Genomic DNA, 144,179 nt, shown 5'->3' on the forward strand with positions numbered 1-144,179 from the left:
TATGGGGAAGCAGTTGTGTTTTCCTTTATATTTTCAAGGTTTGTACAGTATATTGATACTCACTCCAGTGTCCATATCCATGTTCACCTACATCTACAGCAAGCAGCAGTCCTTCTCAAGCGTGCACTCTGGAGCAGAACAGTGACTCTTTTTTTGCTAAAAGGAGAGAGATTTTTAAACTTCAATATCAGTTCATCCATCAAACCAACAAGAAAAACTGAATAATGATCAGCTTCAGTTCAGTTATTCAGTTGAATCATTTTTGTCATTGCAGTGAAATTGCAATATGAACTATAAAATAAAATTTAGATCTCATGTTAAATCTCTGAAGGACTTTTTGGCTCCAGCTTAGCTGCTGTTCCATGATAATGAATCAAAGATTCATTTCCTTCCCATGTCTACTTCTTCTTGACACATTCCTGCTCACCATCCCTCTCAGTTACATGCTCTCTGCTTTTCACAAAAGGAGGAAAAGACTTCCCTCTCTCTCTGCTTCCAAGGGCCAGACGGTGCCAGCCCAGCTCCCATTGAGCAGTTCCTCAAGCTCACCTCGCTCCATGAATAGTTCCACTGAGCGCAGTGGGGCCGCTCAGCTCGAACAAAGCTGGCACAACCTGGCTTCCAGAGGAAAGATCCAATCAGTCCAAAGACAAAAACAAGCTCACAGCGACAGTGCAGGGCACAGCTCCGACTTGGGGACAGCCAGAAGAAGGTGCCAAGTTTCTGTTACATCCCGGGAGAAGTTTGCACAAGGTTACCAGAGGATTACGCAGAGCTCCAAGGGAGATTCTCTGGCAATTCTGTGCTCGGGCATTTTATTGTTATGAGCTTGGGAAATACATCCTAGTTGTCTTTAATAGGAATGCACCACAATTTCTGAAGGATTTATCATCTTAAAAGAGAAATCCCAACAGCTAAAAATTTGGATGCTGAGAAATGTACCATTCAATTACAAAGCAAATTATATGGGTCTCCTGTGTGTGGTTCTGCTCTCAAAAAGCGTCAGCAACTTCCTACTACTTTACAGCCATGAGAGCAATTCCTTTATTTAGACAAGCACACAGTAAATCAGAAATAAAAGGCCTCAAGAAAAATATCTCGGCAGCAATTCCAGATCTGAGGGGCACAAAAGGAGTTAAAAAACAGCAGAGCATAGCCAACAGTTGAGAAATAAATCAGTAAAAGTTATTCTGGGAGCCAGTGGGTCACAGTAAGTTAAACTGTGTACTATGTTTGTTGTCTGAAATTATTCCAAAAGCAAAATTATTCCAAGAGAGAAGAATAAATATCCTGGAATAATCCAAACCAAAAATCAAATATAAAAGGAAGAATCTCATTGGATTCCAAGTCCATGTCATCTTGAAGGAATTAACCACTTGCCCAGGTTTTGATGTCTATTTGTTTCTAAGGACAGAGACTGGAGAGGAAAGCATTAGGGGAATGCAGGGAATCTCAGGCAGGGCACTAAAACTGAGTTACTTACTCAGTTTACATACTGTGTATGTTTTTAAATAAAGTTGATTTTACCTTCCAAAATCTAATCCTGCTAATACAGAACACCTACTGTGTTTCAAAGTATGCTTGTACAAAGGAAGTACTACCTTAATAGAACTCCAAAGTTAAATATATTTAATTTTAACGCAGATTTTGGCATTGAGGTTCACTCTCAGGCCCACTATACTGTGCAGCAGGGCACTGGTTGCCCTAAGTATGATTCACCCAGTACTACCTGAGCCATTCCACACACACAGGTGTAAATGTTGCAGCTTGTAATAATTCCAGAGTTCCTGGAGATACTTGGTACATCAGGTCCTTCTCTGTCAGTGTGCTATGAGCTACTCACCCACTATGAGCTTAAAACCAAAAGTAAATGCATACTTAAAGAAGGTACAAATAAACTATTATTTTGCTTGTTTATCAAGAATTTAGCTCTAACAGGTAGCATTACAAAATCACTGCTGCTCTGGGGGGCTGTCCTGGTGCAAGGCAGCATAATGCAACTGCATTTCAAGTCCCATATTGAAGGATTTAAGCACCCATGTAAAGTTTGACTTGCATATTTTTTAATCTCTGAAATAAATACCTTCATATGCATTTTAAAGGCTGTTGATTTTAAAGGGAGATCGATGATTCAGCTGATAAAGTATCCCACACTAAAGGTGGTTTAAAACAAAAAAATGCAACCCCCTCTGTGCACACATTAACTTACATTTGGGCTTCAGCTAGCTGCCACAATTTTTTTCACCAAGAGCTTCAAAGGCAAACAATTCTAGTATCTGTAAGGCATCAATTTTCCCTCATGCTTAGGCTGCCAAGGACTCTTCCAGTCATGCTCCTTTTTCCAACCATTAGCTATATTTAGAAATAAATATGTGTAAGAAATCCAGAAGAACTTACGGATATGGAAATATCTATTTATGGAAAGCAGCAAGTCTGGAGACCTTCTTCTCGTCCAGCCTAGCTGAAGGGATTAATAAATTTGTTTGAAATTATTCTGCAAACCAGCAGGATTTTTGAGACTAAAAAAAGAGGGAAGAAACCCCCAACTTAGTTGAATCTAATGTAAGTCAATTCAAGTTAGTTAAGGATTCCTTTACTTGCTTAGTGGTTATTTCCCAGTACTGATGTGAGGGTTATTACTGAAATATGTTGTCCAGCTACTCCTCCTACAGGTCAACACACTGAGATCGTCCTTGCTAAGAAAATGGTTCTGGTGTTTCAGAAGGTGGCATATTTTTTTCAATGCCCCAGCCTGATTACAGGCACCAAATTATTTCTGGAGGCAAAGCAGCATTTTCTGCTGCCCCTTGCAGAAGAGAAGAAACCGTGATCTCAATTGCTTGTATTCATTGAAGATCCTCGAACACATTTCATAACAGTAGGTTCTTTAACCCCAAGGCTTTGGCCGAATTCCAACTCAATTACTGTCTACCTGAAAATTCTCCCATTAAATTAGGATTGATGGATTTGTCTCCTCCCTTAAACTGGTGAGCAGCAGTGGCTTGAACTCCGAAGAGCTTTCTAGGCTTCATCTTCAGACTGGCTGATTTCAGGGTTAGGTTAGGAACATAAATACACTCACCTGACCCAGGACTATATACCAAAATTAGTATTTGTTAATGTTGCACAAGGACATTAATTAGTTAATTAATTAAAGTGAAAAGCACAACTCCACATTGTACCAATAAAAACAAACCAGAAAAGATCACATGCAGTAGACTTGCTGAGAAACCCACTGCCAAAGGGAGTTGGTGGGCACAAGTGAAGGCTGAAGGCCTAACTGCAGACCACCACGAGGCGTTAACAGTTTTTCAGATCCATCCCAGCATAAACAACAACATTCCTACTTTTGGTACAAGGCAGAACTGTTTGTCATCCGGTGGTTACATGGACTATGAATTAACTGGATCACTTCGCAGCTTTTGTTCTTTTGATGGCAGCATTTGCTGGGGATGCTTAATTTGCTTTGTCCAGAATGACAACGAACAGTTTAAGTGCATTCTGTATTTCAGGCTCTTGACGCAGTCAATCTTACAGTCTGCCTTCTGAGAAAGCTTTCAGTGAAATGTTCTGCATAATTAGAGAGGGTGGGATATGCACTCAGAGAACAATTCCTTGAAATATTTCTGGCAGTGAAAGGTTTGCCTAATGGTGGATCACCCTCTTCCATGGAAAACCCAAGGAGGGAGCAGAGCAGCAGGTCTGTGAGATGTGCAGTGGTTTGGGTACCAGCATCCTTGGATCTTCCAGGTTGTCTGAAAACACCTGCTTCTGAATTACCTTCAGTAATTGCTCTCTCTCAGCTCCCTAATGGTGCTGATGCTCCCACATGGTCACACACAACCACCCTTCCTCCCAAAAGGCTCCCCAGGGTCCAAGCACCAGCAGCAGCAATCCTACTGCTCTTGTGTCAGATAACAGGGCAACCTATGACCTTGAAGGGGGTCCTGTTGTGGGACAAGTATTCTGTGGGTGGAAGATGGGGAAAAAAGAAAAAAAGGGAATGCTGCTGGAGGTTTAGGAGAACCCCTAAAATAACATCAACTGTATGAACAGGAGAGAATTTTAAAATATGACATTGCTATATATTTTCTAATTGATTTTTTTTAAAGGATGCATTATTATACTAGAAACAAGTAGAGATTTCTGTCCCATCAAAATAACTCTCTGGTGTTCTAAAAGTATTTAGATCCATTTCTGTTCTGCCTGCACCTATGGATTTCACTTCCAATAACTTTTACAAGTTTTTTTTCAAAATAAGATGCGAAGTGTTTGGTTATATTCCAACAGGCAACAGTCAGCAGTGTAAAATGCCTCCATGCTCAGAACAGCTTCCTCAGGTAGTGATTTCCATGTCATTTTAGCTGAGGTAAGCACGGATTGCTGGGGAAGGCCAGCTCAGCTCCAGCTGTGCACTTCCACCCCCCTCCCTGCACTGGCACTCATTTAGGTTCCGATCAGTCACATTGGGGAACAGATCTCACCGAAAACTTTTAAAAAGTCTTTTTAGGTTTTATCCTGATCCTTCAGTGACTCTTGCTGATAGTGAGCATTACTGAAAGACCAAGGTATTCAGCAAACCTCTTTGGCATGTTTAAGCATAAGCAGAAAAGCGTTCTTCTGGATATAATACCATGGGCAGTAACTTCTAGATAGTAATGCTTTACAAAGTATTTCACAATATCTTTCAAAGATGTGCACCAGTTTCACTGATAAATTTAAGAGTATGACAGGTCATTTACTGCCTGGATATATCAATGACGTGGAAGAAAAAGGGAATTTTAGCAAAGAGAAGAAGGATGGCAGTGCTGTGGGTGACAGTACTTTGCATTCGCTGGCAAGCCCCGTGTGAAGTTCAGTTAAAAACCGAAATGAGGAGACGCAGAACGGCTCCATCAGAAGCGTCTGCTTGGCTGCACAGTGACAGATGGCGAAGGCTGAATGGTTAATGCCATTTCTCAGCCTACTGGCCTGGCTTGTGCTCCCAAGTGTCTTACACAGTCTCAGGAAACTGCAGCAAGACTGTGTGATGATTTGCCACTGAGGCTTACTAAGACCTAGCTACATATTCATGACCTTTAGCCTAGCTGACTGATTTGGAGCTTTATCAAACAGCTGATTATGTGGCTTTTTCTTTTCCTGCCTATTTTTTTTTTTTAATATAAATATGAATGAATTCTGCATTCTGTATCTCCTAAGAATGCCAGACATTTTCCAGTGAAGGCATTAATTAGCAAAGGCTTGTGTGACTGACGTTGTAGTCTATTGGTACTTCAGGTCTCTGCAGATGAAAATGCTGTGGTATCATGGGAAATGTGTACTTAACTCTAACAGCAAGTGGAGAACAAATCTGGTCTCCTTTGGCATGTTTAAGCTTGCTCCTTTTCTGAACTGTTCAACCACTGCAACAAGAACTGATATCACAGAATACAACTTTAGATTTGATCACTGTTATCTCTTACACCCACATTCATTACATTTGTAAAGCTCAGTTGGCCTGGTACTCTGAATTTCCGTTTGCAGTTAACCTTTAATTGCAAACAGTGGGCCACGGTGATTGAACTCTTTTCATCATAGTTCTTGAAATCAGGACTTTCCCAGGCAGGAATGGAAGATGAAGTTTTCTTACTTCACACTAGCAAAATTAAAAGCAGAATAGAATTTTTGCATAATGCAATGAAATAATATGAAAGGCTACAAGGGGAGATTTTATTCCGCCTCTAAAATATACATATTAGTTCAACATGATCTTACACAATTTGACAAGAGGATTTTCATTATTAATAAGATGAAATGTAAGGCTTCTAATTAAGTGGAAAACAAACCAGTGTAAACTACACTCAGAACACACAAACCTATTAGGTTTTAAATTTAATAATAAATCATTTATCTAAAGCCCAGCTGATTTGTTGCATGATGTTGCTTGATGAGGGTTTATTTCATTTCTGCATTTTTTTCTTCCTTCTATCCTTACTATTCTTATGCCAAAACAACACTAAATTTGGTTTTTTGAGTCCCTGTGCTGAAGTGTAGCTACTCAAAATGATTATCAGGTAACAAAATGCCTTAGCAAGGGTCTCATTCATTTGGGGGGGGGGCTAATTTACAAGTAAAATTAAATGTCTAATATGAATAGAACACTAAATTAGAACTGCACTGTTGGACTGTAAAAACAAAAATACTAGAGGAAAAAAACTCACAAATTTCATCAGGAAAAACGCTAAATAGCCCTTGACCACAGGAACCTTCAGAACCAAGTAAGTACCGGCTTCCAAAGGATTTTATATACTATCTAATGTGAAATTTGCCACATGAAGACAATTACTCAGAGACAGCCTCTGACAGGTAAAGTAGTATCTGTCTAAAAGCGATGTAACTTGGCTCTACCTGTCTGAAGCAATTATTGTTTCACAATAAACTAACTACCAACTATGAGCATTACACATAATTCTGCTCAGATACTTGTATGAAACATGGGTGAGTGCAAGGTACCACACATGCAGCTGAAGCTGTGTAGTAACTCTTTTTTTCTGTGATCTTTGTGTAGAAAATGGCTGTTTGTAATTGGTGACCATCAGTCTACAGATTCTATTTCACTAATTCTTTTAAGCCATGTTTTCACAGCTTCTCAAATCCTCTTTTAAATCAAGTATTTTTCAGATTATCACCTTTCAACAAGTCTAACATAATCCGGAGAAAGACATTCCTGGGTTGCTTTTTTCTAACAGACAAGGATACCAAATGTCTTGTGACATCTTCTAAACAAAATGGTCACAAGTGCTCTGTTCAAAGTTTCTCAAACACCAAATATGTAGCTGTCTGCATATGGAATGCCACATTATTTTTAGGTGTACAGCCTTTGGAAAATGCTAGCCTTAACAGCAGCAACTACCATTCTATCTTATTTGCAGGAGTCCTAGGATTTGCACAGATGATGATGGTCCAGAGGATCAGGATCATACAGCAAAGAAATGCACCCCTCTCTCCACTTCCATCTGGTAAAAGTCACTGGCCTATGCTCCTTTCATCTGCAGAAATGGGAAGAAACAATAAAAGCTTTTTATACTAAGTGTTCCCACGTTTAGGATAGGAAAAAATGCTTTAATTGTTCTAACAATTCTTTTTTAATGCATACTAGTAGGTATTAAAACACACATATATTCAGACACCTCCTAAAGCTGAGCTGCCATGAAAGTCCAGAAAGCCTTTTCTGTAACAGGTACCACAGAAATCATCAGAGGACAGTACAGAAGATCTAAGCTGGATTACAGTAAAATTATAATTGTTACTTATGGCAAGTGTTCCTTCATGTTTAAATCAAACCTCAATTATTTCATCCTACTTATTCCTTAGAAAGCAGAAGTTAAGCATTAATATGTTAGATGAGATCTTTTCTGAGAAATGTATGTGGGACAAAGAAGCAAAGAGAACCACAGAGGACCCCAGAAGAAAACTGTATAAAGTCAAACAGAATGATCACCTGAGTGTGCCTTTATTTGCCAGTATACACATCATATTTGTTAGAACATTGTCACACTGGTTAATTTTAAGTTCTCTAAGCAGAAGGTTCATGACATCAACAAAGACTGGGGGACAGAAAGGGAATTGGGGAAACTTAGGAAATTTGTAAACAGAGCCAAAATGTGTGTAAGGGCTAGGATTACCTTGCCAAAATTAAAAAATATTTTTTCTTTAATGCTGACAGCAGTTCCAATGGTTGACCAAGCGTTACTATCTTCTGAACAGTGAAGTCTGCTTTTGTTTACGATGTAATGAATTCCAAAGGAAAGTGACAACAACAGGTTTTAAAAGTGATTTTTCCTTTTTTTTTAAAATACTTTCCAGCAATTCAATTCACATGCAAAAAGCTGATTTCACATACAGAAAATACTTTGAAATATCCAAAGTCCTCAAACTGACAAAAATACATTTCACAGAGATAGAGTAAACAAAATACAAATTCACAGCTGCAAAGTTTCAGATATGCGAAAAGACTATTTTAATGTTGTGACAGATCCGTGGTTTGAAGATACACTATAGCATGTTTCAATCAAACTAACATGGGATTGAAGTTACCTGGGCTGTACAGGTAAATATAACTAAAACCAGCTGGTGGCATTCTGGCTCTCCCCAGAACAGGAATGGGATGTGTATGCTGGAAGTCCAGGGCTTTTTTACAGAAAGAGAACTGACAACATTACACTGATCTTGCACGCTGGAAACCCTCAAGGTTAATATACAGTAGCACAAAAATGATAAAAGTAGTTTTTTGCTAGGTAATAAGAAAGAAAACAAAACAACAAGTATCTGCCAACACACAACTGGAGATACTGTAGATACAATGTGACACTTAATTATAAATCCCTCTGGGGATTCAGAGTCTGACACGCCATGTGCAGATCTGCACATTCATCGCCAGAGCTCCTGCGTTCACCTGATGTGGACTGAAATGCCATGAAATGTATGTCTTCATCTGGATTATAATGACAGTTTCAAACAAAGTTCTCAGGCTTTAATAAGCTGCATAAACAGCTGCAAACAGTCATTTGCTCTAATTATGTTACTGTCAAAATGTAAAAAAAAAAAAGGAAATTTTTAGGGGAATTTTAATTACTGCTTATTCCGTTTAAAAAAGGAACAGAAAAGAAAAGCAGCTCAAGGAATACTGAAAATCAGTGTGAATTCAGTCACAGGTATTAGTTAAGGGCACCAAGGTTCTGTACAGAAATGAAAATATGAAAACAAAAACAAATTCAAGAAAGGAAATGAGCACTGATACTTCACTTCTAAAACATTTAGCAAAAACGCCTTTTTTTTTAATGCATATAATTAGGAGCATGGTTGATAACATGACTGCAATGTACCCATTTTCTACAATCTTTGACTGATATATAAAAATAATTCTATGACTTTTGAGACAAACAGGACTTGCAAATATAACCTATTCCCATTAAAACTGTGCTTGGTGTCTTAGATGTTTAAGGCTATACATGCATTGAAATTTAAGGAATTTTAGGTCGAAACAGTAGTTGAAAACTGTGTTATATTACAGAAGTTGTACCATGAAGGGACACTGGCAGGAAATCTGGTAGGAAATGTACATACAATGCAGCATCAGTCTGTTTGTTCCTGTGAGACCAGCATACACCAGGTACTTATTGGACTATATCAGGACTTCAGACACAGGAAAGCGAAATCTGTTCTCAAAGTAGCACACTTCAGATATAGGTATAACATGGTAAACCAAGCTAATCTGACAGCACTGACTGACTGATATTTCTGTTTGTGATAGGATTTTGATCAAAATGCACCAAGAAACACAATCCAAACACTTTGCTACTGATACAACAATGCACATCCAGTCAGAAAAGAGGTATTTGGAATTCTCAGCTGGGAGTCACATTTACAGAAGCCTATTTTATATTTGTTAACAGAGATCCATCATATCATTTTTGTCTTTAAGTAATTGCAAGTCCAAACATTATTTGTCCAAATAATTAGAAACAGACTTGGTTCTTTGGTTAACACCATGTGACTTACATCAGACACAGGAATCAATTAAGAATAAACAGCCATATGAGGAAGTTTCTTGGACAGGGGGTAGGGTGGGGGCAAGGAAGGAAAGGGGAAAGCTTCAGATTCAAAGAAATGCATTGTGTTAAACTGAACTGCCCTTTGAAACCTCCCGGACTAGGAATAATCAGTTTAAGACATCTCTTCGGTTGCAGTGACATTGCTTACACACCAGAACTTCAGTTTCTCTACATATTAAGTTTCATACAAAAGAAGGAAGGCACCGAGTGCATCGGTGGCGTACAGGCAGTATAAAAGTATGCAAGAAAATGCTACATACTGTATATTTTATACCTTCTAGAAATGTGGTGAATGTGTGCTATCTCTACGCAATAGAATGCTTCACAAATCCAACTCCTGATTATCCCAATGAAAGAATGAATTAAAATGTGAAACACATTTTAATAATCTTGCTGGTAACAGCACAGTTCAATATTTGTATTCACTAAGATCAGTTATTAGCTTATAGTCACCAGAAAAACAAGTTCAAAATCACTGAAGATCAAGGGAACTATAATCTAAAACTATACTTTGGGACAGAGCCAGCAGCCTTTACTCATGACAGATGTCCCACTAAGAATGGAGAGGAGGCTCAGTTTTACCACTGTTATTCACGTTAATAGTGCCTTTCCCTGAGACATCCCCAGGAATAGATGGAAGTGCTTACAGGGAAAGGTCCTACACAACATGAACAACATCTGGTTAAACCAGGACCTGAGTAAAAGGCAGAAGGTTCAGGCCCTTAGTCATTATATTAGCACTTTTGATTGCGTTAACAGTGATATAGCTTGCTCATAGAGCATTTAATTTCACATTGTTAAATCATCTTATACAAAAATAGGTAAGAAAGCTCTGTAAGAAAGTATATATACTATATAAGGAGAAATCTCTCCTTAAAAAAAGCAAATAAAGGGAAAAATTGAATAAAAGGGTTCACTAATTACACTTTGTCCTGAAAATCACATTAAAAACATTTATCGTAAACGAAACAGTACTGAGCACTAATGAACCTTGTGGTTTACTGGAAAGGACAGCAACCTAGCTGTATAGTAAAAAAAGATCATTGCTCTATCTCCTCTTTTTGTAAATATTCCCTAATACATTCAACTGCTTAGAAATTTTCTTAAAATGTCATAATAAGCCATTTGCAAAATTGACTATCAAAACTGGTTCAAAGCCCTGCTCCTTGCTTGTACTATGGCCTAGAGATCACATCTCAAAGCTATGATAATTCTTCTAGTTAATTCTGCAAATTCATTCAAACTCACACCCTGGAAATGAACCAAAAGTTAAAAAGCAATCCACTTTAGACCCTCAGCATGCAATCAGTGTCCATGGGGTTTGCAAAACACAGCAAAAAAATTATATTGATACAATGGGCAAGACTCTTGTCCTCAGATACAAGAGAGAAAAGGATGACATTAATTACATCCCTGAATGTCCATGAGGTATTCCTTCAGTGGTATGGTATTACTGCTTCTGCTCCCCTGAGTAGGGCCTTTATGCCAGCTCAACCAGCAGATGCTTCCAAGGAAACGAATTAATCCTTCTTGCTATAGGACAGCCTTGCCCTTTTTCTGGGCAGGGCTGTCTCCTGATCTTCATTCCTACAGGAGCAGTACCACCAACTTCCCTAACTCCCGGCACATTCCTCTGCATAAGGACCATGTTTCTATATTGATCAGCATAAGCCTGAACAGCAAAACCTGATCCAGCATGTACCAGGCCCATCCACTACTACAGTCACACCACACAAGAACTAAGCTTGCCAGCACTAATAATTGTGCCATATTCAGGTAGACATAATATAAGCAGATACTGGTGCATAAGATTCCTGCATAGGCTGCAGAAAGGAAGAAACCCTGCTTGAATTTAAGGAGGGGCAGTGATAAGTTCTTAAGGCTAAACTAATCCATGTCACTGTAGGCCAGTTGGCACTTGCCCTACTCACCCAAGGCAAATAAAAAACCATCTACCCTCTGTATATTACACTGGTTTAGAAGCCACACAATGTCCACAGAGAGCAGCGCTGCTCTGAATCCATGAACTCCCACAACTCACATGTCACAGTTTCTCTGAGCAGGGCCCTCCGAGGGCCACAAGGTTCCAAGAGTGGAATATGAGTCACTGTTGCTGCTACTGTACAAAGTCATCCCTTATTTTAATGCCCTTGCTCTCAGATGACATCTCTTCAATGGGTGTTCGTGATTCGCTGACAAGGAAATGCTCCTGTGACTTTTCCCTCAAGAACTACCATCAGAACAAAGTAGTCTGAAATCCTGTGAAATCCAGCTGTGATGTACTACAAAATCTAGCAGTTGAGTTAGAGACCAAAAAACAGAACATTCTTGATGGCTCCTTCTAACAATAAGCACTGCTAAATGTTCCAGTTAAAATGATCAAGATGTTTAGGGACCACTTGAACATTTCTAATAATAAGTTTTAAAAATGTTTTAAAAATATTTCAAAAGCTGAGGAAAAGAAGAAACAAAAATAAGATATAATGATTAAATAACAAGTTTGTGACAGTGTCCAGATGTTTGGTTTTCTGCTTTCATTTATAATTGAAATCATATTTGACTGTGTTGCAGGTGCCAGGCTGTACCACCTCTCTAACGTACCAATCCCATTGCTCTTCACTCTTCCAAGGTGAGGTCTGCTCTCCACTTGAAGCCCATGGGCTCCTCTCACTAACATTAATGGCAGGCAGGCATGCACATCAGTGGAAAGATTAAAAGGATGTTCAGTTATTGAGAATTCAGCTTCAGGAGGAAGTCAGTCTGCCTTACAAGTGACAAGCCACCATTCTAAAGACTGCTATAAACAGGACAGCTTTTTTTCCTCCAGAAAAGTATGATAAGTAGAGGGCTCAATACAACTCTGAGTTCAGTGAAAGGTGCTCTGTTGTTAATTTCAGGCTGGAACAGCGCAGGCCAAAAGGCCTCCCCTCACACCTCACTCCCTGACCTTACACCAGATTTTTTGTTAGAACTGGGATGTGTAAGAATGATCTGTACTCAATTCCTACATGAAAATGTCTCCCTCAAAGTTTTCTTCTTCTGGTTTGCATTTCAGAAATCTTTGGGAGCTGGACAGGTCACAGAAACTTTGCACCAGTACTTTAAAGTGCAGAGTGTTCCTGATCTCTAAGGTCCAGTGACTGCCACAGGCAGCTTCTCAGGGCCCTGGGGAGCTTGCAGGAGTGAGTCATTGGGGAGAAAAGAGAATAAATTAAGAACACAAACACAGATTGTAGACAACAAAAGAATTCCTCCAAAGGTGTGAAAATGGGAAGGTACTGATGCTGACACTGCATCTGCCATCAAAAGTCATTGCAAAAATTTACAGGTAAAAATATTTCCCACAGTAAATGCCATAAAATCTGTTTGCAGCTCAAGTATTTTCTAAATTGATAACAATGTTCAGCTCCCACAAAAGCACATACATTCACTCCCAAAATTTCCCAATATAATTATTAATGAGCTTAGAGGACTTCAATTTAGTTTAGAAATTGTGTCGTATTTCTTCCATAGCAAAGCTTACACCTTGCCTTGCTTCTGCCTTTGCAGTCAGACCTCACAGTGCAGCTACAACGTGGATGTCTCACATCCTGAGCATGAGGCAGCAGCACAAGGACCGAGCTTTGCATCTTTCCAGTGCTCCCCTCGTTCCCCGTGCCCCCTGGCTGAACAGGAGCAGCAGGATGGCTCTGCTGCCTTCCTGCCTCCTCGGATGTGGGAGACAGCGATGTCCTGCAGGCGCTGCACAACCTCTCCTCCTTCAGTGCAGTGATCTCGTGCTTGGCTGTCCTGCCCTTCACAACCTTGCCCTTAACAGAAAGGAACTGACCAGCTTTTTCACATTTACAATACATTAGGACGTACATGAAATGTTCTAAGCACTATACCAAACAGATCACTTACAGAAAGGATGCAATACTTTCAAGAATAGAATCTGTAAGAAAGTCACTGTTCTACAATTATTTAAGGCTACACTGACAGGAAACAGATTCAATTCAAGATCTGCAATCTCTACATGGTTTGCTGACACACAGAAAAGTAATTAATTTGATACATTTTTTCAAGTACTTACTGTACTTTTGAACAAAGGCAAACAACAAAAAGCTATGAAAAAGCCACAGCCAACTCTGGGGAAAATACAAGTGCATCTAATTTGTTACTGATACTTTGTTCTCCAGCAATTCTGTTCCGTGCTTAAGACCTACCTGAATGTACAAAACCACACTGTGTGTGCAAGCCCTTATGTAGGGTTTAAAAAACCCACAATAGCTGAAGGCAGATTTCAAATACAAAAGTATAGGTTTGCATAAGCAATAAGAAAAACAAACTTACAAACAAATCAAATAATAAGAATGGGTTCTAGGAAGAAAAAACCAACATGACAGCTATTGGTACAATAATTAACTCACAAAAATCCCAAGGCAAATCCAATTATTGGTGTGACTGGTTTTGCACGACAAATCCATATTCTACTGCCCCAAAATTAAATGTTCATTTCCATTCTTTATACATTCCGTTCCTAGCCTTTGTACAGTATAAATCCAAGTAAACCAATCCTCCTTCTGTGAAGCACAGAGTGGTCCTGGATACTTCAGGAAAAGTCCTAGAGAGAGATTCCTCTTCCCAAATGAGCCCAACACAGAGTACCACAAATCTCTACTGTCTAAATTAAGATTTCAGTGCCTTAGAAATCTAAAGGCTGAAACGCAAAGCTGAAGCAATGCAAACTACAAACAGGAATCCAAGTCATGACAGTTTAGTTTAGTTTGGTTCTGTAAGAGGTTATTTGCTGCACCTTCCAAACTGAGTTCTTCACTTGTTCAATGATGATGTTAAGTACGTTCTCCACTGGAATTACCTGACCCAGTTCTTGCTGTTCAATATTGTACATTATTTTAAATAGCAAAACCTGTACAAAGAGACAACCATCAAGAGACAATTTTCAGTTTTAGGAAAGAGCGTCTAAGTATCCACAAACAGAATAGATAAAACCACTTCCATATCCACTGAAAAACTGCTTTTCAACAGCTTCTACATCATTGCTTCTATTATATGGAAAGCATAAAGGATTGGGAAAATCTGAGCATTTTCCTTACGCATATAAAATTAATGTTGATTAAATTCTACACTCAACATTACATTTCACAAACTGGACTAACAAAAATGACTGAGAGAGACAACCTGCGTTGTATTACTGCAAGACTGCTCATGTTTAAAGAAAGTTTTTGCATCATTTGTATTTAGTAAACAAAGCTTCTGTAAATGAAGCAGCAGCGTAATATCAGGAGAAAAAAAAAACAAACCAAAGGCCTCTAATAATGTTTAAATCTTTAAATCAACAAAAACTGAAAACCTGGCTCTGCAAATAAATCCCTCAAAAGACACCAAATAAACCAAGACGTAGAATTACAAAATCCTTTAAAAAGGACTTAAAGAAATTAAATAGTGTGAGAATTCGAGAACCATGTGAAATATCTTTATTACAGCATACTCACCATCACCAGTCTCACTGTACTTGACTGTCTGTATACCCCAAAGCCAGGATTGTTCAAAGGTATTATAAAGAAATTCAAGAGGAACAAATCTGTTCTAATGAGAACGCTTTAGACTAACACCAATTGTCTCAACAAAATCCAACACTTTACTCTTCTACCCACCAAGTGCTAAAAGTCAGTGAGGTCTCATATTAATAAGACATCACCATCATTTATAAGAAAAAAGAAATTGCTTGCTTTCTATACAGCAACAATTAAAAAGAAACAAAGCTTGTAATTACAGGTGAAAAGAATATTTGAATTGGGAAGCTTTTAAAAAAATATGTTTACTCAGTAATGCACAATTTCAGTAATATGAATTAGATTCAGCAGTCAATAAATTAGTGTGAGTCCAGCTAAAGGCTTTGGGACAAATAAGAATCTCAGAAGCACTGATATTTCCCCAGTTTTAGTGGTGTTTATCTGATGGCAAACCTTCTTGTGATACTGCAGCTTCTCAACTGTGTCCTTAGAAAGCTGTGTTTCCCAGCCTGAACATAACCAAAGCAAACTTTTATTTTGTGTGTGAACATTCATTCAATTGCTGGCAAATCACTAGAAAAATAACTTACTGATGTTCTCCAAGAAGAAAGGTAAAAAATCCTGGTTTGCTCTCTACTTCCAACAGACAGCATACGGTAATTCCTAAAACAGCTCACAAGAGGCCTGAATGGATAGCTGTTTCAAGCAAAGCCATAGTATTTTGCATTCATTCAGAGTAGTTCAACTGCTGCCACTTCCTTCACTGTCGTTCAACCTAACTTCCAAATGCTGACATTTTAAAGAAACCTGTATCAATTTGTTTAATGAAAATATATTTTAGTAAAGTCGTGCTCTAAGAGCTTCCTACATTGGAATACATGAATACAGGAAGTGCTTTCAACAGAAAGTTACATAGTTTTACAGTACAACCTGTCTAAGGAGTTTTGGAAGGGACCAAACTGATGATCTGGTCTCTTTGGATTAGGCAGAAGTACAGGCAAGAGGGAAAAACCCAATTTTTGCCATATATAGAGCTCGTTCCTGTCACAGATTGAAGAAACTTTAGTTTGATGTCAAAGTTCACCTGATGCCCAAATGCTAGTATTTTTCAAACCAACTGCATATCAAAAAATGAAAACTTACTTTACTAAGCTCCTGGGAAGAAACTCAGTGCAAAACAACAGTATATTTCTATTTGCTATATTATTAAGTGTTCTTTCACCAGTGGTTTTGTTGGGTTTTTTTTTGCTTTTGCTTTACAGACCATTAACTTTTTCTCAAAGTGCAAACTATTGACCTTTAATCTGAATGCAGGCAGGTCAGAAGCTACAGTATTAAAGCAATACAAAAGGTACACAAGGAGGAGCTTACATTAATTTGGAGAACCTTGCACAAAATGTTTCTGAATTGAAAACCACAAAACAAATCCAAACAAATACAGCATCAGGTGGATGGGGAAGGGAATACTGCTATCATATCTGTGCACAGCAAGGCTTCTCTGACACCAAGGAAGTTCATGACACTAAGTGAAGATTCTATATTAAATCCCACCATTTTGCATGTTGTGCATCCTTTATGATGGAATGTTGACCTCAATTTCCAGTTTTTACTCCCACAACACATCTGCTGATTGTGACCAGGGACGATAATCTTCCCGGGAGAACAAACTCCCTTAGAACCACTTAGACCGCACTTTCCACCATCCATTACGATTCCAGTAAAGTATGCCATCTACAGACTTGCTGTCCTTTAGATTCCTTCATTTCAGTCCAGTGATTGAGTTCATCTTCTCCTGAGCTGTTGAGACCTAAGGAAATCCACCCTATCATCTCTTTTCGTTTCATGCTGCGCTTATTGTACACGGACAGGATGAGCGTCACGTCCGAGAGCTGGAACAGTGCCACCTGGAAAACGAAGGTTTCCTTGTACACGGGGTTTGGCTGCCCTCGGCGGATTGAAGTTTTGCATTTGGACATCTCCTGCCCCATCGAGTTCAGCAGTGTTAGCTTAACATAGGTATCTACAAAAGAAGTCACATTGTGGAATGTCAGACACCTTGGAACAAAAGATGTGCAGAACGAGGTATTTACAAGGAGCAAGGATATGGTGTATACCAGGCTGGCTGAACACAGGTGAGTTTAGACACATGGAAAGATGACAAGTAAACAAAATATTATAAACACACTAGCAAATGAACTAGCTCCAGGACTATGTACATGGGTTAAGTTAAAGGTATACCTCATAATCCTCTTCCATTGACCCCCTTGTTTAGTCTAAACAGACTTACATTGCATTAACACTTAGCAAGCTCCAACTAGCCACAACACTGTAAAGCACACCACTGAAATTTCAAAGAATATGGGTAACTGAAGTGGAATAAAGGCAATTAATGAAGAGGAAAAAAAATACAATGTCAATATGCAGCGATGATATCAAAACAGCCAGGATAAAATGCTTAAGAATAATCTCTGCATGGATGTGGTTCTCATTTTGGGCTTTTCAGTTTTATTTATTTTGAAAACCAAAACGTAGCAAAGTGCATTCAAAGATGGAAGTTAACGCAATACAAAAAAAACCTTTTAATTCCTAGATTCATGAAGGAATACACTTACTGCACATTTAAAGAAAAGCAAGTTTTTGCATAATTCAAGATGATTGTTCAAAAAGTAGCTTGTATGGTGCTCTTAAGCATACACTTAAGAAGCTGATCCAAGTAATGTAGTTAGCTCACATTATAAGTTAGCATTTGGGTATAAACCCTTATTTTTAAAGCTCTATTTTTATTGGACCAAAAGCACCAAACCATGCTCCGGCAGAAGGATGTGCATTTCATGAAGTTAACTAATTATAGGAAATTTAAAATTGTACAAAACAATCTCACATTTCATTTTTATTCCTGTCTTACTCATGTTAATGGACAACATTAAAGATTGGAACTTGTTAAAAGAAACACATCAAGTATTTTCATTTTGCAGGTACACTGAAACCCCAACATCCATAATCAGAGATAAATGCAACTTTTGCATTAGAGAGTGCCACAAAAAATAAACATATACTTTTATAAACAGGTATGGTAGGCAGCCGTGGATGTTTTACTGCTGGCAAGTTTTCTTTTGCATGAAAAAGACAACATCCAATTAGTTTCTACAGGAACTCACCTCGGATTATATAAACCTGTCCACCTATCAAGTGTTTTAGACAACAGAACAGTCCATCTGACAACAGGGGGTGGAAAGCAGTAAAAGAAATAATGACCAGATGTCAATAGTTAGGTGAGAGAGGATCAAAGGTTAAAGTTTAAGAGGAAACACTATTCACTGGAGTGTAAGAACATGAAACCTTAGCAGCACAGATCAGAAAAAGGACTGAACAAAAGGATCATTAGGTAAAATTCAATGAAATGAAAACTTCGTGCGGTTTTTGTATAATCTTTAACAAAAATTACATTGCTTACATAACAGGTTATCTTAGGACTAACAGACACTGGGTTTTAAACTACACTCACCATAGCAAGAATCATGCAAATGATTAAGTTATAGCAGATTGGGTAAAAATCCTTATCAAACCTTATGCTTTTTCATGCAAACTCCAGCATATTTAGAAAAACTGCACATAGTAATTAAACTTCATATATTAAAAGCAATAAAATGAAAAATCATTGAACTGAAAACCAAGCTGGTTTTGCCCTTAGCTTTTATAGTTACTGATATTCGACTTTAATACTTCAGTTCTTGAGTAGTTATGAACTTCGGCAAGAGAATAACTCTGATGCAATTTCTAAAAACAGCTGAGGGACACTTATATCTGAAATTCAATGATGGGTCTCCAGAATGTAAAGATCTCGCTTGTTAAAATCCACATTTGTATGGATTTAATGTGTGTGTGCATGCATACACACACATGGATTTAATAGGCAAAAGCTGACACCTTGTTTCAACTAAACTTTAAGGAAAATTGAGAAGCATCTTTTTCTCAGACAAAATATTAACTGTCACACAGAGAAGCAAAGAAGACACATCCACTGTCACTGCCTGCAGGATTTGGCTTATTTGCCTGTACTCAATTGCTAAATTAGTTACTATGTAACACACAACTATGCAGCAGAGGAGCATGTAGGGCAAGAAGTAGAAATTTAGTATTCAGTTCATATTTGCTGCAGAAGCACTTCACAAAAATTCACAGGTTCACAAGTCCTAGACTACAGAAACGTGGGAAAGAGTAATTGCTTCCATTTCTATCACAGTTCCTCAATACATGAATGAAAACTGAACTGCTCATGTACTTTGCAGCACTTCTCAGGATTTTGGACCACTGATAGTCCAAACAACAAATGTGACCAGAACATTTCATCATCATCATCATCATCATCATCATCATCATCATCATCATCATCCCTATGAGCCTTAGTTTTCATTTTGTGCAAATGATGGCACAGATTGAGGCTGGCAGATGTCCACGATGTATTTAGCAGGGAGATAGGATATGGCAGTGACATGGACCTGGATCCAGGAGTTTAAAAGAAGGTGCCACCACTGCTGGGGGGAGGGGAGGGGGATGGCACAAAACAGCCCAAAAGGGAAATCTGGATCCCATAATATTCTGTGCATGGTCTTACCAGACCCAGAAACTCCATTAGTTCCCAGCTTTCTAGAAACAACAGAACTCTGAACCCACATTTGCCTAAACAGAACTGGACTATTGTTATTATGAATATCAAATCTTCCCCCATCCCTCACAGGGGAGGAAAAACGGTAGCATGGAAGACCTTCCCTCCAAAAAGGTTAGATAGAACATGGTATTACAGAGCTACATGCCATGTTCTAGGCTCCTTTCTTGCAATCTGAAACAGATTTTTGACCCCAGAGAGACACACAACTGTTCGCTACGCAGCAGGGGCCCACTGAGCACATTTTGGCAATTAACATACTAGGGAATGAATCTCTCTGTTTTCAAAACAAGTACTGAACCCCTCCTAACTTGCATATTCTAAATATTAAATAAAAACTGAGTTTCTCTGAGATTTCAGAAAGATAAGCATCTGGTTTTGCTTTAAGGGAACACATAGTCTCTTCTCTCCCTTTCATTTCTTCCCACACCCCAGTGTCCTTGGAACTCTTTGGCTTTCCCCATCTCTTTCTATACCTTGTCTCCAAATAGGTGACTCTGGGGCAGCTGCCTAATCATATAAAAGTATTAGAGATTTGTTTATCACCTTCCTTCTCTGGCCATGTTAACAAAGTCTGGCTCCATCAGTGTGAAAACTATAGAGAAAGCAAAGCAGAGTAAGGTGAGCCAAGTAATGAATAGAATAAACGTGGGTCAAGGAAGTGAGAAAGAGGAGAGAGCATCAGTGTCAAGTCTGGCTTACTTCCTAAACTCTGAAGACAAAGTGAGATGTGCAAACCACTTACAAAATGTTGGCAGCCTGATACATAATCCAGTAGCAGATAATCTGCTAGTGCCATACTAATCTGGGGCTTAAAAAACATAGAGTAGCTAAAACCTGAGCCTCCAGACAAAATCAAAAGGAACAGGTAGGTATTTCTTATTAACACTTATGTAAATCAGACACACCATCTTAAAAAACAATAAAAAAATTTTCTTAAGAAGTTCGTTACTGAACATTCTCTAGCTATGTCAAAGAGCTAGAGACAGCAATAACTTTCTCTCCATTCCATCTGGCTCCAGATAAGAAGGATATGAAGTTCACAAATATTTCAGACAAATGTATTTTTGAACAAATGCTTGAAGACACAATTCAAGTCCTTTCTGATGGTGAACACTCCTCCTGTACAGTAAATATGCCAAAGGTCTCAAGCGGTTGCTCCTTGTCTTCACTGACATTCCCAAGTTACATATATTACCACATATATACAGGCACATAAGCAATTAAAGACTGCAGTATCAACCCCTCTAGGAACAGGAATAACTGTTCAGAATGTTTATATTAATATTAACTGGCATGTACTTTCTCCTTAAACACTGACTTTTTATTCTTGGCCTGTGATGTGAGGCATTAGTAATTTAGCAATTAATCATTATGATAAAGGTAATTTATTAGTCAGTCATCATGAAAAATTAAAACAGGCTTGTCAACTTACAATTAATATTTTGAATTTTAGATTTTTGCTATTTCCCAACTGACTAGAAATATAAAACATGAAACAGATTAGTTGATGATTGCTCTATTTCATTTTGATTGGGTAAGACTAAGTGATAGGATTGAAGTCCTTGCTACCGAGAGCCCCACCAGTAGAGAAGCATTAGGATGAAAAAAGATTTTCACTCACTGGGTGGTCTGTTCGCTGCCAAGTTTTTGAAGTGGCTGCCTTTTATCACTTCTGCTGATAATCTTCCAGTTGTAGCATTATAAAGGAGGCCAATGAGGATTTCTGGAGCTGAGCCATGTACCAGAGACTGACAAGAGGAGGTACTTTCACTGCAGGACACTTCTGACATGCTCATTTGAGAGTCACAACCCTATAAAACAGATAAAAAGTTCTGTGTGTCTTATGGAATGATGTTACTGGGAAATCAATTTTTAGAATAATGCATAGAAAATTCTGAAAGCAACTTAGTGACAATGACAGAAGTTCCATTCAATCACCCAGTAAGAAATGTACATTCTTAATATATACTTAATCTGCACATGTTAGAGGTAACAATAAAGTGGTCTGAAATTCAAACAACTCTTAGGTGCTTCTACTGCTTCTTGATTAAGGAGAAATAATGGCAAAAGATGAAGAACAGCCTTTATGGTCCCCATTTACTTCAATTGCTAAGTAAGACCTGTAACATAACTTGTCCGCATCCTGGGAAACATTAAACCTTGGATCTTTTACTTTCCAAAAATGGAAAACACCAGTGGAACCTTGAAGATAATAAAATGCAGAAAATTCTTATTCATCCTTTGTAAAGGTTATTCTCTAGACTGAATTTATGAGTAGCGAAATAACAGAACACATGCAATTAGAAAAATGCGCTCTGTCTAGAATAAATTAGCTTACAAGGAATTTAATTGATCCAGGGATACAGAACTGCAATACTCCCTTTGTCTTGGGTGGGAAAGGAAGAATGTCATCCAAAGCTCAGGAAGCAATGCTTTAATTTCCACCCTGAAAGCTTCCAAAAAATTCAGATCTCTCATGCATTCTCACCACATCACATCTTTAAAGGGAGATTCTAATACTAATTTTTATCATTTTAACTCCTCATTATTGGCCATAAAAAAAAGGAAAAAAAAATATACTTTCTTTATGCTGCCATGCTAATCACACCATGGTTGTTCCTATTTTCATTTGCACTGGCACATAAGAGTGGTACCACAGAAAACAAAAAACTGTATGGAATGTAGCCAATGGAATGGCAATGTGTTTGGTTGCCAAGAAGGGACTTTTGAATTATCAGCACATCTCTTTATGATTCTCTCAGAAAAAATGTAAATTGGGTCCACAGATTTTTCCAATATGGCTTGACTCATTTGGGAACCTGACATCACTCTTTCAGGGAGTCATGATGATTTTGTGAAGCTGATTCTTCCAGATTCCAAATGTCTCTATCATTTCCAGCAACAGCTGACATGGGCATAAGATCAGACCTAAAACCCAAATAGCACAAATCCTCCTCAAGATAAATGTTAACATTATAAGCAAGTAACTTCAGCTGACATATAAAGCCCACATGCATTACAGAATCTCAAATTACAGAAGACATGATACCTACAATAATATCCCTCTTATTGACAATTTAACTAGCTCTTTCCAACAGAACATTTCCAAAAGTCTAGCTGCAGTTTAAAGTAGCAATCCAGTTCCTCATTAATAAACATTCACTGTTGTTAGAAAATGTATTCTTAATACTGAAGAAGGACCTCAACAAATTTCTCTGACTTCCCTCTCCCAAGCTGCAAATTCAGAATTTTAAATCTTTGGTTATTTCTCCAAAAGCTCTTTATTCCACGCCAAGAATAAATTTCAAACTGCTTGCAAATTGTTAATTGCTGAAAATTAATTACAAGTATACATGCATTCTCTGATTCTTGTCATTCATAGAACAGGAAACTTTTGATTCCTAACTTCAACAGAAGAAACAAAATGGAAAGTTTAAAAGAAAGATTATCTGATTCAGCAGTCACAGCATACACTGCACACTTGAAAGCCTCAGACTGTCACAACTGCAGCTATTACTTAAGTTTTCTGGTCTTTTGAAATTGTAACACATTATCCCTGTGGTCCTTATTCCCCTTATTATTTTCTTGAGCCAGAAATTTTAGCACAGTCCACCTGACACTGTTCAAAGCTTAGGTCTCAAATTTCACTGAGATCATGCTGCAAGCCCACAAAAAAAGATGTAACACAAAGCAGGCAGCTGAGTAACAGTGGCCCCAAATCCTCAAAGGGCTTTGATATGCTGAGAGAAGGTGATGATAGCACCTTCTCCTAATTGGGATTTATTTGTACAGTTTACTGATGTCCTAAGAGGGACTTAGAAATCAGTTTATGGCAGAGTTAAACTCACTACAATGGGTATCAGAGAAGGTTTAGCCTGTTAGAAATAGCGAGTAGTAAATGAATGACGACTGAGCGGGAATGGGTCCTGAAGTAGCAGGAAAGGGAAGACAAGTAGCTTCTGTGTGGAATCATAGAGGAGGAAAACAACTGAAAAATTCAATGTGTGGTATTACAAAATGGGCTAGAAATACCATTCCTTTACAGAAGAATCCTGAGTGGATAGGAGAAGGACAAGACTGCCTTTGTCAAGACCAGGCAAAAGTATCTCACCAGCTGAATGGTGGGTTGAGAAGACCAAGATGATGCTTCAGAACTCTAAGTGGATGGAAATGCAAGTAAATGACTGTACCTTAGAAGTGGTGCACAGAAAGGACTGGTAGATGTAAGCTAGATAAAAACCTGGGGAGAGAGTCTAGCTTAAATGTTCTGCTACATATTTTCTAAACCAAAATATTTTTGCAGGTTTGAGGAAAAAGAATGTTGTTTAATCTTTATTGTATCATAAATTTATGAATCTCTTTCCTACAAAATGCTGTGGGGACATAGACAAGACATTAAAATAAAGCACTCAAATGCACTGAAGGAAAAGTCTAAGTAGTGTTTTGTTTTCCCTTTCACTCTAAAAAATCCCCAACTTCAATTCATTTTGTCTCATGCTGACCCAAATGTATTAAAAAAAATACTCTGCTTTTCAGTTATGAACTGGAAAATCCTAATATAAAAGAAAGTGAAATGCTAAGAAGAAAAATGAAGTAGATTACAAGCCAGAATGATATTCCTGGGTAAAAAAAGATTAAACAACATAAACCAAACTGTACTTTCTGTGGATATAATAAGGGAGAAAACAGAGGATTTGGGGACAAGTATGTAAAAGACCAGAGGAAAAGGGGAGGGCAAGGCTACATTTTGTCAATTTTCTTTTGAAAGAAAACAGAAAAGTTTTATGAGGAAGAGAAGAAGAAAGCAGAATCAGGGATGGTAAGAGACAGCTGAGATGAACTGGGCTCAGATCAACAACTGAAGAAAGACTTTCCATTGCAGGACAAAGTTAAAAGCAGAGATACTGATTATTGTTAGGTATCTTCTTAAAGTATTTTCTCCAGCACAGAGTTTATTGTTCACATTGTGGAAATCCATTAATTGTTTTAAGGAAGATATTCCATGATAATGACATCTGTGGGCAAATAACCTGACTTTGTGCTAAGTCATATGCTGCACTAGAACTGGAAATAACAGCTTTGTTAAAGTTTCTGTTTAGAGGGCTTTTTTCTGTTTACACAAGTCAGAATTCTAGAAGGGCACTAACAAACTCATCATGAAAAAAGCCAGACAAGAAGTTACACTTTTACCTGCTCAAAATATACGCTCCACAATCAAGTGGCAAATTGTAAAAGATTAACACTGAAATTGCTCATTTTTACAACATGAATATAGATGGAACTCCAATGACAACATTACAGTGTGACCAGATGCTTTTCATCTCCATGCAAGTCTGCATTCAATCTGTCTGTAAAGCTATTTGTAGCCCACTTTGATACTGTTGCTTCCCTGTGGGAAACTTAAGATTCAGAGCAAAAGTCACTATTTGTTTGAAATAATGTCTAAGTAAGTTTATTTTCATAACTCTTCCCGCTCACCCTCTATAAACACTGTGTGTAATTTAACAAGCAAGGAAAAGAAGGACTAAGGTTCCATAAGAGCAAAGGCTTTTCAAGGTCAGTAAAGCAGCAGAAGAGCCCAGGAAGAATTGTCACAAAACCTTGTATGTGGATTTTTAAGAACTTAGATGAACTGTCAAAGTGTACTGATCTGCCCACAGTGCAAGAAACTATCTCTTGAGGTTGTCTCCAGAATATTAATACTAAATCCTGAACCTTTTTTGTCAATTTAGCCATAAATACATTATTAACAGTAAGCACGGCAAAAGAAATGGTGAAGTCTGTTCCAAATATTTGGTTCAAATATCTGTCTTATTGCAGTAAATAAAAAATGTTCAGCTTCTCAATTTTCTAACACAGAGTTGTGTGCAAAGGACCTAAACCTTTCCCATATATACCACAGGATACTACTTTGTAATAAAGTTAGTCTGATTTTATTTTATCAACACTTACAAGAATTGCTGCTTTCCACTGGATTGTAAAAGTAATACCTGTCATATCCTACAAAAATTTAATTACTAATTCTCCAAACTATTGTCCTTGATGACTTTTTTGCATATATTATCTGGTGAAGAAACATTACTTCTTAATAAATATAGAATAAAAACATTCCCATTAAGCAGGCTTTGTATTTTGTATGTTCCCACTGTACAAAAGTTGGCAATCAAAAAAAGAACACTCTTTTTTTCCCCTCATGCCAATGGACATGAACACATAGAATGCATCATGGGAAACTTGAGGGGCATTTTCAACAGTGTTTTTCCCTCACCTCTTACAACATAATCATCTACTTGCATCCATGGTAATGTATGTAAAATGTATTTATTTGTCTTCCTTCCCCACAATTCCATGGAAACATGGTATTTGCTACTTACATATTCATCTCCTACTGTTCTTTTTCTATACCCTGAAGTTCTGCTTATAAATTCTGCTCTTAAGCCAACTGGAGTTAATGACAGGGAATAATGTGGCCATGCTCTGAAGGCAGTGAAAAGTTCATTTTCCTCAATGCACAGGTTAAAATCATGTCTCTGTAGGCTTACGAAACAAGAGCATCTGATTCTTTTGGCTTTTCAAAATACACACAGAAAAGATGAAACCTTGCTGACAATCCTTCAGCAACAAAAATCTGATTCACAGCATGTTACTTGTCAAAATGTCTCTCTCTAATTTTAAATGTTAATGTTATACCACTAATCCCTTAAAGAACTTTTTTGCACATTATTTTTTCTACTTCTGGATCAATACAACTGAGAGGTTAGGGAAAAAAATTCGAATCCTGGTACGCAAAGGAAGGCCCTCAACCCAGGTGTCCAACAGCTTTTAGATAAAAGCATTCATCTCTCTCAGTCACCACCCCAGTGTTGAACCCTTAAGCTCCTGTTCCCCTCTGAGCTTGCTGAGGTGAGGAGAGCACCCAAGCCCCACAAGGGCTCCAGACCAGCGCTCAAGAGAGAAAACCAAACCTAGGGCCTCCACGTCCTTCACTAGTGCTTCATTCTGGCTTCAGCGCCAGTTATTTTATAAAAACACGTTTCAAAGCTAAAACACTGTTTAAAAAATATCCAGATCATTCCTGGGAAAGAGAACTTAAACCACCTGACAAACACAGCCCTGAAAACAGAGGGATGTAAAATAATTAGGAATGTCAAAATTTAAAGCCAGCTGTCCTGTACGGTGAAATTAAGAGAACGCATAGTTATCAGTATTTTGCCTTAAGCTTATAACCTGAACTTGCCAACATTGAAACATATAGCTTTAAGCATCTCACAAAGATTCAAGTTTAGGAAAGCACAATTATCTATGACAGGTAATTATTTGGGGTTTTTTGCTTAATAGCTTCCTTGAAGCATGTTCCAATTAAGTAAAATGCGCATTTTTATTCATGTACTTAACACTTTACAGCATTACTTAGTCAACTTAAATCACAAACATGAAACTAAGTAGTCTAATAATCTTTCCATTATGCGACTTGATCTTAGGAAGAAAACATTTATTTTGGGTAGAATGGCAAGCTTTAAAAATTACCAGGCCTTCCTAGTCAAAAATTCCGATTTTAGCAAATAATTCCACTCAACATGAATGGTATTCACATCAAATTGATTGTTTTGATTATTAAAATACTATTAATGTAGTTGAAAATCAGATTATCTGAAATGATAATATTCCCATTTTTATCAAAAGCTTCTGCTCTACCCTATTTTTTTACTCTCAAGAGAAAAAACTTCTGGATACAAAATCCTAAAAACCACATTGTTTTCACACAGATGGAACACTGAAAAATTGAGCTCAAATAAAAATCCTTTGATTCACTAGATTCAAAGGACTAAAACCTTAAAAGTTCTATACACAGCTTTAATTTAACAAACCTCCTAAGATACATTATGACAGTACACAAATTTCCATTTCAAAATAATGTAAAATTAATTAGTTTAAATAAAAATTCAAATCTTTGTGGGCTTTCTATTAAGAATACTGTATTGATAAAGAAAGGTTTGGCTTCAAATTTTAAGACACAATAGTTTAACAGTAATATAAAAATAGCAAGATAAAATCTACATATTCTTCATAATGGCAAATCAAAACTCAACTTTTCTGAAAGATTTTGAATAAGTTCACAGAGAGATTTCTGTGTTGTGTTTCCAGTTCCATGAGAATTTGCTATTAGTACTTTGTGCCTAAAATTTTTTTAAATTATCAGCTCTGCAGAACAAAACATTACTTTTCTACTGAAAGGGAAACATTTTAAGTTTTCTATAACTTCTATTAGTCTGTATTGAAATTACACCTTTGGCAGATGACAAAAGGTCATCTCGTGGTTCCACAGATGTAACAGGCTTGAAATTTGCAGAGCAAACCCAAGCAGCAGTGAAGGCATTTGGAAAAGAACCTACAAAGGAATTTATAGCATTTGCAAAAGTAGTGTTTTTACACTGCAGAAGTCCAGCAGCTTTTTATAGAGCCATGGGCCAGGGGAGGAAAAGAGGCAAGAGGCTTTTTACTATCGAATTCTGTTTTCTGAGATAAGACAGGTAGCATAAAGAAACATCCAAGCACTAAAAGCTGTTAGATATTTGTGTTAGCAATTTAGGTAAGAACATCTGACACAAAATGCAGACATTTTACCTGCATTCCTGATGAAGCTACACTAACAGCTCCCACCCGGATCCACTCACACCTCCCCCTCTCTTTACTCCCTGTCAAATATGTAACAGCATGGAGATGTTACTGTGGGACAGCTTCCAAGACCAGGCTTCTTTAAATGACAATGCTCTGTCCAGCTGGATTTGGTCTATGCTCATTGGGGAGATCAATGGCAAATAATTTCATTTTTCTCTTGATTATACCCTTTCAGTCTGGGAAAAGAGAACGATTCAGCCATCAAACAGTAAGCAGAATTTATGAGTAGTCAATCTATGGAATAGTATTTGATTGCATAAACATACATGCAATTATTTTTCACAATGAACAAACCCATACCATTAACTGTACATTTAAAATGTATTTGTCAGGTAAACTCTTTGTGATTAACAATTGCTAGTGGTGCCCTTTTGATTTGCTCAGGTCACATTTAATCTCATGATCAGAGGACCACCAGGTGTTTCCAGTCGAAGGGATCTGCTTCAGTTCTTAGAGCTATCCTACACACCAAAAAGAAAGGGAACAGATAAGCTGGATTCTCCCGGGGCCATCTGACAGCTGATTAAGCCCAAAAGAAAGACGGGAGCTGTGAAAGATTCAGCTCAAGGTCAAATGATACAAAGGGCAAACCTGACAAGAGGCTGACACACTGTTACTAAAAGGATCCCTTGCTAAAGGCACCTTATGAACAGAAATGCTTATCTGATACCAAATACAGGCTGCTTGAATATACAAAAGAAGTGATTACCTGAAGATCCTCAAGTCTGAGAAATGAAGAACGCTAGTGAAGATTTATGTTATACTGCAAAGCCCACCAGAACAATAAGAAGAATCATCCAGTAAATAAATCAAAAACTAATTCAAAAGTTCCACAACCATGTATGTTATGAATTTGCAGACTAGGTGACTTCATCTGTTTGTGCAAAATCTCTGATTAGGACTTCCCTCAACGGAAATAAATGGAAGGAAAACGGTGCACATGCTTTTGATGAAGGGTGCTCAAACCTGCAAACAGAACTGATTCTGTGTTTTTACCTTTTCTAGTTTTCTTGAAAGAACAGTAACAAATGTGAGAAGATACTTGTGTGTACATATACATGCAACAAGAAGAGTCAAAATTATAAGAAAACAAAATATTTGGGAAATTCAGCATCTCTAAGGGAAACAGAAATTTCACTTGGATTGATAAGTTAAAGAATGTACCTCCACTGAAAGAGTTGCTTGAGGAAGGTTTAAGCAGCAGCTCATAGTCTTTGAAAGTGGAAATTTCATACAAGGGACACCTTGATAATCTTTACTTTTAACTTCTAAAAAGTCACTTCTGGGAAATTTACAGTATGATTATTTTCCTTACTGCTCTTAGAAATCACAATCCAGGTTGAGGAGACCATACTTTTACTACAGAGAATGATAGTCTCAGAATCTCACAGTTACCTCACTTTTTTAGCTTTACATATTGATAAAGTTTCTCTATTTTATTTTTTTAAAGATGCTCAAAACTAGACATAGAATTCTAGATGTTTGCCACTGATGGACTGGCTTTTCTGACTAAGAGTAGTGCTCAAGAGGATTACTTTGAGTTAATCTAGAACAGTCATTCACAGCCTGTCATTTGACTGGAGGCACTTCAGAGACTGAAAAGCATCACTGTACACTCAAAATAGTAATATCATGTCTGAAACATAGCTTCCATTATTTCAAATATCAAAGACTGTAGGGACCAAAGTGAGTAAGTAACTTTTTGAAGCAACTCATTGATTAAAGGCAAAGCATACCTGTTTTTAAATTGTTATTTTACTGTGTGTGACCACGTGATGATTTTGAAAACTAGATTAAATTCTTTACATTGCTGACTTCAAAAAATTCTCTCGGTATCCTACATTCAGGGTTACGGTATCAGATCTGGTTACCCATGTGGGAACTTGCTTCCCATTTGTTTATCAGCAAGGGAGTTGAAAGTCAATTTTTTCACTCCTAGCCACAACACCGAGAGGAAATGGGCTGCTGCTTGCCAATACTGCCATGAAATGTTATGTGAGCAGCCAAACACAGGGAGAATGCTTTGTTTGCCAGGTACTGTCAAGTTCTCCTGTAGCCTCACCAACATTATCACCATTTTCCAATCACCTAATAACTTTCTTCAAAGAAACTGCAGGAGCCATCTTTCTTACTGTGTCAAAGGATCAATTCTGATTTTCTGTGTATTACTACCACTAACTCAGATGAATTGAGTAAGTTATTCCTGAGATAAAATGTGCTCAGGGTTTAAACACAATTTCCCCTTACTTTGATGGACATAATTTATACAAGCTAACCAAAAGTATTTATACATCATCACATAGGAACTGTTCATTTTAGGTAGAATTCCAGTTAAAATACTAAGAACAAAATATTTTGTCTTTTTGTTTCTTCCCTAGACAAGTCTTAGTCATTTCTTTCATTAGCAGCTGAAAGTATCCTACTGGTATTTAATAAAGCTCTGTTTATACATATGAATTTTAGTATTTAGCCTTCCAAATACAGTCCTGGATAGATCATGCCATAAAAACACAGTAGTAAAGTCACTAGTAGTGGCTCTTATACTTTAAGAATTAGCACAAAACCTGACAGCTTGACTCTATAATGGGCAAGAATTCCCAAAAAAGAAATGCCACTCTGAAAGCCTTTATTCCTGCGGAGTTTATGAGCTGCTAAACATTACAAGGAATACTGAAGATATGCCACACATAAAGGGCAACATGAAATAAATGCCTTAAGCACAGTGCATAAAGCAGTGCACACTAGATGATTAACCATTGTCCTTATAGTGGAGAGAGTGCATGTGTGTGTGCAAGAGTGAGCATCTTTATACACTGCATACATAAATGCCTTCACTCAAAAAAACTAATTAAAATAATTATTCAGACACTGTGGATATTTATAGTAAAGATGTACAAAATAATCTTTAAAACACCTATGATTGCCTACACGATCTGTTCTTTGTTATGGGGATCACACTGGGTGTTCAAGGTGCTAGAAATGGAGAATGCTAGAGAAAGACAGAAAAATAAATGGAATTCTTCCCACTAAACACCTTGCAATTTGATGATACATAATGAATGATTACTAGGTTTGCTTAGCAGCAAGAGGTATGTTTTGGTCACTCAAACGGTGCTTCCCAAATCAATCACAAAATACAAACCATGATTGATTGCTGTTATTCTACACCAAAGAGCAACCTATGGGATGGTAAAGTGGATTATGCGTGTTTCTTTGATCTTTTCCAAACAGATTTCACTCAATAAACTGCTTATATGTTTTTATAATCACAGCATACTGGAGGCTGTTTTTCACTGTCAGGAAAACTTCTGTGGGTGAGAAGAACGAAGAGTAACTAAAAACAGGTCCACAGGGATTTCCTGAAGAGAAATAAACAGCTTTTCTAAACTTCAAGATGGGAGAAGAAAAATTTGTCTTCCGCTGTACTAAAGTGAAAATTTCTCTGAAAGCATCAACAAATATCTTCCTACACAAACTATACTCTCACAAAACCACAATGTACTTGCTAAAACCACACCTCTGCTATTAAACATTTGATGCAATGGACAATTTCTGTTAAATCTGAAAGGGACACAGTCTCAGATAACAGTGACAACTGCATTCTGCCCAACTCATATTGGTTTCACTGCTTCCTCCTCATTCAAACATACACTGAAGTTGGGAGGAAACGTGTGATAAATAAGGGGGCTGGGGAGGAATTCCCTGTTACGTGGGAGAACTGCAGCAACACAGGACTGTTAAAGACAAATGGCAACGGGAGTGGGGATAATAGCTACTAATGCAAGACATTACACACAATGTGGGAAAGAGAGAAACAGGGTGAAATCTTAGGTGAAAATGGTATTTTGTGAATATATTTGTAAATTTGAAGCCATGTGTAGCTTTGAAACCTATTTAAGGAACATACTAGTATCATGTCCTCACCACAACATGCACTTGTTCATTTTTTAACAATAACCAGTGCAGGCCCCACTCATGTAAGCATGTCACTATGTTTGAAAGGCACTGAATTTGCTGATCTACCTTTAGCCAGATTCCCTTGTGTACAGCTTTAAGGTATCACTGAAAAAATACTGAAGTTCACAGGATACAAACTGTTCTTATACAGTCAGAAGGCACATGATTAATAAAATACATTAATATAATATCAGGCATAGACAGAAGGAAATAAAATACATTTCTGCAGAAGAGATTAGCACAGATATTTCAATGGATTAGGAAGTTTCAATGACAGAAGGTATATTTAATATACAAAATCCATATAATGAGAAGCAGTTGAAAAAATAGGACAACTGTCATGTGTCCAAGAAATTTCTTCATAAAAAGCTGTCACATATAAATACTTCTCAGCAACAAAACCCTCTGCAACTGAACAAGGCAAATTTAATTCCAAATGTACAATGTGCCTCATCATGGATCTTATAACTGCCAATATCCTTGAGCAACTGGATATCTCCAAATTCAAACAGCACTTACCTTCTCCTGTTAAATAACTCCTGCCTGACATTTATGATTAGTTGTACATAAAGATTGTTGGTTTATTCTAGCAAAAGGACAGTTGAAAAGGAATCCGATCAATGTGTATAAATATACCCAGAGGCAAACACCTGAGAAGGGTAGGAACTAATTAAGCTCAAGGCCGATGCTGGCACAAGAACAAATGGTAACAACTTGGCCATGAAGAAATTCAGGTTGCAAACAAAACGACCTGATGTTTTCAGATGAAAATTCACAATTTTGTGATCAAGATGAGCTGGCTGTTTTGAGTAACCAGGGCTTGAGCTCAAGAACGCAAGGATGCCCCCCACTTTCACTCATATATCCTAAAAACACAATCAATTTTAACACTCCTGCAAAACAAATACATGTTAAATCCTGTAATAAATCTGCTCACTGAAAAATATTATATTGGCTATAAATGATAAGATAAAAGTACCTATAAACTCGGAAGTGAATGAATTTCCAAAGGTTTAAAAACTGATTTGCGTAGTTCCAGAAGACCATGGATCCTCATTCAAGCTATCAAGAGTCGGAAGGATCCTTTCTGGCAATTCTGTTACAACAACAAACTCTGGAAGATCCCTTCACTTTCTACCAATACTCCTTATTCTTGTTCCAACCCCTAAAAACTGAGGAGTGAAAAATGCTGACACAACATGCCTTACCATAACAGAAAATAAGTAACAACCTTATCATCTTTGATGCCTCATGGAACTTGTTTTCACTCTGCCTATCCCAAAAACTCAAGAAAATAATACTGAAAAATAACCAGTGCACATATGAGATACACCAATTAATCACAAGCCTGGCCCCTTCACTGCCCTGTTTCACTGACTTGGGTAAATTTTACATGAACCTACTGAAAACACATTAGTTAAGCACATACCTTTAGAATATTCAATGTTTTTTGTCATGGGGTGCTTTTTTCCAAACTGTGAAACTAGCAAACTCTTTGCTAAGAAAGTTTGCTCTAGAGAGGTGAACCATTTCATCCTTAGATTAGACTGATTTGTGCTTCTTAAGGAACTGTGAAAAATCTGGTCTATTGTGAGCTGATTCTCCATCAGATCCATGATTTAACCTCAGCTTTTACTAATAAATATATTTTTAGTCATTAAATAATACTACAGACTTTTATTTTGAGTCTTTGGCAATACTCATGTTCAACAGAAATGCCATTTAAATTGATCCAAACCTTTTTCCAAAACGCAGAACAAATTAATTGCTTTGATTCACCTAAAAAAATATTTTCCCTTCTTTCCCTTCTCCTCCTCTTTCTTTTATTGATTGTTTAAAAAAACGCCCATAAAACACATACAATGTCCAAATACGGATGTCCTTGATAATCATAAATTTTTTCCCCCAAAAGTTGCACACGCAACTCTTAAGCAAGGAACACTCAATACTCCTAGTCTAGGATGCCCAGATCACAGCATGACAAACATTCTCTTTCTGGACAAAGGCACAGTTAAATTCTCATAAAAGCAAAAAAGAAGATGGTGATCACTGCCAGTTTAGTGATCTTCTGTGTTTATAGATAATGGTACCTATGTTTATCCCTAATTACTGCTGCTTTGCTTTATTTAAAATATTATTTTGGGGGAACATAAAATCTTGTCCATCAGATAGGTCGTTCTTTTTCAGAAAAAATTCTTTTCAGTTTCAACTGCTTTTCACTTCAGACTGAACCAGAAGTCAATTATTTCTAAGGTTCTAATGTGAAGTTATTAAAAATGGCTTTATACTCTCAAAATTCCTCTTTCCTATCTTTTTTTCTTTCTTTAAAGGAAAATACCTATTTGCAACCAAGACTTAATTGCAACAGATGGAGGGCATTTGCTAATATAGCTCCTTTTTGTTTTTCACTCTGGTGTGTTTTTAAATTGAAGTGCTGCAGGTGGTAAAGAAAAGAATATACTATTACATACATATACATATCTATATGCATGTATATGTGCATTCACCACTAAATCCCTATCTATGGAGTGGAAATTTCTAAGCAATTAAAAGGAAAAATATGGGCAGCTTTTGCAGGTGGAAAGTGAATGCACTTACAGAAGCTCTAAGAAAATTATCATTGTGCTAACGCAGTGCTATGACTGTTCAAAAAACTGAGTGGATGTGATGACTCTATAAATATACACACTATTCTTACAGAATTCAGGACACTGTATCTCACTGCATTCTTATTCTGCCTCATTTAATACTCACAGGCAGACTGTAAGAAGGTTCCAGTATCACTGGCACTGACATCTTCCCTTGAAGATTCAATTTTGTTAAGTAAAAAATCTTTTCTCCCACAATCCTCTCTTTTTTCATGCGCCGTACACTGTACAGTCGAAAGCGAACTGCATAATTCCCAATCATCTCAGACTCGACGTGATTAAATTTGAATGTCTCTGTGAACACAGGGCACGGTCCCCGCTGGATGCTGGTTTTTGCTCTCTGCTTCTTTATAGGGAGAAGAACTAGGTGTACTTGCCACGAGCTTCCACCTGTCCTGCTGTATGTTGGAATGTCTGTGACAGCTGTCACTGTCACCAAAAGCTTCTGTTCCTGTGAGTCATAGTCAAAAGTCACATCCAGTGTGCCATATTTAGCTGCTGGCTCAGGATCAAAAGGTTTAGGAAGCTGTGAAGATGATCCTCGAGCTGACATATCCTGAAGAAGAAGAAGAAGAAGAAAAAAAAAGGCAATTATTTATTTATTTATTGTATTCTATTATTAAATCTACCATGGAAATATAAGGCTTACTCTAGACAATATGAAGGCACTATGATCTTTTTGTTCATTTCATAAACAAGGTAATTAAGCACTGAATGCCCAAGGAGATGGCTAACTGGCAGTCAAGATGAAATCAAGACTTTACCTGGCCAATACCACCAAAATCCAGGAGCCAATCAGTCTGAACTCAGATTGAATTAAACTGTAATGATCTCTTCTTCTGTGCCTCACATGTTAAAAAGTATATACATTTGTTACAAGATAAAACCACCTTATTTTAGTGTGAGCATACACATATTTTAAAGCTAACCTATCACATTGCTTGAAGAGACAGCTAACAATTGAGAGCACAGTGAGATGCCAGCAAAGAATACACAAATTACAAACTTACTTGCACATGCAGCTCCTGTTGCAGTCCACAGGAGTTATATGAATATGCCAAAAATTATCATAGAAGCATAGAATCACAGAACAGTTTGGCTTGGAAGGGACCTTAAAGATCTTTCAGTTCCAACCCCCCTGCTACGGCCAAGGACGTCACTATCATGGTTTTATTCATGTAATTTTACTGGAACTGTAGAAGATGCATCTGTTTTGAACTCATCTTCTGAACTCTATGTAAACCACTAATACTGTGTTTTAATCTTAAAATTCAGATTTTTTACTGTCACTTCAAATTTTGGATAAAATACTGATCACCTATAACGTTACAACAGCTGGTTTGATAGGGATACTGAAACAGAAAACATTAATAAGTACCAGTCAACCTGCTGGTCATACAATAAATTATTCCAAGTATGTAAAATAAAGGTGTTTCAAGTTTATCTTCACACTATCAAAGATAATGTTCATGTGAACAAACTGATGCCAAAACAAAGCCTTTTGGGCTAAGAAACATTCTTATTTTAACCTGGCTGCCACATAGCTGTGGGAATGCATTCCTCTAAAGGCTTCACTCCTGAAGTTTCGAGTGGCTATAAAAAAAGTTGGCAGCATTCTCAGCTCTTACTGAGTATTCTTACGTTAATGACTGGAGTGACACAAAATGGGAAGACCCCGCAGCTGGGCCTTCCAAATCTTGCACCAACACCCCAGGTACACAGCATCAACTTACCAGCAGGTCTACTAAGACAGAAACATCAGGACTGAACTCTAACACGCACTTCAAAACTTCAGGTAGCAACAAAAGACAGATTTGTACCAAAAGGAGGCTCTTCTGCACATGGCATCACTAATTAGACTTACCCATAGATGTCAGTGCAGTAACTGGTTGTTAAAGACATTTCAATGAAATATGTGTCAGAAAAGATGATTTCTTCACAGAAAAAAAGAATATATATATATATATATATATCATTAGAGTTTATAGAAGAAAATAGGAAAATTAAGTGGCCCAAATCACTATACCACGTTAATAACTGAAAAAAAAAATCTTTGTAGTTTTTTTTTTCCTTTTTCTTTTTTTCATACAACTTGTTTTACATTATGGAGTGTTCAGTTTGAAAAAGCATTAACAGAACTTTTCTTTTATTTGGGTTATCTGAAAAATCATGGGGAAGAATTTTGGCTGCAGTCCTTATAGGGTGATGAAATTTTCTGACTGGTTTAAAATGGTTTAAATAATAATTCGCTCTCACTGCGAGCTGGTTGGAAAGTTAAGGTGCCATAAAGATAACTACAGCAATCTGAACAATCTGAAATCCTATGGTCGTATTTTCTGACAAACTCTTTTTTTTTAATGAAACGAGCTGCAATATTAGTGCCCATATAACTGTGCACTGATCTTTAGATTAAAAAAGTGCTTCACCACACTCAACTATTTTCATTTACCTCTGGACTAAGAACCGCTGTGCTATCACTCGGAACATCCTCCTCGTATCCTTTGTTATGAAAGCTTTCTATTTCGTGTCCTGTGCTTCCCTCACTTGGGCATTTATATGAACATCTTGGACTGTTGCTACACTGGGAATATTCGCATTTGCTGTCTCCAACTTCAGAAGGCGTACAGGAAAGATGAGGAGAACCACTGTCATCCTGGTACGGAGGCGGCTGCAGTTCATCCAGTGGAGGTGTTCTTCTCATCCTCTGAATGCAGTTTGCTGAGAATAAGTAAAAATGCTTTACTTACTTTCTGATAATTTACTGTTCAAACAGTTCGGTGGAAAATGTAAATCTAAATGACTGGACAGAGAATTTAAAAATCTATGCATGTCTTTTTTTTAAATTTACATTTCAAATCAGATGACAAATGCTACTGAAAAAAAATTGTTAAAAACAGAAATGAGTGATCTCTCAGATGAAAGAAATTCAGATAAAAGCAAAGTTTTAAGTGTATAGTCAGAATGGATTGTGCAAACCACATGTAAATAAATATAGCACGGATATGACATGACAAAAATTCTAGGCTTGAATTTCAGTGATGCTTACCTTGCAAAAACCTTTGGATATCTTAAGTCAGATTCTGTGCAGATGGAATGTAGGCCAATTATGGAAACAAAATGCACTCCCTAAAGCCACTATATCAAGCGGATTACCTCCCATGCAGTTGCCCACCAGGGAGATACTAAATTAAACTCAGAAGACAAGTAAGGTACTAATAAAGGCAGCCTTTCACACAAGTGAACTCTGCTCACCAGTGAATTTTAAAAGTCAAGCAGTGTCTCAGATTCTTTATTACTTGTTATGGACAGCTAAAGGGTACATATGCAGTGTCTGGAAGTTACACACTACATCTAGTCATTAAAGACAGTGGAAAAAGGAACATGACTAATTTGTGATGAACACTTGATGCTGACCATCTTTGCTTTTCACACTAGATAGATAGATACAAATGTGGTTATACATCGCCTCAGAAAATAAACCTGATGCATGGCTAAAGACATAGTAAGTTAATTCAAAATAATTACATTTCAATTCTTTATCTCATATTTTACTATGCAGCATTACACAGTTGAACAGAATTGGGAAAAGACAGCAAGGTGTGCAGCAGCTGAAAGGAAAGGAATATAAAGGACAGGTAAAGAACTGTCTCATATTTTGTTTACATTTTCTGTAGAGGTTTTAATGAAGATTTCAATGCCCCTGACATAAAGAATTACCTTACACATAAAAATTTCAAAGCAAAAATATTTCCTGGTGTCAAACATACCATTTCACTCACAGAAAAATCTACCAAACAAGCTAGTCAAAGAAAATATTAACTGGGGAATGCAGGGCTCTTCTCTATTTCAACAGTTCCTGAAAGAACTGTAGCAAACAAGTAATTAAAACACTCCTACAAGATGAAACCACTGTCAGGAACCTTCTTGTCTCTGATGAGAGCCAGCCTAACATTCAGAGTGATTCCAAAATACTGTTCCAGCACTCCTGGAAAAGGTCTTCTGCTGTTAGTCAGCCAGCGCTACTAATTCTTGAAACTCCAGTCCCACAGGGCTGGAAAGCAAAACAGACAGCAGGGAATCCTATACTTGAATTGTAGTCATGTGTCTAGCAGATAAACATAAAATCTTACCTATGACTATTAGATAACTTGTGCTCATGAAACTAGATAGACATGATTTTAGAATCTAAACTGATATTTTAATAATAATAAAATAAAAATATATATAATTTGACTCTCTATACCATGAAAACTGGACTTCCTTGTCATAATTTATGTAATTAAATATTCTAGAAAATTCAGAGCAACACCATTTCTGCTCGTTATTGCCAAAAGGCAACAAACAGCATTAAATGAGACAGTAACCACCATGCAGCCCTGACTGAATTTCTTTCTGTTCACTTGTCATCAAGTCTGCTACGAATTTTTAACACACAGATTTTCCATAGTCTAATGAAATGAAAGCCTGTCCAGGTAACTGTCAACACCATTATTGTCTTACATGAGTAAATAAATGATTGTGTGACTCACTTTTTTCACTTTGATGAACCCCATTATATATCCCTATGAGAAAACTGTACAAGCCGTGTGACAGAAAAAGTGCTTTTAAAGTAGGCGTGGAAGAAGTGAAGACAAAATTCTTATTAACCAGCTGTGATTCAAAAATCTCAGAAAAAGCTAAAACACCGGGGCAGGTTTTAACTACATATTTTTCAAATTTCAGTTTAACAAACTGAAATAGCATGTAAATTCTTAAAACAAATATCTGGGATTAAAAATCTAGGGATATCTCTGTCTAGAGAGATATAAACTGGTTTTGAACAGCTTTCTCTACATAAAAAAAAAGTCAAAGTTTTCAAATTAATTCTCAAGGTGAAAATACCTCATTTTCATTTCTCCCTCCCCACAGTAAATGATGCAATAAAATGTTTGGGTTTTTTTTTTTTGTTATGGCTCTTTGAAAACCATGAAGATTTGAATTACATTGAGACATTCTAATGACTAATGGTATCAAAGCCAAATGATATCACAGACAGAAGTGAATACAGCAATATCAAATATCTGATCCTGGGTATTTGCCTTAAAAATTACTCAGAAGTAGCAACTAACTTTGACAATCTGTCAACAAAATTTTGCATATGTATCAAAGCTTAAAATACAAAGCCACTGTTACTGCTTGCTGGCTTATCAATATGATTGTATTGGAGAAAAACATTCAGAGCTGAAAGGAAAGCATGATCTGAAGTGTGTGCAAATTTACACATGAAACCTCTGTGTGTAACATACCTTGTACCTTTTATTTAAGGTGTAAATTTCAGCCACAGCTATGCGTACTTCTGTACTGTGACAAAGCCAAAGAATACCTGCCAAAGACCACGGAATGTGGCTAAAAACATCTGCTAAAGAGTTACAAGCAAATGGTTACAATGAAAAACTAAAATCATTGCATTGCTTCTATGCAAGTTTCAAATCACATAGAAAATAATTTCTGTAAATTAATTTGTAAATGAAATTAATCATACTAAATGACCACATCACCTCGGACTAGTAGACAGGGTGAAAAACAAGCCAGCATATGTCTCAAAAGTGGAAGCAAGCTACAATCACAGAGAAATCAAATCCTGTTTAGTCTGAGGTTCCTACCAGCCAGAAAATGTCATAACACAGGAAAGACAAATAGAAAGAAAGGCCTCACATTCAGTTCTCCACCAAAGTATGTGAAAATACTTGGCATTCTCATGATATGAGTGAAACTAAATTTGTTTAGTAACAAGTATTTGGTAAATTATAAATTGAGAATACAGTGTATTGGTGTCAATAGGAAGAGTTGAATAAACTCTTTTTAAAGGGTTAACTGCTTTAATGAAAGTTTTCATTCTCCCTTAGCCAACTGGGAAAACACTCACTTAGTGGTGATAGTAAGGACCTTGCTTAAGAGCTAAAGAAACCCGAACCGTAAGTGAAATACCTGACAAACATGAGTAGCTTAGCATTTTGCTGGTACACTCAGAAATTACAGCATATGAACTGTCACTAGCACATTTAAGTCAGAAGTATATTTATATCTTCTTTTTAGTACTGTTTGTTAAACAATGAAGGTTCACCTGTTTTCATAAGCCCCTGTAGGACACATTGCAAGTTAAAGGGGGATGATACATGCCTTGCCATCAACCTCACGAGACTCTCAAGTTAAATGTGACATAGCAGACTAGGCCAAACTGAGCATTTCTGGAACATACAATTGGTAACTATGAGAAAATACAGAAAATTTTCAGTAATTTGGCTGTGTGGAATCAAAGTGTAAAGATGCAGAAGTTTATCATAAGAAATGCTCAAGGTTTTCAGTTACTACTTGAACTTGCTGCTTCCAATGCTGCTCATTTCTCCTCTCTGTGCTGGTCTCTCACGGACCATGCTAGGCTACACATAGCACCATGCAGCTGGTGATGTCCTTTTCCATGTTTACAGTGTTTAGACTTTCCTATTGTAATTATTTTTCCCAAAGGTTCACAGCAGCAGCACCAACCCAGCCTCCCTTAGCCCATATTTCCTGAGTGATTCCAAGAACACCCATCTCTTAACATGGAAAAAGAAACTACCCTTGTGCCTTTCATTCCCCTGTCTCATAAGCCATCATTAACTACACTTCTGCAGCTTCGAGTTTCTCATGTACAGACCTTCTTCAAAAATTCACACTGTTGTGGGAGGCAAGAGTACCACAACACCCCTATTGGAATCTGGCTCCCAGTTACTTTAAAATAAATAATCACTACATAAATCAGTAATTTTTGCAAGTCACATTTTGTAATTGTAAGAGTATCTTCATACTCAAATGAAATACCTTTCTCTAATATATCTCTGCTCACACTGCTACATAATTATTTATTTTTTAATCAAACGTAAATTTCAAGTTTTCAAGCCTTCAAGGGGTTCTATGTAAATGTTAAGACAATTTAAATAAAACATAAAATGAAATACATGTTTAAAAATTAAAGAAACCTTTTTTATTCTGAATGATTAAATACCCTTAGAGATTTCTGATAGGCAGCACAGACAGTCCAAATGGAATTTTCATGTTTGAACTTTTCTACCATCCAAAAATATTATGTTGACTGAATTACCCCACATTACAGGGAGTATAAAATATAAACATTAAATATTGAATGAAACCTCAGGCCTCTCCTTCCTTTAAAATTAAAAGCTTACATGCATTTTTGTGAGGACAAAACCCAAATTATTTCACAGAACAACAAATTATCTTGGCATTACTCTATTTCTTTTCCAAAAGAATTATGGCATGAGTCATGCCTAATGAAAAAAGAGAAATATAGGAGTGGTAAGGGGTCATTATGGACAACAGAAAAAAATTCTTTCTTTTTGCATTTGCCACATTTTAGACTTCTATTCACAGTTGAACTATCTTCTACATTAGGCAATTCACCAGTAAACAAGAAAAAATACTGTAGCTGTTTGATTGGGTTTTTTCTTTCCAATAAAAGACAACTCTGTTCCCTAAGATTTAGAAAATTCCATACAGTATGAGCTTAATCCCAGCCCTGTGGAAATCAAAACAGCGTTGCTGTCATTTACACCTGAGCTCACATGAAGCTCTTAGCACTGCATTTTCCTCACCCTCTCAAGCTAATGCTACTGGCCATTCATGTAGTGAAAAGGTTCTCTTTTGGTTTTAAATAATAGTAATTCAAAATGATAGAATTAGCTTTATGTCCAGTCCTTAAAACTTCACTTTTCTTCCACAGGAAAAGGTCTAAGACCAACTGAAGTAACTGAAACACACATAGTATTTTTTTTTTTTACTGAATCTGTTTACATCTTGAGCCTGTAGAACTACAGCACGTGTGTTTTTCCCTAAAAAATAAATTTGCTCTTTGCTCTCTGCACTTACTAGAGCACTTCTTATTTGTAAGAATTTACGGTCTGTTTTACAGAGCAATACAGAAAAGCCCAGAAAAATCACTTTCCAAAATTAGCCCCATTTATAACATTTTAACTACAAATACATTATTAAAAGCATTATCGTGAACTAGCTGTCAAAGACATTCTTTTGTTTCCTTCCCAAATATTTTGGTCGTCTTTCAATGAAAATTATACATTACCATCTATTGAATTAATTTGTTTTCAATTTAAGTATCATTCTCTGGTTCCTTATACAGCATTGATATTAATTTGAATAAGAAGGAGTTCTGCTACCTGGTTCTGTATTTCTGCTTTTCAGTAGTCCAAAATACCTCTAAATAATGCTTAAACCTAATGGTTCAATATTTTAATTTTTTATTGATGTGAATATCAATGCATCAAGCTCCAGAACACTTTTTTTTTTACATTTAAAACCTCTTATTTTCTGAGACTCTGTCTAGCTCTAAAGCTTTTTGAAAGCTGTGATCTTTAAGAAGTGAAATTGTTTGTTTTCCCTTCCATAATTATATTTCCTTAGGTAAAGCATATGTTCTAAGTATGTCCATTCAGGTAGAAAATTATATTTTCTGTTCCATTTAGATGCTGGCTACACTTTTACTGTTTTTGTAAGCAGCCAACTTTCTTTACACTACTTTTCAGATCACTATGTTGGCTAACTTCATAAATAAACAGGTATCCCTATGCACCTCTGCTCACTGTTTGTTTTTTCCAAGTTACCAAAATTGTTAGAAAAATATCACTTCCAAAAAGGTAACAAGTTAAATGCATTCACAGGATCTTCCTTTTACTTATCCTTCCCTCTTTTAAAATATGCTAGAAGTCCTGCCTGCTGAGAGTGATTGACAACCAGCTTTGAAATCTTAGGAGTATCTTGGTGACAAGGAAATGCCTTTTATCATCTCTGCGAAAATTCTCCCAAATTCGGCTCTCTCACCAGCGTTTATGGATGCTTAAGGGAAATTCAGAGCTTAACAGCTAAAAGCTTTGAAAACTCCCCCCCACTGTAAACCATTCCAGGCCCCTGAGACCCTCCCCCCCATTTTTCACCAATGTGTGCACAGTAGCATCCCCCTTGTACCTCTAGACAGCAGCAGCAGGATGTGGGCTTAGGAAATATTTTCCTGTCATTGTTATACTTCTTTTGAGTACAGTTACCACCTTAAATTAAAGCTCAAATTCCAGTCCAGTTTAATTCTACTACAGCTGTGGTATTAAGCACAGGAGTTGAGCAGCAACAAAGTGCTGAAAAGGTGAAAAAGATCCCATAGAGGTCTAGAATCAATTCCCGGTGAAGTATGGTAACACACAGCTAATATCCCTGTAATGCTCCTGTTCTCAGTCTGTTCAGTCTCAAATGAGGAAACAAAGCATGATTAGAAAGCAAGATTGATGTGTTGTGTGGATCATTTTCTTGAGCATTTTAATGTTTTTGCAGGTCATTTCAGGCACATTTGGTTTTACATTTGACAAAAATAAAAAAACCCAGTTTTCTAAGCTATACAAAACACCCCTTTTAAGATCTTAATTAATTTACTGATATAAACAAGACCCATTCAGCAGTATATACAGTCCTTACAGTACTTAACTATCAGAATTCCATCATTCTTTTCTCCATACTTTTATTTTAAATAAAATAAAAATACTTCCCTTATTGAGAATTCCTTCTGCAACTTAAAATGCAGTAATTTCATGGTTTCTTAAAAACACCTTTACCCTGGTAGCTGTGTTTTGCAACTAAAAAAAAAAAAAAGTGTCAAGTTCCCAACCATTTTAGCTTTCTATTTATTACTTAACCCAAACTGGTGAAAATAAACCATGAAAGATACTCTCATCAAGAACTGCTTCCAGAATAGGAACATAAAGCTTGATTCCTTTGCCTCATTTTCCCAGCAATTTTGAGTGCAAAGGATGCTCTGTAGGAGTGAGCCACTAACAAAGCAGCACTACAAGGATTATGCATGAAACATTTCAGTAGGGCATAAGTTAAATTTTCTGCCCATCTACTTCAGCTAGCTATATGATCATAATTTGGCTATCTCACAGCTGTTAATATATATATAAGAGAAATATATATTATGGTGGATAATAGTAGTATTATAATAGTAGAAGTTAACATTTGGCATTTTACAGACAGAGAACTGAAGTACAGGGTAAAAAAGAGATAATAAAGATTGCTGTGAATCTACCTCAGAAGTGCTCCTCATCACAGAAAGCTTTCAGAGAAGTGTGGAACAGAAAAACAGAAACCAAGTATTTTACGACTAGTACTCTAGCCATCTCTTCTGTTGGTTTTTGGGGGTTTGGTTTTGTTTGTTTTTAAATTTTTATTTATTTAGACTTCAAGCTTTTACATTATTATTAATCTAAAATTCACTTTAAATTAATACCACCACCAACATGAAAAACTCCCATATATATGCCCCCACAGAATTTTCCAATACCATCAGCTTTGCAGTGGAAGAGAAGGAACAGAAAATAAAAAATAAAATATGCAGGTAGGAAAAAAAGTACAGGGAATAAGGAAAAAAGGCAAAAGGAGAAAGTAGTGCAATGATTCAGAAAAAAAAAGAGGTTTGTTGTCAAATGAACAAAGAAAAGAAATAAAGGGAGAGAAGTTTAGTAGATCTGTACATAAAATGAGAAAAAGGGCAAAGAGAGAAAGAACAGACAAGATGCAAGCAGGAATGAAAAAATACAAACAGGTAAAATAAAGCAAAAATTACAGAGGAAGAAAGGTGGAGGAACGGGAAAATAAAAAAAAAATATGACATGCGAAAAAGTAGTTCAGATCTGAGAAAAAAGCAATGTCAACAGAGCAAAGAGATAAAAGAGAAATCAGTGATGTCTGATGGGTGGGAATATCCATATTTGTAGGTGAAAATCTGCACAACCTAGAGAATACAGCTAGTTACATTCCAGGAGAGGCAAGACACTTCCCACAATAAGCATTTATTTTTACATTTATATTTTAGATTGTTATTTTTCCTTTAGGTGGGAAGACAGTGGTAATTATTTATTCAGATCCTAGAATTCCAAAGGACCTTGATTTCTCTTATCTATTCACGCACTTTCTCTCCTTCTCTACTTGACACACTGGCTCCGTGACTTGCTCTAATGAAATGGACCGTCTTTCCTGCAGTAATTAAAGTATTTCTGTAAAAAGCATTCTAGAAAAATCAGATTTGTTTTGCTTTGTTTTGAAACAGCTCTCATAACTTTACCAAATAAAAAGCAGGTAAGAACCCAGAAAAAAATCTACTATGATCTCAGTTTGCAGGATCACCTAACAGGTCAGTAACAGAAGACAATTGTCTATGTATGGTCAAGAACTCCTTTAAAACCTTTTAGATATTAGTGTCTGTAGAAAGTACGCTTAGGAATGGTTCCGGTATCATTTACAGAGCCAACTCTCCAGAAAAAGAAAGGCAAAATAGACACTGTGAAATCACCGGAAATGGATATGCTTCGAAACCAAGGTATCTTTCCTTCACACACCCAGTAAGAGGGCTAAGAATTCACAGAAAAGGCACAGATTAAGCAGCAGGGAGCATGTCAGTCTGTTCTGCTCACTCCAGCAAGGCCTCAAACAAGTTTCTCCAGGCATAAAGAAACACAATTATTCAAAACTAAATTTCTTGCACTTCTTTGAGGAGCTTCTGAGACCTCCCACTGCCACAGATGAGCTGCTTTACTAGGCTTACAAGTAATGTATGATGTAGATGTTGCTATGTTTCCATAGTTGTCATACAATTCACAAAATAGGTAATTTTCTGCATTTTGACAAGACTAAATGAGTATGAGTCTGGCTGGTAAAGATATTTTCATTCAGCCACAGCGCCAGCCATAAGAGCTAAGCAAGAGCTTATGAGGATGAGAAACCTGTGGCCAAGCTGCAAAAGGGCTCCTAAGACCTACAGCCTGATGCTTCAGCCCACAGTAAAGAGCAGGAAAGGAACTGGTCCTCCATGTCATCCACCCAAACAAACAACAGCACTGAACAATCAGGGATCAGTCATTCTCAACACAGTGAGCTTCCCAAAACACTATCTGGAAAATTGTGTTGTCATGGTCTTACACTCACAATAATAAACCTACTAGCCATTGGGACAGAGTGAAAATATGCCTATCCATCAAAATTTTTTTTCTCATAGACCTTTCTTATACTAGTAAAAATTTATATACCTAATTTGAAATTACTGTTTGATGCTGCTTGCCGAATAAGAGACTTAAAGGTGGTGCACAGCAGTTAATTAGTAATCAAAGTCTGACAGCTACAGCTGCAAAATGTTTGTATGATAATTTCAAAATTGAAAATTATTTATTTCACTCTACATGAAATTAGTGTACACTCATTAGAAAGTCAGCGATTATCCTGAAAGTACTACAGGAACATTTCGGTAGCTGTGCTACAGCAGCAGAACAACACATGTCTTCAGGCCAATAACCATCACACCCTTCCTAGTAATTCAGGGTGAGTGAAGTTTTTAGATCTTAGCAATACAGTTGAAAACATATTCAGCAGAATGATGTTTAACACAATTCACAATCAGAACGTTGCTGCATCCTGCATTAAATACATATCACCTACCAGCATAGCACTTCCATTGTTAGAAACAAACAAACTAAACCACCAACCAGCCAAAAAAACACAAAAAAACCCCCAAAACCCCACCACTACCATCACTAAAAAAACAACCCTGAACCCAATCCCAAAGAAACATATAATACAAGAGCAAAAGAGATCCAGAATACTTTGCTAACTGGTGACAGACTACTATAGCGTCATTGAAATTTTTATTTCAACAAAATGAACATGTCAAGACATATTTTTAGGTTAAAGGCATCCTAAAAATAGTTTACACACACACAGATATATATGTAAACACACATATATACATACACACATACCCCCATGGCCATGTACCAGTAACAGGAACCATTTAAGGTTTATGAAATATTAAATATAATTAAGATTACAGTGAAGAAGTAATGTGCATTACAAAATGCCGATGTTAGACAGCAAATATTGACCTTTAAAATTTAACAAATGAAAAGAGCCTTAATTTGCCTGTTATTCAAACTTTAACAATAAGTATGATAGCTTAGATAGCAAGAAGAAAAAAAAAACCCCAACCACAACCCTACAGCATTTGCCATCACTTCACATTAACATTTTGACCAGTCAACAATTCAGCAGTGATGAAATGTGCAGTTTGATTCAAAGTAAGACAAGGCTATTTAAATAACTCAAAATAAGAAATGGTTATTGAAACATTAGAATTTTGATAAGCGATCACAGCTGCACTAGAATTAGTTTCTATAGCAACAGAGGAAATAATGTGGAGAATTGCACTGCATTACAAGATGGATTCCTTACAAACACGGATGTTCAAATAGAAAACTTTAAAATTATTCACTGTATTAAAATATTTTTATTAAAATGGTTATTCAAATATCCTATATCTTGTCCTTCAAACATTGCTCTATTTTTGTTCTCTGGTATTCAATTCTAGTCCATCCATTCAAGTTTTCACACTTTTCCCCATTGCTTACCTTCCTATTTAAAATTAATTAAAGTGACTTATTCTGAAAAATACTGGATCTTTAACCTCAAATTAATCTGCATTTTCAACGATTTGTTTGTTATCCCTACATAGAAGCACACATTACATTTATTTTCCAGCAGTGCCCTTGTGAGACAGGAGAGAATGCTTTGCACATGCTATTCATAAGAAGCTGCATCACAGCCATGAGAATTAACATCACTACGGAACTTCAGAAACTTACAGTCATATGAGACTTGCAGGAGCTTTTATCAGTGTGCACTCTCATGTCCTAAGCATGATTAAGAAACCATTGCAAACCTATTAGTATTCATGGACTGAGTACCCATAAGATGGTAAGATAAAAGCCTTTCATCTGAGCACATCTTTAGATTTCAAGTGTTGCTCATTTCTAACACCAAGAATTATTGTTTCATTGCATCATCCCTGATTCCAGCTATTTTTGGCAACTAATTAAAAGCATATGCCTGAACCTTTTATGTATTTTGCCCTTATAATGAGACCTATTACTCTGGCTTATTCCATCCTTTTGAGTTCCAAAGTATCTTTCGAGTTACCATGGATACAAGTGATATGCATTCTCCCACAACTGCTTTGTGTGCCTTATCGAACACCAGAAAACTGGCACAGTAGGAATCTGAGCTATCTATACAGGATGAATATCCAACCCCTTCAAGAGTTTGTCTTCCTCTCCCCCCTTCAAAAAAAAATAAATTAAAGTATGCCATATACTACCATTTGTAATGAAATAAAAAAGCGGGTTCCTTTCTATCTGAAATCCAGTACTTTTGCTCAAGGAAAACAAAAAAAGGTACAGACATAAATTAATTAAATCTGATCAACACTGAAACAGTGTTAAAATGGAAATGGGAGTACACAGAATCATTCTGAGTTTGCTGTTTATTGTGAGTCAATAGAGTTTAAGTGTTTCTACATCAATATATCCACAGAAGATGTAAAACATGGCAAATCTCGACGAGCATTTCTGAAAGGAGTTGCAGAAACATTGCATGCAACTCTGAGATTATGCATAAACTAGAGTAAATAGAACTCCCCTAAACTCTCTCTTTATACCAATTTCTTATGGACATTTTCAAATGCAGATTGCTTTCCAACAAGCTGGCAATAATTTGTACTAATTCAGAGTAGAAGAGGGCAGTTAAACTGATTTTTCCCATTATGTTTTTGTATTCTGACCTCTTCTTAAAAACAAAAGACTCTCACTGAGACAGCAAAATTTACACAGTATTCAAAAACCAAGTGCTGATAGCATAATCTGAATTTATGTGTGAAAAGTAAAGGGGAATACCAGAAGGAAAAATAAATTATTGTAGTATGAACTTGTTAGAGACTCAGAACTGTCTCCCAACTTTCAATGCATTAAATCATTGGAAAGACATCAACTGCATACATGAGTCTCGTGATAGCAACTAAGAGCAAGAAAGACAGTGAAGAATGAGTAGACAAATGCTGCTCTTGCCTCTTTTCCTCATTTATCTAAACTTCTCTAAGTATTTCAACAAAACACTCAACAAAAAAACATACTTGACTTCTTCATATCCACAGGCTCAACCCTGCTTTAAAATACAGAGATTTTGAAGTATAATATCTGAGCCAGAGACACTTATGCATGAATCCCAGACTCTTACCCTTGCTTGTGTTACGAAATAACAGTATCATTCTGCAAGTTTTCCACAAATATATATGAAATAAAGAAATATTAAATATTTTCATTTTTCTAACAGTTTCAATGTAGGCTAGACTTATATTTACCCGGATTTCTTCTAACCTTTAAATTTAACTTCTAACTCTCTCAAACTTCCTCTTGGGGACAAAAAAAATCCACATAATGTTTTTACTGTGAACTTTCAACTAGAATTAAATCTCACTTCTTTTTTTGTCCTCTGAAAATTTCTTTTAAAGTAACTGAAAGCTAGAGAACAAGGAAAAGGAACTCAAAATTGACTGCTACATTGTGGCATTTATGCTAACTTATCTGTGCTACCAAAATACTACAGTTCTGAAGTTTTATGTCAGAACCACTTACAAAAAAAAGGATCATCTGGAACAGCAGAGATATTTACAGAATGGCTCTGTACTCAGGCCATTACATTCACTGTTACACATGCTATTATTTCTCCTCTGTATCATGTTCTCCTGGATTATCTTCACTGTGCAGAAAAACACACAAGAGATTCCCCCAGTCCTCTCTGAGGAGAATCAAAGCACAAAGTAGTCCTTTTTTAAAGAAATAACTACCATTGTTATCATCCCTCTAAAGTTCTTCCTTTTCAAAATATTGAAGTTCTCTGGAAATTGCCACTGTAGCTCCCTAGACCTCTGTGGCCAACAGATTGCCTTTAACACTAATGACAGCTACTGTTGCTATTTCAAAAGATTTTCTTCTTCTAAAGTGCCTTCTCTTGATAGGAAAGAAATGGCACCAGGACAAGCAGATGATTGAGAGCAATGGTTCTCATTGCCACTAAAAGGAATTTCACTCTGAAAACAGTCAAGATAACAGCTACTATCAAATAGCAGGGTGATGAGTTTCTCTGAAGGAGAGCATTAGATGCTCGTCTCTTAACAGATTAACTGTTCCTCAGTTGAGGGAAAATGACCATCAACTCAAAGCACCTTTTCAAATTTTACCAGTACTACCCAAAAATGATCTGCTGGCCAAATTTTGTGTGGATATACAATTTGTGAACCAAGAGTTGAGGGGAAAAGAAAAAAATCTATCTGAGCAGTATAATCAACTTCATCATCAAGAACAGCTTTTAAGTCATACATTTACTTGCAGATTTTCATGGGATTATTGCTAATAGTAAGATGTAAGTAAACAAACATTGTAAAGTCCAGGGAAAAGACATCATTATTCTCTCTCATTCTTATAATCTAAAAATAGTTCCATTCTGGCGTTATGTAAAGCATTTAACAAAGCCAAATACTAAGGATTCCAAGCAAAATAATTTTGAGAAGGTGGGTACAAATTAATGCAAAGTTAGACATTAATGCAAAATTCTGGTTTGGATCCATCAGATGTTGAAAATAGCTGCAATAGTATTTTTCTGATTTTCATTCAACTCATCAAATTGCCACAAATGCTACCGATGCAACAGAAACACTTGGAAATATAATAACTCTTATAATATATAATATAGATATAATAAAAAATGTAACATAGATGACATTGTACTTTTCATTCCATAGTAGTAAGGGTTTTTTTCTATTAAAATTCACAGGAACTTGGACAAAATTCTAAAAAGATACTATCTGTTTTTAAATCTTACTAGCACAGAGCTGAGGATTTAAAAACAATGTTTCAGAAGTCATTATTTATACTACCAAACTACTGACTGCTAAAACACAGGGATAACCAAACAATTGATCAGATATAACCTTGAACAGAAAGCCACAGAAAGTTTGAGAAAAATCAAATAACATCCCAAATCGTATCTTCAAGGAAGATATGAAGAAATTAGCCTGATCCCTAGTCTAAGCCTTGACCAATTTAAACCAGAACAGATACAACCCCACTTTTTTTGCCAAAAGTCACAGAGCTGGTCCTGGCCCTTTGGTTCCGAGTGTGTTTTGCGGTACAGATGTCAATGCTTTGCAGCAGCCAACACCACTCGTGTCACCTGTTCAAGTCACACATCAGCTGTATTTGTTCAGGCTGAGCAGCTTCAAAGGAAAGAAAATCACACCTGAAGTCAGCCTCTTGAAGACATGAACCTTTTGTAGTTTCATTCTTCAAGATTTGGATTTTTCAGATACACATGCTCTTATCAGCTCTATTTTTAACCTGCCGCTCATATAGGATACTTAAAATTCTGAACATGTTTACATTATCCATCCAGCAGGCTAATGGAACTGCATACCAGACAGTCATGCATAATTCAAATCAATATCCTCAGGCTTGCAACTCTAAGTCAAAGCTGCCTTTAAATAAGCTGGGTGTGACTTTAACATGAATAAAATGTATCTAATTTTTAACCTTTATCTGACAAATTGATATATTTGCAAAGGAATGTAATAAAACTTCCTTAAAAATTAAAACAATTAGGGAATCATCATAATTGAAAATCTTTCACAAAATACTTTTAAGGACAAAATTTAGAATGGTTCAACAAGACTGAAACCAAAGGTCAAAACAGAGAGCTGGGTCATTTGTATTTTTTTTTTTCAAGAAATTGTACAGATATATACAATAAAACACATGCTGCTGAACTATTAAGTGGTGAGAAGGTGAATGCAGCAGGATTTCCTATTTATAAAGATGAAGCTTTAATTGAATTGGGCATAGGTGACCACACAGAAAATCTTATACCCAGTTAAGCACGTCTGCTAGCTTCTCTCAAAAGACCAGAATCCAAATTTCCATAATAAAATAATAACAGTCCTAATGGTAACCTGTCCTTGACCTACAGGGAAAAGGCACAACTGGGAGGCAAACTTTAGTCTCAGACTAGAGTTAAAAATCTTTTGATTTTAACCTTTAAATGTAAGAAGAATGCTCCATTTATCTACAGCTGTTATGGAGGAAGAACTGATAAGCCATTCTTTTGTAATGTTCTTAAGTAAAGTTCAAGATCAGATTGGATGGGGCCTAAGGCAACCTGATCTAGTGGGTGGAATCCTTGCCCGTGGTGGGGGTTTGGAACCAGATGATCTTTAAGGTCCCTTCCAACCCAAAACATTCTATGGTTCCATTCTCTGAAAGCTGTTCCAGTTTTTAGTCCTCATATTTACCTAAACTGCTCCACTGCACGAATCAAGTAGCATGACTACTCTCAGGAGGTAAGTAGAGTACTGGGTAAAATTCTTTTCTCCAATGTACCTAAAAATGTCTACACAGAGAATTCCAGTCTACTGTTCAATCCTGTTTCTTAGTCACTCCTTCCATGATAGAGCCATGAACTCTCAGAATCAGCAAAAGCAGTTGCTGTATCAAGGAAATGATCTTTTCTGCTGATGTAGTACTATCTCTTGTGTTTATATCACAAAACAGTTCTACATTTTGTGAATGTAGAGCATCTGTTTTAAATACGAACTATTTCAGTCACAAATATGTCTGTGAACTTTTCCAAGTTAATGATCTTCTCGTAAATTCCAGATTCAAATAGATGAGAGAGCTATGAAAAGAGTAAGTTTACAATAAAATGAAAACTTTCCTGTTATCATTAATGTATGATTTACATCGCTTCAGAGATATCACACTGCTAAGGGTGACTTTCTTCAAAGTCTTCACATCAATGGAAAGGGTATTTCTTCAAAGACTTCAAAATACTGGCAGGAGAAACCTAATTTGAGAGATTACTTCGCTCACTTGTGCAGATCAGGAAAAAAAGCCCTTTCCCACTGCAAGACAGTTTTTCCTCCTTTTTGGAGTTGGTCTAGCTGGAAAAAGAATTTTTCTGTGGAAAATCCTGTCATCATCCCTAACTCCAAGTTTTGTTACTACATTTATTCTCTCAGCAGTAGATGGTAGGCATACTTTAACAGCACTTTTTTTTCCCAGCATCTCTGCTGCTCATCACAGGGTAAACCCATGATTTCAGAATTACCCAAATTCATTCCATCAAGCACTTTCATGTGTTTCCTTTGGTTGAAAAGTCTGTGCACAACTTTGATATCATCTATCTGGCTTTTAAACTCACAAGTCCTCAATGCAAATCCATTCGCTTCCAAACTGTGCTTCAACTCACACATGGATCTCCTTTGCATTTAAATTCCCTGTTTATGTCTTGGCCCCTCCACAATATTCCTTAAGAAAATTACATGAGTAATATTGAATTGCACATGTACTTTCTACCCCCATCTGTAAATTCAGCCTATTCCAGGACTCAAGAATTAGTAAACATTATGCACTGCTATATATGTTTGCTATTCATACATGTAAAGAAGCTAACCTCAACATGATCATAGCCCAATTACTTACATGAAAAGTTCCTTTCTATCAGGAGCTTCTCACAAGACAAAGGGCTACACTTTCTTGGGAAGGAAAAAAAGATATGAATTCTGCAAAACTGAATAAAAAAGCAAGAGTTAATCTTTAAATCACCTTCGTCTCTGCAATGCTCAGCTGAGTATATTTTGTGGAAACATACATCATAATTTCAAGCACTTAACAGAACTGTCTTCCACTATTACAGAAGAACAATAGAAGTCTGTCATAATGCACTAGGAAGCTACTTTGGAACTCAAAAAAATCCCACTAAACCCCAAGCAAAACCCTCACTAAAGAAAAATCACAAGAAAACCCAAACCTACAGCATCACAGACACTAAGTAGAAAGCATGGCAAATCAAGTTAGTTCTGGACACTATTCTGCAGGTCCTTGAATTACAAAAGTATCTTTTTTACTAAACTATCCTTAAATATTCCCTTGATATAGCAATGGATTCAACAGCCACACTCCCCAGAAGCTTCAAAATCACAAGACACTGTCATTCTCCGATTTTTAAGGGCTTGGAGCCAATGAAGACTCATTTCAATTAACCAGAGGAGGCAGTCACACATGATGAGGAATCAGAACTTTGTATCATTACTATTGCATCAATGCTCTCTCCCGTACTACAGGAAGATTTTTAATTACTCCTAGAATAAAAAATGTCAGGGATAGATGCCCACATAATAGAAAAATAAGAATAAGGAAGATGGATCAATTAAAGAAATATTGTAACTAAAAAATCTCCCAAAACCTCCAAAAAGTACATCAATAACATCAACTGATGGTACACAAGTACTATCAGATAAGATACACGAGTATGAGAATTGGAGTATTCACAGCTGCAACATGACTCAGCCTTCAAAATACACTCCGAAGCATTTAGGAACACTGCTCTGAAGGTGTCTTAAGACTTGTCTTAAATCACTTCAGTGAAGACCCTTTCAAAGTACCTTGAATGTACTATTTGAAGTCCTAAGCCTATCCAAAGTTGCAGGACAAAAAGAGTATTTACTTCCAATAGGTGTTATACCAGAGGAATCTCACAGGTAATCTGATAAAGACACATCAGGAGAAAGTAGGTGGCCACCTTCTTCCTAAATACTCTTTTCATTGAATTTATTCATTTCTTTAAGACACATTAGAGGAAAAAGAAGAAAAATAACTAGTTATGATTGAGTATTCAACTGAGCTTTCAGTCCTCCAGTGTGAATACCAGTACACAGTTCTTTTCCATGTCAGACATTGTTTTTGCCTGTAATGCTTAGCATCTGAAATGTACAGAGAGACCAATTTTGAGAGAACTTTGTAGCCTTATTTTGCTGAACACAATACAGCCATACAGAGGCCCTCACTCTGTAATTCCAAACCAGTAAGTTTTCATTCACACTTGGCTTGAAAATAGATCTACTTACATGCAAGGAATAATATAGAAACTAAACTGCAAAACATATGGTTATCATGGAATTCACTGAGTGCTCCGTTCTTCCTCTCTCAGCCTGTCCAATGGCTTTCACCTCAGCTTGGTAAGTCTGAAGAAGTAGGATCCTGCTTCACAGAATGTATTTACCAATGAAAACTCGTCAGGTTGCTTAAACAGACTGGGGAGATTCACCTCTACACCAGTTCTGAGATGCTTGTGAAAGAGCTTTTAGTGTTTACGTTGGAAAGATACTGAGAGGAAATCTCTATATATACATGTTAAGTAATTCAGTGAGGAGACTTTTCCTGAGACATGAAAACTAACAAGAGAGAAAGAAAAGGCAAAAAGCTGCATAAAGAATTAGATCCAAGAGATTCCAGAAGAACAGTCGCCTTCACGTGCAAAGATTGACACTGAGGAACAAGGCAAACATATGTCCACAGACACATCAACATAAAGTGCCGAAAGCCTAGAGAAGAATAGAAGTGGAGAAGATAAACTACAAAAATAACCATATTCTACCTTCACAATATGGAAAAGATGGATAAAATCCAGTAGCATATGCCTGCTAGAGCAGCAGATTCTCATTTAAGAGAACTTATGTTTTCTCGCTGCAGTCTTTTAGTGCTTCCATATGTTTCAAAAAAACCTTGTGAAATGTAAGGCACTTGGGCCAATCTCAGAAATAACATGTCTTCAGCCAGGGGGCTTTACCAACTGAGAAGTTAGAAAAAGATTTTAAAACAGGCTGGAGATGGAACCTGTGGTTGTAGTGAACTGGCAAACTATAGCTAAATAAAGTACATCTAAGTATGCTAAATAAGCAAGTGAGCTTACTCCTTTTCCCTTCATGATGCAACTTACACTGCCTCAAAATGGGATCAATCCCCCTTGCTTGCTCCCAGTCAGGAATTTAGCACAGCTGTTAAAGAAGTAATTTGGGCAAGATATGCTTTAATCATATCACAAATTAACTATGAAAAATCCCAAACTGTTTTCTTCCCCTCTTCTACCTTTCTCATCTCAGGGTATTCAGAGGATCTTGATTTCAGAAGCAAAAAACCATCCATAGTTTTTGACATCTACCTGAAAAACTGTAATTTTAATATATTTACTCCAACATTTCTAAGTTTAAAAACTTCAATTTTTAGGAATTTAGGGGACTGCTTCCTTAAAGAAAATACATTGCCTGTGGAGCTTATGGAGATAGTAAAAACACAACAACTTGCCTGTATAATGCTTGACTTTTCAAAGTTGAGGAAGCAGCCACTAAAGGAGACAAAGAGGCCAATTCAATATAATATTGTGTGGGTTTTTGAAATTCAAATTATTAAGAAAGCGTGGTCCATTTAAGATCCCAATACAGATACTAAAAATTATTTCCAATTATGAAATACAAAGAAAATATTTCCAATTATGAAATAAAATTTTAATTTTAATTTCGATTTTAAACATAACATTTTTACACTTCCTTATTTAGATCCCTATTTCAATTCATAAACTCTTTGTTAGCAGAAATATCTTATGGCGCTATTTTTGCTTGCCTTTTTTTTCCCCTTATTTTTTGTTCTTTATTTTCTGAAATAGATGTGTAATATTACAGTCTATATTAATCCCCTCTTCCAAAATACTACAAATAGTTGGAGCATATAAAGTCAATACTACATATTCAACATATTGAAATGGTAGGAAATAATATAAAAGTAGGATACACACTATAAAAACCTAAAAGGAAGTTTTGTCAGGAAAACAGGGAAAAGAGGTCACTTCAGTAAGTATCCATACTTTACTGGATAATATTAGAAAGTACAAAAATAATATTCTTGGCAAAATTAAGATTTCAAACTTTGAGCTGGCCCCGAAACTCTGGGCCTAAGCACAGAGATTGAGCCACACATCCTGTAGCTACACAGGTTTCTCTTTTCTTTGATAGAAAACTTTTGGTCTCTTATGCAAGAGTGTACAATTTCAGGTGTAAACCTCTGTACCATTTTACTTTTAATGATCACATTTGTCATCAACTTGATTTTCTATTGAGTTAGGTTTTCCTTTAGTGATACTCTGGAATTAAGCCTGTCCATGAGGAGCTCACTGCAAAAGTTATATATTTACAATGGCTTACAGTCTGTAGAAATACTTGCATTCAAGCACAGTAGTAATTTAATTTTCATATATATATATATATATATATACACACGTAAAACATACAGAAATCTAAATGTATCAAGTGTGCAATACAAATATATGAAGTAGGTCAGACACTGGCCATAAGCAGGTATTTGTGAATGAAAATTTAAACCTCTAAATCACACAGCATTACCTAAAGTGCTACTAGAACATTCCATCATAAAAATACACCAACAAAGCCTGCAGAGCATATAGCTTTCTTCATTTCAGTATTAAAAACATACAAAATGCCATGCGAGTTCTGTAGAAATATGCTGAAAAGAAAGATTAATATGGCCATCTAGAGGAGAAAAGAATGATATGAAAACATACAACACAATTTTTCAGGCTTCAGAATATGATGCTTTTAGAGGCATGCAGCCAGAAAATGGATGTAATAAACTAATTATGGAATTGATAATAAACAAACCTTAAAATACTATGTTCAGACATTTTGAATGATGCAAACATATTAATATTACACATGTTTTTAGCAAGGCAAGCAAAACATACAGGGTGTGTTAATAAAGACAAGATTATATTTTTGTCTTTGTTAAATTTTGTGTGTGCAGAGTTAAGTACATACACATCTAAATAAACGAATTTTAAAAGTGAAGACGGAAGCTCAGAGTAAACCATTATCAGTAAAACTGTTTATTGACTCCTTTGAAAACACACAGCTCACTATTGCAAAATAGAACATGTGATAGAGATTAACTGCTGAAGAGAAAATTCAGCAGAGAAATCCAAAATTTTCTGAAAATTAAATATCATTTCCATTACTCATATTACTCTATCTTTGATGGAATTCATAGAGTCATGGAATCATGGAATGGTTTGTGTTGGAAGGGATCTTACAGACTATCTCATTCCAACCTCCCCGCCCTGGAGAGGGACACCTTCCTCTAGACCAGGTTGCTCAGAGCTCCATCCAACCTGGCCTGGAACGCTGCCGGAGATGGGGCATCCACAGCTTCTCTGGGGAACCTGTTCTAGTGCCTTGCTACCCTCACAGAAAAGAATTTTTTCCTAATATCTAGTCTAAACCCACTCACTTTCAGTAGATCTTTCAGATCTCTTTAAAACCATCCCCCCTTGTCCTTATTCTTGATGATCAGGGGCTGCTATACCAGCAACGAGCAGGAGGAAATCAGTGGTGAGACAAAAATTAATTCTGTCCTCTCATCACTTCACTTTAACATTATCAAGTGTTACATGCTCAACATATGGAGTGATCAGTGCCTTACAATGAAAGTACAGCCAAAATGTTACACTTAGAAATAGACATGATAAAGCACATATGAGAAAACAGAAGCACACAAAGTCAAATGCACTGACAATTTTTTCTCATATTAAACAATGTACTTAAATACACACTGCTTGTTCCACAGAAGAGGCAAGAAACAGTTCTATCATCTGTCTTTATGCATTTTATAAAAATAATTCAATAGCCATAAAAGCCAAGTATTTAACAAATAATTTCCGTGTTCTCAGGGCATCAAGTCTTCCACAGATTTTTTTCCAAGTTTAAGGAACAGTAAAGCTTACCATTTTTAAAAATCACACTGAAACATCTGGAATGCTGATGCTTCCCCCTTGGAATCTGAGATTCTTAATATCATCTGTTAAGTGAAGTGTTTCTCTGAACACATACTGATGCCTTAGGTTTTAGCTTTTATATTTTTCAAATCCTGTACTGTCTAGTGTGTGACTCTGAGGTTTCTTGTAGCCTGTTAACTTCTGCTCTCTCATGCTAGGTAGACATGACAAAGCCTCTCCAGGCCTGCTCTCCAAGGACATCTAGACTGTCTTAGGCCCAAAAGTATGAACCAAAGAGCCTCTAAGGGAGGGTAAGCTGAGGGGAATTACATCATTAAACTGAAGCTTTAATTGGAGAATTAACCCTGCGATACAAATGAACCAAACCTACTATAAAGGTGTGAAGAACTCATGACCTGTCATCCATCTTGGGGTCCATTTTGGCAATAGCCTCTGGCTCCCAGGGTGTACCTTTGAAGGCTTTTCAAATAAATACCTATTTTATTCTTTTATTCCTGTCTAGTTTCTGTGTCTAGGAGGCCTCTTAAGGCATCAATATGAACTGCTTGGTAGTAATAATGTCTTATTTATTTCTGACTGTGGGCCTTCCTCATGAGGTTTTCACCTCTTTTCATTGAAGTTCTATGTTGGGCAGCTTTCCCTCTGTAATGATCATCAGATAAGGCATGTGCTGTCTCTTCCTCTGTCCTAAAACATTTTTACCATTGTGCAAAGATTCTTTGAAGTAATTTAGGAAGAACATAAAATTACTAACACTAATTATTCCAGTGTGCCACCTTCAGGTCACTGAGAAGTGAGAAATGTTAGGCTGTTAATCTGTTGTCATGTCCAAAACTTTTTTTTAATAGTAGTGAACATAATTTTGTTGAGAATATTGGATTAATAAAATGAGACAAACTCATCACTCTAATCTGCAAGCATTTTACCAAACATACGCTGTAGAATGATTGCAGGCTGTCAAAAAAAAATAACACTGCTGATTCTCCATTCCTTGTAAAATGTGGGAAGAGAATACTCTCATAAGCAGTAGCAAAAGCAAAATACTGACATTATTAAAGTTTTTGTGCAAGTAGAAGTATGTGGTTAAAAATTTTAAGTTTTTAAATTAGAATGTTTTGATAGCTTTTGTTTAAGAAGTTTTTTTGCTTCCAAACCCTGAATGTTCCTTCATTACAATAAATTTTAGAATGGGGTTTATATCCAGCCTGCTTCCTGAATGGAGAGAGCATTGAAAAAGAATAGCACCTGGTGACAGATATTAGCAATAGAAGAATAAAATAAAACAAGGAGGGGGTAACCACTGTAACTTTTTAGATGCAGTATTTGGACTTGCCAAAAAGGTTCTTTGTCTTAGACTGGAATCCTGATATAGATTTCCAGACTGGAAACTATCACTCCCCAGGATAAAAACTGGTGACTACAAACTCTGATGACTTAAGACGATGATAAGGAACAGAGTAACAAAAATTTTTAAAAAATGAGTACAGACTAGCACAATGCCTCTGAAGCTTAAATCTTATAGAGCCAAAGTAAAAAGCTCAGATGAACTCAGGACTTTTCACTGAGAAGATGAATTCGATTGGATTAAAAATTCTGAACAATTACAAAATATAAAGAGGAATGTCACATGACTATGGCTATTTCAACAACTAGCCTCAGTAGTCTGAAGAGAGAGAAATACATTATTCTAGATACCTAAAAGGAATCTTCCTGTATAGTTCTTGTGTAATTTATATCTGGTATTATTTCCTAATAATTTTTCCATCTCCTGTTAATATACATCATCATTCTTTCCCAACAGTAACACAAGCCATAAAAAACCCTGAGTATCTTATCTTTCATATTCCCCCCACCAATTCTGTTGAGAGATCTTAGTAGATATTAAAACCAAACATACTTTTACTATTCCTATTCCTTCTCCATCACAGTGTTCAAAGATCTGTTCTTACCACCTGACCTCACCTCTGCACCTCCTTCACTATTTGCTGGAACTCAGACTCCCTGCCTCCCTACAGTTTAACAGCAAAGGAAATGAATTTTCTGATCATCAAAAAAGAATCCTTTTACTCTGCAACTTACTTTAACTGTGGCTTTCATGTCCTTCAAGTCTTAGCCTGGAATCAAGAGTGACCATGTACTAATTTCAAATTTCAACAGCAGACAGACTTTTATATCATTTAATTATATCGAATTGTAGAAAATGTAAATTTTTACAAGCCTGTCTGGACTGCATAGAACACTTAAGGTGAAGCATTTTTAAATTACATGTATCCACTTTTTATTAGAAAACATCAAACATTAAAAATCTTTTGCGTTTTAACATACTAAAGGAGACCAAAAATACCTTACTATAACACAGCACCTGTATCAAAATCTGACTTTTACCTAACTTCCACAGAAGCTCACTTTTCATGCTTGAACGTGGCTATAGACACAGCTATTTTCAAATACAAAAAGCATATTGACAAAATATTGACGGCAGAATTCTCAGCCTCTACATCAAGCTGTCACCCCAACTTAAAATCAAGAAATATATAGCATGTAAGAAAACATCCATTGTTTAAATTCAACTTTTAGCACCATGGAAAAACACATTAATCTAACCTTTGTAATAAGTTCTTTCTGTCATTTCATGAGAAGAAAAGATACAGAACATTCCAGCAATGCACACTGCAATGACCATATGCACTGTAGCCAATAACCCACTCCATTTACTTTGCTGTTAGAATAGCTTATCAATAAAGGAATAACATGGCTTCTTTTTATTTATAATACCACAAATTCAACAAGAGCTGCCATGTCTCCTTCCTAAATCAAAACAGTTTAAATTGCCCCAAAAATGAAATGAATAATGGTAAAATTAAATTAAACTTAATATAACAAGATATTGTATCATTTGTAGTATTTCTGGAAGACTGTATACAATTGTGTGGGTTTTGTTTTGTTTTGTTTTTGAGCATGCACTAATATAAGAGGTGTCTGGATATTTCTTGCAGACATTGACTATTTGCTAGTCAAGCTGCTCTTGTCTAGGACTTACTTATCCAGAACACAATTCTGAAATTTGGAATAAAAGGAAGGCTTTTAAATCACTCTTACCTTCATCTATTGAGGCTTCACTACTGTATCCATCATATTCTGCAGACAGGGGACTATATTTTTGTCTGGTTTCCCATATATAGTTTTTTTGCTGTCTGCCATCCACCACTGGCAGCCTGGAACTCTGGGTTCTAGACAAGGCCTCATGATATTTACCCAGTGCTTCATCTTCACTCTCAGATGATGAACCATGCTGGTCTTTACTCATATAAGAATTGTCTGTTTGAATAAAATAAAGCAAATCGACTACAGCTCAAAATAGAATACAAGAAAATAACCATAAGAGGTTATCATTGAAGATATTTAAGCCATTTCAATTAAAATTTCTGTAATATTTTTAAAATATCTTGTTGTAATTACAAGCATTATGATTTTGTAATTGCTGAGAGCTGTTTTCATTTTCTGGAAGACCTGAAAGATCATTAAGCCCCAAAAAACCATTCTTACACTTTTCAACAGAAAACAGATCAACACGTAAGGTGGCACATAGACATTCTTGAAACCCCTCATTAAGTAGGAAAATGCTTAAAATAATTTATGTAAAGTAAATCCAACACTGCTGCAATACTACATTTGGATGCCTAACATATCAAGCAAGCAGCTCCTGATCCTACATTCCCAGCTGATTTTTGCTGTGAGCATGTAGCATAGCACAGAAATGAAACTGATTTACAAAAAGAAGCCTACAACAAAATCATCTTTAGGATATTTATGCCAGTAGTGCTTAAACTCACAATAACAAATGAGAAAATGCTAGTGAAAGATGTTTGCATGCACAATTTTATTTAACTTACAATAAACAGCTCCTTGTTCAATAACTGAAATTAATGCAGATTTTTACTGCAGACATCTGGCAACAGCAAAAATTACACAGGAAAAAAAATCTACCTAGTTAATTCTTTTGCAGCAGTTCTGTAGTGCCCACTCCCGTGGCCAACATTTTCTAACTACATCTCAAGCATGACTTCCTCCCACAAATCAAAGACTAGCTGCATTATTATTTCTGTAAAGGGAAAATTTCCTCCTCCCTTTTTCCAAAGTTCAAATGGATTCTGCCCAAATTTACCATGCCTTGCAGAGGTTCTGTAGATCTCAGACTTCAATAGGCATTAAGAGTTCATGGAAACTCAAAAGAAGTCAGCATTACCTCTACTGTAAGAGCAAGCCTACGGTGTATGATTTGCCACTTGATTTCCATTACCAGCAGAGCTCTGAGATGCCCATAATGCTGTTTTTCAGCTCCTGAATCTGAGGGAATGTTGTCTAACACACTATCCAGCCACGCTCAACTGCTTCTCCCCTACCTGCTTTTATGCCCTCAGCTCTAGGTCTGCATTTCCACTCCCATTAGTGTCTGCCTTCATGCCGAGTCAGTCTCACTCCTCTGGCTGGGTATTCCTGCTAGAGGACAGATTCAGCTTACCCAAAATTCAGCCAGTTAAAATTAAATTAACTCAATGTATGCCAGCCATCTAGGCTATTTTACAGTCAAGTGTTTGCCTCTTAGTACTACAGAGGTCCAGCCTTCCTACTTTTAGGAACTGCTCCCCATAGAGGTCTTTTTCTCCCTGGTACTCATACAGAAAAACCTCTGCTGCAAGTTTAGGTAAGAAATCTTTTGGAAAGTTACATTTATACAAGTAGAATCCCATCCCAAGTTCCTGCCTCCCAGCCCCATATTCCAAGTTCTTGCTCCAAGCACCCAATTTTGGTCTCTTATGATGATTTCCTCTATTCTCTTTCTCTACCCCAAATTCTCTTTACTTGCACTTAACCAACTACTCATGTAACCTTGGTCTTTGACCCTTAGTCTCTCCGCCTTCACATGAGGTTATCAGTTCTCTCCACAGCTGTTACCCATCCTAATTTAAATCCCAATCCACCATGTGCATCATGTCCTATTTGCTCAGGAAATTTCTGCTGTCACATAGAATATGTTTATTCTGAATTCTTCTCTTCAAACTCCCAGTGTCCTTCAGTAACCATAAGTATCAAAGGCAGGGTAGGAAGTCCTGCTCTGTTCTTCAATCCCTACAATGAAGCATATGAGTGCAAATGGGATGGTCAGTGAATTTAACAAGCAAAGTATAAGAAGTGTTTACCATGTCTTTTCAAAAAGCAAACTTTCCAGAAATTTCCAACTTTGTCAAACTTAGGTGTTTTTTCATAGAAGAACATGGGCATCTCTGATATGGGAGAAGTGCTCTCCCACATTTTGAGCACATATTTCAATACACAAAGGTGCCACAGCATCTTTGTAAAGCTGATGTGAAATCTACTTAATTTTTTTGCACAAATAGCCAGCATGCTTTTCCCATAATCTATTTTTGGAAACAGATAAAGATTTTAAACTATAACTTAGGGGAAAAAAATCAAACAATAGGATTTCAGACAGAAAGTATGCCTCATTTCCTCACAATTCTTTCAAATTTGGCACACAATTTAGGAAACTCATAATAAGGTCTTGAAATGGAAAATGTCAGAAAACCTTACCTGGATGTGGGGCTACCAGCTCTACACACAATGTGTACATCAACTTAATTTACTATTTATAGGTTAAATGGTGCCTTAAAAGACTGCTAAGGAGCAACTAGATCTTTCAACTCTAGGCTATTAATTCAAGTCTAGCAGATATGGTTCTTCCCATTTATGGATGGCTATAAAGCAAGTTCAATTTCATTGATCACTTATTGAAAATATCACACCAACTAGGATATATTCTGGCCAACACATTCACTGCAAGAGGCTGCCCAGAAAAAGGAGTCTCCTTTGCTGGAACACAGAGTAAAATTCTGTATCTCATATGGCCCTCCAGAGGTTGAAACCTGCCACATAGGAAACTTCTACAGATTTCCACAGCTGTAATTAAAGCAGAGCGTACCAGGCCTAAAATACAGTGCCAGACATCAGTATTAGGTGCACCCTTTAACATTACAAGAAATGTATTCACAAATATGAAATCAGGTTCATTAATCAGCCTGCATAAAGAATGGAATAGTATAAAACATGTAGCAACATGTTTGAAAGAAGAGTTGAAAGTTATGTCTCTAATAATACACTGACTTTTGTAAGCACTCAAAAGTTCTCAGTGATAGCAGTTTTTATTTTTTTTCCAGTTCCCATCATAAAAGAAAGAGAATGTATACCATTACACATTATTATAAGTCATGAAGCAAGACCTCTTCAGAGGACTTAAAAACCTCCTTGAAGTTAAAACGTAAGCTATCCATGCAAATATTTTTTTTTAATTACAATGCTTGGTTTCAGCTTCTTGGGAAAAAATAGCTTCCTGTACATTAGGGAAAAAAAAAAATCTCAGGGTTTTATGCCTTTTGCTTGCTACTTCTCATTTGAATTTTGTACCTTATTTGGAAACTTGCCAAAGAGAATTTATGTTCTTAGTAAAACCTTTCCTTTATTTGGCTGACATGGGTCATGAGCAATTATTAACCTATTGAAAGCTATTAATTTGCTTATTATGGGACCTAAATGCCATTTTTGAGAGAATATACCTTACAAATACAGTATTATGGAAAGAAATAGATGAGATCATAGTTTATCATACAAACATGGAAAACACTCCTAATTCCAATTAAAAAAAAACAACCAAACAAAACCAAACCAAAACTCAACAAAGCAGATAACTGAAATTTTCAGATAAGGAAAACACACACAACTGAAGAAAAAAATGTGTTTCTATTAGGAAATCATTCATTTCTTTACAGAATCAGCACCTCTGGAAAAGCACGTGTTGCTTTTTAAAAGTTTACTATGCAGCCTGCAAAAGTATGTAAAATTGCAGGGTTTTACTTCTTACTCACAAACTGTTATTGCAATTCCCTTATCACACTAAGATTAGATGTCGAAGACGGCACACAAAGTATCCATAACAACAACACACAGGTTTTCTTTTAAGACTACAACTTTAAGATAAGCCTCCTTCACTTCTTTCTATACTTAAAATCGCTTAATTGCCATTTCTCCTTGAGTGTCTCATTTCTCATTGTGTGTTGAAATCATTATCTTACATATCCCAGAAATATTCTGAAGATCTACTGTAATGTAAATGCAAAAGAAGTTATTTCTTTTATCATCATAGTACATCTTATGCAATGCTTTTAAAAGAAACAAAAATCACTTTCACAGAACAAGTATTAATTTCCAGAATTAATTAATTCATAGTTTTCAGCAGAAACTGAAAGGCAAAAAAACACCACAAAGCAGAGAAGGCAAGAAAAACCGTATAGAGAAAGAGTAAACTTAGAAAAGGCATTTATTAATCAGTTCCTTTACGTAATATTTTGGCAAGTAACTAACTTCCAAGAAATATCAACATAATTAGAAAATGAAGCACTGAAACAAACAAGCCTACTTTCACTCACAGGAAACGCTGTTACTAAATGTGCGAATTAGGTGAAAAAAGTAGGAAATATCATAAGTTTCAGGAAAGGCTGAAGAATGCAGTTTGCTGACAGACTCCTCACCTTTTCCTGCTGTCTTCTTACTATATAGCTCTCTTTCTAATTTCTTTGAGCTTTCCCTTTTACCCTTATTCGCAATTGTAGTTGACACATTGCCTTCATCCTTCGAGGTGGGTTTTCCTTTTCTGTCAAAGAAGGCTTCAGATTTCTTTTCTTTGATTTCATTAAGGCAATTAAGACGGTCATTGTGCATCTTCTTCAAGCTGGAGCCTGATAATTTCTCCTTCTGTACTTCAACAAGTTTTGTTTCTAAATCTTGGGGAACATTCATACTGTGCACTTTACCAGAATCTTTAAAATCAACTCCAGGTGACTGTGGTTTGATTTTTTTATGCACATGATTCTCAGAATTATCTGATACTGCATATAGACAATTCTCTTGCTCCTCAACAGATTGCTCCACAGTAAATTTGTTACTTTTCAGGTTACTATCCTTACCATTTATAAAACACTCATTTCCCCCTACTGCTTCCCTTTTAAAAGGTCCTCCTACAGTCTTCAAATCCTGAGGTACTTCTGTATCACTGACAGGATTATTATTATCTGTGCCTCTTAACTGGCACTGGTTTTTGTTTGAGACATGGTCAGATAGTCCAACTTGACTTGTACCTTTTCTTACAAAATCTAACAAATCAGAATTATGAGTCTCTTTGTGTTCTGCAGCACTTCCCTTTGTTTTCATATTACTTTCCTGAGAATGATTTAATGACGGTGTGTGTTCCTCTCTGCCTTCTACAGGTTTATCACTCTGTGTTTTGGAGCTCTCATCTTCTGCCCGCAGGCCACTGATCATGCTTGTTACTTGCTCTGTCACTGAGTCAGCTACAGAGTAGCCGACCTCGCCAACAACACTGGCCAGGTCATCCACAGCACTGCTGAGTGTGTCCACCAGGGAAGACACAGAGGGAAGGTTCAGATTTTGGTGAAGGTTTCTAAAAAATGCCATTTGTCCAGCCTATTCAGCAACAGCTTTTAATAGTGAGTGGTCCTCTGTTTCACAAACTGATCATCTCTGATTCTCCAGCTTCAATTTCAGAGCTATTTGCCTTTGCTATCTCAAAAATCAATACATTTACGAGGGGCAGTTGCAGCTTTCATCTTTTCATTCAATATGCATTGAAAATAATAAAAAAACAGCTAAATAAATATCTTGAAGTGAAGCCACAATCAACCAGCAAAATCATAGTCTTTCATCAAATGCAGCATCAACTAGCCATAATAAAATTCATTATTTTCAAAAACAAGACAACTGTGTGAGGTGGAATTTTTTTTTTATTCTAACCTGCAAAGAAGAAGTTGTGAGACATTTAAATTATATCCTTTCATCCATGTCACGCGAAAACAAGCTTTTAACGTAACACAACACACATAATGGAGACTTCTTCACCCCAAAATATTTGTTGTCTTTTACATGAAGACATTTTAGAACATCAAGACTTGCTTTGTAGCAAAAAAAGAAAGCTAAGAACAGACAATTTTTGGGGGGAAAAAGTTTTTTTTCTTCCTAGAAAATTGAAAATAAAAATTTAGCTACATCTTTTAAAGAGGTAGAGGGGAAGAAGGACTCTTCAATTTCACATTCTGTTCTCTGGTGCCTGTCTCTTTCTCTCAAGTCAGATAACAAAGCCTGTTTAATTTTCACAGCACAAAAGTAGGAAGAGGTTGCTTTACCAACCCTCAATATCTTTTTCAAGGTCTAAGTTCTTTCATTACATATGATCCTTAAAGACCTCGTTGTATTAAAAAATATTCAATAATGTGTTAGTCAGATACAAGATGCCACTAAAATTACTCTTTAAAATTATTTTCCAGGTGAATAAAAGCAAGACCTTCTCCAAAAGTATGGTGAAGGATTTTAACAGGCTGAGTAACAATCCCATCCACAAATTTACTCGAAAAAATTTAATTATACAAAATTATGGAATGTTTAAAATAAGGTCAAGAGTATTCTCAGAGGGCAAGAGAAGTATCTCCCCATGCAAACTCTTTGGTTATATAGCTGTTGAATTTCTGTGGCTTGTGGATACAAACATTTGCTCCTTTCTGAGTACTGCAGTCACAGGAAAACCCAACGTTTGATGTGTTGCTACATCCTTGTAAAAATGTGCATTCTTATAATCAAGTTTAGTGCACTGTATGTCAGATACTTACAAAGTTTATCTTGTGAATTCTTTCTTGTAGTATATCCTGAATCGAGATCTGGGAAACCACTAACATTTTCAAAACACATCTTCTTATTAATATATAGGAAAAGTAGTAACATGAGAATAATGAACACCCCGACCGCAGACAGGAATCCAATTGCTTCAGGAGATACTAAAAGAAACAGAAAGAAACACATTTTTAAGAACCTTGTAAAAGTTTGGAAAGTCGTAATATTATCAGAATTGATCATTAATAAATACCTCAAAAGATGCAAATACATGTGCAAAATATAATGAAAACCCCACCATTTAAATAACTAAAACCCCACCATTTAAATCTGAGTTAACACTTAATCATCTTTTCAAAGAACAGAAAAGCATCTGGTCCTAATCTGAGAGGGACTGACACTGCGAGCAAGAGGCTCTGACGGAGGACTGGACAGTCTGTGCAGAAAAATGAGGAAATTATCAGAAGCTGCCAAGACCAATGATTTCAGATGGAACACCTGAAAGACAGAGCACTGGAAAGGAGCTAAGAGCACCCCATCTTCTGGAGGTTTGGCTAATTGTGCTCAGGGCCAGCTCTGAGACAATGCTGCCGAGGAGGAACGGAGCCCTTGTCCTGTCCACCTTGTTATGTTCAGCACCTGGCTCCTCTTCTCTCAGGGACCAGCTGGCCCATGCTGCTCCCTGACAAGAGGATACTTAAAGAGCAAAAAAGAGAGTGAGAAACAGCATGTAAGTTCACCTGCATATGAACCAAGAAAGAGGTAAGTGGAATAAAGCACACTTAAAAACAGGTAGAGGGGAAAAAAGGCCAAAGTAGACTGATATGTCTTAGAGAGTATGTAAAATAAAAAATATGTAATTGCTATTAAGCAGATAACTGAAAGGCAGTGTTGGGGATCTTTGGCAGGTGTAGAATCTTTGAAGTGCTTCAGTACCTAATATCAATTGTACCATTTACGACCAAGATTATGAAGGAGCAGGTTTTAGAAATATATGAAATCTGCAAATGGATGTAGCAAATTGAAGCAATGAGGAAAGAGTATTTAAAGGGTTTATTTGTTTATTTGAAAGGAGACTGGGTAGAGAAAGGGATATAGAAGAGCAGCAAAAACAACAGTCGAGAAATGTGAGAAATAAGTAACAACTTACAAAGGCAGTTAAAGACCAAGAGAGGGCAGATTTTTTGAAAGGAGTGGAGACGACCACAAACCATAATGAAGCTGAACTGCTTCATTAATAAAGGCTGCCAGGATGTCAGAGAGAAGCCCCTTAAGAAACCCAGGGGACTCTCCACGCGGTTTACATCCAAAAAACTTGAAGTGAGAAGTTAAAGTTGCAACCGAATTGCAAATTTGTTGTGAAGTAGGGTGGGAGGTTAAAGTGAAGGGTTACAAAACTGCAATTCAATAATATTTAGGTGCAATTTATAGGCAAAAATGTGACAGAATTCATAACTACATGCAATTAACAACCATGTAAAGCATTACAGAACTGTAAGTGATCCCTAGTGATATGTAACAGATTAATCTGTTAACCAGTTTATTACTAGTGTACTGATAATTAAGAAACATTATAGGTTCAGTTATGTCTCAAACCTGCATTCTAAACAGGCAGAGTAGCACCTAAGAGCAGATTTTGTGGCCACAGCACACAGACAACACATCTTTCCAAGCTGAACATGACTGCATTCATCTGGATGAAAGCTGGGATTTCACATATCCCTTTCTTCCTGCTGACTTTGCAAGACTCTATACACAACACCATAAATCCCATTTTTGGGGGTTGATTTTTTTTCTATTTAATAAAGATTTATGAAGTTTTATCAGATTTACAAATTCTGATTGCCATGATCTTGGCACTTCCCTTTAGGACTATAATGCTGCATGGTAACATCTTTAACTATGTAAAAAGGAATGGGATTAAAGAAAAGTTGGCAACAGACTCTGCATTCTCAGAGATGCAATACAAAAGGACAAGATGCACGAGTCCGAAATAACTACAAGAAAATGTAGAGATGAGGCGGGAAAAATCCAGAATGAGAGGAGTTTATCACTGGAACAGATTGCCTAGATCAGTTATAGAATCCAACTTCAATGTTATCCCTGCTTTGAGCAAGGGACTGAACTGCAAATTACTTTCCCAGGAGCCTTCCAAATGATATCATTCTCTTATTCGACATATGCCCTTTGTAAATCTGGGCACATACATCTATGTAGAAGTACTGACTGAGAAACACATGTAGTTCCACAACCTCCTCAGTTCGTTTTGCAGGATGGCAGGGAACATTTGTGTCTGTGGTGCTGTTCTTAAATTATTACACAGGTGTCTTTTAAATCTGACAAAGAAAGAAAGATCCAAAGAAACATGCCTTCCACCATGAAAAACAAATTGGACAGATTTGCACTTCTGTTTTGAGCTGGACATCCAGACCTATCTAAAACTGACAATTATTTTTGCTTCCCTTCTTACCTCTGAGCAGAAGAGATCATGTAACATTTTGCCTATACCACCCCTGAAAATTTTCCCATGAAAAGGAACTTGCCAACAACTTCAACTTGCCAACAACTTCAAATGAGACATCCTGCTACATCAAGAGGGGTAACAAGGTGAGAAAAGTGGATTTCTATTCTGGAACAGAGAGGAAAAGCAGCTAAATTTTTTTTAATTAGTATTTTAATTATCATGAGCTTCAGCATGTGTCAGGCGTTCATTTATTGTTTGCCAGGTGTCTATTTACCATTTTCATGGAATCTTCCCACACACAGGAATACTCTGAGATTTGACAAAAGCCTCAGTTCATATATATTAATTTTTGACCTCAAAGCTTAACAGATGAAATCTCCCAAAGTTCTGCTGGCAGGAGTCATGCTCCCACCCCTTCCAACACTGCATATGGATAACTGAGAATGTCTGGGGCTATTGGAACAACACCAAATTTTCTCTGAATTATTTATCCTGACCCAAATGAGACTAGAGACTGGGCCCAGAGCAGAAAATCTTCATTCTTCAATAACTTCCAGCAGTAACACCTATCAAACACAGAGGCAGTGGCAGAAAAGGCAGCAAGAGGGAACTGTGATTCACCAGAACACAGGGACCAGCAGAAGTGAGAGTGCCATAGAAGGTGGCACAGGTTAATGATGATCAGGGAGGAAACCAGTGTGAAATATGAAGAAGGTGTGACACCAATATGGGGTCCACAGAACAAGTCAGAAAGTGATGAGAAGGCAAAAAAGAAGACAGATCAGAAGGCAGATAAATGCTCATGGGACCATCGAATGAACTATGAGAATGATTGCTTTATTATTGGAGCAGGCTGTCCTAAGCAACTTTGCCTGAATTCAGTGTCCAGACTGCTTTAAGCAGGAGATTTAACTGAATTCCAGTCATGGAATGATCTCAATAAAGGGCAGTAACAGTCTCCTTTTAACAGGATAGATTAATTGTACAACATCTTCAGGGAAAAACACTTTCCCATATGTCACATTTGATGTAGGTTTAAACTGCAACTCTTAAGTTTTTATTTATGCTTATATTGTTCACCAAACTGCTTTGATCTGTCAAAATATGCGCTTAAGGAAGTTAACCACAACCTAAAAGGAACTTGAAAACAATACTTTGGGGTTTTTTTCTCCACTACTTCCCGGATACTAAGTAGTTAAAAAAGGCACTGTCTGAAAGCCTTATAGTTCTCTATGGAAACACAGTATCTGATGACATTTTTCTGGAGTGAAAAAAGAAACATTGGCTGATACCTTACAAAAAGAATGAAACTTTAGCTGCAGCAGGACTAATTAATTATTTATGTAATTCAGTGTGAACACAGGACTTGAAAATTATATTTCTGTATCAATTTGCACTCATGTAAAGAGTCTTGGAATACTTGTTCACAGATTAGGTAAATTATCGAGCTGAAATCCTGTAATGTATTACCATTATAAAGCCAGGGAAAAAAAATGCACTTCAATTTTCCACATGAAATGTGTACAGATTCCCATCCATGAATACAGGTTTTATACATCACATTAATCCTTCAGTTAGTTTCTCACAGCTGAAGTGTCAAGCAGGTATACTTCACAGACAGAAAAAAAAAAAAAAGTTCTTTTTTTGCATAAAAAATGCATCTATGCCACCTTCACCACCAAAATTATTTTGATTCAAAGCATACTGTCAAATTCTGATTTGTCTGGGCATTAACTGTACCATGGAAAGCATTTTAAAAACTCCCAGAGGTTCTCAGTGGTTTCTTCTACTATCGGAAACCAGAAAAAAAGCAGTATTTTCTCAAAGTCATACTTTAGGTTCAAATGTCCTACTTGTATAAGCTTCATAATTACTCTTGGTTCTTAAGAAAAACAACAATAAAATTTTGAATTTATGTTTGAAATTCATTATAATATAAGGCAGGTTTAGAAATACTAAAAAACCAAATGTCTTTCTACAAAGTTTCCAAGACTAATTGAATTGCTGGCTATGGAAGTGGCATAGAAAGTCAAAGTCATTACAGAAGTATTACATTAACATCACTTCAATTCCATTTTGTTGTTATCAACACTAGAATCAAAAGTATTAGAACACAAAAACTTACCATCTCTTCATCTTAAATATCAAATTAGCACCTCTTTCTCAAATAATAACTTCGCTGTTATGAAATAATTTTTTATTTCCAAAAAATGTTTCAAACTCTCCAAAACATAATGGCTTCTTCAAATAAATATCACCAAAACAAAGAAAATCCTCAGAACTTTTAAAAATAGGAAACATTTTTTACTTTCAATTGAAAGGCATTTAATATCTTAGTATATATCTAGCCCCAACTGTATTTAATACCCAGTCGATTATTTTTTGAGTTTTCACACTCTACATCATACTACTCACTTAGCTAGCAATGTACAAAGCCACACTGTTATCTTAGTGATGTTTCAATTATTCATTTACAAATGCAATACTAGCTCTCTGTACACAAATTAAATAACTAGGGGGCATGATCCGAAAAATGCCAATTATTTTTAGGATCCTAGCACAAAAAACATTTGAAATTAAATATGTAAGCTTATTTTTATTTATAACTTGGGGTTTTGGGTTTTTTTACAACTTGATCTAAGATATTTTAGCCCTTTAAATTCTTTTAAATATACAGGACTGTTGGTTTGTATTTAGTCCTGAAGAAGAATGATTTACTGCTATTCATTTTTTACACCAGTACATCTTGACATTCCATGGAAATAATCTGAGCTGTCCAGCTCAAAGCATTTTCATCTGAGTGCCAAATGCTGCCTGTCACTTCTTTCCAACTTTGCCATTTGCACAAGAAATTAGCATATTTTTAGAAAGCTGAGCAGGTTACTGAACGAAACAACAAGATTTGTGCCTTGACTGCCTTTTTCCATGCTTGAATTATTTCTCTCCAAACAGGATGTATTTATTTCTCACAGATAACTCATGTCATAACAGAAAAAACCAAATGAATCCCTCCACACCTCCGTCTGCTCACAAGTGAATACTTTGGTCTGACTGATTACTCAACAGGAGTAGGGACTGTACTTTCATATGCGTCAAATTACATGTAATTTTTTTTTACTAATTACATAGGATTGTCTCTTCTCCAGAAGTGAGTAACTGAACTTGAAGGCTACCTAAGATTTTGTGCTCTTTCTAAAAAGCTTTTCTTTGACAATGGAAACTCAGTACACAACATTTCACAGCAATTTGTGAATTTGTACATAATTAGTATCTTTCTATTTGCTGGAGTAGTTGAAGCAGCAACAAGTGAATGCAACTGTTTTTACCTAAACAAAATGCTACACCTACAGGGCATAATAGTTAATCCACTGGTGCCTTAGAAGACTTAAAACATTAAGTTGTTGATTACCTGCACTGCTTCCCAAAACACTATATATGGCAGCATCACTATTAGAATGCTTTCCCATATAAAAAACAGAAGCAACTGTACCACAAAAATTGACTAGCTGATGCTGCTGCTAAAAATCAGAGACAATCAACCCTAAACATTTTATTGAACGCGTCAAAAGACAAAATTCCAAATATCTATCCTATGATTCCTGTTTTATTCTTTCTTCTATCTGCCATATAAAACACTGGAACTACGTAATTCCCTTCTACAAATTTACCTATTTTTCCATGTTTTGCCAAAACAGACATCAGGAAGTCTTTCAGCTCAACTTAAAACATACAATTACATCTCATGTATCAATGGTTTTAATTTTTTAGTTACATTTATGTTACATTAAAACTGAAACTTTTCTGTACAAAGATGCTGCCCCCTCCAATTCAAACTTGCATTTTGCCTTTCCTTATGCAGCACAGACTTCTTCCCTTGGCCCACTACTCATGGCTACATCTGGCAGCATACTATGCTAAATACATTTTATTCTGCCAGCTTTATGATGTTCCTTCCTCTGGATTTGTTGCTCCTGCATTGTGGGAAACAGAAAAACAGAAACTTCCACAGGCATTAATGAGTTTAATTTACAGCCCTGGAAAGAACTTGGATTAATGTAATGACAAAGCTATACATACTTTAAGCAGAAGAATTATAAACCTAGGTTTCTATAGTTGTAAGTAAGAAAATGTATTAGGTGATATGGTGAAGGGTTTTAAGTATAGTAATGTGATTTTATAGTTTAAGTTAAGAATTTAGATGTTCTCATAGAAGTGTATGTGTGTACGTGAGCTAGAAAGCCATTGGTTGTGAAACAGACACAATGCAGTAACAAGGATCAAAGGTGATAGGTTACAGAGTCAAAACAAAATTTCATGTTAATTGCTTATGGGACCAGAAAGATTTAAATGAGGATGTAACTCTGAAACTCGTGACTTTCTCCATTATGGTGACTTGTTACTAACTCACGGCCTTTGAGATTGATGCCTTGTTGATTTTCAAGTCATAAATCGTGATAATCATGACCATCCCATCTCTTGGCTAGTAAGGCACCAACAAAATAACAGTAACGACACTGCATCTTGCACTTTGTTGTACAGCAAGTTTACACAATCTCCAGTACAAATTACAAGCCCCTGCAACATGAGCTACCTGTACTTCAACATTTTAAGTATTCACATCCAGGATATAACCCTGAGTGACACAATTTCAAATGAGCGTGAACTTGAAATGACGACTCAATTCAATTTCAATGCAAAACTGAAAAGAGCATCACATTTCCTAAATAAGAAAATTATTAACAATTTCAGCAACATGCACCTCTCAGAAATTTTTTAAGACTGATAGAATGAAACAAGGATGAAAGTACTTATTTAACTTTCTATTTGGAATAACAATGCCCTTTAAATAGACCTTTCAAAGAAATACTGAGGAAAACACAAAACTTAAATTACCCGAAGTGATACATGATGCCACTTCTGGATTAATTTCTAAAAAGTGTCATCTTAGGCAAAAAATAAATGTGTTTGTTTACATGAAAAGTCTACTGGAACTAGTGTATCATGAAAGCTACACTGGTCTAACTCAATTGTCACTCCCATTCCAGTGGAAATTTATCAGAAATAATAGCAATTTCTTTTAACATTCAGTTTATGTCACTTCCCCCTGGCTGAGGGATAATATGCCCTGCTACAGAGACAAAGCAGGACTTCTTTTTCCCTTTGTTTTCTTAATATCTAATTACAAGGGCTAATAAGAACAATACATTTTAACATCTAGATCCCAGGAATCCTTACACACAGGAAGATATTCTAGAATGTGTTTTGATCTAAAAATTCAGTTTATTTTATTACGATCAATTAAATTACTTGACTAAATATTTACATCAAATAAGAGTTCATTTACTTCATAAAATGAATTCTAGAACCATAGAATATCCTGAGTTGGAAGGGACCCAAAAGGAACAAAGTTCAGTTCTTAGCCCCACATAGCGCCATCCCAAAGAAGTGCAAATGCTCCTTGAGCTCTGCCAGGCTTCGTGCTGTGACCACTGCCCTGGGGAACCCGTGCCAGTGCCCAACCAGCCTCTGGGTGAAGAACCTTTTCCTGATATCCAACCTAAACCTCCCCTGACACAACTTCAGGCCATTCCCTCGAGTCCTGTCACTGGGCACCACAGAGAAGAGATCAGTTCCTGCCCCTCCTCTTCCCCTCACAAGGAAGTTGCAGACTGCAGTGAGGTCTTCCCTCAGTCTCCTCTTCTCCAGGCTGGACAGACCAAGTGACCTCAGCCACTTCAAACTCACAATTTATGATAAAACCAGCTTGGTTCATTAAGTGAACTAACCACACACATAACTGAAGAAAAATACTTGTGGCAGCTCTCGTACTGCCTCTACAGATTGTCTTTTCCAGGATTCTCTTCCCTTTCTTTTAAAATACCATGCTGAAACTGTCTTTCGGTGATAAATTTAATTACAGAAAAAGGAGGACCCTTCGTTCCAAAAAATCACTGATCTAAGAAAGAATTTAGGAATAACTGAAGCCATAGTCTGAGATGGAGATTTAAACTTTTGACAGAAATCTTTTAATTCCTAAATCCTTATGTGCTGAAAAAGTTGTCAGCCTGCCATCCCTGCTGATTTACCAGTCCCTCAATGCCTTTTCTCTCTTACACAGAATTCATCTCTGATTAAGTAGTATCTCACAACAGAAATCTCTGAAAAGAAACAGCGAAGGAAGCATCACATTTGCCACTTGGAATAGACACTGATCATGGAATCATCTTGATTACCTCCAAATCCCAATAATCTGTTGCAATTACATAGCATATTACATGACTATTATCCACACAGTGGGTAAGAGAACAGCAGTGATTATAATTTTTTTAATGGTATTCTCAAATAATCCTCCCAAAGCAAAGGTATTAAAGACCCACAGGGGTCTAGAGGCTTGCGGTTTAAAAGTTCATACCCATTACAAAGTACCTCTCCACTACAGAGAAAGAAAAATAATCTATGTTAAAAAAAATACTTTAAAACCTCGTTTTTCCCTATCAGACACTACAATTAACAACAAAGCATGAGACAATCCATGTAATCCAACAGCAATTAACCAGGATATACAGCAAAGTACTGCGTGGTAAAAATGATTAAATGAACATGAGAACTTGAGCGAAGGCCAGGGTTTGGATATAGCAAAGTTCTTACACAAAACTTGCCACAAAAGAAAAGATACTGCCATAGTTGGAATTAAGTGCTGCTTTCCAGAAGAGCACTTTCCCCAGTAGCTGCTGCTTTCCAGAAGACTCCAAGGAGAACACACAAAAATAATATTCTGTTTTCTGTATGGGCATCAGTAAGCTTTGTATTTATACTTTTAATACTTTGTATTAAATTTTCTCTAATCCAAAATGTGTACATACAGATTACTTTTCCAACAGAGTGCAAAATTCAGTATGTATTCTGGTGGTGTTAATCTTAACATTATTACTTTTTTTTTTTTTAACATGTAGAAATACTTCTAAGTATCTCCCAAGTCTATGAAGTTTAGTATTCACGGGATACAACATTTTGTCAAGCCTTGAAAAAAAAAGTATTAATTACTATGTTCTTCATATTTTATAAAAATAGCTTTAATTGTTTATACTTTCCTAATGAGGAGTTTTTATTCCTCTTTGTAATAAGAGGAAGTGCACTTTACTTTGTACTGCCCAAATCTGAACCCCTAAATAAGTATAGAAACAACATATACTTGCATTTTACATTCATTTCAGGTTATCTAATTTAAAGAAATTTGCTACCATCTCTGGCATCCTGATGAAGAACAAGTAGTTCTACCAACTGGATGACAGCAGGGAGAAAGGGGAAAATTATTTTATTTCTTTTTCGGAGGCAGTTACTTAGTGTAGACTATCACAAATAGTGTAAGATAACTTGAGTATCAGATGCAGTTGACTTTCAACATAATAATGTTTCTACTGTAAAATGAAACTAATGAATAAATGTTACTTTTTTCCATTTGGATTAAATGTAGTTGGCAGCTTAACATTCAGACACATGCAAATGGATAAGGATAGTTGACCAGAACATTAAAGAGGAGTAGTTCTACTTAAAACATACTTCTGACAAAGCAAAAATTCACACCTTCTTATCTTTTCAAAATTATTATTACCAATGACATTTTTCATTGTCAGATGAAGACATTGTCTTTTTGCAAATTCTCTTTTACATATTAAAGAGAGCACTTCTGTTCCATTATTAGTCACAAAGTCGGTTTGCTGAATAATTTCCTTTGTTTGCAAGACTGCCACAACAATAGAAAGAAAGGAACATCTTGCAAAAGAAAAAAAGGGCTTAAAAATAATTTTTAAACATCAGTGCAACTCAGCCCTTACTCGGATACTCAATCTACATTTCCATGAATTAAACACAAAACACACTGCTGAGTTGGAAGTATCACTTTGCACTACTTCAAAAATAAACAAGTGAAAAATGCTGGGTGAAAGAGACCTAAAAATAATATAGCCATATATTTTCTCCTTTAATGTCACTTACATGTCAAACAGTGAATACACAGCAGAATGTATTAAAGAGGAGTTTCTTCAGTTATAGCTCAATATCGTAAACACTCATCAGAAATCTGTCTTGTTTGTACAAACAGAACCTGAAACAGCCTTAATTAAAACATTACCAAATCTAACAACAGCTAATTCCAAGTTAGACTTGCAGCTGCACTACACAGCTAAAAAAGATACGTTTTTTTCAAGTCTGACCTCAAGTTCCCTGAGCTCTTTTATGTCCATAGCAAATAACCAAAGGAACAACTTAACACAAACCTCTGGACCCCCTCAAAAACAGCTGGATACTAGGAAGATACCCAGCAAAAACATGAACTGCTAGCTGAGAAGTTTCAGAAAAACTCCTGTCACCTTCTGCTGTCAAAAACAAAGCAGGACTCTTTTTTCCCTAGCCAGGCCTTCAATTTGTACTGTCAGACACTGAATAAGTGTGTGTACACAAACTTGCATTAAATAATAGAACTAAACAAGAAGTTAATTTATAATAAAAGCAAGAATCTATTTTTCCTTTTTTCCAGATTTCAACAATGTGTAAATATAAAACTGCACAAACAGTTCAACTACTTAACTATGTTAAACATAGCAGACAAAAATTTCAGTGCTTCCCTAATAGCTGATCATACATATTTAAAGTTCTTTTTGATAGCTGGGAAGTGACTTGTTCAGTATTTTTTAGCTATTAGATGTTATATAACAGCCACAAAATACTCACATTTTCAGGACACACACTCCCTATATTTATGCATTTAGAAGAAGCCTCTTTAAAAATACGTAAGAATTAGTTTTAAAGCTTTTCCAGAAAAGCCTATCAGTCTCCTAACTCCTGATCAGCTCTTTGCAGATTCTTCTCAAAAATGTATGAATCTGTTAAAAGGAAATCAAATAACAAAACCCTATAAAAGTAACACAATCCTTCTTGTGCAGCCTAGGAGGGGACCCACCACCATCTCTCTTGGGCAACTACAAAACTGAAACAACATTAATGTCACACGGGAGGAGGCCTGTGCCAGACAATGCTACATCTTTGGGTAGCAAATCTGAGTCCTGTATCGATACCATATTGGGATCACATTCCCAGTAGAACTGATATAATCTCAGTTATTCAATGAACATTATAACCGGTACTTGCAAACCTTTGAGTCTATGGTTTTAACTAATCTGAGAAATACAAAACCTAAAAAAACATGGAAAGTGAGGTTTCAAGTTATTTTCATTTTTACAGCTGAATAATCTTAGAGCAGACAATTGCTTTTTAAGGCTTCAGTTTTGCTTTTACAGCTATGCCTTCAACTACAGCTAAGAAGTTTTCAGTATGTTATTTGAGCTAAATGATGTAGTCACACACAGCTTTGAAGACCTTTCTGGTCCCTTTACACATGTCATCATCTCACACTCCAAGGTTCCTATTTTCCTAGCAAAAAAATGAAAGGACAGGCAACAAAAAGACAATTTAAGAATGTGTTACTTTGCTAACTAGAAAGAAAAATTAACCACCAGCAACAGTTGTCCTTCAAGTCATATTATCCCCATATAAATTGTAATTACATTCCATCACTTGAAACCGGAAAGTTTTCCCATGTATTATTCATAGAAAACACATGCTTGCTTGCATGCTTACTTTTCCCTTTTCCCTATTCAGTACAGGAAAAACAAGATGGAACATTGCTGTTTATCCTGTTAGTTGCTTCTCAACAACCATGTATTTGGAAGGACTGTAAGAAAGCTGGACAGACAAGCAAAGCACAAGTGTACACTGGAAGAACTCCAGTTACTTAATGCAGGCTCTTTACTACTAATGTTTCTTTCAGGGGTTCCACATGGGCACTCCAACTCCAGTCACAGGGCAGTCACAGTTACCTACCACCCCTGGCAGAAAGCACAAGAGGCTTTCAGGCAAATAGCAAATAGAGAACCATTTTGTCAAACACCACATGCTCTCAAAGCTTCACAGACAATATTTGATGTAAATGAGGGAGTGGATGAATGCCAGGAGTGCTGGAGTGTACTCTCCTGGTGCCACAGTCACATAGACACCAGAGTAAAAGGAGAAGGGCACCCTGCAACCTTACCCAGCACCAGACAAGACTGAAGGGAATTACCCATGTGTCAATGTGAACACTTAATCTGTCCCTTCAACTTCTGCAGTGAGCTCACAGATGAGAAAACAGCTTGGCTTTCAGGGCACAGCCAAGAGATGGGAAACTCCATCCTGTATAAGCTTGACATGAGCACTCAATGATATTAAGGAGAAAGCTGGAAGGTCTGATTTGACCAGCTCGAGACTGCTGGCAGCCAGGAATTCTCAGCTTGGAAATGCCTTCCTATTCTGAGGATGTCAGTAGAGATCTCGAGTCTGCACTCTCATCCTGGCAAGCAAGCAGGGCTGGACAGCTGGCAAATAAAATAATCCTTAGGAGCCTGGCCTTGGTCAGACAATAAAAGCATCTTGAATGTGCATCAGATGATGTAAAGTCTTAGATAAAGTAACTAAAACTCCACATGACTGGAAGATTTGCAGTACAATGGCAGGCATCTTCTGCTTTAAAGGTACACATCGAGTAGGGAGCAAAGACAGACAAGAATGAACCAAACCCATGCGCTACAAGGAGAAATTTATCGGTAACATAGGGACACACAAGGTTAGACTATACATGGAAACTCACGTGAACTAAAAAGGAACCCAACATAATGCAAGTATAAACGGCACTAAGAGGATATTTCTCTTTTAATCACACTCACCCTTAGGCTAATTTATGACCACCAAAGCTAAAACACAGGTTCCACGCTACTGTTATTTAATTTACTGTATCAATGGCTAACAGAGTTCAGAATTCAATGCTCAAATATAACACAGAATCTTAAAAGCAAAACAACAAAAACATCTTTTCAATTTAACTTTCCAGCAATTAACATTAAAACCATACAGCACTGCCTCCAAGAATGCAGAAAAATTGTTTTTCCTAAAATCAGTACAGCATCCTAAAATAAATAAGGATTAGCAAGATTAACAGCTTTTGAAACTTTATCAGAAGGCTTTCTGAAATTCCAACGAGTTTCACAATTCAGAAAGATAAACAGGACCTATTACAGAGGGAATACAGAGCACTGTATGTGCAAACTTATCCATCAATGGAAAAACAGAGACAGAAATAAAAAGAAAAAATTCACCTCCCCTCCAAAATGAGAAAGAATTTTAAAAAAAGGAAGATCTAAATGATTCAGAGTTTAGAAAAGTGGAAAAAATCTTAATTACGGTACTGTCAAACCACATACAACACTCAATAATTCTTTAAATAGCTATTTGAAAAAAATAACTTGTGATCATAAAGCTATTTCGACCTTAACTGGTAGACTTAATTCTGAGGTTAGGCAATATTAAATAAATGTTTCAATAAACACAAATGATTTTACCAAAATGTCTCAGTGAATGCAATGGAAACTAAGAAGACAAACAAAATTTCTTCCCACAGAGTATGATGTGGTTTGACAATACTATTAAGCCAGTCTAACACTAAGTTGTTGTCAAACTTTTGGCAGCCTTACTCCTCTCCCACCACACTTTCCTACTCCTTCCCTTTGAAAGCACTGAGACTCTTCTGACCTAACCAAGACTCAATTCAAGGGACTAATCCTTGAAGAAACTATTTTGTTTTTATTAACTTTCAGATGAGAAGACAGAGGTTCAACAGCAATGCTGGAGGAAGCAGCATAGGGCTGCCAAAAGGAACAGAAAACAGAACTGTATCCAGTCTTTAAAACAGCTGAGCTGTTCTGTCGAGCTCCAACTTCAGCCACTGTAGCTCAGCTTTAAGCTGTACCAGCCCTCTCCGGAGCACAGCTCTGCTCTGTGCTCTGTCAGTTGCTCGTCTCACTATTGTTACAGCTGTTTTCAAAGAAGTTTGAGTCATTAGGATCTCACCTGGAATCAGAGGCAGAGATTGCCTGTTCATTACATCAGTTTTTTTAAACATCCTCACAACTTTCTATTGCTACTAAAAATTATATAATCCTAGAAAATGTCTCAGTGGATAAAGCAAAGATCAAAGTTTTTGTGGTTACCCATCGCAGCTGAACAACATTAACAAATTCCATGTAACTTCGTGAATATTGGAGGAACACGTTTTTCCCTCTTGTGAAAAATCAAGTTTTATTTTATAATTTCACTATTTTTTCCTATTGACATTGTCAGCATCAAAGGATTCTGCAACACAAAGATGCAACACTAAGATCCACAAAAGGTCAGACCATAACACTGGGCAGGAGATTTCTCACCAGGACTATTCACAAGCTGAGGAGTTCACTTTCACAAATCATTGCTTACCTTTTCTAATGCAGATCAGTTCATGTACACCACAAGTTCGTTCTCCACCTGTGAGGAAATACATCATTAGAAAACAGTAACAAATAAAATGGATTTTGTTTCTTAATAAGGTTTATAAACAGTGTAAAAGAAAGTTCCAAAATTCCTTCATTTAATAAAAATGCAGAAGATTGACTCAACAGATTTTCAAATTATACATTAAATCCTTTGGAGAAAACAATAAATGTACCTTTGGCTTAATATTGCTAATGGTGGTACAGTTTGAAGAGCTTTATACTGAATTTATACAGATAAAATTACAAAAGCAAGCACCTTAACTGAAGCCACAGCAATGTTTCCCACGTATAAAACAAAATTTCCTGTTTGGAGGGAACTACCCTATAGAATGCTATCTACAGAAGAATTGTCAAAATATCAAAAATATTTGCAATATAAAGAATGCCAAAATAATATTATGATTACCCACCATGGTAAAAAAAAACAAAACAAAACCAAAAACAAACAAACAAACACAACAAAAAAAACCCTATTAACAAAGGCTTGGTTTGCCTAGAATTTCTCCTTTAGATATTTTTTAAATTTAAAAAATCAGCTGTATAGAACTTTAGATATTTATTATTTATTATAATTAGATAGATATTTATTCGAGAATAATAAAATTGTTGCTAGAAATACTACATTTTTGTTTACAGTTTAATGTTGGGATTACTGCTCGTAAACAAAATACTAACACATAATATCTAAACTAAAAAATATTCTGGAATTATATGCCCCGTGATCAAACCTTAAAATTCCAAATTACATCATGCTATGGCTTCTCTTAAGTACACCCTAATCCACTCAGCCTTTTTCCACTGACAACAAAGGAGTGCATGGATGTGAATACAGAATTGAGGGGAGCTGCCTGGGTTTTCATCCCAGTTCTCTGCAATCTCATGAAAATACAAAACAGGGTTCCAAAGCCTCACAAAACACCTATTTTGCATGTATTACTCACTCCTGGGCTCCAAACACTTCAAAACGTACTAAAACAAGCTTTAGGTAACAAAATTCTTCCCATCTCAAAAATATGGAAATACATTATATAGCACTTATTACTCTCCTGCATTCCATAATAAATTAATTATGACATACAATACAGCATGTAATGATATCAAACAATACTTAAAACTCTTAACTGGTAACACTACCAGATGGTGCTGTAAAGCTTTAAGAAAATATCTGTATTTCTACTTAAATTTACACTTTAAAGAAATAACTGTAGGAAATCCATATATTGGAGGGAGAAAGGATAAAAGGGATCAAATAAATGGAATAAAACATAACTCTTCTAAAAAAAAATTAAATGTCTGTGAAAGTAAAAAGAATCCTCATTTTATGTCAACATACTCAGAAATATGAAATACAAGCTTCAAATATACTCTTGAATGGGAAATCAAGTACCAGTGAGTCTGAGGAAACCAGGAGTTTTGTGGAGTCATCACCCTTACAAAATCCAGTTGTAATAGCAATATAATTCCCTCTTTTCAGTGCATTTTAGAAGCTGGGCAAAATCATTTTCATTCAGAAAGCATTTTGGAAGGAAAACATAAGAAAACTAAATTAAAAATATAATCCGCTTTTAAAATAACAGGGCATTAAAAACAAACAAACAAACCCCAAAACCAGACAGAGGGGGAAGATTGCAATCTTCTTTAAAGTCATTGCAATCATCTTCAGGGTATAAAAGACAAACCAGAAGAGTGGCTGAAAGCCTTATCCCTAGAATTTTTCCCCTGTTAGTTTTAAATTCAGCAGTGAAGAAAAAATAAAAATTACAGATGCCAGACAGTTAAAAATAAAGATCTCATATTTGTGAGGAAACAACAGAGAGCAACTCTATTGGAAAGACCTGAAATTTTATCCTCAATTGACCTGGACAGATTCTTCTTTTCCCCTGTGGTCCTCAAAACTGTGGAACTAATACATTATTCACACCTTGCTTTTATTCATGGATTAACAGATAAACCCAAGTTTTTCCATGTTTCCAACTCCCAAGAATTCTCTCAGCTTTTAATAAACTAGTTACTGAAAGAAACCAAATTGAAAATATGGAAACATTTTGCATGACAGCAAGATGCCAACCATTAATTTAGCATTTCAGTCTGAAAATAGTGGGTTTGTGTTGGTTAGCCCATAAATCCCAACGGTTCAGAGGCATGACACATTTAAATGTTATTCTTTAAATACTATTTTTAGGTAATTTATCATAGTATAGTGTTAGTTCACTAACAATGTTATGGTTAATTAAAATTTAAGCTCGATTTAGACACAAATTATTATTAGTTCCATTTCATCTTGACTATGAACATGATCTCCTACTTAAGATTTTAAGGTTTTAAGTGAGTTTGCATATAAAACTACATCATACTCTGTCCAAAATGTAATCTAAGAACAGAAACAAACCCACTTGGGTACAAAGAGCTTTTCATAATATCAGACAATGGAAGTAAAATGAAAAATAATGAAAGATCAAGTAATTTTAGAACTGCACATTCAACAAACCATTTTCATTTTCTTGAGCAAGAACCACCTAGTGGTCCTAAAAATCTAAGTCACTCAAACATTTAACACAAACAGAATGGCCAGATGTTTTCCAGAGGCAGCTGAAACATCTGACAAAGTTTAATTTTCTCAGTTTAGGACAAAGGTTTTGTCCTAAACTGAGAAAACTGAAGTCTCTATTTGCCAAGATGACTAAGGCAGCAAAAAGATGAAAACATGTACATCAAAGAAGATGAATGCTGAATTTTGTATTAACTGAAAATTTTGTGTCTTTCTAAACTAGTACAACTCAAAATTCAAATTTCTACTGTAGTAGGAGTTTAGCTGGAACTTCACCACCAGATGCCGACAACAATTGTCTAGGAAACGTAGCACAGGCATTACCATAGAGTGATTTAGGTTGGGAATCAATGACATCTGGTGCTCTCAAAGACTTCAGAGCAGGAACAGGACCAGCATTACAGAAAGTTCCTCCGAGCCTCAACCAACCACATCCTGCAACGACCACAACTCCGAGACCTCTCCGGGCACCAGTGGTCCTCAGGGGGAAGGTGTCACCCCTGTCACTGCGAGCACTTCTAGAACCTTAGAGCCAGCCAGGACTCCCCTTGATGTAGCTCCCACCCACTGCCACACATGCTTTCACTGGGCAGCTTAAGAACCCATCTCCACCTCTCAGACCCCCTTGTACAGTGAAAAGCTGCTGTAAGAGTGCCGGTCAGGTCTCCCCAGACTACACAAATGTATTTCCTAAGCCTCTCCTAATGTGCCAGGTACTCCAAGTTCCCTCCCAGCTTAGTGGCACTCTTCTGAGGTCTCCCCAGCTTGTCAGCCTCTCATACTGGATTCACACAGCTGGATACAGGCCACAGACACGTGGCTGGTCTGTGTTCAGCTTGCTGTTCACCAGGATCCTCAGGGGCTTTTGTTCAGAGGTACTCCTGGCCAGCCTGCCTGCAGTTGGTAGCACAGGGCTTGGACTTCATCTGTCCTTGTGGAAGTTTCTGAGGTTCCTTCAGCCCACTCTGAGCTTGCTGAGCACGCAGGTAGCAGCCCTTCCCTCCAGCTTATTAACTACTCCCTCCCTGGCATCATCCATAAACTCAGCCACCAACAAACATGGCACACAGTCCCAGTTCCAGCAGCAAAAATGTGATGCAACTTAGGCTGGTGCGTATAAAATCCATTATTCTTCAGTTCATCAACAAATCCATGTTCGTAGCTGCAGCAGAACATTATACTGTATCACAAAAGCCTTTTGTCAGCGGGTATAATTTTTCAGATGCACTTTTTACATGATAAATTACTTTCCTGCTGAGAATTGTTTTTTAATTAGCATTTTCATAAGTTTGGACCACATTCAACCAACGTTTTCTTAACATTTTATTCAACAATAGACAACTATTTTTTCCCTTGGCAAACCCACGACATTCCAATGCAGAACGACAACACTGAGCAGGTTGAGTAGCAGGAACAGGGTGCTACAATGTAGAAACATAAAATAGGATACAAGTGATAAAGCCTAACACAATGCTAATGTTACCACGTGTAAGCATGAGGAAACACTACTGCTTCTGCTAGGAATGCAAGAGACTCAGGAAACCCACTCTCATGCTAAGCATTTCATACGACATGCTACAAATTTATTTTAAAAGACAACTATGATGAAAGACTTCTGGGTCCCATATACCAACTAATCTACTTTAAAAACTGCCTCACACCATGAACTGAATACAAGGAAGAATGTGGGTTTAGATGATCAGACAGCTAACTGTAATGGAAAATAAACAAAGCTGAAGACTTTCGTGCAACAGCAACTCTACAGCTGCCATCAGTGTTTTTCCCTGAAGAGGTTACATACAATCATTAGCCCATCCTAGCCCATGGTGTAAAATCACCTCTGCATTCCTTTAGCATCCTTTTTTACAAGTTTAGTCTACAGATAACAGTGCATATGTAGAAATGGAAATGTTTAAAGTTGAATGCTTAGAACTAGTCAAAAAGCAAACTAAAAAGCAAAGAACATCTGAATTTATAAGGAAAGAGACAGCAAGCTAAAAAGATATATTTGCTATTTTATATACTTATTTATATGTCTACATCTTTTACGTTTTGTGCCATTTTGGTCTCCTCTTGATCCCACAACCTCCAAGAATAAAATAGAATCACAGAAGACACAGAGAAAGAAAAAAAAAGCCAATGAAAGTGATTAAAACACAAAAGGTTTCTCTATGAGGGGTGACTTAATAGACTAAGACACTTGGACCTGAAAAAAACCCAACAGATGGTGGATGTAAACAGGTGAATATAGAACAATTATTCACTGTCTAACACACTAATAAGAGAAATAACTATCAGACTAAATTATCAGCAGACATGTCCAAGACCAGAAGTTTTCAAGAGTAAAAGTAAGAAATTTATGTTCTGATTTTATAATACAAACTCCTACTGTAAAGACTGTATTCCTTACTAGCACCATTTAAAAAGACCCCTATCTAGTAATTTATTACCCTAAGGATACATCATCTACCTGTCCTAAGAATATTCTGGGTTTTGTTATCCAACCATAAAAGTAGTGACAAACATTAGTACGTTTTTTCAGGGGAAATAATTTCTTTTTAATTATATTTGTAATCGACAGAACCAATGACACTGATCAATGAAGTAGCAGTGACAGTTGATCAAGAACAGCATAGCCATTTCTGTTTCTCAAACAAGTTTTGCACCCAATCCTACCCACACTGGAATAAATGGAAGCATCTATGTGGACTAAAAGTAGCCAAAAAGAGATGGATTTTCTAAGCTAAGCCATAAAGTAGAGAGGTTATTTGGGACCTTCTCCCCTCATCATGAAAATAATACTAACTCTGCTTCCAGAATGACCAGAAACTTCCCTTTCCCTACACTTCTGACAACTGAAATATAATTAGCACTAAAAAAAATATTATTAAGTTCTTTATTTCACCTTGCTCTCAGTCAAGTACTTCCTCAGATAAGTCTTACTAGTGGAAACGAAGAAATACAGTAAATATAACTAGCAATGGAAACATCCAGTAGAAATGGTTTGAATCTGACCTAAAACCTATAATTTTTTTTTTTTTTTTTTTACTAAAAATAGAAAGAAAACCAGCAGCTACAAAATAACTTCACTGAAAATGACAAAAAGATTAAACACACATTGCCAAGCAATGTACAATGCTATCAAATGTTCAGGAAATAACAGAAATGTCAACAACAAAATCTGACAACAAAAAAAGGACAAAAAATTAGTATGACTTAGCAAATTCCTACAGTTTTTAATTAACACCACTAATCACTACTCTAGAGCAAATTTTCACAAGAGAAAGTAAGCTGAAAAACATTTCTTCTTTTAAAATGACTCTATGATCTATGGAGAATAATACTCATAGAAATAGTATCAAATATTTCAGATAATGCAGTAAGTTTGTGATACAAAGGGAAATTACTACAAAGAATTTGTATTGCAAAAGATTCCACTTAGTAGGAAAACTGCTTCTTTTAGCCTACAGAAGTACCTGTAAGATGTGTCAGTCATACTGAATTTACCCCTTTTCACATCAAAGATTATTCTCCTCTGCAGAATGGGACCTATTAGTTCACAAACTCAACACTAATTTGCTGTCTTTGAATTAACTTTCAAAATTCTCCCAGAATTTCTCCTTCTTACTCTACAAACAGATTTACACAGTAATCAGGAAACACCTCCCATCTCCAAGAGTGAAATGCACAAAAATTAGGAGGTTCAGTGATTAATTGCTGACTTGAAATCCACTTCAACTTTTACATGCAACGTGGGCCCTCGGACTTACGCAGTTCAAAACCTGACAATATTCAGGAAAACATTTGAGAGTATCAGCTGTGAAACCCTTGCATCATTCACTACAAAAGCTGGAAGAGGTATAACTGAATTAGGTCAAAGAGAAAATAAGGCCTAATGGTTAAAACAGTTGAAAGTTCTCTGGAAGACAGCAAAACTCTGTTTTCTTAGAGGTTCCCTGTATTTTGATGGCAATATGAGCGAACATTTTTAATCAGGTAGTGACTGTGTGTTTACTTTCCTGCATGCTCATCTTGAACACCAAGAATTCCAATTTGCAAAAGTGCTAAGCAATAAAAATTAAGAGAACTTGAGAAAAATTTCACTCTGAACACATCAACTGTTCTTATATTAAGTATGATAGCTTCATCTCAGCCCACGGGGAACTTGTCAAAAAGAAGTCTGTAAAACATGAGAGGTTAGGTGGGGTTTTTAAAAAGAGGTAGCCCCCTTTGTTATCTAAAAGACAAGAGACCTACCAGCTTTCTTCATTTCAATAGATTCAACACTACAGACATGATGGTGTAAGACAAATCCAACCCAGAAACTGGTGATTTTGCCTATGGCATAGGGTTTCACTGTCATCAGCAAATAATGCAGGAAATCATCCTCACAATGACAATACCATGCAACACTCACTGAACAGTTTCCACAACAAACACTGAATAAGCATAAGACAGCATTAAACCAATTGCGTGTGTGGCTGATCCAATATGATACCGTGACATGTGATCCACCACACATTTGACAAATGTGTTTAAAAGTGGGCCTAAGTATAAAATATGTCTTCTTATATTTAGGCTTCATTAAATACTGATGCTGCTGCTCAACCCCTGCCCTGGCTGCACCAACTTGGATTCAGAAGCACTACTGTCATTTCAAGTCAGCACTAACTTGAGGATCTCCATGTCACCTTACACCCTTCTAGTACACACTGCAGTGACACCTGAATAGCCCAGGTAATTGGGAAGTCAAGATAAAACTGTTCCCCAGGCCAGATTCAACCTACAGACTACACATGATACTCCTACTTAAGCTCTGTAAGCAGCTCATTGCTCTGTTGTTTCCTTTTCTAGATTCTGGAAATGTGCAACTAGGCATAGTTTTCATGTGACCTGTATGAAGCAGTGTTCTAAATACTCTCCCTTTTTGTATCCATAAACAAAAAGCAGGTTCATTCCATAATTCTTGTCTTTGTTTCACAAGGAAATGAGGGTTATATAATTAAACAGTTCATTTCCTGCCTCATCCTTGTATTGTTTACAAATTCTCTGGCTAATTTAAGACAAAATTGTCAGAAAGTTTTAAGAACCTAATTTAATGTTTCATAAAAATCAGCAGTCAAATACAACACAAACACAGGCCCCACCAAACACTAGGACAGCCCACCAGCCAATAAACCCCTGCACAGCACACATAGGTGCAGCTGCCTGCTCCAAACCAAACAGCTGGAAGATGGGGAAAAAGAAGGGGACAATCTTCTGAGAAACCTCAGAGAGATCAGGACACTTCACAGACACTCGGGAACAAAATGATCAAAAAGTTACGTACTTGGCAAAGACCTTGACCTCGACATCAAAGTGTTAAACTGATAGGAACACAAGGGGAAAACAGGGGAAGCCATACTCATTAGTCTCATTACTCTAGCAGTAACTTACTAGATGACAACACCTCACTGTAATTCTTTCATCTCTACTGGATTCCTTTTACCTGTATAGCTCATTACTCTCTTTAATACTAATTCTCATTTCTTAGCACTAAACTCCTCACAATGGAAACCATATGAAAGAGTTTAAAATCACAACGATTTAGCTCAGTCTAAAAAGGTTCATCTCCAGATGTATTCCCATCCTTGAGAAATGTAAACTTGTATAGCCTGTGCTAGATTACAGCATGTTCAAGTGTGGCCCAAAAATCTGATAAAAGTAGATTCATGAGGATATACGAGACACACAGTTCTGCCTTTGTTTATAGAACATTCCATCTGTGACCTCTATCATTTCTTTGCCCCCCTCCCTGCAATGCAACATGTTTTCCATTGCTAGCTCCTCACCCAGACCTCTCCTCTCTTAAGGCAGGCACTAAAGCTTTGCTATTGCTCAAAGGAGGAGAGGTAGCATAGAGAAATGAAATTAATGCTGCCATTGATGCCATGAAGATTTTTGCCTTTTCTTTTATACCCGTTATACCTTTTTACAGCTTCTGTATTCCTAGTGCTTTTTGCCTACATTCTTGGACTTGTTTGTTCAGCTAGGAGACTAAACATTTTAGAAGCTTCATAGCTAGGGATCAGTGTGCCCCAGACCCCAAGGTCCTCTCCAGAACATATTCTGTAAACCAAGATAGAACCATCCAGGGGAAGGTTCCTTGGGGAGGGGGGGCTCACTTGAACCTCTCACTGGGGAATCTTTGATAGATATGCTAATTAGTAAAGCCTATAATGTTACACCCAATGTTGGGGGGGACCCACGGGAGAAGAGAGACAGAGACACAGGGAAAGACTCGGTGGGGTACATCTCGATGCATATGACCTGGACGTGTACACCTAAGGATCCTTAAGAATAAATACCAAGGTAAAATCCCTTTTCCCCTTCTAACCGTGTATGCCTCTTGATTTTAAGACCAGGAAAAGGCATCACCATGAGGAACAGTGGTGCTGAAGGATTCTCAGAAGTCACTCCTCAACTTTCTTCCCCCCTCCCAGCAAACTGCAACAAGACCCCAGGCTTGGGCACCAGTAGATGGGAAGATTTTAATCTCAGACTGCCCACAAGTCTGGTTTTATGACTGCTTTCAGTTTGGCCCCTACTCTCTACCATATCTGACAGCTCCCCATTCTGATACTCTCCGTATTAATCCTCCCCTATGAAAAAGTGGAAATATTAAGCAATAAATAACCTTGCATCATAAAACAGAGCTCCTAGTAAATACTAATTGTGTTTTGGAAGATAACTACACAGAAATAAGAACTGCAAATACAGTTATTTAAACGCACTGAAGCCAGAACTTTTCCAATAGAGTTGTTCTCTGTTGTTTCCTCACATATCTGAGATTGCCTGACCTATGCAAACCGTAACTTGGTGTCTTTATAAAGAAATACAAAGAGAACATGCTTTAACATGACATGAACTTTCTAAAGAAAAAAGATGTAACAGTTCCTGCAATCACTGGATTAGAGCTTTGAACCTGGTCACATGAAGAATACTTGTGTTTTAAACGTCTGTCAGTGAGCATAACAAAGCATTGACATTGACCAAAAGGGTCACTGGCCATGGCCAGTGGCACCCTGGTTCTCTGTAACACTTGATACAAAAAGCCTCACTTTTACAAAAACTTTGGGCTTTAGTGTTAGAACCACTGGAAGCTGGTATGCTGACAAAGTGACACTGGAAATGGTAGTTTTCCATTCCAGATTTTTAAAAACAGCCAAAAGCAGCTAACAGATTCTATATTAATTTGAGCTCTTTTTCGTTTTAGGCACTCTTCACATCTATGTCCTGCCTGAAGGAGTTTTGAACTATTTTATATTTATTCTTCAAAGGGAAGTTCTCAATCTTGCTTATTTTCTCTGCCTCTACCCCCAAAAAAAAAAAAAAAAAAAAAAAAAAAAAAAAAATCTGGCCAAATGCAGTGTCCTTAAAACTGAACAAAGTATTTTCTCTGTTTACTTAAATACATTTACAAATTTACTTTGACACAATGAAAATTCTGTATTTTGATCGTTTAGACTAGAAATCCATGGTTTGATGCTGCCTTCAAAAGCTTATATTCAATCCAATGAAACTCATATCTTTAAACACTGCTGGCCAGAACACCGTACTGCTAAAAAGCACAGTCAAGGCAAGGTACTGTTGCACAAACAGGAGGGAGAGATCATCAAGATAAGGAATAAAAATTGTAACACCTACCAACAACTCTACAGCAATCAGCTAGTCAGTTGAAAACAAAGAGGAGGCATGTCTGCTACAGGCTACAGCAGAAAAATGCATTGCATTTGCTGTCTTCAGGAAGAGCCCTAAATCAAAACCTAGCAGACCACTTTAATGATTGGAATTTTTTTTAATCCCACCTCACATTTAAATGTAAACTGTGCACCCAATTTTCTCAAGAGCTGAAGTCCCATTTTGGATATTTCACATAAGCATCTACCAGACAGTTGAGCTATTTCTGAAGTCTGGCCATAATGAGAAGTGTTGCATTCTTTTCAAAGGCTAGATTGCTTTATTCATTCATGACTATTTGCTTTAACTTTTAAGAAGTAATACCCTAAATCCTCTGAAAATATTACACATGAATTTCGCATATTGTGAATATTTTCAGATCTAACAGATCCTCACAGATTTCTGGGATAATGCTGCTTAAAATGAAAACAGAGACAGATTTTGAAGGATAATTTTTTTTTTCTGAGCTTGAGTTATGTAAAATGTCCAGCCCCAGCAGAATTTTTTGCTATCTTCTTGATAATATTAAGAAGACTTTTCAGCAGAAAAGAACCCAGCCAACACAAAGCTGGCCAGCTCAGACTCCTGGTGTGCACAGCTTCCAAGACAGGGTGAACACGCAGCTTTGCTTGAGCAGTGCAACTTCTCCTTACAGAGGCCTGAATTACTAATCCAGGGAAACTGACAGCAGAGAAGCATCCCACATGCGAAGCTAACCAGAACAGTTTGTTTCCCACACACACACACACTGTTTTCCTAAATCCTTTAAGTTATAACAACAGATGCTTTCAGAAAGAAACACCTCGGCCGAGCAAGCTGCATACCTTAGGTCCTTGTCTGCCTAGAAATAAAGTTCTGTTTGGTTTGGTTTTTTTTTTTAAAGGCTTTCTAACGAGGTGTAAAATTACTCGCAGAGTCGAGAGGAGAGGTTTCAAAGCAAAGCTCAGAAGCCCTGCCTTTGAAGATGAGCATCTCCAAACAAACCCAACAAGTGTCTAGTACATCTCGCTCCTTTGTTGTTGTTGTTTCTAAGTGATGACTAGAAAGATCTGCGGACAGCAGCTCCGGTGCCGCCTGTTAGCTCCCAGGAACCGGCGGAGAGCAGGGAGCATCCCTCGCCTGGGGACTCAGTTTTCAGAGACTCCGGGGCCAGGAGAGTGACAACGACTTTTAGAGCAGTTGGCAAAGTCCCTGCGGCGAGGGTGGGCACGGCTGCGCACCTCCGGCACCGACACTCCCGGCCCGGGTGCGGGGGGCCCCGGCGGTCCGGGACCCGGCGGCGGGCAGGGGCGGCAGAGCCCGGCCCGGGGGGCTGCGCCGCCCGCCTCCGCCTCCCCGCCGTCCCGAGCAAGGGCGGCTCACGGCACGGGAGGATGGATGGCTCCGTCCTCCTCGGGTCCCCTCCGCGGCGCCCACGGGCGCACGCCCGGCATCGCCGGGGCAAGCGGCGGCGGAGGAGGAGGAGGAGGAGGAAGGATGCCGGCCACCGTGCCAGGGATTTATTTACGCCGCCCGGCTCCTGGGCACGGAGACGGGAGGAGGGAGCACCACACTCACCTCTCCCCCGTCATCAAAGAGCCCTAGCACCGTAGCCCCCGCAGCCGGGCCGAGGGGGACGGGGAGCAGAGGAGGCGCTCCCCCGCCGCCCTCCTCGGCTGGGGTCCCGCTCGGCTTCGGTGCGCCCCCACCTCCCGCCGCGGTGGGAGCCCTCCCTCCCCCCGGAGCCGCCCCTCTCCCCGTGCCCGGGGGAGGAGAGGGAGAGGAGGGGGCTGGGGGAGGGGAGCGGTTCGGGGCGACAGAGAGGAGCCCGTTATTGGCCTACTTACCATCAATCGCCATGATCCCCGGCGGGGTGGGCCGTACCAAGCGGAGGGAGCGCACGCAGGAGAGGCGCTGCCGGGCGCCGCGGCTGCCAGGCGGGAGCGGCGGGAGGGGCGGGGCGGGAGGGGAGCGGGGCGGGGCCGGGGCGCGTCACTCCCCCGCCGCCGCCGCCGCCCGGCCCCGCCCGGCCCCGCCCGCCGCGGGCAGCCCTCAGCCGGCAGCCCTCAGCGTCCTACGGCCGGGGGCGAAGGGTGCTCGCCGAGGGAAGCTCCGCCGCTTTCCACGGGTCTCTTCCCTGCGTTTCCTTCCCAAAGCGAGTGGCTGAAATAAAACCCAAAGCTCTGAGGGCACGAAGTGTCAGCAAAGCCGTGCTTCACAAAATACCATGAGCTGGAAGGAGCCCAAAAGGATCATCGAGTCCGAGTCCTGGCCCTGCACAAGACACACCAAGAGTCAAACCATGTGCCTGAGAGCATTGTCCAAAAGCTTTCTGAGCTCTGCCAGGCTTCGTGCTGTGACCTCTACTCTGGGGAACCCGTGCCAGTGCCCAACCAGCCTCCGGGTGAAGAGCCTTTTCCTGATAACCAAGCTAAACCTCCCCTGACACAGCTTCAGGCTACTCCCTCGGGTCCTGTCACTGGGCACCACAAGGAAGACACCACTGCCTGCCCCTCCTCTTCCCCTCACGAGGGAACTGTAGACTGCAATGAGGTCTTCCCTCAGTCTCCTCCAGGCTGAACAGACCAAGTGACCTCAGCCACTCACAGGTTTATGATAAAACCGGCTTGGTTCATTAAATTAACTAATTACATCCATAACTGCACAAAACTGCTTGTGGCAACTCTAGTACTGCCTCTACAGATTGTCTTTTCCAGGATTCTTTTCCCTTTCTTTTAAAATACCATGCTGAAACTGTCCTTGGGAGATAAAGGAAATGGATTTTCCCGCTCTATTCCACTCTCATGAGAACACATCTAGAATACCACATCCAGCTCTGGGGCCACCAGCATAAGAAGGCTGGGGACTTGTTGGAGCAGGTCAAGAGGTGTTGGAACCTCTGTTGCTACTCCTTCCTCTGTCCCACCTGCCACAGGTTCTTCCTCTCCCTTCCATGCCTTTTCCTCAGCTCTCTTGCACTTGTACCAGCCTCTCTTTCCCTAGAGTTCTGTAGTTGTTGTCCCAGCCAGGACATCCTTCTACAATCTCTTCCTTGCCTGCCAGAAGTGGCAAAAGGATCATCATAGTGAGCAAAGAGGACAGGGTTTTGCAAGGCCCTGCAGCATTTACCACAAGGATCCAGAAGGACATCTGAGCCAAACCATGCATGGCTCCTGCTACTAAGAGGGAAAATAGCCAAGCAGATTGCTTGTATTATGGATTTCATATTGTAATCTTTTACAGGATGTAGGATGTACATAAAACTCTGTTATTGTCACAGAAAGTCCTGCTAGCATTTGGAGCTATAAAGAAACACATTACTACATGCAAACAGGTTTTTCATTCATGTGTAGACTGGCCAAACATAGGAAAATTTTCACAAGATGGTAAGGAGGAATACCTTTCGTACCACTATCATCTTTCTGCCAAATGTTTAGTCACCGTTCAAATCCTGGAAGCATTAATCCCCTTCAGCCTCACAGCCTTCAGAAATCTTTTGTCATATAGAAAAATCAATGTGTTTTCTCAAATTTGTTCTTCACCTCAGGAAGAAAAAACCTTAAAAGTGAGGCATTTAAAAGCACAGTCAGCCTGAGCAAAATGGCCGTCTTAAAAAACACAAGTCCCAAATGACAGACATATGTCCAGACCAGAACCAACTGTAAAAAAGACCTTAAAAGAGAAAATGTCAGCAGAGCTTAATGGCAAATATATTTCTCTGTACCGGCACTGACATTTACCTCAAATACCCCAATGATTTTCTGTTCTTCCTCTTCCTTCCATGCCTTTTCCTCAGCTCTCTTGCTCCTGAAAAGTGTTCCAGCCCTGAAGCTTTCGTTACAATTTTTGTTGATGGCCATCTTTCTGATGATATTACTGTATTGAGTACAGGGAGGAAGATTCCTGTGGGATCAAGTACATAGCTGGAGTTATTATTCTTCTCTGCTCTGATTTTTATTTCTCCCCCCACTTTTGGCAGCATCCCCAGTATGAAGGAACTACCAGTCAGATGTCATCAAATCTTTCCAGGGCACAGACATCCACCCATACAGAATCCAGCATATAGTTTTTGAGATGTGTAAAAAGTCATCCAAAATTTTTGGAGAGCCTCACATGTCATCACGATTCCATGATTCATGTATGCAATTACCATAATGGGATGCAGAAGTTCATGTCATTGGGCAAACTCTTTCTGAGGGTGAGAAATGAACCTATGTTTGTGAATTAGTTACACTGTTATTGTAACTCTTGGTCCGGGGTTTTGGTTTTCAAAACACAAAAGAAACACATAATTTCCACAAAAGTAATGAAAGCTCGGTTTGGAAAAACAGTTTCAGGACAAACATGATTCCACATCAACAAAGAGATTGTGTGAAAAGTATGTGTAAGGAACCAAAACATGACTTTTTGGAGCTATGCTGAATCAAATCTGTTCTATTTGTGCTTAAGTTTCACAAGTACATGTTTAAAATTTCTAAGCTTTATTCAAACAGCAGATACTCCTGCCCACCACCATAACAGTCTCATTTTTTTCAGTGTTGCCAGGAGGGAGAAATCTTGAACAAACTTCCAAAATTCAACTATTTTAGTTTTGTTCCTGTGGTGTAATCGAGACTGTGTAAGCCGTAGCTTCATCCGTTCCCTGCACGAAAGGAATGGAGCACAGCTAGTCAGACTGGATGTCTCAGAAGCTTTCTACTGAATCCAGTGGGCAATTCATTCTGCTGGAAGCATTTACATGTGATCCCATGAGTATGCCCTTTGCAAAATAGCACAGCTGCACACAAACATGACTACAGCTTAACTCCAGACCTTAAGTAAAGGTGATAGATCCATAATGTACAAACAATTTACAGGTTATCAAGAGCTCCCTGTCAAAGGGAAGAACCTATTGTGACAACAGGTTTGCTGACAGCAATACAACTATCTGACAGATACAGGATAAATTTAATCCCATGAGCCCTAAACTTTTCAACAAACTACCTACACAGGAGAAACTTCTCCCACTGCACTGATGTGGAGCCTCTTTGTCAATTAAAACCAAAAGCTGCTGGAAACTTTGGCATGAGTGCCCTAGGAGGAGAAATAAATTAAATCCATTAAATCCATTTAAGGCATGATCCTTGCCAAACCTTTTTGGATTTTCTCTTCCATTTTAGCCATAATCTTAGTATTAAACCAGATAGAATGTAAGAGTCTGTGCTTCATGAAAACTTAGAATATTTGAAAACCATAGCATGTATGAATGAAAAGACTAACTGAAGGGTTAGAAAACACAGACTATCAGTAACCAGAAAGGCTGAAGGCCTAGATTAGTAATCTGCTAATTAAGGTGCCAGACAGATAAGCTATCTATAATTGTCATGATGTGAACCAAGTGAGTTCCCGATTGAACATACAGTGGAAGAAAATTTCCAACAGCTGGATGTAAATTTTCCAGGGGAATGTTGCCATTCTATTCAGCTGTAGGTACCCTGCAGAAACACAGTGATTTCACTGAAATGCTATTGGGGAAGGGGGCAAAATATCCAAGGTCTTGCATTTCAGAAAAAAACTTTTAATATCAAGACTTTTTCCTTCATATTATATTGCAACATAATAATGACATTAAAATGAAGCATCTTGATTTTATCAATATAAAATCTTTCAGTTAGAAAACTCAGTCTTTTGTTGAAATTTCACTTAATGGAAAAACTGTGTGTGTGCAGCCACATCTCCCTGTGTATTTTTCCCTTTGTTGTTGTATTTCAATCGGGAAAGAACAGATTTTTAAAGAAGGGATCAAAACTCCCACAAAACTGAAAATCTGGGGTTTTGACCAGGATCCTTATAAAGGTCCCAGCAAGAAGCACAATGATGTGCAACTCCAGGGTGTTCTCTCCTTGCAGATTATTTATAGGAATGCAAAAAACCTGATGCAGCAATGTTGAAGTGAAGAGACAAATAGACAAACTCAAAATCTCTAAACCATAACGCTGAAGTTAAAACACAACCTCTGAAACATCATCAAGAAAGATCTCCAAAGATATTATTACTCCAGCAGATGAAAAGATGGTTAAGAATTATAATACAGTGCTGTGTCCCAATTGATTTGGGATATCAGTTTACAACTTCCCGTAAGGATTTTTGGCAGCAATTTCGTGAACACTGCCAATCAGATTTGCAATCAGATTAGTTTCACATGCACAGTGTTCTTTATTAGGACATTAAATACCTGACCTTTCAATATTAAAGTTTGCATTATCAAGTTTTTTGGCACTAAGTAAATAACCTGTGACTCTTAGCTTCTCATAGTTTTTGAAAGCTATGGAAGACAGCCTGAACCCTCTGGAACTGCAGAGCTATATGTGGTAAGAGTGATATACCAGATACACTCAAGTCTCCACTTTTTGGAAAAGACTCATAAACCTGACTCTTGAAGCAAATGATTTGGCCAAATAATGCTCAGTGTGTAACTTCATATTCATGAATAAATGATTGAGAAACTGGAAAATAGTGTTTCCAGCAGCACTTTCCTTCTGCCAAATTTGGGACTCCACAAGGTCAAATTTCCAACTGGGATACAGTTGGAAAAGGTCCTATGAGCTAAATCAAAATGGAAAGATTTTTGTTCAGATTCACATTGTTAATCCATGGGTAATGCATCTGCTACAGAAATAAAAATTGAAAACATAAACAAAAATGTGATTTTTGATGCCTAATCATTCTAGTGGATGTTCAGTTAGCTTCAGATAGCTGTAAGTTATATGCAAACTTCAGAGGTAGATGAATAACGTAATGACTCTTGCTGGTGCACTCATAAAAATCTTAACTGGCTCAAGCAACCAAAGTTAACATTATTCCACTCTGTTGCGTTGCACTGTTCCAAAACAAAAACCTCATGAAAATACAGCAAGGACTATTAAATGCAATTCCAAAGAAATATGCCAATCAACGAGCCCTTGTGCTCACACAAACTACAGAAATGGTGAACCAAAACTGGGCAAAAAGTCATATGCCAAATTCACGCACAATCCATTCAGACATGCCAGCTTTTCCATGAGAAGCTGAACTAATGAAGAGGGTGTCCTGCAGATGTACTTCTGTACCACTTGTCTTCATCCCTCTCTAGTAGGACTTCTCTAGCTTATCCCCTTGATACCCTCTGCTACATTCCCAGTGCCAACAGGACACGTTGCAATTATTCCAGAGCTTTGCACAGCCTGTTTGAACAGCTGAGAAGCTGCCAAATGAAAGGTACAAATGATGAATTGTCATCATAATTGCTTCATTCTCCTGGCCTTTTCTTCAATGAGGGCACTAGTTTCATTCTCTTTCTACTACACAGAAGTTAGTCTCCATTAAACTGGAAGGAACCTAATTATTTATGGGATCTTGATGAACTTGACCAACTGCTCCTAAGCTGAGGCTTCCCTCAACTTTCCCAGATAGAATCATTTGACAAAGAGAACATGTTCACATAAGCCTAGATTGCTTGGGAAATCACATTAGAAATCTCAAAGCCCAGCAAATGGCCTTCACAACCCTAGCAAAATATGAAAAATGAACCATTCAGCTACACTTAAAAAACAAAGCATACATTTTAATGCAAATTAACAAAAAAAAAAACCCCTGTGCTCTTTCAAAGACAGGTATCACATACAAATATCCCAACACACAAATGGATGGGGATTATTATGTTTTCTTACCAAAGAGCTCTGTGAACATCTAGTTAGAGAAGCCATAGTATAAAATAGTGATATGAAAACAGGCACATACATAGTATTAACAACCAGCCATTCAGAAAGCCACCCCCATTTTTTCAATGGAAAAAATCTTCTTCATCAAAAAGCCATCGAAGGTAATACCATGGAACATAATCAAATTCAATCTCCATTATTCACACTTAAAATATTAAAAGGGGACTGAAAGATATGATCCAGTTCTCCTGAAGGGCTATTTTTAGAAAGAACAAGGTCCTGGATGCTAACAGAGCCTATTGGCCTGGTTCATGCCAGCATAAAATGAATGACCTTGCTTGTCACAACCTCATCTGATAGAGGGGAGAGGCTGCAAATGGTGTGAACAGAGACTGAGCTGCAACAAGCTGTAAAACCACAGCACAAATAGAGGCAGAGTTAAAGCTGTCACGGTGTTGGTTATTAAAACATTTAAATCTCAGATTGCTTGAACGGTACAGAAGTTTTTCTGTCAGGGTGTTCTTAAAGCTGGTTGCTCACCAACTGGCACTGAGAATCCGAGAGTGGGAGAGATTCTCTTCCCTGTGGCCCAGACAGCTCGGAAAAGTGGTGCCTGCATAGGTGGTGGTGTCAGCACAGGGAGTTAATCGTGCTGCCAAGGAAAGGGAAGTGATAAGAGATTCACAAGGTGGTTTACAGCATTAGTTACCCACTGCATGTATGCCAGTCCTGGTTTATTGACTAGCTCTGGCCAGACCTACCCACAGTTGCTGTTCTTGGCTAACCTTGACAAAGTCATTCCTGTTGCCATGAAACAGCTTCCTTCGCTCTCACTCTTCATCTCCCTCTAATTGCCTTTAGTGCACTCTCTGATTCTGTGCTTTGCTTCTCTGCCCTCCCACCTGTAACCTGGTTCGCTCAAGGCACTGCTCCTGGATTGCACTGAGTACTTTTGTGTAGCTGCTCTGCATGTAAAGGAGGCAAAACTGATCTCTGTAGAGGAGGGCAACAGTGTCTAGCAACAAAAGAAAGTGCTTTACAAACACTGTCCCCTTAGCAACGGGAAAAGGCTGTAGCTGCAGCCCGATCTCTTAGGGTCTCTCTGGAACAAAATGGTATCCTTAACCATTCCTGCTGGGAGGCTTGTGCTAAGTATATAATCTGCATTTCATTTCTCTCTAATTAAGGTGACTTATTTTGTATATGTTCCTGCACAGCTGAGAGCTCAAGCCTGTGGAGTACTCGTTACTTCCTTTCCCACTGAACTTAGTCCCCAGGAGCAGTATTGTAAAAATATTTTTAAAAGTAAGATGGGTTCAAGAGGTTGCATCCATCTAATTTCACATTTCTTTTTACCAATAAAAGCTTTAGCCTGCCTTTTAATTATTTCAAATATTTCAGTCATACAGCAACATATGATCTATTCTGATTTTTGGACTTAGCAGAGCTGTTCTTAATGCTGTTTCTGAACATACATTCTGTTCTTACTTTTAAAATAACTACCAGAATATGTCATTCATTCTTATGGCACCACAAATACTCTATTGATGCATTAATGACATTTCTGAATCTAAAGAAAAATTTTTACTAAAAATGTATGAGACCTGCAAAACTGTTAAAATCACTGTTAAATGCAGGAACCTACTTAAATACATTTTTTGATTTACATTTCTATTGCCTTATTAAAAAGCTTCCTTCCATGAAAAAAAATCAAATTATATGTAAACTGGAAGTATAGCGCTGATTCTTTTAAAGGTTGCTCTTTTATACAACTACATCAAGATTAAGAATACTGCAGAAGAACTGTAGAATCACAAAGTTAAAGCATTATTTGTATGAAGTACTCAGTCGTAATCTACATTTTTATGGTAATTAATAAAAAGCTACTGAATTAGTTCATTAAAACCATTTTATATTTGCTAGCTAAAGCATGTGATTTTGAAAATGGCTCAACTTCCAGTCTGGAATTTAGCTGTTATTTAGCAGAAACTTTCACAAAGATTTCTGGAATACAAATATAAATGGGGAACTTCACAGAGGCAGAAATTATTTAAGGAAAAAAAAAAGAAAACTTGGTAACAAACTAAATTGAGCTTAGTTGGCACTCAAGTATATAAAACAAACTGTTTTAAAGCCAATCAACCTGCTTTCTCCTTCTCTAAGACCCAGCTTCTTCCATTAGAAGAAATAAAGTGATATATATTCCAGTCTGACCTCCTTAATTCCCTCAATTATCCTACTGATCTTACTGATACCCCATGGTAATAAAGGATTTGAATACTGCAAACTTACATTTAAATGAGGAGGTTGTCCATGGAGAAATATCTTCTGTCCTAGAAGAGCAGATAAGTAAACATGATCCCTCCAGGGCATGATGGCACTAGAGCAAGATTGGTTTGGTAGGGGAAGGATGAGTTGTTTTTGTAGTGTAGGGAACCATATGAAGGAGCAGTAAGGTATTAGTCACATGGCTTTAAAACCTCTATTTCTGTTTGGTGTGAGTTTGACTTAGTCATAAACTTGCTTCAGCTATCTGAATGTTTTTCCCAAAAAGATGTATCTTAACTTCTCTGCTCTGCAAAAAGCAGACGTATTAAAATAAAACTGTTTTATTTCAGATGTATTAAATGACCATCTAGTATTCACATCTTTTCTAAAAGAGGTAGATACACAAGTACCTTTGGGGAAAAAATGTAATGGAAAATTCCAAATGTATGTGAAAAATATTCACAAACCCACCACAAAACTTAAAAAATATTTATCCTAAATCCCAGGTTACTCAGCTGGATTTATCATTATAGTATTGTTAAAACTGTGAGGCAACAGCTGTCTGGAATGGTGCTTTCTAACTTTCTACCTTCTATGTCCCTTTCCAATATTAAACTTATGTTTCATTCTTTCCAGCTACATGTTACCTGCATCTGGAACCCCTCCACTGCTGATCCCAATCTACACAATTACTTTGCCTTGGCAGTTCTTGTTGGCTCCCAGAAATGTTTTCAGTCCAAGTGAAAGCTGTATTCTCCACCACCATTTTCTTTGCCAATTCTCCCAAAGTCATTGGTCCTTGTTGTTGGTCATCATCTGTGTACTCCTTTCCCTCTCCTCTACACGCACTTTTGCCCTTGGTAGGTCATTCTTTGGCTCTGTGTTCCATTTGAACCTGCTCCCAATATTCTTCCAACTGCAACCTATGTGACTTTCCAAAAGAGAAAAGTACTTCACTGGAATTATATCATCATTGTTTAGGACATGATCTGGCCCTCCTTTAAGTTACTTAATGAGATTAATCACCTGTTGCATAATAGAACATTTTAGTCAAAGAGAAATCAAGTTCCTTTGGTTACATCTTCATTGTATCAATCCACACAATACTATTGCAAGGTAAGGAAATGAAGCTTCCTTTATTTTAAAGGTAAATAACAGTGATATAGAAGCTGTAACCACATTGCTCAGTAAAAACAGGACCAGGGACCATCCCGTGTCTCTGGGGTCAGTTGGCACAGTCTCCACACTGTGCATGGTCCTGAGTTCTTTTTTTGTCTCATGAACTGCTTCTGTGGTCCTGTGATATCATTACTGTATCCATGATTTTTTTTTCCCTACTCAGAATGTCTCAAATATTGTAAGAGCTACATACAGTCCATCTGAGTGTGTATTCGTGGCATTTATTGATCTGTGGGTAGGTGCTGCATACCATTGGGCAGGTTATGAAGGTACAAGAGGTAGTTAAGGGTGAAAAGTCTGCTGGGAATGTGTTGGAGAACTATACAGGTTACAGGGACACGGTATGGGTTTCTCTGTACCACCCAGTGGCAATGTTGGTGTGACAAATGTCTTACAAGCATTTTATGAGGCTAAGAATCAGTATTCCCTGAAGCACGGCCCTGTGTTTATTGGGTGGGCTAGGTGTACTGTGTTCACTTTGCCCAGCCATGAATAGTCAGTGGAGTAGATTTTTCTTACACTAATTAAATGATGTAAAGTTACACATTGCAAGTTGTATTTCAGGGTAGAGGTAACACAATGATACTGATACCAGGAAATTCAGAACCTGGAAGATGACACCATTGGAAGACAATTTGGCTTTGTTAATTCTCTCTGTGGAAAAGTTGCTTCCATAAGCCATCAGGGAATTTATTTTCAAACAGATGTCATATTCAGCAATGTTTTTCTGGTGGCTGAGTTCCCTTGGGTTAGTATTTTTTAATGAAAAATGTGCTGGTATTTCTGTTACATGTCTCTAGCCTAAAGTATGGTTTGAAGCAAGTACTTACTCATTTAGCTGTTAAAGTCGATAAGATTCACAATTCATGAACTATGAATTAATAAACAAACTGAATTAATGAACTTACACAAATTCATAGACTTACATTAAATGAACTACTTTGCAGGCTGTAAGAGGCGATGGCATATGGGGCCTGACGTTGCATGGAAACACTGCCACTAAACTCTAACTTAACGTTGCTATCCAACACTGACCAACAGAATTCCAGCACATTCAGTCTAGCAGACCAGTGCCATCACTTAATCCATCCAAATGCCTAGTCCTACTAGACCTTTGCCTTGGCACAGAGCACAGTTCTCTTAGGTGAGGCAAACCTGCTCAAGGCTAGACAGCCAGCATTCACATGGAAGGTTTTTGCTGCCATGATGCACAGCCAACAGAGCTTAGAGCTTACATTCTGACAACATGATGAGTTACAAACCACAAAATATTTTTGGTTGATAAAAAGAGCAGTATGTAGCTAGGGCACCTGATGGTTATTGAACTACAAAAGCAGTGAGGGATTTTTCTCTTCTCATCCTCCCTCACTTATAAAACATGCCCATTAGGATTATTTCTTCCCATTGTCACCAGCTTTATAAAATTACCCTGCTTTGTTGTCTCAGCATACTAAAACTTCAGCTCATTGGAGGCAATGCTGTTGCACCAAATGAGAATTAGGAAATTAACTGTCTTTTGCAATAGTGACACAACAGAAGACAAATGACCACAACAAAATCACGACATAGCGTCCTGCGACTCAATTAACTTTTCCTTGGAATGAGAGGAACATGCTGTCCTGTTTCAAAAATAACAGTGTGCTTGGTTGTGAGCCAGAGTCAGTGATAAATACATTTCTGATTACAGTCAGCAACTTAATTTACAAGCATCTGATTAGAAGGAAAAAAAACACCAAAAAACAATCTTTCAGAAAATATAGTGATATAAACAAGACAAGTGTGATCTAATGCACTGAGCACAAGGCTGGAGTCATAAGACTTGGTGTTCCCACTGCTGCCACTAATCTGCTGTCTGACCATGAGCAAGACATTGGATGTCTCTATCTCAGTTTCTTTGAGCTGGTAATTAGCTCTCTGTGGGCATGCCTTAGAGATCAAGCCTTCAACTATGATCTATGGATAAAACATCCTGTTTATAAAGAAAAAGGTTCCAGAATTTTAAGGATAGGTTTCCACTTTCAACAGTTGAAAGTCCTTAACTGCATTATACCTTGTCTGCCGGTATTTATACTGGGGAATTTTAGCAGAATTATATGCCCACATGATATGATTAAGGCCACAGGAGTAAACCAGCTTTATGCAGAGTAAGATCCATGTTGTACATGTCTCATTCACAGGCTTTGCCACAAAGTATACTGGTCTCCTAAAGGTCTGCATTTGCTCTGAGCCAGGATATTACAGCCGTATCAGATGAGCCAGATCAGAAAAATGGATATCATTTATCTTCCAAGTTAATGATCAGACATTTATATTTAAAGATAATATACTGTTCTGTGCCCCAAATGACCAGCAGCATGTGATTGAACAGAGAGTGTGCAATTACGTGCTGATGTTCAGGAGGCAGAGAATAGTCCTGAGTGACTCCAGTGATAAATGTCTCATTGTACTGAAGACTACACTGAGCTGTAACATTAAAGTTAACTGCTAACCCTCTAAAACTCTCTGCTTCTGGAAAGCAAATAAACATTTGCCATTGCTGCCTGTGAATGACCATACAGCCTTTTTACTAATGACTCTAAGGGGTGAGCCTTTCAGCACACATTATTTTGGTTGCCCAACTTTAACTATATCGGCTAGTTTTCAATTGACTATACCGTAGTCAAATTTAAAACATTTGCCCAAAATTTTCCATCTTTAGCCTCAGCTTTAAAAGTAACATTTTGTAAAGTTTGGACAAAACTTTTGCTGTTTGTGAGAGCATGCTTAGGGTAAAAGATCATTTCAATTAAGTTAACTTATTAATGCTTACATTTCTGGTATCTATTGGCTGTATTACTTTCTTGGTTCAGTGTTAGGAGTTGTAACATGTCAAAGTTTAAATCCAACCCACTTTTGTGGTTCCCTGGAAGTCACAGCAAAACTTTTTTTTAGGTGTTTACTTATACAGCTGATAAAGGAAAATTAAAAATAAAGTTTATGGTTTGTTTTACAATTGTTTGCTGGAACAGTTTTTCATGAGTTATCTTTCCAAATTTTCTCGATTCTAAAACGAATTTTTAAATGTTATTGGAAAAGATTTTTTTTTAATGTTTTGGGTACTAAAGAGACAAGGAGAGAGAGAAAAAAAGCCACGCTTCACTTTCATATGTGCATAAATTAAGATCATAAAGCAAAAAAAATTCAAAGGATCTGACTTTCAAGCTTTCAGATACATTATCCCATCTGGCTTACATTTTGCCCAGAGAAAGAGATTCTGCTCCCTGGGGACAGGGAGAGAACAGCACTTAGGAAGCATGTTCAGCAGAGTCTAACCAGGCTTTGACCTGTGAAGCTGTGCTTCTACACTGATCCATGGTGACAGTACAAAAGACTGCGTGGGAAGCAAGAGGAGGCGTATGGTTTATGAATCCATGCCAGTGCCATTCCATTGGCAAAATCCCCTCCTGGGGAAGGGAAGCTGTTGCAGAAGCTCCTTCATGCTGAAGGCTGCAGCTGTGTGCATGGAGTACTTATGCTAATTTTGCCCAACCTGGGAAAAGATCGGGGGTGGCTTCATCACCGACACAGCATAACTCTGCTGAACACTCTCATTTGTGCTCGGGGCAGTGATCAGAATTAAGCTCTGAAAACTGAATCTATTAATATGAGTGGGGAAATAATCAGTTTCTTTTCTACCACAAAATTTGGAGATATCTGAGTTTTTCCACTGTGTTTTAAGGTCCTGTTGCCATAGTAGGCATAGAAGTTCTGAACAATGAGCTGCTGTTCAAGGAAGGGACTGAGGAGTTACAGAACAGCAGTTCAAAAAAGGACACAAAGGCAATTACAGAAGCTGCAGAGAAATGAAATGATTTTTCTTTTATCACAATGCTTGCCATTTCTGTTTTGACACTGGTGGCACAAGAATAAATGCCAAGAAAAGAAATTTAATCTACACTCAAAGAAATTATTTTTAAAAGACAGATCAAACTATACTCTCAATACATGGTGACAGTGTTCTCAAAAACAAGGACTGCTTCATGTAAAAATAGTCATGGATTAGACCTACCTTCCTCCTGAATTTTATCTTAAGATCAGTATTCGTTAGAGCTACTACAACTTACATTATTTTCATCTAAAAAGGAAAAAGATATTCTGGTTTTTATTTACCTGATACTCAGTTCTTTTTGGAGGTAATTAATGCACACAACAGGATAATGCATCTTTAGATACTGCTTTCTTTTTAATCTTCTGTTACATAGCTTTCTAGAGTTAATTTCTGTGCCTGGCAAGCTGAGAGAAATTGCTGTTATGGGACCCTTTTACAGCTTGGGAAGACAAAGTTAACAAACTTATAATTTCCAAGTACTTACACAGGGAGCCCATTTGCCAAAGAATTACATAATGCTCCGTTTGACTGCAGTGACTCTTAACAAAATGTATTTTGTAGACAGTAGTGCACTTCTAGGGCCCAGGCCAAAAGATATTTTTCATCCATTGCTCATTAAAATGTTGAATCTTTGATAGAAACAGGATGGGATCTTTGCTATAAAACAATGTAAAAATGTACATAGGCTTGATTCTGGACATATTCCATTTTGCATCACTGAAGGTAAATCCGTTTTGCAAATGCAGGAGGATGAAAATGCCTTTATATTTCTGCCCACACCCACCTTAACTTACTGCTGCTAATAGAGAGGCTATTGCAAACATTGGGATTTGTCATATAAGAACAAAAACCTCCTGGATCTCTGGGGTGGGAACTACAGTAACAATTATCAGCTTCCAATCTGTGTTCTCGTGAATTGATGCGGTGACACATATTTGCATTTCCCTGATAGCAAATGATAGGGCATGCTAATAGCTATTTTAATAGCTTAACAATTATTTAAATTAAGGTTAACCCTAATTACATTTTCTATTAAATCCAGGCAGTGATTTCCCCACCTCCAGTGGAAAGAACTACATGGTGAGGCTTACATGCACAGAAGGGTCTCCCAAGCTTTCTCATGCCAGTTCCTGGTGGGGAAGGAAGCTCTGGCTTTTGAGTTCTTGTCTCTTTCCCTTGAAAGAAAGGAAGATGAAGAATCAGAAAGCATCAGGATAAGAACTGTCTTGAAGCAATGATATTTAGCTTTGCTGACCCTCTTTGGCCTGAGAACCCTCCGGATATATCCGCCTGATACATCCGATTAAAACAACCCAGGGCCCAAAGTCTGCTGTAGAAACGGGATGCCAGGCAATTAGCAAGGCTGCAGGAGAGGGCACACCACTATTGCTTTTCTCTGGGAAAAGTCAGAGGGCAACACCACATCCACATGTGCAGAAGACACCTCAAGGAACATTATCTCCTAAGTGGTATCAGGAAGCCGGCAAACCCAGAGAATCTCCCTTGCAGGTCTGGGGGATTTGCTCTTCAGACTCCCTTGCTTATTTTTGTTCAGCAAAGAAGAAACAAAAGCATATAAGTAACCCCAGATTCTCCCTTCAGCCCCCCAAAAGATTAAGTGGTTCCCTCACATTTTCTGGAATGTCAGCCCTTGTTCTTCTTTACCCTCTAACTAGTTTATTGCTATTGAATGGCTATGGAAACACACACACAGAGTCTACCTCTATTATATAAGTGTAGGTTTTATTTCAGAAGCCTTGAGACAGTGAAATCAGAAGCACAGCAATTGTTCATTCTCACTGTTGACTGATTCAATTTAGCTTTAAATATGTAATTAATTTTACTACTATGGGAAATTAATTATGTTTTTGTTATAATGATCAGTATTAACCTAATTAGTGACCATGAAAATTCCCAAGCAAAGCACTTAATTATATTAGAATAGGATGGTAAATATTTTCCTAATGGAAATCTTCCAGTAAAACACTAATGTACTCAAAGGCTACAAGCCCAAGAAACATGAAGCATTTGTAAAATACCATCCATAATGAGATTCTGATTGCTAACTCTGCTACACAAGGCGGTAGCGCTTGTAATATTATGTTAGGAACGTACCCATACAGCACAAGTAAGCTATGCAACACTTCAATTGATGCTTTTAAGTTTCAGTTCACCAGATATAGCAGAAATAATTTTCAATAATCTCTTTCTCTAGCTCCTAGACAGAAGTGGTGCCCTGTCCCTATCCCCATGGCCACTGAAAACTGTTTTGAGTATGGGAAAAAAATCCTTCCCTCAACTTCTTGTCCGTCATGTGAAAGATTTTTTCTGCTTATAACCCCTGGGTATCCACTTCCAGCCCTGCTCCTGCTCATTTCTCTGTTTTCCGCTCTTCACTTTTTGTGTAGGATTTTATGCACAGCATTTTTGTAACTCAGAAAGGAGCTCCTGTGCTATAGAAAGCACAGACAAGAGACTTTCCCAACTTAGGTGGGAAAGAATGCCACTGCCAAATCACGAGGCAACTGATCTTGCAAACAAAAGGACAATCTCTGAAAAAACAGCATTATTTTCTGTCTTCCAGGAGACATATGGCCCTCCAAACCTAAGCTGAAGTCTATTGTAAAGGACTTGCATTACAGTGCCCACAGAAAACATCTGAAGTCCATTTTTTTTTTATTAAAACAAAAGTTATGCTCTGCTATGTTACCCCACACAGTCCTTCTTGTAATTAAGGGATGGCAAGTAACCAAAAGAATAATTTCAGTTCCCCTGGTATCATCTAGCTATTCATAGCTCAATCTGACCCGCCTTTCATTTACTTTGTTACAAAAAGCTTTCCTTTACATACCTAACTTGTTGCAAGCACTGTCCCAGATTTAAGCCACTTTGTAACACTGGGAACATATTTGTCAATGTGATCCCCACAGGCCACCTAACATTGTGATTTAAGTATTTATTTAAGATAAAAGCTTTGTATTGAATTAGAAATCGATCTTCCACTTGACCTGATAGTATTGTTTTATGTATTCATGTACAGGTCTCTTTAGAAACCTCTTCCATTAGTGTGCTGGCCAGAGTGAGTGACTGAATCGTTCCCATACATGCAGAAATAATACTTGGAAATATGATTCCCAGCTTTTGTGGGACTCAGGGTGACTGGGGCAGGCACCAATTCTCTTGTCACCTCCCAGCTCTTGGTTAAACAATTTATCTCAGTTACCAACTGTATACAAACAGTGCCAGGAATTTATCAGGTCAGTATTATATCCTATCAATTATGCATTGCTTACAAGCACAATACAGTTCATGAAGTCTAAAACACAAACCAGAAAAATAGCGAATGTGTTCCTCCAGAGCTGCATCCTACCACTTATGTACAAGTTAAAAGATTTTCAACTGAATTCCTCTCTTTCCTGGTAATTTTTGCCCTTTTGATCTTACCCTATATTTTCAACCTGAATTCTGTGCTAAAAACACAGGAACAATTAATCCACTAAAGAATCAGTGGAGGCAAGATCCTGAGGAGATGCTGGCTCCAGTACACTGATGGATTACCCTATAGAAGAATTTCTGAGAGAGATTTTTAGTTTCCTATTTCTTTACATCTACATTATCTGTGTTACATATGCACTTGTGCCTGAGCTCCCATTGCCTGCGTAGCCAACACAGCTGCTTCTCCCAGTGTTATTGAAGGTGTGTACACACACACACACACATATATGTATATATATGTGTGTGTGTGTGTTCCTTACCAGATGGCTCCTTTCCAGCATAGGCCATGGGCTGTTTGCTGTTGTGTCTTTTGCTCTGCTGGCATCAGTACTTTGTGACAGCATATCATGGATGCTAACATTAATGATAGAACTGTCCCAGGCTTACCAGATCTCTAGTAAGTGCTTTACAGAGAGAAAGAAGAAAACAAGTCTTAAAATAATATTTCAGTATTGATTTGGGGGGATATCTTAAAAATCTGCATTAGTTTTCAATATCCCAATTTACCCTTTTTCTGGGGCCTTGTATTGCACTAATCTCTACATACATGGAGTTTGTTTCGGTCATTTTTAGGTACTAATGGTTGAAATGCATGCTCTGGAAATCAATTTACCCTGACACAGAAAGTCTGCCTTGGTTTGTTTCAAACATGCAGAACACAAAAAGCTGCAGGCAATTCATTCATGCAATAAATATGTTTGCCATCCTGGTGGCTTTTTAAAAATCTCCAGGTTAGGTCCTTAATCATTTTTAAAACTGATTATGATGATGAGAAATACAGCAAAACCAACTTTTTTGATTGATGGAGTTTTATTAAGGGAAAGCTTTTATTGTTATATGTTTCATTTTGAAGCTACTGACATGAAATGTTATAAGTACAATGTATGACTGAATTAAAATTTCATTTTAGATAGTGCCAATCCTCAAAACCTCAGCCTGTCTTCTTCAATCACACTCTGCAAGTTCAGCCATCCATTTGGCACCAGCACAGCATTTGTATCCAGTCTCATGCACAGGTCTAAAAGAAAATCCTCTAAACTCACATAAGAAAAAGGTTTTATGTTTGTGGCACAACTTATACAATTGATTGAGACTGCACTGAAGATATTTGCAATAAACTCATAATTACATCTTGAAAAACTAACTATATAATATCAATTTTGGTATTATTTATCATTATGAAATACTTCTCACTTCATTTTCCACAGCCACAAAAATCCTTAACATCTAGTCTTTAATTATTTTAATTCAACTTATATGTCCAAAAATGGATGAACACCACAGGAATAATTAAAGCACAACAGAAAATGGGAGGGCTAAAGGCACTACTGAGAAAAACAAATGCAAAGCACCACTATGATGTGGGACCTGAGCAGCCACCTTTGTCAAACAAGTTTTCCAGAAGGAAACAGGGTTCATACAATGAATGTGGTATGGCCTCAAAAGAGCCTATCCTTTTCTGGACATCGGTGTATCTACTCTGGTGTACTGAAATAGACCTCTGCTTGCTACTGAACACAAGTTGAGCATGAATATGCAAAGAGAGCCTTCTGTTACCCTGCTAGAAGAGAGGCAATGAATGGAGACACGTACAGGACACAGCCAGGATATTTTTGGGCCCCACCAGATCGCTACTTGTTTTCTTTTTCAAGGCCATTTGTAATGAGAGTAACTTAAAACATCTCTAAATTATTCAGAGACACCAGGCCTTCATGCAGCTGACAAACAACCAGGGAGCATTAAGTTTACTTTTGGAGGCTTTCCATAGCTCTCCAGTGGGGTGTCTAGCAGGGCTGGATCACCAGAACCTGCTTCTCATCTCCTGCAGCCTGTGGGCCAATTCAGAGAGAAAGCTGGATACTTTACTGCATGGTAAATAGTAAAATAGTAAATAGTTTCAAAATTGGTTTGGTACAGCACAAATTAAAGCACAATGAAGTTTTCTATTTCTAACTATAGAAAAAGTAGTACTTGTCAATGCCAAAGAAAGGCAACAAGTTGAAGATGGTTTTGAATGTTTTTGTGGTTTCCTCCAGATAGAAAGAGCAGCTTTTAAAATCCATTCCAATGTTATTTGGAACAAACCCAAAGAAATATAATGGTATATATAAATTCACCTTTGAGTCAGCATCTCGTGTTTCAGCACTTCTAGTCACAGCATCTTTCAGAACAGTACATCATCCATATGCTTCATGCACATCATTTACCTTCTCAGTAAATCAGAAGATGGATGCTAAAATCCACAATGCAACCTTAAAAATTCCCGTTGTTTTAGCAGGTTTTACTGATACTGATGGTTGAGCATATCTTGTAATGGGAGATGGAAACTTCTCCCTTATAATTCAACCAAACAAGCAACCAGAAATAAGAAAGAGGTTGTCACACAAGGAACTTTTGCAGCAGTTAACAGTAACATTCCAGACTAATGTTGAAAAAATATATGCAGATAAAATAAAGGAGAAAAAACTCCTTTTCACTATAATTTCTATGAAGTATGGGAGAGGTATAAAAGTGTCACATGGGTCCCAGTCTCACAGGAACCTCAAAAAGATGCCTTTGTTTTAAGGAAAAAGGGTGGGGTTGGGTTGGTTTTTTTGTTTGGTTGGGGATTTTTGCCACTGAGAAATAATCTCAGAACCAAGCTTCCAATAAAACAGATTTACTTAGCTAAAGGAAAACAGCCAGGAATCATTATGAATGTACACATTAACTGGTGTCTTTGTGAGCTTTTTTATCGACCTCATCCTTTGAACTTTTCTTTAGATAAATTCTTCAGATTAAAGGAGCATAACTGACACAGTTTGCTAAATGTCATATGGTGCATGATCATGCTTCTTTACTTCTGTACACTCAAATAGCAAACTTTTATGATTTTTAGGCCTGCTGCTGCCATTTTACCTGTGTGGACTATGACCGACACATGTCAATAATGGTTAATAACAGTGTTATTGCTTCTCTTTGGGACCCTCCAAACCAAGTGATGACATTCAGTCCTGAACCACCCTCACATCCCAGTAGTATGGTGACCCCTCTCTCTTATTATATGAGCATGGTTAATACGTAGAGCAAAATTAAGGGAGCACAGAGAATTTTACATCTCTAGCTTGATAAGAATGTTTTGCTAGGTAATTGTGCCTGCTTGGTTGGGGTTTTGTTACAAAACGGAGGTGAGCATCACCAGCTGACTTTGAGTGTGTTAATCATGCCACCACTCCCACTGACTTTCAACTAGATTTGCATATCCACTGCCCTCCAGACCTTCAGAATCACAGCTTTAATACCATAAACATATTTTTCCAACAGTACTCTTATTCAAAGATCATCTGCTTCATACTCACAGCCTGTCCTTTCCACTACCTGCATCTGAGCACCGATTTCTGTTCATGTTTTATGGATAGCAAATTTTCAAACATTCCAGAGGTCAAGAAGGAAAGAGAATTTGCTGTATTTCTAAACAATCCCTCTGATGACAGTTGTAATATTAATAACTAGGTGAAGAGCTATACCTGTTCTTTTTGAGGATTCTGAATGTAATTTGATTTCTTCCTTCCATTAGGCTAGGGAGAAAATTAACCCCATAATTCATCTGGCGAATAAGAACTTTAGGAACACTGTGAGTTTGCTGCTTGTGACTGAGCTAAAGGGATGCCAGCTTTGGAATATTTGTTCTTGTCCAGTCCGGTCTTCTTTATTTGACTTTGAGCTTCTACATTAAGCAAATATGTTTTTCAAGGTGCATTTTATAAATTAAAAGAGTAAATGAATGTGAGTTATGTGATCTAAGTCAATTTATCTTGCATCTTGAAATGTAGCTGTGGGTCTCAGTACTTGAGTAAGGCAGTGTCTTTGTCATGTCATTCCTTCAAGTTCAAGTGCAAGGAGGGCATAAATTAGCAATGATTCCAACCTCCTGGCCTGGTTGTATTAAAAAGCTACTTTAAAAACAATAATAGCAGTAATTACTCAAAGACCCTAAAATCATGCATTTATTAAGTTGTGTAGCATTTTGTAAGATGAACAGGAGTATACTGGAATAATTTCTTGCAGCAGTAGAATTTAATCATTTGGAAGAACAAAGCAACTGCTTAGCACAGGAGGCAAGCACCAACCTAACAGTTTAGGACAGGAATCAAAGAACGTAATTTCCAAATAAATGTTCACCCAGAAATCTGGGAGGCAGAAAGTGTCTTCAGGAGTAGCACCTGGTCTTTACGCCAGAGTTCTGAGCAGCAAATGGTTCTGCAGACTTTAGGAGGAGGCGAATGAGTCTTGAGCTGAGCTGTGAGTTGCAGAGTGGAAGGTGCCATCAATCCCTTTAAGGGCAGCAATTTCCTCCTTCCCAATGCATATTTGTAAGCACATGATTTCTCTTTTTTTTTGCTTTTGGTTGGCACTCTACTTGCACACAATACAAATATTTTGTGTTTGGTCACAGACATAACAGTAGCTAACTGCAGCATTTATATTAAAATGTCTTCCAGAGAACTTAATATAAATTTACTGGATTGTTTCATGGTCACTTTTGAACATTTGTTCTCTAAAGAAGCAAAGGAACACCAAGAAATTTAATCTCCAAGTGTAACCTCTGGGGACCTATTGACATTAGCATTTCTTGTATAGTTTAGGTTTGCAGCACTTTGGCACAGAAGTATTAAACTCATTTCTTCAGATGGATGCTGGAGTGAGAGTGTACATCCTCTCCAGCTGCTCCACGAGCACTATTCCTCTTCCTTCACAGTGTCAGCCTGCCCGAGCAGAGGTTGTGAACTGGTCAATTTTACCATGATGGTTCTCAGACATGAAATGTTGATCCTTATCTTAACATTGATTTCATGCCAAAACAAGAAAAGGAGATTTACCAGTTTCGTGGGGCTCTTCCTGGACACTAGAACACTGGGGACGTCCAGAAGACTGTTCTAGAGACAGCAGTAACACCTAGGAAGTAGCAGATAACTTCTTTCACTTCTTGTGTTTTTCTTCCTGGTGGAGGTACCCCACCATCCAAAGCCTCAGACCCCCAAACCTGTGAGGTACTACAGCAACTTCTCCCCTACACCCTGGCTAGTGGTTACACGGCAGCCAAAGACACTGCTCTCTTTTTAGTCAGCACTAACATTTTATAGGACAGTGATTTCTTAGCGGGACAACTTCTTGCATTTTTATTCACAGAAAGTCTCCAAAATCCCAGAATAGATAGCAGGAGTTAGAGAGGAGGATGAGTAATACAGTGGGTTGTGTTTAGTAAGTGAATAATGACATCCTTGCTGGGAGAAGCATGTTTCCTATGTTTGTTCCTCAGCTGAGGGCAAACTGCCTGTAATTATTGTTATTGTACCATTGGAGAGCAGGGGGACAGGAAGCAGTGGAGGTGATAAGATTAACTAATTGGACTTCTGGTGGACATGCAAACAAACTTTGAAGGCAAAGAGCTGTCCAGACAGACATGGTGATGGAAAACCAGGCTTCAGCCCTCCCAGCAGTGTGGCTTTTGAGATCACACGTGCTGGCCTGAACACTGATCTGTGCCACATATTAAGCCACAATGATGCTTGACTGGATCCCACACTGGGTATGATATGTTGCTGGGCAACTGAAATTCATTTAGAAAAAATTAATTTCCTTTATATTACTTTTACTCTGCAACATACAGGGCTAGGGAACAAATCTGAACACTGTGCTACCAGGAAATTATTTTATTTCTGTCAAACTTTGCTTTGGAGTGAGCATAAAAACAACCAGAAGAAAGAAAGGAAGGAGGGAGGGAGGTGCAATATAGACCAACATTTTGACCTAGCTTTAAGTTACAGTGAAGCAATAGAATGTCACAGTATGCTAATTATTTAATCAACCCACATATTCTCTGCTGTTCATGTATTATTCTGACTACCAATCGAACACCATCTGCCCTCACAGAAAAATGTTCCTGCAACATAAAGAATATTTAGCTGGCAAGAAACTATCACCATGTTCACACTAGAAAGTCTTGAACCTGAGAAATCCTGAGGAACTTCGGGTATTCATAAAATCTCTTGCTCTCTCTTGGCCTTCTTCTGGAGAAATGGATGATTTCCATTCACATTTCAAATAATAAAATAGTTTCATTAATGGAGAGGAAGCTAAATGTTGGAATCCAGCACTCCTTTTAATGAAAAATTTCTGTCACTTGGAGAAGCGTGGGAAGTAACAGCAAGGAGAGGGAGAGGAAAAGAGGAGAGGAGGCAGCTTTGGCTCCTCTCATCCTCTCTGCTCCAGCAGCATTTCCCTCAGGAGTCTCCTGGTTGGCCACCAGGCTGGCCCTGGCTGGACTCAGGCTGGACCCCAGTGCTCTCCTCCCCAGACCCTGTCAGGAGCCCTTTGGGGACTTCTTCTTAAGCCTGGGAAAAGGACGTTCTTGCTTTATTAATTCTCACCCTTTACCTGGACAGCAAATCCTGTCAGGGCATGCATTTTATAGGGTAAAGAGATAATTCCTGTCTCAAAAAGGGAAACAATGGGCTTTGTCCATGAGATCCTGGTAAAATACTATAGGGAAAGGATTTTGGAAAGGTTGTTTAGTAAATGTGGATTCTAAGGGGACGTTTACCTTGAACAGATAAAATTAAATGTGAAACATTGCAAAGTGCATTGAATAACATAAAATCTCTGCTGAAGGAGGATGGTATTAGTTACATTTTAATTTTTAACTACTAAAATAGATGCACAATCATGACATTTCATCCTGAATTGTTCCAGTTGGAAGCGCAGCACAGTTGGTCTCTTCATTCTTTTCCAATTAAGCGCTGCCTATTAAGAAATCCCAAACAAACAGGTACCAGGATTGCATGTGCTATGACAAATACCAAGCACAGAGGCAGCCAAAATGTCTTTGGGTGCTGTTTAGATGCAGTTTTTGGAAACTGTCCCACCATCTTTAGTTAATAGATGAATTAGGAAGCTGATGCTGAGTCAGTCCCTCATGCCCTTCTGTCTCACAGCCTGGCATGGGGCACCTCAGTCCACACCTCACCTGCCAGAGCAGCCGACAGCTTTAGAGCAATGCTCCCTGTACCAGTGAGGAGCCACTGATAAGGCATGGATGGATCCACCTCCCAGAATAACAATAATGGGCCCCGACATCTCTGTTGTCCTTATCCTGAATTCCTTGGAGCGGGCCCAAGGATTTCCAGTGGGACTGGAATTTGGCCCAGTGTGCCACACTCCCATAAAACACAACTGTCTATTGGTTAAACAATGCCAAGCATGTCTCAGCCAGATGCCTGTTTACTGACTACTGAGAGAGAAAAGAAGCTCTCAGATGCTATTGCTTGGCTTTGCAGGATGTAGGACATTAATTATGAACAAATGAAATGATCACAAAACAGAGATGAGCCACATAACTTGGTTTGGCTGCAATTCCTGCTATATGAAAAAAAATGACTGCGCAGGGCTTAGTGAACATTCAGTCTGCATTAAAAAATAAATTATTTTGTTATCTATTTGCTTAAGATAGTTCTTCACTTTCTTCTGCTATAAGGGATAATGGACCATAAAATTGGCTAAATTATTGTCCATTTAGCACAAACTCTTTCTGCAGTAAAGGAAGAATCCTGGTTCATTTTTCTGAGAAAACACTGTTCTGCTAAAAATGTCTTTCCTTTCCTAGAAACAGAGAAGTCCAGCAACATGAGATGGCATCCACTGGGAATGCACTGCTTGAGGGAATTGGGGCAGGGTGGTGGGTCAGTGACTACCTTAAAGCATGGCCTTCCCTGGCACTTCCCCCACCCGACTCAGCCCAGAGCCCAAGCCTTGCAGGTGCCCTTTAACCATCCACAGAGCACACCCAGCTCTGCCAGGCTGTGCTGCACCAGGGTCCCTCCCTCCCCACAGGGGAGAGCAGCAGGATGGGGAGCTGGGCCGGGCTGGGGCAGAGGAGCAGAGGCTGCTGGTGCCCTCAGAGCCCTGACCACTCTCCCATTTCAAGGCACAAACACCCCCTCTTGTCATTTGTCCCACCCCCTGGCACTGATGTGTAGATTTTCTTCCTGCAGCAGTGGCAGCAGCACTTTTCCTTCTATTTATGCCAAGAAGGCAGCAAAGTTCACACAAGCACCACCTCCTTGAGCAATCAGTTCCTGTGCCTTCATACCATCTCCATTGAAACATTTCTCCTAGTTTTGGGCCTTAATTTTCCCTGTTTTTTTTACCCTATTCACCATAAAGAGCAGATGTTCCTGCTCTCCGACAAGATTTTGTGGATTGAGGACCAAAGCGTTTCAGTCTCTTCTTTTGTTTTTCAATCTTCCTTGGACCAATTGGTCCATACCTGCTCTGAATGCAGTGTCCCAGATTCGATGGATACTCCAGTATCTGATGTTTTTGAATATACTCCTATAGAGGTAAAGGAATCTAAAATATATTTATTTTTATCAGTATCATTATACTGCAGACTCCTGTTTAACCCGTGACAATACCGCCTTGTGTTTCTGCAGATCTTTTTGTCAAGCAGCAAATGTAATTTTATTACCTTGTGTTGTGCATTTGTTTATTCCAGCCCAAGACCATGATCTTAATCTTGTCCTAGTTGAATTTCTTTGGTTTTGTTTTTCTTTCACAGGCCATTTTTCCTATTTGCTGATAACATCTTGCATTCAAACCCTGCCCTTTACAGATCCTGAAGCTTCTTATCATTTGCAGATGTAATAAGCACAGACTTTTGCCCAGCAGTGGCTATTAACAAAGCCATTAAAAGACCTGCTCCGGAGCAGACAATGATGGAAAGCTTGTGATGTAATGTCTGCTGCCTTCCAGAGATGCTTCTCATCCAGCAGGGCATCAGCTCAGGCCCATCCCCAGGCCTTTCAGTGTTTTCCTAGCTTTCTTAACCAGAATGTTGTGCCACACTGCCAGAGCCTTGAAAATCAAGATAAAGAGCATCTGTGGCTTCTTCTCTGGCCACTCTTTTCTAGAACAAAATGAGCTTGGTGTGATGTAGTTTCTTTTTGTTGTTGTTGTTATTTTTAGATCAGTCAGTTCTCTGGTAAGTGCTTTCAGACTGTTTCGGGAATTTGTCCTAAAGGTTTTAAGCTGGTGTAAAGGCTTTAGAATTCCCTAACTTTGCTCTACTCCCTACAGACGTTCTTCTTAAAAACAGACACTGTCCTAGCTTTTCCCCAGTCTCCTGGCACCTTGCAGATGTCCACAACAGGTTTCCAGAAACCCTGCATCACGTCTCTGTGTATTATTCAGAGATGCAGTCCACCAGGCCTACTTAATCTTAAAATATTCTGCTTAAGTCTCTGCTTACACTTTCCCTGCCCTAAGCTCATCTTGTCCCTTTGCCACCAGCATTAGCTCCATAGCACAAACACAGAGTAAGCATCAAACACCCAGTTCCTGAGGGTCATCTGTACATAGCACTTCTTTTCCATGAGAAACAGGTCAAATTTTTCCTGGTCTTCCTGCAACTAGTGAGATAATGATTTTTTTCTTGTATCAGGTAGCCGTTAATAATTTCAGGGGATGAAATACAACCTCCAGAAGACCCTTTGAAAACCTTAATGAGAGCTGGTTTCAAGGGACGCTGTTTCTAGAACACCTCAGCTCAAAAAAGCAGCATATGGAGATGGACAGAACAAGGAAGAGCAAAACAATCCTGTAAAACTCAGATGCTGCCGAGCACCTCCCTCTCATCAAATGCATGCCACAAGTCAGAGAAGAAGGTACTCCCTGTAGCCACTCCCCTGCTGCCAAGACACTGACCAGAGGCCAGAAAAGTCTCACAGGGCTACACAGTCTGAGCCACGAGAAAATATGAAAGAAAGAGTTTGTTTTAAAGATAGTAGAAGGGGAAGAAAAAAGCAAACCCACGCCCCCTTTCTTGAACTTTCCTTAATGACAGCGAGATGTTTCTTTCCCAGCAAAAGCTAACTGCTACTCCTGCCACGCCTGATGTCAGCTGGAGGAACAGATGGCTCAATGGTTCATTTCAAACTGTTCATTCAGCCAAACAGCACAAATTGCATTAATTGCCTCACAGTACGAGCAGGGAATGGAGCGCTCCACGTGTCCTCGCTGTGAATCACTGCGACTCCTCATCACCATTCCCGCTTGACAGGTCAGTCAGGAACTTATCTGCATACTGGGAAAGGTGGGAAGAGAGGGAGCACAGCACAAGAAAATGCCTGAGTTACTCTGCGGGTAACAGAAGATGCCCAAAGGCTGATACAGCCTTCGACTTGGCTTTGGAATGGGTTCCTCAGCACAGTGCCACTTGCAGAAATGTCAGTTCTCAACATGAGAATGTTACACAGTACCACATCTACTGCCCAGCCCCAGGGAGCAGGAGGATCGAGACTCAATTACTCACCACCTTCTTCCTATCCACACTGAGAGCAGCAGCAACCTTCCAAGCACTGGAGGCACTTCTGTGGTGCCCCCCTTGCTTTGTCCCTTCCTGCATCAAAGGTGGCTTACACGCCCTTGGAGGTCTTGGTAGGCTACCTCAGCCAAACAGAGTATCCCAGAACCTCCAGCCAGAGCACCTGGGGAGGGAAACCACGACAGGAAACTCTCTATACCTGCCTTCAAGGAGCCCCTGCGTCCAAGAACTGAAAAAACGCACATAGCCAAAGAGTTTGAAACAAATATGTCTTTTGTTTGTAAGATAGGAGCCTTGTATCTGTTTAATTTACTACTACACACGTGCACAAGCATCTGAAAAGTTCATACAGAGGGTGAGTTGAGGCAAAAAGCTCTCCTTTAGGTTCGATGGCTCTAAATCTTGCCCAATAAATTATTTATTAGATGCTCTATAACCTGCTGAAAAGTCCTGGCCCCTTGCTCACCACTTGCAAGTGGAACATGTTAATATTTTGCCTGCTGAAGACACTACCTTTTTTTTTTTTTTTTTTTTTTTGGACCAAGGGAAAAAATTTGAAAAACTGCCACATGAGACCAGAAGTTTAAGGATAGAGGTTCCCAGAATATGATCACAGAATATGATGCTTCTCTGTTACCCACTGAATATATTTTCTTTTTTTCCACAACTTTAATCAAATACCATACCAGGAAAAGACTAACCTTACTCTCCAAGAGGTTGTTGAGGTTCCTGCTACAAAACATCCAAGTGAATCCTGCTGCTCTTTTCTTTTCTCTGCTTTAGAAGGAAAACCACTGTTGTTTCACCACCACAGGCAAAATGTCTGCACCATACCTATGTGCATTGCTAAACTCTGCTTGAACCCCTCCTCCAAGAAAAAAAAAACATGGAAAGACAAGGGGGAAATTAAAAATAAAAACAACACATGTGCAAACCCAGACCTACAGTGAGGTATTGTGGTGTAACCCTCCCTAAATAGGCAGCGTGTGATGTTTATTGTAAATGGGTGACACCTGAAGGGCAACTCTTGCTTCACCCCCCACCTGGTGGAGGCTCTGCACCTTCCCTCACTGCTTGTTCTGTGCTGGCCTCAGACCTCACAGGTTTCTAGAGAAGAGAGGCTCTTCACTGTTTTCTTCCCTTAAGCAGAAGTCAGCAGAAGGAAAAGGATACCTAATTGCATCTGACTAATGGAAAAAAAAAGATGTACTTTATACCATTAATTTCCTTCCCTCTTGCAAAGTTTGGGGGGAATAACCCCTGTATCTGAGTTTGTTTCACACTCTGTCTGTTGTGTACCTCTAAAAGAAGTGCAGCAAAATTCCTAGAGTCAAATCTTCTCCCAGGAGGAAGCTTTGCCCCTGGTGCTGCTTGCTGCTTCAGTCACGCTGTCTTGGTGGTGCTGAGAGCTCCTTGTGCACTGCCAGAAATGCCCTGTCCCTTGTGCCCCAGGACACCCCACACTGTGAGACTCCTTCCAGTAACAGAGACTTGCCCTGCTGTGTTTTCCCACACAGAAGTACCTCATGTGGTGCATTTAGGTGCTCAGAACTGGAGCATGATCATTTGGTCTTCCTTCTTTAGAAACAGGAACTCACTGTGATTCTGACTTCTGCCTCTTCTCATCCCTGTGGACAAGGTGGCCTTCTTTGTGCCCATGGGCTCCCTGTCTGCCATGGGCTAATTCCACCAAACCTTCGCAGGCCTGCAGTTCAGGTGAACTGTTTCACAAAGCTTGTAAGCACTTCAAGAGCTTCTGCACCTCCATCTCTAAATGATCTCTCCTTCTTTGGACACAAGCAAGCAGCTTCTGAAGTTACTGGAGAACTTCCAGCTTGTAGCAGGAATTAAGTGAGACACTAATTTCTTCCTTTGGGGCTTTTTCCTGGGTTAGCTGCATTTTACCAGGATTTAACTGCATTCCACCCAACTCCACTGGCAATACCTGTGTGGGAGAAGGGGAGGGAGAAATGAAGCACAAAGCAGCCTGAAGGATCTGGAATGGCAGAAGAGGTGATGCAAATTACCACTGGCTATTCCCCTCCTCTGGGAGAGGGCAACAGGCAGCAGAGCAGAAGTAAGCCAAGCTACAGACCTGCAACCTCAAATGTAATTTTTTTAGTTAATTTAAACAGGTCCATTAATTTAACAGGGAAAGGATGAGGCCATGCTTAGGAGCAGGTAATTTTAATGTTTAAGTCATAGTGCTGTGTTCAGTGATGTCTAAGAAACATGAGCTGCCAGAAAATCTGGCTTATTCTCCAGTTACTGAGCACTGGATGCACCAGAGGAACCCACAAGGCTTCTTTTCAGAAAGACACCTCCTGACTGATCATCCATTTCTTGATGCTCCAGTGGGCTTTTTTGGACAGGTATTCCCTGTTGAGTTAGCTCCAAACAGCTACAAGGCCAGGTATGCTCCCCTCCTTTCAAATTCTTCCCCAGGCTAAAGGAGCATTAATTTTGTGATTAAGCTAATGAGTGGGGCCAGACCAACACACAGAATAATGTTGGAGAGGGAAATGAGATAGTTCATGCTACAGAGGTAGTCAGCAGAGAACATGGCACGGAGTAACTTAGAGGTTTTTGTTGCAATGAGCTGCTCTGATCCTTCCAGCCTCACCAAACAATTTAGAAGCCCCCCTTACCAAGGAACTTCTCAAAAACCTTGTAAAAGTACAAAAAAACGGCATGAACTGGTTCCCATTTATCCATGTCTAAGCTCACGTTTTGGTACAAAACAGATCCAGTTTTTCCTACTTTGATTTAAAAAAACATACGTTTTTAAAGCTAAATATTAATTGTTTACTAACAATGAGGGCTTTTGACACCTGACACCCAGGGCAAGTAAATAAAATGGAAATTTCTGCTTCTTAATGAGTAATAACAAGGTACTCGTAATGCTTTTTAGTTATGGTCCTGGCTACCAAGTCCCCCTTTTGTAAGAGCATAAAGGAGGGGCTAATAAGAGACCTTACAGCATCCTGATAAACCTGCTTTAGCAATTCTGGCAACATCTCTTTAGATTTATGCCACTATCAGTGCTAAGAGTTTGACCCTAGAAATGTAATGTCATGTACAGCATGTAAGACATCAGTGTGATTTTCCTGTTTTGTCTGAAAGAACAAGGCCAAATTCCTGTTTTTAGCTGCAGCTACATAATTATATTATCAACTGCTCCATGTTTACCATCCTGGTTTTGTCCTGTGTGTTGTTTTTCTGTACTTTACCTTGATCTCTCCCATCTCCTTTACTGAAACTCCTGTGCCTCTCTCACATAATCAAATATTTATTCCTTAAGTACCACCCAATGTTACGGCCATTCCAGCATCTCCATTTCAGCTAACCAATTCCCATTACCAGCTCACACCTGTTAGCTGTTTATCCATCCCAGAGCTGGTGGTCTCAGCCCAGCTCCCAGTCCGCCTGATAAAACAAGCAACCCTCAAGCACCACTGAAACTAATGGTCAATCAAAATACAACCAGCCCCGGGCTAGTTAATTACCCTTTACTGTCAAGCTCAGTACAGAAGATGAGATTTAAAGCCAGAGGGACTGACCTGTGTCTTGGATCTAACGTGAGCAAAAGCACCCAGATCTGGCTCCAGTAATACACGTGTATCTTAAACCTCGTGTGGTGTTTTCCAGTCAGGCTTCTGGCTTGCTGCCTCCCTCCTGGGCTGCAGCCTGGCCCAGCTCAGCCAGCACACCAGCTGCACCTTCACCTTCCCTAGGGGATTAAGGGTCACCTGGATCTGCGGAGGGGAAGATGGAGGCTCACCCCAGTGACCTCCCCCAGGGCACCTGTTCCCTTCCCCGTGCAGAACCTGTGGAAGCTCTGTGACCAGACCTCTGTGGTGAAGGGAGGAGCCCTCTCTGCTGTCTCTAGGCAGGACAGTGTTAAGCAGCTGGGTGACAGCAGGGACTGACTGCATCCTGCACTTGCTCACACCCCTCTCCCTCTCTGCACAGGCTGCTCGTACATCCCCTCATGATGGTGTGGATGGGCTTTCTCAACTGCTCCCTCACAAAGTGTTTCATCGGACATGCTTGGTTACCAAGCCCAAAAAAACCCCCAAACCCTGGAGAGTAACTCCTGGGGCTGAGGCCATGAAGCATGACTAATGCAGAACTGAGAAACCCTGGCAGCCTGTGACAGCACAGCTGTAAAGTAATTGTTAATTCTGCTGTTGTTAACAGGAATGCTCCAGTTCCTCTCTCATGTGATTCGTCCCGTGTTTCCCAATAACTGCTGCAAAACCAACAACCTGCCTCTTCACAGGAGGCAGCTCTCCAGCATGGAGACAGACTGTCCCGAAGTCACCTTTCCCTCCCTCCTCCACATTAATACAGGCAGTAGCAGAAGGCTGGCTCCTATCCTGCAAACACATTTTCAGAGAAAAAAAAATTGCCTTTTGGTCATCTTTGAAAGGAGCAACAAAATGTAAAAGACCTCTTACCCTGATTAGGTTTTGCTAGTGAAAAAATGATCCATTAGAACATGAACACATTAGCTGCAAGAACAGTCTTCCTACAGAGACAGGCATGTCTTTCTCTTGGTCATCCATTAGTAGGATTTCCTTAGGAATTTCCTGAGGCAGGAGATGCTAAGAAGAAATTCTTGTTTAACATCTTAACAGCAGTTGTTTTTACCCTTGGGTTTGAATCTCCCAAAGCTAGGTGCTAATGCTTCGGCACCACTGCGTGTTAGGGCAGGGAACAGGCAGTCGGCTCTATGCTATGGTACAGCACATTTCCCAAGAATACAGGATTAGCTGTCAGTGCTCTGACATCCTCCTGAAACAATGACCAAAAAATGGATTCTTAAGAACACCATCACCTCCATGAAGACATGGTACTGAGGTCAAAATGAACAGGATTTTGTTTTACATTTGTTTCCTAAAGATGAGTAATTACTCATCATTAGTGCATTTTGGCGGAAAAAACGGCAAAATGCTCACTCTGCAGAGACTGCATGCTGTCAAGTAAAAAGAGGCAAAATATTGTATTTGCTAATGCCTTTCTTATTCCATTTGTGTCAGAATTTGAACTAGTGTTGAACAATTAAAAAAACCCCAACCCTTTAAAATTTCATTTCTAAAACTTAGTGTTCCCACAGAAATTCATCTCTGAAAGCCACATTATCACCAGGAAGATGGGCTCTGAAGTAACTCATTTGGAGCCAGCAGTTGTCCCAGCAAACAAAGCATTTGTGTCCATGAACACACATCCAGAATGGGCCAAACTCTGATCTTGGTGCTCACCACCTCCCAGTAACTGTATCTGGAACCACTCTTGGACAAAGCCCTGCACCAGGGAATTATTTAAGATGATAAAAAAGGGACATTCACACCAGTACAGAGAAGGGCTCCCCATATCAGCAAACCTGTTTGAGTCACTACTGCAGCCCCCTAGGCAGAATCCCTGCCTAGGATCAGTGCTGGCTGATGAGGCTCCCTACTAAGGCAAGCAAGAATTTGTCAGAGCACAAAAACCTCATACACGAGCTCTCCAAGGCTCTGTGCACCTACTGAAGGCAGTGAAGAGGCATTTTCTGCTTTGGCAATCAGCAAGAGTTACAATTAGAAATCAACATCAGAAATGTGACACTGGTATATATACATTTCAAATTTCAAAGCATGCTTGTCTTAGGAACAAACCCAGGTAGTTGATAAAAAAATCATGACTGCCTCAGTCTACAGTTTGGCCTTCCTCCCATCAAGGCACTTTGCTTTTAACTTCAGTGTGGGCAGAAAAATCCTTGCAGAGTTAAGGCTGTGGTACAAAACTCTTGCTGCTTCTTTAAACAGGAGCTGCACTGCCTCATGTTATCTCCCTAAGCAGCTATCCCACTTTAGCTTCCTCAGAGGTCAGCTATTATCTCTGCTAAGTACATCCGGTGTAGAAAGGAAATTCCTTAATCCTATTTTGTGGACTTGTTTTCCTAGGCACAGCCATAATTCTCCCACATCCAGCCTGGGCCATGCAATAAAAATCTTTGATTGCCACTGCTGCTCTGTGCTGTACAGGAGACAGGTGTCCACCAGGAAAAGTTTGCTTGGGCTCTTAATTCTTGTGTGCTACAGCAGAGGTATGTAAAATTAATAGACAGCATTACTTAAAATGCAAAGCAAGAAACTGCACGGGTTTTCATGTCTACTAAATGATAACTACTCAAGTTCACAGCCTTTGAGGAATATAGGAATCAGAAATATGACAAAAATTGGCAGAAATTATGTGCCTCAAGGAGTGTATTTCACTTTGGTCTTATTACTTAAGCCTCCTAGACAAGCTTATTACAGGATGGGTGTTTCCTTCTTGCATTTGGGCTGATGCAGGGCCCACCTGTCCCTCTGGAGAACAATCTTCCTGCAGTTCTAGCACGTGCTTACAAAAACTAATCCCTCTACTTTTAGCTCCCTTTAAAGTAGACTTAGCTTCCTGGAAGAAGAAAAAGGCAGCACCAAGATGCTTCCCTGTTCTCCATATGCAACCATCAGGAGGAAAAATCAGACAAACCAACCACTTCACCTCCACCTGTGGTGTGAGATACCAGACCATGGGCATTTGCAACTGCAAATCCCCTGGTTTTGTACTTATCCCTGGTAAAACTGAACAGCCAGAGGGTCTGTTGGAAACAGGAGGCAGAGATATTTAGGTCACTCCAGGAAAAACACAAAACCATAGCTCCTACCCAAGCACATTTAAGGATTCTCACAAGTGTCAGCTGGAAGAAAGTCCAACTCTCATGCAGCAGCACACTTGTGTTAGAAGCCCTGCCTGCAGCTCCCTTGTGTAGGCTTACAGAATAGTGACTCATTAAATACTTGGGCATTTTTCTTATCCTAGACAAGAGGAAAAACTTCCCTTCGAGAAAAGAAGGTGAGTTTGCTACACCTAAAAATGAAATGAAACAGTCCAATCAAAAGCTATTTATCACTGCATGAATCTTTACTGACCCATGAGTTTTTTAACATACAAGAAAAATAGTTCTGGATTGATTTTGTTTCTACACAGAAAACACCCCCTAAGCCCTGCTTTTTTGAATGACACTCTTCATTTCTTGTTGGGCAGAGTACTGAAATACAAAATTTAATACTATATGAACAATTTCAACAGAATATTTAACAAAAGGAAGTAAAAAGCTTAACACTTTTTTAAAAAGCAATATAAAAATCTGCATTAGGAGCAAAATGCAGGTCCATCCAATCACCCAGTCTGTAGGATCACTTAATCATTTTCTCCTGTAACAAAGAGGTGCACGTTCTTCTTGGACTGTAGCATTTGAGCTGTGCGGTCTATGCCAACCACTGCAGCCAATTTCTGAGCATCGTACTTGGAGTAGAGCACAGTGCAAGTCCAGGTAGCATCCACCCCACTGTCTGTGGCCTTCAGCATGTTACAAATCTCACTGTAGAAGTGGGAGTATGTTGGTAACTCATAGAAAATTAGGTTCCTAATGCCTTTTATTGTATACCTGTAGTAGAAAAAAACAAACAAACAAATTTGTTGCAAATTTTACAAAATATGCATGTTAAAACATCAATCCTCTATCAGGTCTTCCAATTTCCATGAACCTCAGTGCACATCAGCTGTAGCTCAACTTTACAAACCCTGTGTCACGGACTGAAGACTAAACAGAGAAGTGGAATTTAGGGGGAAAATCTAACACTGCCAGGCACAATGGCTTCCTCTGAAGTACCAACCACCACCAATTTATGAAGCAGTCAGCCTCTTCAGCTTGGACTGTAATACAGTGAAGACTGACCAGATCAGGCCTCATGAAATTTTTCGTATTTGCCAAAACATCTGCTAGTAGAAAAAAATCCTGTTCCATTAGGAACTTGTAAACAGCTCCAGTCAGGATGTACCAAATTTTCCAAGTGGCCTCAGCTTGCTGTATTGCATTATTGAACCAATTACATACTCTTTCCAAAATTTTATGCAATTACTGTGGCACAGATGAACACAAATAAAAGGCCCAATGAATCCCATTTGCAGGCTGTATCACCCTGTCCTGACATCACTGGGACTTGGCAGCACTTACCTCCCTGAATAAAGCTTTGCTCCTAACAAAATAATAAAGTCTTTGCAAAGGGACTGCTGACAACAGGCAAAAACTTGACAATAAACTTAACAGCTCTTATTTCAGTCAAAGAAGTCCTCAGAGGGATCCAACAGATTCGAAAAGCAGCAGAGCCCATCTATGACTAAGGTCAGACTCTACCTTCAGAACAGCACACACGCAACTCAGAGGGAAAACTCGATCCACAATTCACCTTTTGTAGAAGTGGAAACGCTCGGTGAACAATAAAAACTGCTTCTCTCCCTTGAGAAAGAAGCGCCTTGCTCTGCAGACAGCAGCCTTTTTAGTGTATTCACAGATGTGAGTGAAATTCAGGTCCTCTTTCTTGAAGTAGTTTCGAAGGCGCACGTAGTCGAAGTACGACGGGACGTAAATGAGCGTGTGGGACATGATGGCATCGCGGTACTCGGGCAGAACTTTGTCAATGAAAAACTGAAACCTCAGTTAAAAAAAATAAATACATTTTAACCAGAGTTAAACTTCAGCTTCCCAATACTGATATGAGCTCAAACAGGAATATCATCAAACAACAGACTACCAAAGATTTTCACTACATTTGTCTTTCTTTTAACTTCACAGGATTTCTACATGTGTAGGAGATAAAAGGCTTTACCAGCACTACACAATTCTGGTAGAGACTGGTATTTCTTCCCCAGACTATATTCTCCAGTGCCTTTGGCAAGGAGAAGGCCATTACTCCCCTCCACCTGTGCAGAGCCCAGCCTACACCCGAGGACTAATGAAGATGTACTGCTGTGGTGAACCCACAGTGTGCTCTGCAGTACGCTCCACTAAACCCGAAATCGCAGTCACTGGGGCACAGCCTGAGACACACAGTACCTTGAGTCTATCACAGAAGTTACACTTTCAGCTTCTAATCTCCGAAAAACATGAGGAAGCTGGACCACAACGTGGCTGATGGAGCCAGTGAGTGGCATGTTGCGGACAGCAACCTGTGAGAAGGAAGTGGGATGTTTAGGGCAGCAGCATTCCAAAGGCAGGCACACTGCAGCCAGCTTTCTGCAGCTCACATCTGACAGCACAAGGCTGTTTTTAAGAAAACCAGTGCACAAGGCTGTTTTTAAGAAAGCTCCAATACAAAACTACAGTCATGGTACACAAACCAGGTCTGTTAAATACACAATGACTGCTTATGCCCTGAATCCTATATATTTGAGATGGTCTCCTAAAGTTTTTAGTTTTCCTGTTTCTTTCAAAATACTACCAGTTCATGCATCTTACACAGTAGGAGATAAAAAAAAGGAAGCAGATGAACCCTCCATTTAACAACAAAAAATATAAAACAAGATAACTTGAGACTGTCAAATTAAAAAACCAAAATCCCATTTCTGACATGAGACAGCAGCTACTATGAAAGAAAAGTATCAAATAAGCATCACTGCATGAGGAGCAGTTCTTCATACCTCTGGCAAAGTATGCAGTGTCATGGAGATGCAGACTGAAACATTTGGGTGAGAGAAATGATAGGCACGCACAGTCTTTCAGCAACTGAGTTACAGAATTTTTCCTCATGTTGGGTTTCGTGTTCCTCTCCCCCTCCCTTCCCCACCAGCATTCCAGCTCCTCTGTGAACTCACCTGCCCAGCGTAATTGAAGCAGTGTTTGTTGAAGACAGAGTTAATCTGGGGGTCCTGGAGAGCGCTGAACAGCAGCGTCTGCCGGTAGTACTTGGACCAGTTGTTGAGATTCAGCATCCGCACCCGGGAGAAGTCCACCCCGTGGGAATCCAGAGGCAGCAGGTTAATGTGCTTCATCAGGTGCTGCACAGACAGATGGAGACACATCACTGCTGGCATCCCTGACTGCCTGCAAAAGCCTTAACTGCAGTGGGGAACAGGGCAGGGGCCAGCACGGCAGCACAGAATATAAACATCCAGCATGTCCCAAGACACCACTGTCTGGAATTTATTGACCACAGCAAGAGCAATTTACTTGATTTCCTGCCACAGAACTGAAAGCTACCATCTCTTTAGTCATCAGGAACAGTAACCTTTCCTTCCAGTCTTCTCCTGGGGCAAGCATAATGGATTTGTTTGTATTAAAAGTCAATGTGCCCAAGGTTTCTGAGCTAAAAGAAGCCCAAGCACAGCTCAGCTCTCATCACATTCAGAGAAAGTTTGAAGAAATTCACTGCATTTTGCCCTCAGGGAATGATGCCTAGGACTGGCATCCCTGCCACCACTTGGCAGGCAGTTGCACCTAAAGGGAAAAATGGGAAGCAGGCTCCAGGACTCATTCCTTGGATATTGTGTAGGCTCAAGTGCCCTTTCTGGGACTCCTGAGGAAAGATGATCTTCTGGACTCATCCAAAATGCCTAGTGACATCATGTAGTCAAAACATCTGGTCCAGGTACCTCTGAGGTGTTTTTACGTGGAAAATAAAACCCTACCATTTCAACCCTGAAAACTTCTACTAACCAAAAGCTGAAAAGCAGGGGTACTGCTGCAGACCTGCCACAACCCCAAGAGCTCTATTTTCATAAAATGTACAGGAAGCCCTTCATACTGTTTAACTCTGGACATGACTAATGCTTAGTACCTCTGCAGTCAGTGGAGACAAGAGGCAGCTCCTCTTGCTTTCTGTGAAAACCTGAATTAGGCTGAAGAGATTCCTCACATGGCTGCAATCTGACTGAGACACTGGGCAGTCAGACAGCTGGCATAACTTCTCCCAGATGTGATTAAAGGAACCATCATTACCTCATGCTGCAAGGTAATTAAAACTGTCCAAAAAACACCTCTGATGAAATATACTACTAAAGCACCAAACAAAGTTTTAGAGAGAACATGTCCTGAATACTACCAAAATCTGCAGAAAGAATATTCTTAGTATAAGGAAAATACCAGGGTGGAGGGAGGAAAAGAAACAAACATCCATGTCTAGAATCAAGTCAGTAAAAACCAGCAATGCTGCTCACTGCCAAAACTGAGTAACATCAGACCAGCAAGACCCAGCCCAGCACAAAAATGAACACATATATGGAAAACGCACCAGAACGTGCTCCCAGTTCTGCATCAGGTAAATGTCTGCTTGATCAATTATGAGGATTTCTATTGATGACAGAAAATCGAAGTCTCTCTTCTTCTCCCCCTCAGCGCCAATGACAGTCCTGATGCCCAGGGGAGAGGCAATGATAATGTCTGAGGAGTAGAAGGGTGCATAGAGCCTCATGCTCTTCTGCAGAATCGCAACCCCTGTCCAACAACACCAAGAGCAATGTCTCAGTTAACATCAATTATCAACCACATTCTTCCAGCAGGCTCTGGAACAGTGATTCCCCCCATTTCCTCTGCCCACACTGATGAATATAGCTGGACACAACTAATCCAGCTGAAACTCTCCCTTCCCCAAAAAGTGCTTACCCACCCTACCCCCCTTCGACAGGCATTTGGAAAATTTTCATGAAGTTTGGCAAAGCATTTCTGTATTATTAAGATTTTCCATAATCTGAACAAAAATTTTTAACTGAAACATATTGTTCGTGAATTTCTGCTGAACAGGGGAATGAGGAGACTGAACAACTTAAGAAAAAAAATGCAGAAATTAACTACTCCTTTCTCCTTAAATTCTGAACTTTGGTCTCTGCCTTTGGGTATTACAGTAACTTATTTTAACCTGTCATGAAAGTTCTGGGGTGGATCTCTTGACTAGCAACTGCCTTTATTCATAGGGCTGAAAGATTTGCTACTAAACCACAAAGGACGAGGTTCTTCATGTTACAATGATCAAAGGCATGACCAGTCTTGCACCTCCACTGCTTCTCACACCACGTGTTGCAGGGTACATTCTAAACCAGTTGATGCATCACCTCTCATGTTATAGACAGGAAAGGGAAGGAATCAAAGGAGTTTGTGTCATAACTACATGTTTTTCTAATATTTCTAGAACCCCCAGTTTTCTGGTCTTAAAAATCCAGCTAGTCCAGACCACATTCAAACCACCCCCTTCAATCTGCCCAACAAAGTCTCTCCAACGTCTCTCCCTGTCCATGTGAAGGCAGGTATCACGGGTACAGCAGAAGACCCTTCCAAGAATTTCAGAGACAGCAGTAGGGATGCCTCCTGCTGTCTATTTCAACCCATAAAAATGGAAAAAGAAAGAAAAAGAAGAAAGGTTCAATTGGTTGAATTTCCAAGAAGAAGATATCACTTGTCACAGCATATACACAGTTTAGAAACATCAAGTCTTTTTTCCGTTTAAAAATGTGAAAGAGTGGTGGTTTCAGTAAGACATAACAAATGTGCTTTAAATTAGATCTTTGTGCAGAAGTAACAGGGTGTGCAGCACAGTAAGAAAGAGAAATTATTCTGCTTCTATAATTTGCTTCTGCGAGTTAACAGCACTGAAAGTTTCTTCAATCATTTCTTAACACTTAGTAAGTGGAACAAGCAGAGTGTGGTATGGGAGAGGACTGAAAGGAAAATTATTATGCTACTGAAAGTAAGATGCTCTCAGCCTGAGAGATATTCACTGGGGAAGAAGGAAAGACTGAGTGCGACCTGCTCACATCTTCCACTGCATCATTACATTTCTTGGGGTGCCAATTTATCCTTCAAGGTGCAGTATTTCAAAAGCCTCTGATCTGCCAAGTTAAGTTAGAAAAACTGCCTTCTCACCTTGGCAGCTCCAGGAACCAAGCCACTAGCTAGTTCTCTGCATACTGAGTTACTAAACAGGATTAAGACTACAATATTATGAAACAGTCTCAAATTTTCTGCTTGTCCAACACTCCTACTTTGCTGGCTACCCATTTGCTTTCATGAAAACCATGGAAAGCACAGCAGAAAACTGCTTTGCTCAGTATTGAGCTTTAATTTTGTTCCAGCCATTACAAGAGACATTGTGAACCCGCTAATTAAACCCAAAAGATTTTTTTTTTTATAACATGAAAAGACTTTGCTGCATAATCAAGGCTATCTTGAAAATGAGGTGTGGGCAGTCCTGCTAGAATAAAGCTGTCGTTGCATTTTAAATGATTCTGAACTTGTTGTGAAAATAATTACTTTTCTATTTTCTCTTCCTTTTTAAGTTCTGGCAAGGCAAGAAAGATTTTCAGAAAAATCCAAGTTGTCAGTACAAAACCAGCAGGAACACCACACAGCCTAGAGTCTCACCAGAACTTCCAGCCCTGATAGCTCCTAGGCATTTGGGAAGAATTTGTTACTTAGCAGTCCTGATTTTTACAAGCTAAAAATCATCAGTTCAGTAGGTCCTTACCAATTCTGAAGTGGTCATCAATGTTGCCAGAAAAGATGGCTTCATAATCTTCAGGTCTTTTCAGGTTGGGGGGCTTCTCTTCTGGGTCAGAGCCAAACTCCCCTTTGAAGCGCTTTTTATTGCTTACATCTATTTTTTTCTTGTCATTCACTTCGAGAAGACTGATGAAAGCATGCACAATCCGCAGAGCACATTCCCTGAAGGGCACTATCATCAGTACCTGTGCAGATCAACCATTACAAGAGAATAACCCATAAAATGTGAACACTCGCTGTTAACTGTATGTTAATTAAACTTTTGGCTTGGATCTGCCCCCATGGAGCATCCCAACCATCAAAACAAAGCCATTCTGACAAGCAGCAGCAAGGGAAGATGCACTGGGATGCAGTGGGCTCTTGAATTGGTAGTGGCCAGCAGCTCAGCCTGGTTTCCCAGCTCACTCAGGGTACCAGTACAGCAGAACTGAAAACTAAGCACGTGCTCCTGTCCTCCCTAACCCCCAGGCAAGCAAGAGTTCCTGTGACACAGGGACAAGGTCAAGAGCTGGCTCTTGGATGGGGGGCAATAGTCCCTGCACAGAACTCCAAAATATAAATGGCTAATGGGGGAGTCAACATAGAAACCAAAGATTTGCCAGGCATGCAGCAAACACTGAAAGCCAACTCTGGAACTGCTCAACAGGCAGCTGGCACGCTGGTGACAGGCTGCCATAGGTGAATCCACCTGGCTATCAACTAGAGGTTGCTGTGAATCCAGCTAGGATTGGTTTGGGGCCCACTCCCCCAACTACGACAGCTGGCCTTGACAATGGGGCTGGGATTCCCTGAGGTACTCCCAGGTACAGAAAGTTCCTTCCATGCAGACAAGTCCTTACAACTGCCTAAGGACAAAAAAATTCCTGGCACGTCCCACACTGGGTGACAGCCTCCACTACCTGCACTGATACTGAAGATTGATGTGGAGGCACCTGTCTGCACTGGCAGATTTAGACAGGGATGCAGGAAAACCTGTCCAACTGTGGTGGTAGGGGGACAAACAAAGAGATAAGTCAAACTCATGGCTTGGCACAAAACCAGGCTGGCTAACAACCCTGAGCTCACTGCTTCTCACAGGGCATTTGCCCTGGCCACGGAAGACAACCTCCAGGCACGATAAAGGGATGTGGAAAAGCACATGCCCAGGAACACATCACCTGAGAGAGCAGCAACAGAAATACTTGTGGATAAACTACCAGGATGTTTGTATGGCCTGAGCAGCCAGGGTGGGGACGAGGGAATCAGAGCTCTCTTACCTTAGGCCTAGTGAGCCCCTGATCCCTGTAGTCATCGGTGTCAGTCCCTGGCTTTCGGTCCCTCCGTTTGGTGTTGTTGCTGAGCACCTGGGCATTGGCCTTGAGGACATGGTTCAGGGCATGCAGGCAGTAAGCATGCCGGATTTCTTCTCCGTTTGTTAAAGCATTTCTTTCTGGATAGAGCAAGTCCCGGTACGAATTCATGATACAGAAGAGCTCTCTTTGTAACGGGGTAAAAGGGGAATCGCTTGGTTTGTCCACTGAGGACAGAAATTGTTTATTCACTTTTGGCCAAGTCGATTCCAAAGGCTTGTGGAGATGAAGCTGTTTCACATCAACTTCTTTGTCTGCTTTCAAAGTTTTATGTTTCTCCAAAGTGGAAGAAAAGATTAGTTGACCCACCCTTGGCCACTGAAAAAAAACCAAGTCAACAACGCTGAGGAGTCATATGTACCAAACCCTGCACACTTGAAAGCATATCACCACAGCTGGTGATATCAACTTTAATCAAGTTCATGAAATTAAGGAAATTATCTTTTCATAATACAAGTGGAAACCTTTTTTTCAATATGCAATCCCTTTCACAGTCTACCAGGATAAATGAACTTCAGCTCTGTAGATCTGGATAAGTTTTGCAGGGATGTGTCTATAACTGTTCCCATGCCAGAGGAAATTGAGGAATTTTCTGCCTAACCCACTCAGCAAACCAGTGCCTCAAACCAGGGACAAGGTGAGAACCCTGGAGTCCAACTATGCTTACCAACTGGCCCCACTGAGGTACATACTTTGATTAAAGATGAAAATAAACCCATTAAGGGCTAATCCCAGAAGCTGTGATTCAGTTGCTAAATGCAGTCTTGTTGGATGTCTGTCTGATTTTGAACAGCTATCAGTGTAGTAGAGGAAAACTCTAAACTTTAAGCCTTCTGCCATGCAAGTTGTCCCAAGCTGTCCCTGTAAAGTAGCTACACCAATTTAAGTGAAGATATATCATGCATTGCTTCAGGTGGCACTAGTAATTTTGGCCATGTGCCAAAAAAGTAAATTAAATTAAAGAAATAAAAAAAATCACAGCTTTCTCTCTGACTAACTAACCATTGGATATCTTCCAATGAATGTCACCCAGCATATGGCTGACCAGAATGGGAGGCAACTCTCCAAAACAAAATCAGATGTGGAAAAGTTATGAAGAAAAGGTTTTCCTAAAAATGAGTATTTTGAGAACCAATACTCTCTGTCAAGGAAGGAGGTGCTTTTCTGGTACTGTAATCCACATATTACTGCCAGAATTAACAATGTAAGTAATAAATTCCCCTTCACTGGCTTGTAAATGGGTACAGGGACAGAGCCATCCTGAAGCAAGAACGTGAAAGTGCATCACAAGTACTTTTAAAAGTGTACATGGTCACCTCAGAAGTTCAGCTGCAGAGCACATCCCTGGCATCGTCCTATCACCACTCAGAAACAAGCCTTGCTTCCACCCCCAGTCAAGGTTTTGGGACTACAGCTCAAACTCTAAAGCTATGTTTTTCAGATGCGTCACCATATGCCTTCAAAACAGCAGACTTCACATTTCAACTCTTACTCAGCAGTAAGTGAAGAAGAAAACAGTTCAACAACAACACAGCGACAAAATCTCGATAATTCTAGTGCCAACAGCTACTACTAATAATTATAATCTACTTCACTTGTACAAAAAAGGATTATTTTAATCCAGGCATCTTTAGGAACGCTGGATGGCTACAAAACATTATTACCTGGCTTTGACTTGAAGTTTTAGGAAGCGAAGACATCTTCTCTATTTCTTTATCTTCAAGTTCTTTGTCCGTGTGCTGTTTAAATGGATCTATTTATAGCAACAACAAAAAACCAGCCTGAGAACTATTGCAGCTAATAGTAGAATCAAGTTGCAGAATGGATTTGCAAATGAGATGAGCAGTTTCCATGCTGGCCAACACCACAATTAAAACTAGTTATTTCAAAGCACTTGGAGATGAGAGAAAGGTTGTCAAATTCTCTCTGCGAAGAACAGAGAGAACAGATTTGACAGATTGCTTTTAAAATGAAAAGAAGCACTTATGGAAGTACTAGAATTTTCAAGCACTAATCAAATGTTAGACAGGAAAACAGTATGTAGTGGAAAACAGTGGCAATTTTTTGCCTTAAGCTCTGACATGTCCATTGCTTGCAGGTGAAAAAGGCTGTCAATAGTAATGTCCCAAGAACTTGCTCCTAATTTACTAACAGCTCTGCCCAGGGCTTTGGCCAGTGATATGAACACAGTTTGTAGTAAAGCACAGAAATATTAAGCGAGTTTTGGCGAAGGGAGGCAAAAATTGCCTGAAGTGAGAAAAAGTCTGATTTTTCTAATCAGCATTTCTTTTTGGAAAGGAGAGGCAAAGAACTGTTAAATCATATTATACTCAAAGACAGTGGCACGCACAAAGTCACATGCAAAGCTTGTTTTGAAAGCCAAACCCTGTATCCTGCTTGCAGCACAGCAGCACTCACTGCATAAAGAAAACTAATTAGGGAACACTGGTGCTTGCCAACAAACATCCACCCCACACACAAGTTACCCAGGCAAAAGTCAAGACATTTACTGATCATGACACTGAAAAAAAATTGAGAAAATCTTCCCAGAAACACAAATGAACAGGATATCACTTAATTGGACTGCAGGCTCTCTCCTCAGTTGTTTTACTGATTCCAGCATTTTCCCAATAAAGTAGAGGGAGTAATGGGAGGCATTTTCAGGAATTTTAGTGACCCTGGGACCAGAAATTCATCCCCTTTCTGCTATCTTAGGTGACTCATTTTCTGCAATAGATTATAAAGACACTTCCAAGCTACAAGAACCCACCGAGAAGTAGTGCATCATTTATAGGTGGAACAAAGCTGTTAGGATACTTAGCATGCAGTTGGAGAGCTACTATTCTCATTAAAATGCAATGCCAACAGCCTAAGTCATATTCTCATGGTAACAAGAACGAGCTGTTTTTTCTATCACATGGCCCTTTGATGCTTCCACACATTTCATGTATCACCCAGGCTGCCTCCCAGATCTAATGTCAGCTGCTGCTCCAAGATGACAAGCCAGCATCACTAGGGATGCTACAAACATATTTCTCTCTCTCAAACGATGCCATCTGATATTAAAGCCACAGAGCATGAAATCTGAGCAGAAGCTGTGCAAGTGCCAGTGTGTGCCATGTCGCTGAAGGATCGCACACCCGTGCAACACAGTTATTTTGTTACATATGGTGGGACGACTCCAACAGTGGAGCTCAGATGCATCTATCAGTGCAGTGAGATTCTGGGATACACCCTTAAAAGACAATACATGTGCTCTGCTGATGCTTCATACTCTCCTGATCCTGGTGCAGTCAGACTCCTCTGCATAACCTTCAAAATTCTGAGGGCGCTGAGCATTTGTCTAAATTACTGTGGCTGCTCCAAGCTTCTCAGAATCTGACCTCTAACTCCACTGAGATGTGAAGAATGCCCTCACAGGTCAGCTTTGTGATTATCTCCTGTGCTGTTTGTGCCAAGAATAACTTCCAGTCAAGTGCAGGCTTGCAGAGCCCTTTTTATTACAGTGGCTTTTAAAAAGACTATTAGAGCAGCAGAACAAGACAACACCCTCCACACACTTTTCCAGTTCTTGATATGTCAAGCTTTACCAGTCATAGCAGAAACCCCACATGAATCCCAGTTCCCAGGGGCTACAGAGAACAAATGGTTCAGCTACACATCTGCATTAGTGTTAAGGGTCCCTTATATAACCAGCTGACATGTGGGCAGTACAATGAATAAGGTGGTGGAAGAACTTGGAAGCTATACAGCCTATCGTTAGGGTGTTGGATAATTTAAACATGTTTACAGATACTCCTCTAAAGGCAGATCCCTAAACACAAACACATACTGTTTTACCTTCTGGAAGAGCTTGTGAAGAACTGCTGTCTCTCTTATCTGCATTGCAATCTCCACTCTCCTCTTCCATGAAATTGGTTTCCAAGCTAAATTCAGATTCATGTTTCACATCAGTAAACTCCTCAATTACTCCATGACGTGGGTCACAAGAGGTATCTGTGCCATCAGCCTGCTCCTGGCTGAGTACCTGCTCTGCTGTGTCTGTGACTGTCAATGGTTAGAAAGAAACAGGTTATTTTCTCCTGGAAAAGTTACTGTCTGTAGATGTTGCTCCCTTTGAGCTACTGATTTTTTTCTCCCAGTACTGTATCAAAAAAGATAAAAGCAGGCTTTGTATTCTACCATAAAGATGACTTTTGGCTAGGATGCCAAATGTTACATAACACAAAATGTGGTCCCCCGGAGAAAAATTAAAGAAGCAACCTATTTGGGGAATATAACTTTTAGTTTCCAAAGACCCCAAATAACTGAAAATGATAAAAAGTTGACTCCTCTCTCCTAGCATTTCTTTGCAGACTTCATGAATGAGGATACCTCGCTGTAAAGGCGGCGGTTTCCTTCCAATTTCCATATTCTTTCCTGTGCTGTGAGGCAAACCTTTCCCTCCTCTCGGTGGCACAGCCAAGCCAGATGCTGCTTGAGAGAACAGCTTGTGTCTCCCATGAGTGGGTGAGAACCCCTGGTCTGCTGCTCCATGTGGATTTCCTCTGTGCTGCCGCACAAACAACATCTGAGGAAGCAGCAGCGGGCTGTCTGGCGCAAAACGAGCACAGCTACCCTTTCCCCTGCTAAATCCTTCAGCAACTGCTGCTCCCACCCACACAAAGCCAATGGAGCAACAGAGTCTCCAAGGCAGAAGAGCACCCAGCCAACAGCCAGTCTACAGCAGGATCCTGGCTAAAAACATTTGTTAGTCAAACAACATTTACCAAAGAAGCATGGGAAAAGAAAAACTACCTTCTTCCTCCTCTGGAACATCATCCTTATCTTCTTCACCTCGCTCTGCTTCTCCAGTCTCCTGGGACCCTTCGCTGTCCATTTCTGCCTCACTTTCCTCAGGTTCTTCTGATTCACTTTCATCTTCCTCTTCCTCGCTTTCAGACTCAGGGGAGGTCTTCAGGGTAGCCAGGAGCTTATGATATCCAGAGACCTGTTCCACTTCAGTTTCTGAATCACTTTCTGCACTTGATTTATCAGAATCCTCAGACTGGAAAGGAAAACACGAGTGTAACAGCAACAACAGTAACAGCCTATTAAGCAGCAAGCAAATACCCTCACCTCTAACGGCTCTGTTTTCCCTCTCCCATGAAACCCTTACATAAATGCCATAGAAAACCTATAGAACCCACAGAAAAGTGGAATTTTTCAAAATCCACCATTTTATGCCAATAATTATGCTGGATATCCCCATTTAGATTTTGAGAGCATCTTGGGACACAGACTGAAGCGCCTCATTCTGCACCAATTTGACTTGGAGCATCACAAAATCCAGTGCTTTCAGTCTCAGCTGAGTGAGGTCACTTGATCTCCACAGGCAAGGCTCTGACTGACCTGGCACTAGAATCTTCTAAGAAAACCACATACAGATTGAAAATTGTAGAAGGGCATCCATACAAGGGACAGAGCATGCTGGACATGCTTCTGGCTTTCAAGAAGGTAAGTGAAATAGCTGTCAGTGGACAGTGGTTCCCCAGGTAGTTGGTCAGGTCTGGTTTAGCTGTACAGCTCTACACTGAGAGCAAGCCAGACTTGAGCCAGTTCTATCCTGGGTTTGCACAAACCAATATCCAGATTACAGCCAAAACTGTAGTGAAACTGTGAGTATCAACACAACACTATTTACTCCTTTCTTAGCTCCTTTTAGCCCAAAAAGGAAAAAAAAAAAAAAATCGGTAAATACTACGTTAATGCACAAAATTGCTAAAGGAAACAACTGAAACAGAGTAATTAATTTTTCCAAACTAAAACTTTGAAATCTTTTATTAATCTGATGATACAGGAGGTTATGAAATCCTGACTGAAAGAAAAGTAAAGCACTAGCAATTTGAAGGAGTATTCACATATTTCTTTGTTCAACAGAGAAGAAAATGTCTCCTAATTCGTGCAACACTAAGTTTATCAACATTATTAAAACAACTTAAAGCACGATCTAATTTTCACTGTGACTAAATAATACACAAAAAAAGTTAAGAACTGCAGTTATTTCCTGCTGCTTCTGCCCTCTGATGGTATTACAGTTTTGAGTTAGACATTACAGAGAACAATTCAGAGCCACACAA

General features: G+C 38.5%; 2 protein-coding genes across 9 annotated transcripts in view; both read right to left on the minus strand.

Annotated features, from left to right (window-relative positions):
* Window positions 1–7,470: 7,470 nt before the first annotated feature.
* SYT14 (synaptotagmin 14) lies at window positions 7,471–96,454 on the minus strand. Of its 6 annotated transcripts, XM_039568775.1 has the most exons (9): window positions 96,350–96,454; window positions 84,201–84,248; window positions 69,397–69,561; window positions 62,765–62,983; window positions 37,512–37,780; window positions 35,169–35,618; window positions 21,400–21,589; window positions 18,268–18,324; window positions 7,471–17,129 (listed from the first exon to the last, which is right to left on the minus strand). In XM_039568775.1, exons 1-9 carry the CDS (start codon window positions 96,360–96,362, stop codon window positions 16,816–16,818), a joined length of 1,725 nt encoding a protein of 574 aa, XP_039424709.1. In that variant the 5' UTR covers window positions 96,363–96,454; the 3' UTR covers window positions 7,471–16,815. The 6 variants fall into 6 exon arrangements, with proteins under 6 accessions (XP_039424709.1, XP_039424711.1, XP_039424710.1 ...); XM_039568777.1 differs by lacking the exon at window positions 62,765–62,983; XM_039568776.1 differs by lacking the exon at window positions 18,268–18,324.
* Window positions 96,455–130,281: 33,827 nt separating this feature from the next.
* UTP25 (UTP25 small subunit processor component) overlaps window positions 130,282–144,179 on the minus strand; it is a 15,768-nt gene continuing 1,870 nt past the window's right edge. For 2 of the 3 annotated variants that reach the window (XM_010393646.4, XM_010393645.4), the window contains exons 3-12: window positions 142,858–143,107; window positions 141,901–142,107; window positions 139,725–139,813; window positions 137,968–138,378; window positions 136,677–136,896; window positions 134,451–134,653; window positions 133,036–133,218; window positions 132,278–132,390; window positions 131,631–131,876; window positions 130,282–130,828 (exon numbers count right to left, since the gene is read on the minus strand). In XM_010393646.4, coding sequence (XP_010391948.3) covers window positions 130,582–130,828; window positions 131,631–131,876; window positions 132,278–132,390; window positions 133,036–133,218; window positions 134,451–134,653; window positions 136,677–136,896; window positions 137,968–138,378; window positions 139,725–139,813; window positions 141,901–142,107; window positions 142,858–143,107 — 2,169 coding nt within the window. In that variant the 3' untranslated portion in view covers window positions 130,282–130,581. The remainder of the gene's footprint in view (window positions 130,829–131,630; window positions 131,877–132,277; window positions 132,391–133,035; window positions 133,219–134,450; window positions 134,654–136,676; window positions 136,897–137,967; window positions 138,379–139,724; window positions 139,814–141,900; window positions 142,108–142,857; window positions 143,108–144,179) is intronic. The other variant, XR_751162.4, reaches the window with a different exon arrangement.

This window comes from Corvus cornix, chromosome 3 (genome assembly GCF_000738735.6).
Source record: "Corvus cornix cornix isolate S_Up_H32 chromosome 3, ASM73873v5, whole genome shotgun sequence".
NCBI classification, from domain to species: domain Eukaryota; kingdom Metazoa; phylum Chordata; class Aves; order Passeriformes; family Corvidae; genus Corvus; species Corvus cornix.

Bases quoted from the DNA above. Each gene is read 5' to 3' on its own strand.
- SYT14 (XM_010393638.4), bottom strand. From the start codon at position 68,191: ATGGCATTTTTTAGAAACCTTCACCAAAATCTGAACCTTCCCTCTGTG. The intron at 18,325-21,399 runs GTGAGTGAAAAT...CCCTGTTGTCAG, and splicing joins GGCAGCGAACAGACCACCCA to ATGGACTGTTCTGTTGTCTA. The intron at 17,130-18,267 runs GTGAGTTCCTGT...CTTCTTTTGTAG, and splicing joins ACAGGTTTATATAATCCGAG to ATACCTATGTTAAGCTAACA.